Source organism: Nomascus leucogenys, chromosome 1a (genome assembly GCF_006542625.1).
Source record: "Nomascus leucogenys isolate Asia chromosome 1a, Asia_NLE_v1, whole genome shotgun sequence".
NCBI classification, from domain to species: Eukaryota; Metazoa; Chordata; class Mammalia; order Primates; family Hylobatidae; genus Nomascus; species Nomascus leucogenys.
Window position 1 is genome coordinate 86,072,779 of NC_044381.1, and position 126,180 is coordinate 86,198,958.

Here is a 126,180-nt window from a genome sequence, read left to right on the forward strand (position 1 = left end):
ATTGAACAGAGTAACTCCTCTTGCTTATCCAGGCAATGTTAAGTGCAGGGCACAGGGAAGTTTAAGCTTTGCCTCTAAGCCTCCATTCTGAGAAGCATCTTACCACCACTGTTCTAACAATGAAATCCAGTTAGGATTCAGACAGGTTTTCGATCCATGTGCACTATTGCATGTGAGAGGCATCAGTGAGAAATTCAAAATTACTTTTAACTATTTGAATTCATGTAATTTAATTCCAATATGAGTGCTCAAGGACAAATGAGCACTCAGATCGGAATATCCCACCTGAGAACCACACAGTTTGTTCAAAACCACTATCCTGATGCTGCAAGGCTGGGACTCACTGAGCCTTACTTCACCTTGGTGTTTCAATCGTGGCATGCTGTCTTGCTTAGGTCATGGGGGAAGGACAGTTTTCCTTTGGAAGCCTCTGTTTTCCTGACAAGCCTTGGTTGGCAAGAATTTTTCAGTTAACTGTAGCAGGCAGCTTTACAGGCAGGAGATACGAGTTTTGCTTTTTTTTTTTTAGAAAAAAGTTTGCAGTGCACGCCTGAGGCAAGGCAGGAAATGCAATTTGGTATTTGGAAACATCAGAAAATATTTCTTTGGGAGCCATTTGTAATGTCACTTCACTGCATTGTTCCCTTTGTTCCAACTAATAAAATTATCAGTTCCAGGGTCTCGCTATCTTAAGTCCCTTTAAACCTGGTAAAGGAGACCAAATAAATACCTCCTCCTACCCTGCATTTTATTGTCCAGATGTGACCTTTGTCCCAATACCTAAAAGTGACAATGACCATTGTCATGGATGTAGAACACTGCAGTTTTTCTTCTAGTTTTCAGCATAGCTTTCAATCAAGTTTCCAACTAGGCAAGAATTAAAACAGAAAAGAAATAAAGGAGAGGTGTCTAAGCAACCAAGTCTTCCCTGGAAGAGAAGAGGAAGACGTGAGAAGTGAATAATAGGTTTATTTGCATATACACAAGAGAAGAGTTAACCGTTGCTGGGTGAGAAGGAGGTAAGGCTTCAGCAGAGGAAGGCACCTTGACAGACAAACAAGAGACTCAGCTTATTAAATCAAGCATAGTCACAAACTTCACTTGCCCCAAGCCAACAACTTATTTAACTCATTTACCTGCTATCCTAGAGAATCATTAACAAAACCAGCTGGAAAATAGAAATGATTTTACATATCTGGACCTGCCACTTAAAACTTTATGTACAGGATGCAGGAAAAAAAACATAAGAGGCACTTCCAAATAGTTCTTGATCTAATCAGTGCCATCTGTCCTGCTATTAAAAATATCTATTATGGAAGAAATTGGGTATTAAATGCGCCATCAAAGTTGGGGCCTCAATTCTAAAACAGTTTAGGCAAAGGTACTCTAGAAGTGGTTCCTGCCAGGTTTCCAGACCCACAACCGTAGACACAAAATCTCTGGAGAGGGTGGAGCAGCTATAAAGCAAGCGTTTCTCACCCTGCTCATGTGTGTGTCTTATGGGGCCTATCACCTGGTGAGCTGAGCCTAGGATACTGGGAAGCCTCTGCCAAGGATGGAAGGCATACTTGCTAAAAATGATTGTTCTTGGCTTCTCGAGTTAACCAGAATAAACTCTGACTTCTCTTTTGAGTACCCAAATGAGATTAAGGCTTTTAACATGAAAAGACCAAGTTCTGCATTTGGGAATTGTAACTACCAAGTAGCTAGTTCCCAAGGGAACTTTAACTACTTCTCTTCAGGAAGATATGTGGATTGTCCTTTGAGAAGTCAGAAGAGGCTATGTGCTTATTAAAATAAAATAAATAGAATAGAATAAAATAAAGGACTGGGTGTGCTGACTAAGAAGGGGAAGAGAAACACACACTGAGTGATCGTATTTTTCTTTTGTATATAAAGGATTAAAAAATTCCAATTTAATACATTTTGGAAAAGCAAATGTAAAATGACTTGGGCTTATAAAACCAGCATTTACAATTATCTGTGAATAGTCAAAGACAAATCATAGAACCAATCTGATTACAAATCCAAAGTAATTCTAATGTTGGTTACAGAATCACTTTCCCACTCCCCCAGTAAAAGTCCAGGTGTTAAGTTGTACACACCCCCATGCTACACACACTCCTTTATCTCCTTCTCAGTGTTTTCATACCCCAGCCGCATCACACACACCAGGCACATCTTCTCTTTCACAGAGCTTATCACGATGGTATCTCCTTTTGGCTTAAACCAACCACCTTGTGTTTATAAATAACCCCCCCCCCCCACCCCCAGTGCCTGAATTCATCCATGTCTTCTGCCTTCATAGGCAGCCTCCCCTTGGCCCCAGTTCCAGCAGGACAGGCCTTTCTCTGAAAGGAAGGCTGGGGCAGTGAGGCCACACTAGTCAGCGTTCGGCCCTCCCTACACCAATCCCAGCTGGGCTCCTAGTTGTCTAGCACCTTTGCACTCAAGAAAGTTATATTGTTTTTCTCTCTTCCTCATTTCTTGCCAGTATTCTGCCTTTTCATAACATTTATGCCAACAAGATATCTGGTCATTCCTAGACCTTGCTGTTTTGCACAACCCTTCATAGATAACCGAGTGACTGCAACGCTGAGAATCTGTTGCTCTTTTCTCTTCTAAACCTGTATCTGCCTCAATAAAACTGAGTCTTTTATGGGAACCAGAAGACTTAAGACTAATGGGAACCAGGAGTCATAAGCCAGAGACTCCTCCCCCACACCCTCTGACTCCTAATAGACCTATTCAATAAGAATCTGTTACCTTGAGATGCCTACTGCTCTGCAAAGTCTAGTGAGAACACCACAGCCTTTATCAACTGCAAGTCTGAGGGAAGATGCCAGTCCCACCAATTCTGACCAATGGTTCTGGGTTGAGTTAAATGAATATAGTACCACATTCTGCTCCTCACTAAGCTTTTTCATTAACACACCTATAACAACTACTTTAGTAGCCTGAGCACAAAGCTCTGGAAAGCTGTCTTTGCCCTTCTTTCACTATGCCTCGATCCATCATGGGAGCCAAGGAAGCACCTGCTGGCCTTGTGAGTGCCTCTTAGGATCTAGCACCTAACTGGTTAAAGTCTGTTATCCATGACTAGCTCTATTTTATGGCCTTCATACAGTACATGTTGCAGCATTGCTCAATTTGCAAACAGTGAAATTTATCAGGAATCTATATTCTCTTGAATCTGATCTTAAGTGCTAAACCTCTCATTAGCATTAAAAATTCTTTTTTATAGTATGTCCACATTAAATGCTCAATAAAGAACTGTTACTTAGAGAAAACATGGAAGATTTCTTTAAGAAAGGAACCATGCTTTCCTCTCCAGCGCTGCCAATGGACTGAAGGCCTGTTTCCATTCTCTATTCTTCCAGCATAAATCTACAACTCACTGGCAGCACAACCTGATTTAACAGGCACCCATCATCCAGACCAGAACACCTACGGCATGTAAACAGGGTGAGATGGCAAAAAGTACAAATTCATAGGTCCTTTCTGATGGAGAACTAAAAGAAAGGTCTTATGAGACAATGAGCGCACACGTGCCAGTGTGCGTACACAAGAACAAGTCGAACGTCTCAACAAAGATTTACTTCCACAGAGCCTTGCACGGCACACTACGCTCACGTCTCACTAGAAAGGAGTCACTTGGGTTGTTTTTTTTTCCCTTTCTTAACACAGCACAAGCCAACGGCCAGCTAGACATTCAGACCCGTTGTTGAATGTTGGATAGAAGGGAGCAGCATCAGACACAAAATTTCAGGCCCTGGTTTCATGTGCCTTTAATACTTGTTTTTCCTTTCCTCTGTATTCACTAAACAAATTTTTTTTTGTAAGGCTACTTTTGTAGCTTTTTGTTTTCCCTTTGTATTTATCATGTTTTTAATTTCTTCTCTGAGGAGGAATTCTCTGAATCTGTATCTTCCAATTCAATTCGGTGCCTTTTGAGGCCACTGTGGCCATGAACAGCCCTGCTACTATCTGTGGCTGGGGTGTCAGTGGGGTCCTCTCTTGTTCCAGCATTGGGGGTCTCACAGGCCATTTCAGACCCACAACAATCTTTGTGTAGGAGTGTCCCTGTCAGGGACGAGTTATCACGGTCAGTGTCTGAGTGTCCTGGGGCAGAGTAGGCCACCGCCTCCAGCTCCCCCAAGTTCTGCCCGTTATTGTGAGGGTGAGAGGGACGAGGGTGTAAGCGTCCATTGTTGTGGTTGGCACAGATGGTTTCGAGGCTCCTCTCCTCACTGTCATCAGACTGGGTCCTGGGACAGTTGCCAGACCCGCTGTTGAGAGTGGAGCCAGACGCCTTGGGGACAGGAGGAGAAGGCGGCTCCTCAGCCCGACTGCTCAGGGCCTTTCCATTGAGCTTCTTGGTTTCAAAAGGGTGCTCTACAGAGCCGCTATTGCCAGTGTCCTGAGAGGTACCCTCTGGCACCTCTGCCCAAGCATGGCTGCTGTGCTCATGGCCTGGGCCATTGCTGGGAGTTCTAGGAGTCTCTTCTTTAAAAGTGTCCTTGCTGCAGCCTTCAGGTGGCAGGTCCTGGTTCCTCTGGGCCATTGCTATGTTTAGACAGGCTTCCTTACTGGAAGAAGGGGCTGGGTTGTCTTTGTGGCTGGTTCCTGCTCTCCCTTCGTCTGCCTCCCCGGTCACCAACGAGGTCTCTCCATCTTTGTTATTTGAGTAGGAGATATAAGAGTAGCGGAGCCACTTGTAAGCTTTATAAATTTTTCGCTCAACTGATTCTATGTCAGAAATCGGTGATGCCCGGCTTGGTTGAATCTCTAGCGTGGAAGTGCTCCGCTCAGGGGACGAGGTTGGGGAGGAGGAGAGGTCATCCACTTTGATCTGGGGGTAATCATAGTTGTCTTCTCCAATGTAAGTGTTGGTGGGCTTTATCGGGACACTGGGCTTGTCTTCTCGGGTTGTCTTCTGTCGGCGCCGCATGGCATTCCGCTGCCAGGTAGAGGCTCGGCGTTCATTCAGCTCCTCCTCATCCTCGGAGCTGCTAGAGCTGCTGGAACTGCTGGATTCATCTTCGGGGCTGGGTGACCGTGGCCGGGGAAAGAGATCTGTGTCTAGTTCCACCTCACAGACATTCTCCTCAGAATCGGACTCATTGGAAAGGGCCAGGAGGCGTTTGTCTTGGTAGCGCCGCAGAGCAGACAGACGCTGCTGGCGAGAGGCTGCGTCCTCACACGTGGGTGTTGGTGGAGTTGAGGCTACTGCGTTTGTGGTGGTGACCCGCAGGGGCCCCAGGTGGAAGGCGTTGTCGGCAGACTCATCTACTGTGGGAGGCGGGGAGCGAGGCAGTGAGGCCGAAGACTCTGAGTCAGTGTAGCCTGAGCGCTCGCTGACCCCTGCGTGCAGTTGGAGGATAGTACTCTCACTGAGGTCACTGTCTGAGTCAGAACTCCAGCCCTCGATCTCTCGGCGTACCAGGGAGTCAAAGAAGGCCATCATCCGGGGGTCTTCCTGGACTGACTGGTTGGCGTAGTCATGCGACAGGCCACTCCCACTGTTCAGCACAAGGCTGATGTACTCTTCATGGGTATAGAGGCAGCGGGAATCGTCCTCAATCCGACCATCGAGGTCTCCAGTACATCCTGGCTGCTTGTATGGGCTCCAGATCTGAACAGAAAATGAAAAACAAAAGCAACAAGGAGTAACTGGAAAGTATTCTTTCACTGGTGGTGATAAAGAACACCAAGGCAGAACTTCCCCAGACCCTCCCTGTAATTTAACTAGGACTTGCTAACCAACTTAAAAATAAGTTCTTTACCAGACTGGATCATGTGGGCTGTGTATGAAAACTGAGGCTTTTAGAATCAGATGTGGGGAAATGCATGGTCTAGAACACAGTATTAGCCTAGTGTCAAGAGACCTACCTAAGTCCTGTCTCTAGCCCCAGGGTAATCACATACTTTCTCCACCAGAATCTTCCTCCCTTTTAGTTTCATCTATTAGTAGTTGGACATTATAATAATAATCCTGGAGGATAGAGGGTGACTTGAAGATTGCCCAAGGTGTTAAAGACTTTCAGAAGACCGAAGCTGTGCACAGAGAGGTACTACTTTTCCCAAATGAAAACAGACCCAGCACTCAGCCCTCTATGGTAGTTAATATCTGAGCCTATAGCTCCACTTCTGCCCAACTGCAACATTCCTATTTTTAACTAATGGGAATTGCTCACTGGAGCTTGATAAGAATAGCCAACTGCCTACACTGCAGTTCCCTCTTGGACATACAGGCACCAGTTACCCAGGAAACTGGGTTCTCTTAACCAGGGAGCTGCTGGCTTGCTCCCCAACAAGTCTGTTAGCTATAGGAGTAGGTAGGACACATGCCCCAAGGACAGGTAACTGCAGCTCCACTCAAAATACCCCTCTACTCCATGGTCAGGGACATGGAATCACAGCTAAAAGGCAGCAGAGCTAGGACTCAGACTCAGGTCTGCCTGAGTTAAAGGCTTAACTTTACTGTTATGCAAATTAAGTGCAAGGTAATTAAGCTGTCACTGCAAATGAGAACGATTAGCTCCACCTGACTGCCAGACTGGTTCACGGCAGCACAGAGCAACCCAGTTACATCAGCCTGTAGTCATGGCAACTCAGATGAAATCCCAGGCAATCTTCTTGCCTGACAGGCTGGTGTCTATCTTTAGATGGCATCCAACCCAGAAAACAGTGGCCCCTCAATTCCCCATCCTTCATCTAGACCAAGACTTCGTTTCCCCAAAGCTATCTAAGGACAAATGCACCTCCCTGTGGGAATTCTCCTGAGTCCCATTCCTGCCATGCTTTACTTGGCAATTCCTGAGAGGTGGTATCTCTGCAGAGGAACCCCCAGTTCCAAAGAGGCTGAAGAAACCTTCTAGATTAGCATCTCTCCACCAGTTCCCAACTCAGATTCATTCCTCCTTCAACTTTGTTCCCTACCCATAACTCTAGATGTGGCTCAGATGTTCTCTCCTCTCCAGCTTCATAATCTTACCCTAAAGAGTTTCAAGGGATTGGTTTTCACTTTGGAGTGCACAAGAATCACCAGAAGAGCAATTATAATGTTGATTCCTCAGTCCCACTCTTAGAGGTTCTGATTCAGTAAGTCATGAATAGGTATCAGGACCATGCATTTTTAACCACTCAAGGGATGAGTAAGTAGGGAGACCAACTTTTGAGAAACACTAGACTACAGTTACCATAAAATAAGTAGAATAAAACAAAGGGTTTATCTGAAGGTTTACACACGGTCTCCAGCATGTGGCTTAAGCTATAATTACTATCTCTGCAAACAGATGTCTAAGGGAGTAAAAGAGCTTGGTGGCTTAGAAAGGAAGCTGAGGGGTCCAAAAGGGAAAGCCCTTAGGATTTTTTTTTTTTTGCATCTTATTCGTAATTCTGAGCCAAATCTCTCACCTCTCCAGTTTAAAAGTGGTAAAATGTCATTAACCGTGTTCTCTAATATGAAGATAAATCTATTTGTACTTCGCAGAAACAATTTGTTAACAAAAGTACAAAATAACAACAGTGAGATGCTGGCTTAACTCCTTACAAAGCCCATTTTTAAGTTCCAGTGTATTACTACCCAGCTCCTACATTTTCCCTTCAGGAATGAAAGTCATAACACTGAAAGTTAGTTTGCGTTTGAGCTCTGGAATGTATTAAGCTGAGGTAGACTGTTCATTCCTGAAGCCTGGAGTAATGGAGTGAAACGCAGGATTAAGAGGCAGGAGTCTTGAATGTGGGTTCCCACTCACTCCCAGTTAGTGGGTGACGCACAGCTCCTTCCTCTAAACAGTAAATTAGATGGGTCTCATCCAATCCTAAGATTCATAGCAAAACAAAACCTTCACTCCAGACACACAATACAGCGCTTCAGGAGTAAGGGGAGCAGGTAGGAACCCCAGACCTGTCATTTCCTGTGGCCCTGAGCAAATGACCTCACACTTGAAAGCCTGTTTCTTATATGTGTAAATGAGAATGATACCAAAGCCCATACCCAACACCAATAAATGTGATGTTTTCTCTTTCATTTGGCAATTGAATGCCTCAACCAGAATGTTAAAACCCACCCTCAGAGAAACTTCTGAACATTATAAGTACTGACCATCCCTATTATCTTGGTCCTAATCCTTAGTATTAATATATAAATTCCAACCATTTGTGAAATTGGTAATCTCTTTACACTGGAAAGTTAACAACTCAGAAGTTAACCAATGAAAAACCAACTTCCTGTTACATGTTAAATGTGGCAGCCGGGCGTGGTGGCTCAAGCCTGTAATCCTAGCACTTTGGGAGGCCGTGGCAGGTGGATCACTTGAGGTCAGGAGTTCGAGACCAGCCGGGCCAACGTGGTAAAACCTTGTCTCTACCAAAAATACAAAAATTAGCTGGACTACAGGTGCCTGTAATCCCAGCTACTCGGGAGGCTGAGACAGGAGAATTGCTTGAACTCAGGAGGAGAAGGTTTCAGTGAGCCGAGATCACGCCACTGCACTCCAGCTTGGGCAACAAGAGCGAAATACTATCTCAAAAAAAAAAAAAGAAAAAAAAAATCTATATCTATATATCTATATCTATATCTATAAATATATGGCTAGACATGTCTCATCATCGGGCAAAGTTCATGAGAAAGAGCCAGGCATGGTGGCTCACACCTGTAATCCCAGCACTTTGGGACGTCAAGGCAGGAAGATCGCTTGAGCCCAGGAATTTGAGACCAATCTGGACAACATGGCAAAACTCCGTCTCTACAAAATACAAAAATTAGCCAGGAGTGGTGGTGTACACCTGAAGTCCCAGCTACTCAGGAGCCTGAGGTGGGAGGATCACCTAAGCTGGGGGAGGTTGAGGCTGCAGTGAGCCATGATCGTGCCACTGTACTCCAGCCTGCTGGGTGACACAATAAGATCCTGTCTCAAAAAAAAAAAAAGGAAAAGAAAGAAGTGAAGAGACAAGACGAGAGATGACACAAATATTTTCCTCTCCATGCACAGTGAAGTTTAGCTTAAGGGGCTGCTGAGAAAAAGGATGCAGTTCAATTCTTATTCAAACATCATAAAAATGGAAAGCAATTAAGTGACAAGTGTTTGAGTTACACAAGTGATCATGATAAGCTTTTATTTTTGGGAAAGGGTCTCACTCTGTCACCCACACTGGAGTGCAGTGGCATGAACAAGGCTCACTGCAGCTTTCAATCCTGGGCCCAAGTGATCCTCCCACCTCAGCCTCGCGAGTAACTGGGAGCACGGGCGGGCACCACCATGCCTGGCTAGTTTTTAAATTTTTCATAGAGATGGGGTTTCCCTGTGTCGTCCCTGGCAACAGGGACTCTTCTCCTAGCCAGGAAGGTGGCAGTAAAGGACAAGGACAGAGAGAAGGGGGAGTAGAGAGAGAAAAGCAGGTCTCAGGCTGGACCAGAACGTGGTGGCTAATGCTCTTCGAGCCACTGATCTTCTCAGAAATAGCAGGCAGGAAAGTGACATTTATTAAAATAGGAGTTAGGCACAGGTAACTCACAAGGCACTCCTGGGTGGTAAGTCACTGTCAGCACCCTCACTTTCCAGATGGGAGACAGAACCAAGGGTCAAGACTCAGTGGCCTTTCAGGATAATGTAAGTGCAGGGTGAGGCAGTAATTCCAATTGAGATGAGGCCAGCATGGCCATTGGTCTCATCCTTCTCCTTACCACCTCCCTTCCTGCAATGCTTAGTGCCATGCCATTCCCAGCCAGACTTTGAATGGGGATGACACTTGTGAGACAGCAAAGCTGAGGACTCCAGAGCTTTTTGCTTTCCTTCTCACTATGATCATCTGTACATACTTAATGTTTCAAAGGGCTAAATGTGCCTCCTGGTGGAAGAGGGTTCAGATCCCATGCAAACCAGGAAGCAGTGAGCTCCACAGTTCAGTCTGGATAACCTCACAGAGAAAACACTTCTTTCGCTTTTTCCTCTGAGAACTTGGCTAGTTGGCAACATATGACATTTAGGGCAAGGACTTCAGTTGACTAAACAATAAATAGGGAGACTTATCACAGAAGCATCCCAGAGTGCACACTCAAACAGGAATTCCTCTTGTAAAGGAGATGCCCAAGCAGAAAGCTGTCTGAGAAAGAGAATGACGTCAACAGGCCCAGAGAGGACACATTACAGAGTCAACCCATTAGTCATCGGCCAAAGGAGAGGGGAAAGCAATGCAAGGGACTGGGCCATTTCAATGACTGCCCTACTGAAAGGATAGAATCCAGCAGCAGAATCAGGCTGCTTGCTGCCTTCCCACCAGCATGGCAAATGTGGTGGTGACTGGGAAGAACAAAGGGCAGGGCTCTATCCTAGCTTTGCCACCAATTAGCTGTGTGATCTTGGACAGTTAATTTATAATTTAAATCTCATCATCTGTAAAAAGAAAAAGTCAGTAAAAATGATTTCCTCATTCTAGCCCCACGGGGAAATGTGTGCTGCCATGAAAGTCAGCTCTGATCCACAGGACCAGCAAAGCCTAAGTCAAGGAAGTTGGACTAAGGGCAAATAAAAATACTGACCTACATGCCAATATTATATTTCTTTTTTTTTTTTTTTGGAGACAGAGTCTCGCTTTGTCACTCAGGCTGGAGTGCAGTGGAGCAATCTTGGCTCACTACAACCTCCGTGTCCTGGGTTCAAGCGATCCTCCTGCCTCAGCCTCCTGAGTAGCTGAGACTACAGGCACACACCACCACACTCAACTAATTTTTGTATTTTTAGTAGAGACAGGGTTTCACCCTTTGGGCCAGGCTGGTCTCGAACGCCTGACCTCAGCTGATCCACTTGCCTCGGCCTCCCAGGGTGTTGGGATTACAGGCGTGAGCCACCACACCTGGCCTCAATATTTTATTTCTGACAGCTGCCCCCTGCCATCAAGCACAACTTGATTTAGCTCTGGATAGTTTTTTTTTTTTTTAAGAACAGAAGAAAATAAAAATTATTAAATAAAATAATCACAAGTTAATTTTTATTTTTTTCTCTGAAAACTCTCAGGTTTTCAAAGTCATTTTAATAAAAAAATTGAGGATTTTTTTTTTTTTAAACAGAGTCTCACTCTGTTGCCTAGGCTGGAGTGCAGTGGTGGGAACATGGTTCACTGTAGCACGACCTCCTAGGTTCAAGCAATCCCTCAGCCTCAGCCTCCCGAGTAGCTAAGACCATAGGTATACACTAATTTTTAAATTTTTTGTCGAGACTGGGTCCCACTATGGTGCCCAGGCTGGTCTCACACTCCTGGGCTCAAGTGATCCTTTTGCCTCAGCCTCCTAAAGTACTGGGATTACATGTGTGAGCCATCACACCCAGCCAAAATCAAGGTATTTTAGCTTTTGGCAGGAACATCATCTATTCTTACTTAAAAGTCATTATCTCAGGGACCTCAAGAATTAATCATTTACCCTGAATTCTCATTCTCAGATGTGGAAAAAATGGTACTAGCAACTGGAATACAAGTGATGGGCAGTGGGTTATCCTTCTGTGGACACAGGCCAGGCTAGGAACCACTTTTGCAGTTATAAAAACATTTCTTGGTAGAGGTGAGAGTTCATTCAGCCAATGTGCAAATGATGCAAGTATTTAGTATTCGTACCCAAGTAGCCTCAATTACAACCACATGCAGTAGTTTTTGTGATATATCCTGAGACAATTTAACTATGATTCTGGCAATCAGTAGTTTTATCCATGCCATATTAGGAGTGCAATTAATGCAAAGTACATGCAAAGTAACTGAGGGGATAGTGGCTCTCCTAACCTCCAGATGAGGTTTGGAAAACAGAATTCATTATACTCAAGGCCAAAGGCATTTGAAAATGTTGCAGCATACAAGGTAGTGTCTAGAAGACAACCTCTGTTTCAAAGCCTAGTGATTAGTTTAAAAAAATGGTTCCAAGCCAGGTACAGTGGTGCATGCCTGTAGTTCCAGCTACTTTGGGGGGCTCAGGCAGAAGGATCTCTTGAGCCCATAAGTTTGAGTCCAGCTTGGGCAACATAGCAACACCCTGTCTCTAAGAAAAATTTTTAAATGAAAAACTAAATGGTTCTGAAAAGAGCATTTTAAATCACCTTTCTTTTTTTTTTAAATTTATTTATTTTTATTTTTTATTTTATTTTTTAAGATGATGTCTTGCTATGTTCCCCAGGCTGGCCTCAAACTCTTAGGCTGAAGTGATCCTCCTGCCTCAGCCTCCCAAGTAGCTGGGACTACAGGTACTGTCACTATGCCTGGCATCACTTTTTCATATCAGCTTTCTAATATTTTGTAGTATGTTAAAATCTGAGAATTCTGATAGACCTTTAGTATGTTTAAATATGAGGTCCTACATATATTGTTCTAGTTTCTTCTAATTATAAATTGTGAGAATTTCTCTAAAAGGACAGAAGGGGAAGCTGCCTCACCTTGATAATCTTTTCTACACCAGAAGAGCAGATCATGTAGGTGTGGGGATTAAATCGGACTTGGTTAACAATAGATCGATGTCCTTTCAGCACCATGAAGGCTCCGTTGACCACCCTACCAATGCCACCTGGGAAAACAGAAGGAAACAAAAATCAGATGATGAAATGAATGAAAGTAAATAGGTTCCAGTAATGGCAGATAAACAGCTCTGAATGGGAGCAAAGATTTTTGGATTATACCACCAGCAGAATGCTTAATCTTACAGATAAGTTGCTATGGAAAGAAAGAAGATGAAACACCTCTCAGCATATGTGCTCTTATGAAGAGCCTTTATTTAGCCTTTAAGCATTGCCCACACTCACCCACTGCAATTCCATTGTCAATGAAACCAAAGCCACTTAAAACATTTCTCAAATTTTTGATCCCCAAGATAGAATCCAAGTGTTACCTTAGAAAAGGCTAACCATGAGCAAAATGAGACTGAACTGCTTGGGAATAGTTAGGCAGCTGAACCAAGGACATGCAGAACCAGAAGCATATAATGACTTAAATGTACAAAAAACATCCTAATCCGTTTGCCCTCAGTTTCTATGATGAAGACAGCAAACAAAACAAAACACAAAACACCATAAAAACCAAAACCACTGGGGGAAATAATAGAATACTTTTTCCCCCAATAGCAGGGAGAACTAAGGATATAGAAAGAATGAAAAATTTGGATCACTTTCATAATAAGCAGGGTCCAAGTACTGAAAATAAGAATTAGAGAGTGGACCTTAAAGATACCATGTATAGATTAAAGTCAAGAGGATATCGATAGAAAGCTGTATTTTAAGGACCATCCTGTAGGCTTCCTTCTTCAGTGAATGAGAAAGGTGCCAGAGGCCTGGAACTTGTAACATAAACAAACATGTTATCATTTATGAACTTGGGATAAATTCAAAGGTTCCACTGCACTGGTAATGGTATCACAACCATCCAGAACACATGCACATAAATTCTGCTCAAGTTCCTTCTGAGCCATCAGACAACTCAGTACACAGAGAGAAACATGTGCCCTTGGCTAATCGGCAAAATGTGTTGCATCCAGACACAAACAAATGAGTGTTCATTTATCTACTCAAGGGACTCCCTCTTGGTCCCTACCAGGAGCATGGCGCCACTAGGCCACAAAGTATCATTAGACAGTCTCTGCTCCAAGTGCCTCCTTCCACTTCCAACTCCACCTTGTTCACTCATTCCAAATATTTCTCAATGTCTGTGTTTAGAGGGAAAATGACTACAACAATGTCCCTTCCCCAGAAATAATATGGCTGTAGGGGTATCTTCTGCTTTTGGCCCCCTAACACAACTCTTCTTTTGTCTCATGGAAGAGATACCTCCTTATTGCCATGTACATCTTTTTTATGACAGCAAAAGGTTCCAGACTGCACCCATCTGCTCACTCAGCCAGCTTTAGGCACTCAATTTATTTGGTGGGTGACAAAATTGTTCTCCATATTTGACAATAACATTTGAATTGTCCAGAATGGAAAATATATTTATCATATTCATATCTCAGCCCAATAGCAAGTTTGCTAATAAACCATAAAAAAAAGAGAGGGACTAGGACACAGGATTAGTGGATTTTTCATGGAGAAAGAGGATGAGGAAAAGTTAGGCACTGACGTAGACTGCCATGGTGGGAACCCCTAGCACTGGGTTCCTAAGGTGGGATGAAAGGGAAGCTGGGCCTAGTCAAAATGAAAATAAACTAGAGAGAATTAGGGAAGAGGGATAAATAGGAATCTAAAGAACCCAAAAATAGTTGTCTTGACAGAGAGATCCTACCATCCCCCAAAAGTTCCTTTGGGTCTATTTCTTCTAGATAAGGTTAATTATGACAAGTAGCATTTCTGCTCATGGGTCTCCTCTGAATTTTACTTTTTTAACATCCTACTTCTACCTCTATTACCACTGGGGTGGTAAAGCAAAGAAACTTTGATTTAAATCTAGTAACAGTCTCTTGTTTAATCCTACTGCCTCAAAAAAAGGGGAGATGTGGGGGGATTTAAGTGACTTATCCCAAGTCATAAAGCTAGAAAATGGTAGAGTCAAGATTTGAGCCAGAGTCTGGCTACAATGCCTAATGTGCTTTCCACCATATCAGCTGCCTTTGGAAGACGGAAGAGTTTAAATAGGAATGGAGTTAGAAGCTTACATTCAAAAGATTTAGATTTCTAAATCTTTCTGGCAGTTATTAGATAGGTGGTTTTCTTCTGAAGTTCTAAATTAAAAGGAGGGGCACTGTATTCAATGGTATCCTGAGCACAAGCTCTACAGCATTATCATAAGCCATTTCATCACACCACTGACACTGAGTACACAATGAGAATAGAACTGGATCTGTCTTACCTACTCTTGCATACCTAGAACCTGGGGTGCAATGTCCAAAGTCCACCAGGTGCATAAATACTTGCTGAATGCATAGTGTTTGAAAAGAGCAATTTTAGAATAAGTATGTCAAAAGAAGACAGCCGGAAGGTCTCATAATATAAAGAATCAGCTATCATAGAACTAAAGTGCATCAACCAAACCAATCTTTCTGACTTGGAACACAAAGTAACTATCAGATCTAAAGACTAATTGAAGGCTATCAATGCCTGAAAATTCAGACCATGGAAAAACTGTTTCTCTTACACTTTCATGCAATATGACCTCTTTTTTTTTTTTTTTTTTTTTGAGACGGAGTCTTGCTCTGTTGCCCAGGCTGGAGTGCAGTGGCTCGATCTCAGCTCACTGCAACCTCCACCTCCCAGGTTCAAGCGCTTCTCTGCCTCAGCCTCCTGAGTAGCTGAGATTACAGGCATCCACCACCACGCCCAGCTAATTTTTGTATTATCAGTAGAGACAGGGTTTCACCATCTTAGCCAGGCTGGCCTTGAACTCCTGACCTCATGATCCACCCGCCTCGGCCTCCCAAAGTGCTGGGATTACAGGCATGAGCCACCGTGCCCAGCCCTGATTTCTCTTCTTGGTAGCAATTTTAACACAAGGTCTTTTTTGCCCTTCTTTCCACCCATGCTGGTACCTAGGAAATCTGAAAAAGAAGAGGAAATCAATAAACCCAGAGACTGATGGTGAAAATAGGTACAGGCAGAATTATAGTGGCCATTTGTTTAAGGTAACCAAGACTGTGTACAATCATAGCAATAAATGGCTTCAGAGACGTTTTTCATAGTTTCTTTCCTGGTTCCCAGGTTTGAGATTATTGAATATAGCTGCTACTGAACAGTTTACATATAATAACTTTTTGAGATTAGTCCTAGAAAATTGTATAAGCCAGACAGCTTCTCCTTTAATTTGAAATAGCTAAAGTCAAAATGCCAATATCAGAAAGAATCTAGGGTCTCCTTTACTCTGTCATCTAACCAGACCGTGCTGGTCAACAGTAGTATCAAATTGGAAGGAGATAGGAAGGGCATATTTTTATCCAAGAACTATATAACCCACATAATCTCCCTTCAGGGTCATCTCTTAAGACTGTGGGTAAGGATCAACTTCACCCCCTGGTTGTTGAACTAAGTCCTGACCAAATCGCTAATAATGGGTACCAATAAATAAAATACCACATACCCAGGAAAAAAGATCTCATTCCTGAGCTGCCATTTGTTTATAAAATTCTGTATAAACCAACAGTCATTTCTCTGGGCCATCTGCTTTGGCTGGCTTAGCCAAATGTGCTGACACTATTTTTTTGTGAGATGGAGTCTTGCTCTGTTGCCCAGGCTGGAGTACAGTGGCACTATCTCAGCTCCCTGCAACCTCCGCCCCCCAGGTTCAAGCAATTCTCCTGCCTCAGCCTTCTGACTAGCTGGGATTACAGGCACACACCACCACGCCCAGCTAATTTTTTTGTATTTTTAGTAGAGATGGGGTTTCACCATGTGGGTTAGGCTGGTCTCCAACTCCTGACCTCATAATCTGCCCACCTTGGCCTCCCAAAGTGCTGGGATTACAGGCATGAGCCACTGCACCTGGCCAGCTGACACTCCTTTTTAAGTTTAGTTCCTAAGTTGAGGCCAAAGTCCCCATATATTAATCTTTCTTTGATTTAGAAGAGATGGTAGGGCGGTAGGGAAGACTATAACCATATCTATTGCAAGATCTCAGAAAAGAAAATGAGAACAAGGTATCTCACAGAATTTCAGTATCAGTAATCCACTTACTACCTTAGGGGACCCCAGGATCCCAGGGGAAAACACCTTGCTCAAAATTCAGATAAAGATCTTTCTAAATGCCAAGGCCAAATGTCTCCCTAGAGAAGACTAAGGGAAATGTGTATGTCCTAATTTCCCTCCCTTCTCTACTTATGGCCCACTTTCATAACATTCAGTCAGGGGTTTATTGCCTCAGGCCTTTGAAGAGCCAGAATACTATTCCCATTTCTAGCCAATTTCAGTTGCTTTTGTTTAGTGTCAAGTTCATTTGCTTCATGAAGTCCTCCAAGAATGAGTATGTTTTTGACTTAAAAGCTGAAAGCAATGTGGTCAAGATTTCTTGATGTCTTGGTCTAATAGCAATTTATCAATCATGCTGGGACACTGTCCTCAATGGCACTTTGGGCTATAAAAGAGACCACTTAAGTATTCTGTACTGAAATCAATCCCAAATGCAACCTGGACAAAACACCAGGATTAATTTTCTTGCTGGAGTCTTTGGACTTTTTGCCCTTTCCTTGCAACCCATTATGGTCATGCACTGCATAATGATGTTTCAGTCAATGACAGCGGTCCCATAAGATTATAATACTGTATTTTGGCCAGGAGCAGTGGCTCACACCTGTAATCCCAGCACTTTCAGAGACCAAAGTGGGCGGATCACATGAGGCCAGGAGTTTGAGACCAGCCTGGTCAACATGGCAAAACCCTGTCTTTATTAAATATACAAAAATTAGCCGGGTGTGGTGGTGCACGTCTGTAATCCCGGCTACTCGGGAGGCTGAGGCATGAGAATCGCTTGAATCCGTTAGTTGGAGGTTGCAGTGAACTTAGATTACACCACTGTACTCAAGCCTAGGTGACAGAGCGAGACTGTCTCAAACACACACACACACACAAAACCTTGTATCTTCACTGTATCTTTTCTATGTTTAGTTATGTTTAGATACTTCAGTTATGTTTAGATACACAACACTTACCATTGTGTTCCCATTGCCTTCAGTATTCAGTATAGTCACATGCTATACAGGTTTGTAGCCTAGAAGCAATAGGCTATACCATACAGCCTAGGTGTGTACTGTGCTCTACCACCTAGAGTTGTGTAAATACACCCTATGATTTTTGCACAACAAATCACCTAATGACACGTTTCTCAGAATGCATCCTCATTGTTAAGTGGCTCATGACTATAATAGGTGGAACAAACACCTTTGTAAGAATGGGAGGAAATTAAGTGTGAAGGCAATAGTGACGAACTTATAATAGGGGCCAAAAGACTGGACGGGGCTGACAGAAGATAAAAAATTATGACAGCGGAAGATAAACCTTGTATTTGTAAACAATAGAGCAATGACCTTCATGAAGAGGTAAAGAACCTTGGTCTTCCAAAATTTAGATGTTGGCATATACAAGATAGTAAAAATAGAGCAAGGTATGTAAGAAGGAGACGTGATAAATGATTGCTAAATGGAAATTAGTGAAGAGCACTCTTAAGAGTGCTATTTAAAAAACTCTATCATCCAGTGGCTCATGCCTGTAATCCCAACACTTTGGAAGACCGAGGCAGGCGGATCACGAAGTCAAGAGATCAAGACCGTCCTGGCCAACATGGTGAAACCCTGTCTCTATTAACAATACAAAACTTAGCGGGGTGTGGTGGCACACGTCTGTAGTCCCAGCTACTTGGGAGGCTGAGGCAGGAGAATCGCTTGAACCCAGGAGGCGGAGGTTGCAGTAAGCCGAGATTGCACCACTGCACTCCAGCCTGGCAACAGAGGGAGACTCCACCTCAGAAAACAAACAAACAAACAAAACAAAACAAAACAAAAAACCCAACAACTCTATCCTCAGGCTAAAAAGACAGATTATGGTATAGGAAATGCTTTCAGTACTTCATGAAGAACCTTATCTGGCAGCTCTAGGCTGGGGTATCAAACAAAATCCTGAACAACATACTGATAAGGCAAGACTGTGAACAAATACCTAAAAAGGTAGTAGTACTTTGTAGGCGAGAAGTTGAAAATCAGATAACAGTAGTTATTCAAATGATAAAATGGACATCAAATCTCTGTAATTACCTAGTCCTTCCCTAAGCAATATGACTTCGACTTGGGAAAATTCAGTACATGACAGCATATGCTATTCATCAAAAAATCCAATGGTTAATTCAGTCTTCATCTTAACTCTTATTTGATTTATCAGCAAGATTCAACATAGTTGCCTCTTCTTTGACAGAATTTCTTCATTTGATTTCCTAGGATCACCCTCTCTTGGTTTTCCTGCTACCTCAACTGGTTACTCCTTCTTGATCTCCTTTTTGGCTACTCTCCTTGATTCCTTTTTGTTTTCTTGCTATGCTGCCCAGGCTGGAGTGCAGTGGCTATTCACAGTTGGAATCATAGCACATTACAGCCCTGAACTAATAGGTTCAAGTGATCCTCCCACCTCAGTCTCTCAAGTAGCTGGACTATAGGTGTATGCCACCACACCCAGCTTCCTCCCCTTGACTCCTAAAGATTGGAATATCTTAAGGGCTCGATCCTGACTAACTATACACACTCATTTGGTAAGCTCACCTAGTCTTATGGCTTCATACTATCTACATGCTATCCAAACTTAAATTTTTTATTTCTAGTCCAGACCTTTCTCTTGAACTCCAGACCTTCAAACCATTCAACATTTCTACCTGGATGTTTAAGAGGCATCTTGAACTACCTGCACTGCCCTCTTCCTCGGTCTTTTAGGAAATCCTGATGGTTTTACCTTCAAAATATATCTAGAATCCAACCTCTATTACCCTGGTTCAAGCCATCATCACCATTCACCTGTATCAAATGAGACCCCTACTAGTTCTCCTCATTTCTATTCTTGGCAGCCCCATTCCTACCATCTGTCCTCAACTCAGCAGCCAGTGATCCTTTTAAAATAAGTCAGATCATGCCATTCCTTTGCTCAAAATCCTCTAATGGCACCCCATTTCCTCAGTAAGAGCTTACATGACTGCAAACCTGCCTTGCCTCACTCACCACTGACTTCATCTCCCACTATTATCCCCATCCCCCACTCTGCCTTAACACCTTGACTTCCTTGCTGTTTATCAAATACACTAGGTACACTCTTTTTTTTTTTTTTTTTTGAAATGGAGTCTCGTTGCCGCCCAGGCTGGAGTGCAGTGGCACGATCTTGGCTCACTGCAGGCTCCGCCCCCCAGGGTTCACGCCATTCTCCTGGCTCAGCCTCCCGGGTAGCTGGGACTACAGGCGCCCGCCACCTCGCCCGGCTAATTTTTTGTATTTTTAGTAGAGACGGGGTTTCACCGTGTTAACCAGGATGGTCTCGATCTCCTGACCTCGTGATCCGCCCGCCTTGGCCTCCCAAAGTGCTGGGATTACAGGCGTGAGCCACTGCGCCCGGCCACCAGGTACACTCTTATTTCAGGACCTTGACGCTGGCTCTCCTTGAAATGCTCTTCCACCAAATTTCTGCATGGCCAGCTCCTTAAGCACTTTGAGGCTTTTACTCAGATGTGACCTTCTCAGTAAGGCCTACACTAAACATTCTGTATACAACTGCAACACCCTGGCCCCCCCAATACCACTTCCTATCTTCCTGTTCTACCTTTTCTATAGCACTTCTAACCTTTTAAACATACTACATAATTTACTATGTTTATTGTTCATTGTTTCCCCTGCTAGAACATAAGCTCCATGATAGCAGGGCTTTTGTCTCCACTGTATCCCAAGTCTCTAGAACTGTGCCTAGCACATAGTAAGGTTTTTAATAAATATATGATGAAATGAAAAGATGTGAGTGTATTAGATGGTGGAACACAAGCATGCAGGAAAAAAAACATCTTCACATATGGGTTCCATCACCCAATAAGTGTTTCTTTTTTTCCATCTTCCTGCAGCCAATTTCATATCTTTTTTTTTTTTTTTTTTTTTGAGACAGGGTCTCACTCTGTTCCCCAGGCTGGAATGCAGTGGCATGATTTTGGCTTACTGCAACCCCCACCTCCCAGGCTCAAGCAATCCTCCTACCTCAGCCTCCCTAGTAGCTGAGACTATAGGGACATGACGTCACACCTGGCTAATTTTTTGTATTTTTTGTAGAGATGGGGTTTCGCCATGTTGCCTAGGCTGGTCTCAAACTCTTGGGCTCAAACAATCCTCCTGCCTTGGCCCCCCGAAGTGCTGGGATTACAGGTGTGAGCCACCTAATCCAGCCCAGATATTCTTTTTTTTTTTAAGACAAAGTCTCACCAGGCTGAAGTGCAGTGGCGCGATCTCGGCTCACTGCAACCTTCGCCTCCCCGGTTCAGGCAATTCTCCTGCCTCAGCCTCCCGAGTAGCTGGGACTACTGGCATGTGCCACCATGCCCAGCTAATTTTTGTATTTTTAGTAGAGACGGGGTTTCGCCATGTTAGCCAGCATGGTCTCAATCTCTTGACCTCGTGATCTGCCCACCTTGGCCTCCCAAAGTGCTGGGATTACAGTAGTGAGCCACTGTGCCTGGCCCAGATATTCTTTTACAGCATTTTTACTATAATGTAGTTAAGTAGGAGCAGAGAAATAAAGGGGCTGAAATCCTATCTATCATTCAGGGTCCTCTGAAATGCTAACTGCATGAAAACTTTACCAATCTTCCCAAATCTCTTCAAGACCTCCTTCATTATCTTTTTTATGGGCCTCGGAAGCCACTTTTACATCAAGTGCATGTGTCTGTGTGTGTGCCCATGCACATCCTTTTTGTCATCTCTGTTATATTGGAAGCTCTTTGAAGGCAAAAAAATGTTCATTTTTCAGTGACCCATAGAGCTTTACATGATGTCTTATCTAAGGATACTCAATAAATGAACAAATTGAAGTTAAAGCCCTCATCATCCTCTCTGGAATAAAGCTTGAAGTTAAAGTTATCTGCTAAAATGAGGTTTGGTAAGAAGATTTAAGACAATCTATTTCATTCTTGACTCCACTGGTAGAATTAAGAGTTTACTCCAAGGGCCAGATGTGGTGGCTCATGCCTGTAATCCCAGCACTTTTGGAGGCCAAGGCAGGTGGATCACCTGAGGTCGGGAGTTCGAGACCAGCCTGACCAACATGGAGAAACCCCGTCTATACTAAAAATACAAAATTAGCTGGGTGTGGTGGCACATGCCTGTAATCCCAGCTACTCAGGAGGCTGAGGCAGGAAAATAGCTTGAACCCAGGAGGCAGAGGTTGCGGTGAGCCAAGATCGTGCCATTGCACTCTAGCCTGGGCAACGAGAATGAAACTCCATCTCAAAAAAAAAAAAAAAAAAAGTTTACTGCAAGGCATAGACTACTTCTTTTCCTGGTACATCTAAAAAAGGTATCCAAGCCTCTTAGCATTTCAGAAAGGCCCAAGTGAACAGTTGCAGGGTCTTCCAGTCTCAAACCATAAAGAGAAGGACCATCAAGGATACTGACAATGCAGACAGAGCAGTGACTGCCTCCTGGAGACCACATAACTACTTAAGAAAGGAGAAAAGCCAGATGGGGACAGCCAATGCTGTCAGTACAGCTCAAAGAGCTCCACAGGCATCAATGCTTAGTTGCACAAAAAAGTCAGTTACGCTGAGTTCTTCTTTCATCATATGTGCCTCACATGTGTTTATAACCAACTACTTGCAACCAATTAAAAACAGCTGTTTTTTTCCAATTACATGGGAGGAAAAAGCAGATACCTAGGCCTAAGTCACTGAGAGTGAATACATGTCTAGAAAAAGAAGACAGACAGAGCACACAAACATATGCAGGCCCATAAAAATGTATTTACAGCTGTTTCCAGCCTACTTCATCAGCCTACTGCCAGTGGGGGTGGTTACAGTGACTCGGCAGTAAAAATACATGTTTTTCCCTTCCATTCAGGGAAAAATTTGTCATATAAGAGAACCCTCTTGAACTACTGATGAGTCAAGGGCAGCCTTCATGCAAGAACAACTCAATCAGCCATTCCAGGTGGGTAGCGAGGAAGGACAATGTCTTGATCTCTAAGGAGTTATTAAAAGGTGAGTTTAAAAAGGGAGAAGGCCTTCTTTTTCTTCTTTTGTAGACACGGAGTCTCATTCTGTTGCTGAAGTGTGCAGCCTCAAACTCCTGGGCTCAAGCAATACTCCTGCCTCAGCCTCCTGAGCAACTGGGACTACAGGCATATGTCACCATGCCCAGTTTTCTTTCTTTTCTCTTTTTTTCTTTCTTTCTTTCATTCTTTTGTTCTTTTTATTATTATTAGAGACACAGTCTTGCTGTGTTGCTCAGGCTGGTCTCAAACTCATGGGTTCAATGATCTTCCTGCCTCAGCCTCCCAAAGTGTCAGGATTACAGGTACCAGCCATTGTGCCTAGCAACAGTTAGTTTTAAAAAAAATGTTTGTGAAGACAGGGTCCCACTGTGTTGCTCAGGATGGTCTCAAACTCCTGAGGCATCAAGCGATCCTCCCACCTCAGCCTCCCAAAGTGCTGGGATTACAGGCATGTGCCACTGTGCCCAGCCGAGAAGGCTTTCTTAGTGAGGAATAACAGTCATTCAGTAGCTACTAAGTACTCTCACAATAATCCTAAGAAGGTATTATTGTTGGTGGTGGTGGTATTATCCTTATTTCACAGGAGTTTGGTAAGATTAGGAAATTTTTCCAAAGCCCCCAGTTGGAAGATAAATGGATCAGGAATTTAAAGCCATTCCTAACAACTCTATCACATTATGCTTCCTTCCATAAATAAGAAGGTCTTAGAGTAAGAGGTAGCTCAGGAAAAGCAACTCGACCTGTGAAAACCCTAAAGCCCTTTCTAACAAGAATTCAGGGAAAGAGAAGGGAAAGACAACATAAATATTTTCAAGAGATACCTACCAACCTTCCCCACACATTGCCAAATCCATTACTTCCATACGTAACTTACCAGGGAAAAAATGCTTTGGAAATGATGGATCTACACTGATCTTACTATACACAGCAGTAACAATGTCTTATATTTGAATACACATTGTTTTCAGAAAGCTTCCAAGATTATTAAATCATCACACAATATAAGGCAGAGGTGGGAGACATTTTATATAAGAAACTGAGGCTCAGACAAATACTATTACGTAACTTGCTAAGAATCAGACATGTAGTTAGTGGTAGTTAAGTTCAAGTTAGAGGACTTGAATCCAGGTATGATTTTAAGTCTAATGCTCCTTTCAATATGTAACACTGGCTCTATATGTAACTGCTGGTCTATTTATTTTATTTTCAGAATTACCACATAAAAACAGATGCCTTTCCTACCTACTTTAGAGGTCTTAGACATATTCCAGTGGACTTTGTCTTTGCCACAGCAAAATTCCCAGTTCTAGTTCTAGTCCTTCCTCTAATTTTTATTTTTCACTTTTTTTTGTTTTTATTTTTTGAGACAGAGTCTCCTCTATCACCCAGGCTGAAGTGCAGTGGTGTGATCTCGGCTCAATGCAACCTCTCCCTCCCGGGTTCAAGCGATTCTTCTGCCACAGCCTCCTGAGTAGCTGGGATGATGGGTGTGCACCACTACACCCCGCTAATTTTTGAATTTTTAGTAAAGACGGTGTTTCACTATGTTAGCCAGATTGGTCTCAAACTCCTGACCTCAAGTGATCTGCCCCCCTCAGCCTCCCAAAGTGCCGGGATTACAGGCATGAGCCACTGCACCTGGCCCCTTCCTTTAATTTTTAAAGGGATTTTTAGAATGAGTTGTTTGAAATTACTAAAAAATTGGACCTGATCTTCCCTGGTAGCAAGTTTTATAGTGGATACAGGTCTTACATCTTGAAATGATCTCCTCAGCCCACTAGGAAGTCCTATTGGAAAGACTTATATAGTATTGTTTATACAGTAAATAAATTTCATCTCTTTGGAGTTTGTATAGCAAAAAAACAAAGACTGATTAACAGTCTTCCTGAGCAGGAGTGTGCAGAAGAAAAAGATGGCCTTGACTTTGGCTCACACTCAGGACCGCTCTCCATCTCGTTCTCTCAGCACTCAGCACGCACATGAAACACACAGCAGGCATCAAATAAATGCTGACTGCTTGTCATCTAGAGTCTAGTTCTGATTATGCCATTAGGTATACCATGGCAAGCCAGCTTTCCCTTACTAGCCTGCCTTAGAATCATATATCCAATAGGTACACAGAGAATATGAGAGAGAAAGAGAGAGGGAGGGAGGGAGAGAGAGAGAGAGAGTGAATGAATGAATGAATGAATGTGTATGCACTTATCCTTGGCCCATGATTATTTAAGTCCAAAAAACATTAGGTTGGATTAAGAGTTTCCTGACAAGATTTTCCTCATCTAAGCATTCAAAGTTAGAACTCAAGGGATGCATCCAGCCCACAGATATCTTGTTAGGCTTGCTGAAAGTTGCTAAATATTTTTTATAGCTATGCATTAATTGTCAACATTTAAAAATTGAGGTATTACATGTAAAAATGAGGGGTACCAAATAGTCCTGAAGCCATGTTGAAGAGTAGGGCTGACAACAGGAGGAGTTAAAACCATGTATAAAGCATGGATAAAACTCTTCCCTTGAGTCCACATGACCAGGAAACCATCCTCTTCCCATATAAGCAGAAGTCTGGGGGTTGCCAATTGACATTGACCCAAAGAGGTTTTAGACTGGGGATACAAGGCACAGCTGGGGGTGGGATTAAACAAAAGTCTTCATATAGATCTGTAAGACTCACAGCCCCATTTCCCTATTTGGCTCTTAAGAGCCATAGTTTAATTACCAGGCAAATACTCTCTAGGTAGGAAAATGAAGATTCCTCTTTTGGGAAACTGACTGATTTCAATAGTAGAAAGTCAACAGAGAATGTCTAATATTGAAAATCCAAAAATATTATGAGCATGTTATAGGCAAAGGTAGAGAAAGGGACTGTTGTGCTTTTAAAAAATAAGCTTTATAATATTATTTGATTTAAAAATTATATAGCTGTATTACTTTGATAAAAAGAAGTACTTAATTACAAAAATAGTGGAGGTAATAAAAAAGAACAAGAAGGAAGAATAGAAAGAAAAAGAGAAGATTCATGAATAAGAAAAAATAAAAGAGGCCCGGCACAGTGATGCACACCTGTAGTCCCAGATACTTGGGAGGCTTAGGCAGGAGGATCGCTTTAGCCCAGGAGCTCAAGGCTGTATGTAGTATGCTATGATTGTGCCTGTGAATAGCCACTGCACTCTAGCCAGGGCAACATAGCGAGACCCTGACTTTAAAAAAAAAAAAAAGAGAGAAAAGAAAAAAAATGTGGGTGGGATCTGTTAGAATAGCGGCAGAAGGCTTGAATCCCCAAATGAGTCAAGACATGCTAAAAAATAATCTTAAAAGATACTTTAGTTACATATAGAGCAAGATGATGATCAAAGGGACAGATTTGCTGTGATGATGTAATGCTGAAGAGTGATACAGAGAAAACAAACCCTCAATTACAGTCAGTGAATCCAACAACAGGAATAGTTATAAGGTCCTGTCCTTGTGCACAAAGAAGCCCAAGTACCAAGTAAAGGATGGGGATGCAGAACCAACCATAGCCCATGTGGAAAGTATTAAGAGATTATGGGTTCTGTGGCCTCTAAAAAAGCTTATGTGACACTGGGTGTACTTTCTGAAACACTGCATAGTGCATTTTAGAATAAAGCAGCCAAAGATTCTTATCTGGCCTGGTCAGACTAAATCTGCTAGATGTATTCAGTTAATCCATAAACGGGGTAGAACAAATTCAGGAGAGAAAATCAGTACAGCAGAGGAATTGACATAAGAACTACTAAATAAACTTAGGGGTACTATCTCTGGAGAACATCTAGAAGGTGACATGAGAACTTCCTTATAAGAAGGGGAAGGGACACTAGGGATGCATGTGCACAGAGAAAAGTGAGAACACAGTGAGAAGGTGGCCAAGGAAAGAGACATCGAGAGAAACCAAACCTGCCAGCACCTTGATCTTGGACTTCTAGCCTGCCGAACTGTGAGAAAATAAATTTCTGTTGTTTAAGCCACGCAGTCTGTGATACTTTGTTACTGCGGCTCTGGCAGACTAGATGGTCGATATCCTAAATCAGTAAAGAAAGCAGCAGGGGTCCGGGCACAGTGGCTCATGCCTATACGCCCAGCACTTTGGGAGGCCAAGGTGGGACGATCACTTAAGCTCAGAGTTTGAGGCTACAGTGAACCAAGGTCATGCCACTCCACTCCAGCCTGGGCAAGAGAGTGAGACCCTGTCTCTTACAAAATAAAAAAGAGAAAGCAGCAGGGAGAAGAAAAAAACCTACGATACTATTGCTAATTCTTTCCTATTCTCTCTATTCAAACGTGAAAAAGATTCCAGAGAATAGTCCTAGGGAGAAGGATTATCCACATTCTATTTTTAAAGTCATACTAACAAATTAAAAGCTTTTCAAGATCAGGTAAAAGATATAATTAAACCAAAGATTACTTCTCAACGAATCAAGCTAGGATTTTCAGGCGTGGGAGACTTGTATCTGCAACCACTTGAAGTGCTAGAACATCACTCTTTGTTCAGGTAGACTACTGCTGTTCCATTTGCTTGTGCTTCAAAGGTAAGCTGTTTCACTCATGGTTTCTAAATTCTAGAAGGGGAAAAGCCCTTTTGTAACTTGTTTAGTAACTAGACCACAGCAAATGTTGAGTTATGCCAAAAGTAGGCCTCAACAGGTTTTGAAAGGCAGGTGTTTGGTAAGAATATTGTTAATTCAGCAACAGCCAAGAACTTCCCTAAACTCTGAGCACTACGATAGACACATTTTGTGTAATATACTTGGCATAGTCCTCTAATTTTCCTAAAGGCCATTTTCCAGCTTAATGTCATGTATCACCTGGAACAGATGGCTATATTGAGCTGTTTTGAGTATTAAAAACAGACATTTTTCTACCATTAGGTAACACTCATTGAGCACGTGAAGACACTATTATCAAAAATAAAGAAGATTATGAAACAAACCATCCTAAGGAAAAAAAAAGGGAAAAAAAAACTAAGTAAAAAGAATGAAGAGGTATGATCCACATTGTTTGAAAGCTCAGATGGCTTAAATACAAATTTATGGAAAGCTGCAGCCTTTTTTCAGAATACAGTTATAGCAAATGTAAAAATATTTCTTCCTAATTTCTTTGACGTCCTAGGTCAACAAAGCCCCAGGGAACATACCTGTCCATCAACAAAGAAAGTCTCCCTTTAGTTAACATGACCAGGGAAGACAAAGGAAAGAAAGAGCCCCACCAACCGTTTGTAAAGTAATAAGCAAGAATATGAAGATGGATAATAAAAGCAAAGCATGTAAAAGCAAGACAAAAATATTCCAGGTGTGGGCTGGGTGCGGTGGCTCGCACCTGTAATGCCAGCACTTTGGCAGGCTGAGGAGGGGAGATCATCTGAGGTCAGGAGTTCGAGACCAGCCTGGCCAACATGGTGAAACCCCGTTTCTACTAAAAATACAAAAAATTAGCCAGTATGGTGGCATGCGCCTGTAATCCCAGCTACTCGGGAGGCTGAGGCAGGAAAATCGCTTGAACCCGGGAAGCAGAGGTTGCAGTGAGCCAAGATCACACCAGTGCACTCCAGCTTGGGCAACAAGAGTGAAACTTTGTCTTAAAAAAAAAAAAAAAAAAAAAAAAAAAAAAAAAAATCCAGGTGTGAAATAGGAAGAGATTGGAAATAAGGGACATAAAGGAGTTCTATGAAGTCTGAAGAAAGGTTTTTAGGAGAAAAAAAAATCTAAGCATCATTTACGTCAGATAAGGCTATGTCTGAGGGATATAGTTTAATCTGGTTTATAATTTTTATTTTTAAATTTCCTTTGGTCACAGCTTATGTTAGAAGAGAAATGTTGTCCTCTACTGCTAAAGACCTGTCCCCTCAGGGCACAGCATGCCAAAGGTCAACAGAGCCAGCAGTAGCAGTACGTTCATGCAAAGGATATACTCGCCTGCTTCTGGATCTGCAGGAATTCTCCACATGTACAGGTTGAAGTCATCAGAGCCTGAAAGGATATACTGTTGGAACAAAAAATATATAGATAACATTATATATTATAATATAGAATAATATGTTTATTGTTATATTATATATTGCATTTAATTTTTTTTTTTGAGACGGAGTCTTGCTCTGTTGTCCAGGCTGGAATACAGTGGTGCAATCTCGGCTCACTGCAACCTCCGACTCCTGGGCTCAAGTGATTCTCCTGCCTCAACCTCCTGAGTAGCTGGGACTACAGGCACGCGCCACCATGCCCAGCTAATTTTTTGTATTTTTCAGTAAAGATGGGGTTTCACATGTTGGCCAGGCTGGTCTCAGACTCCTGACTTCAGGTGATCCGCTGGCCTTGGCCTCCCAAAGTGCTGGGATTACAGGTGTGAGTCACCACAACCGGCCTAAACATATTGATTTTTAATATATCTATCTGTACAGAGATTTCCTTTAAATAAACAAGATAAATGGGCATATATTTATAAGGCACCACACAGCAAACACCCTCCTAAAAATACCTGCAAATCAAAAGGCATGTTAGCTAAAGCTCAGCAACAACAACAACAACAAAATGACCTAATTCAAAAAGGGGCAAATTAGACAGTTCTCCAAAGAAATATACAAATGGCTACTAAGTACATGAAAAGATGCTCAACATCACTAATAATTAGAAAAATGCAAATCAAAAACCACAATGAAATACTATTTCACACCCATTAGGATGACTATTACCAAAAAAAAAAAAAAATGACAAGTATTGGCAAGGATGTGGAGAAAGTGGGAACCCTTGTGCATTGCTGGTGGGAATGACTAACAAATGGTGCAGCTACTGTGGAAAACAATATGGCAATTCTTCAACAAGTTAAACATAGAACTACCATATGATGCAGCAATTACAATCCTAGGTATATATCCAAGAATTGAAAGCAGGGACTCTAAGAGATATCTGTATACCCATTTTCATAGCAGCATTATTCACAATAGCCAAAAGGTGGAAACAACCCAAGGGTCTACTGACAGATGAACGGATAAACAAAATGTGGTAATATATACAATGGAATATTATTCAGCCTTTAAAAGGAAGGAAATTCTGACACATGCTACAACATGGATAAACCGTGACATTATACTAAATGAAATAAGGCAGAAACAAAAAGACAGATATTGTATGGCTCCATTTATATGAGGCACTTAGAGTAATAAAATTCACAGAAACAGCAAGTGGTTGGCAGGAGCTGAGAGGAGGGAGAATGAAGAGTTAGCATTTATTTGTTGGGGAGTTTCAGTCTGGGATGGTGAAGAAGTTCTGAAGGTAGATAGTGGTGATGGCTGCACAGCAATGTGATTGTACTTAATGCCACTGAACTGTGTATTTTTAAATGGTTAAAACGGTAAATCTCATGTTATGTATATTTTACCACAATAAAAAAAAAATTTTAATGCAGAATGTAAAAACTAGGCGCTTCCCAGAGATCTTTTACATAAGGCCAAGTATCCTGAACTTCCTTACTGCCAGCTGATATCTTTGAGCAGGAAGCCATCACCAACATAGCCATGAATTAGTGCCTGGGCATAATTTTATGTGGCAGCTCCAAACTGCTTGATCTCAAAAAGGACATTGTGCCAGATCTACTCTAATGTGAACTCATAAAAGCATTGTCTAACATTGTCTAATAGCAATCAGAGAGTAATTTTGAGAGTTCATTTATTTCCAACACATAAGTGTTTTACTTTAAGGTGAGGTCAGCATTACTTCTTTCTGTCTTTTGCCCCCATCTGCTCATTTCCCTGAAAAAGAAAGGCCTACTGTTTTCCTTTTGTGTGTGTGTATGTGACAGCGTCTCGCTGTGTTGCCCATGCTAGAGTGCAGTGGCACGATCATGGCTCACTGCCGTCTTGACCTCCTGGGCTCAAGTGATCCTCCTGCCTCACCCTCCCCAGAAGATGGATCACAGGCATGCACCATGACACGTAGCTTATTTATTTATTTATTTATTTATTTATGAGACAGGGTCTTGCTCTGTCACCCAGGCTGGAGTGCGGTGGCACAATCATTGCTCACTGCAGCCTCGACCTCCTGGGCTCAAATGATCGTCCTGCCTTAGCCTCCCAAGTAGGTGGGACTACAGGCAGGCACCACCACACCCAGCTAATTTTTTATAGAGACAGGTGTCTCACTTCCATTGCCCAGGCTGGTCTCAAACTTCTGGGCTCAAGTGATCCTCCTGCCTCAGCCTCCCAATGTGTTGGGATTACAGGAATAGGCTACACGCCTAGCCAGGTCTAGAGTTTTCTAAAGAAAATGTCATACTTGAAAATGACATCGAACATCCCCAAAAAGTGTAAGTCCAACATACACACAACCTCCTAACATAAATTACGAAATACTGTGCAATCACTTAAAATCAATTTCCTAGCCTTCAAAACACTTGTAGGAACATGAGAAAAAAGGTAAAGGCAGGTAGGTTTAAAGATGAAGAAAATGCTATCTATAGGGATTAGGTAACCAGGGCACAGCGGAAAAAGCAGTGGGCTCAGTTTCTTTATCTGCAAAATGAAAGAACTGGACTGGTAGCTCTGTGAGGCTCATTTAATTATAAGATTCTATGATTACACTGTGAAGGAATGTTGGAGGCTGGATTAGACCTGAAAAGTCCCTAAGCTGCCAGCCCAAGTGATTTGACAAGTCACTCCACAGACATGTTCAAGACAAGGAAACTCATGAGGCCAGTCTTGTTAAACTTTAATTTAAAAGTTTCCTAAACTGCAACAACAAAGAAAAAACAACATGATTTCAAAAATGTGCCAAGGACTTGAATAGACATTTCTCCAAAGTAGAACACGGCCATAAACAAATGGCCAATAAGCACATGAAAAGATGTTCAACATCACTGATCATTAGGGAAATGCAAATCAAAACAATGAGATACCACCTCATACCCATTAGAATGGTTACTATGGAAAACAAAGACCCAGAAAATAGTTCCCCCAAAAATTAAAGATAGAATTATCATATGATCCAGCAATTCCAATTCTGGGTATACATCCAAAAGTACTGAAAACAAGATTAGAGATACTTGCAACCTATGTTCATAACAGCACTGTTTATAATGGCCAAGAGGTGGAATCAATCCCCTGTGTGTCCATCAACATCATTCAGCCTTAACAAGGAAGGAAATTCTGACACATGCTACCACATGGATCAACTCTGAGGACATCACATCATGCTAACTGAAATAAGCCAGTCACAAAAAGACAAATACTATATGATCCTATTAGAGTAGTCATGAAAATTCAGACGCAAAGTAGAATGGTGGTTGCCAGGGCCTAGTGGGAGGGGAAATGGGGAGTTGATGTTTAGTGGACACAGGGTTTCAGTTTGAGATGAAGAAGAAGTTCTAGAGATGGATGGTGGTGATGGTTACACAACAATGTAAATGTACATATATATTTAATGTACTTTTTTTTTTTTTTGAGACAGAGTTTCTGCCGCCCAGGCTGGAGTGCAGTGGTGCAATCTGGGCTCACTGCAACCTCCATCTCCGGGATTCAAGCAATTTTCATGCCTCAGCCTCCCCAGCAGCTGGGACTACAGGCGGGCGCCACCATTTCCTGTTACCTGTTACACGTTTAAAAGAGGCTATGAACTTCATGTGGAATTCCTGCTACCCTGCACCCCATACCACTGCAAACTAAACAAACAAAAAATAATATTTAAAAAGAGTGAGCCCAGTGGGCTTATCAGGGGTTTTACTATTTCATCGTGAAGCATCAGCGCTTTCCTATTTGTTCGGCTATTCACCAGGGCAAAGCCATGAGAAGGGAAAACAGGATTCGCAGACAGAATGCTGACTCAGAAGACTGCCTTAGAAGGAAGAAAACTCTCCCAGAGTTAAGGCCTGTTGGGTTTAATATGACAGCTCCTAAAATATGCAGAAAATGCATAGAATGTACAGGCTTCCTCTTACAGATAAAGGCAACTCCTGACCTCTCTTCCTCTTGGACCTGTTCTTCCACCCACCACAAGAGAACAGCTCGGGATGATTTTTAGGGAGGGCATCTTGCCTCGCTGCCATCTAGTGAGGGCATTTAAGTGTTCACACACTCTGGAATCACAAAACTGTCCTGCAGAATTCATTATGGCATTTCACAGTTGTCTGCTGGATGCCTTCTAGCATTAAAATTTGGCTGCCTGGGGTACTGCTGACTATAAGGACAGAAATAAAAGTGAGGTCATTCCTTTATTCATTAAACAAATATTTATTGAATGTCTAGTATGTGTTAGGCATTGTTCCAGGGAAGGGAAGGCAGAGTTGATCAAAAGAGACCCTGTTTGTGTCCCATGAAGCTCACATTCTATTAATGGGAAGGGGAAAATATTATAGACATATATAATGTGGGTAGAGCAAAAAAAAAGTTAAACAAAAAAAAACACATATATAATGTGTCCAGTGGTGACAAATATTACAGAGGAAAATTAAACAGCAGGTTAGCGCATATAGGGAGTGCTGGGGGTTAGGGTGTTAGTTTCCGTTTTACAGAGGGTGGTCACAGAAGGCCTCTTTGATAAAATGGTATTTTGAATAGAGCCCTGAAGGAAATGAGGGAGCAAGTTATGTGGATATCTGGGAGAAGAGTATTCCAGGAGAGCAGACAGAGTTCTGACTATTTTAAAATATAAGGTAGCCATTAAGAGCTCCTTTGTCTTTTTTTTTTAAGCTTTGTGGAAATAAAGATTATTTCAAGTGAGCTGAGTACAGAGATACATTTGCTATCATAAGAGCAACTAGAAAGATTCCTGTCTTCTAAAGCTATGTTGAAAGGGTCATCCCCTCCTTGACTCGGGCTGGTTGGGGCCACTGAGTGGGGCCCTGCTGATGGTTAGTGCTTAAGAGGACCACCAGGACACTGCAGGTCTAGGCGGGCTATCTTACAAATATTTGCTGTCGGATACAAGGAAATATAAGCAAGAAAACAAAGACCAAACAGTGCCAGTGGCACTGTTTCACTACCAAAGGAAACAAACCCAAAGTACTTCATTGTATTAAAACTTAAGAAACACAGTAATTATTTCAATTAACCAGAAAACTGAACTTCACCTCAAGTGGTGAAATTGGAGGCACAGGTTTTTCTGTCTTTTCTTTTTTTATCTTGATGATCTAATTTCAAATAGTACCTGCTCATTCTCACCCAGGAAATCTGGTGTTGGGGGTCTGAAGCTGACCTGGAGTAAAACGCTTCTGGCCTAGATAACAGAAAGGCTCTGCAGCAGATACTCCTATATAAATAGGTAAGCTATAGAAACGTAGTAGAAAAATTGGTTACCCAAAATTCCTATGTTTCATATTTTTTATTCCCTTTTATGATGTATGACTTCACAACCAACGTTCATATTTAATACACTACTGTGAAAAAAAACTAAAAATTACTATTCAACTTTAGAAAGGCAAAAACTAAGTAAGATGATATGAAGTTTGTGGCCAAATGGGGACATGAATACGAAAAATTCATTACCTTCTCTAAGTTATTTATTTTTAACATCATTCTAAACATGATGAGGGGGAAACCACAAATTAAAAACTCACTTCATGTTCTGCTTTTGTACTAAAAAAAGGCAATAACAAGTATAAGAGGAAAAAATAAATAATAAGATTTAAAAGAATATAAGAAAAAATAAAAAACAAAAAAATGAAACTCACTTCACACAGCCTTTTATCTTATACTCTATTGAGAAGAACAGGGCGGGGCTCCAAGAGGAAGAAAGAATGTTTTAGATACTTCATTATCTAGGCAATAAAGTCCCCATTTCCCAAAACACCCTGAGTTGAGGGGGAGGTAGGAGATCCATAGACTACAATTAGATCAGAGTGGAAGATATATTTAATTTTTGTCTGGTTTTGTGGGTAAGGTGGGAAATATCAATGCTAAAATGAACATGAGTTGTGTGGACACACATTATCCATAATCTTTCCCAGCTGGCCACAAAGGTTAAAAGTTGGCCACATTCTGATTCACCTCACTTTTCATTCATTCTGTGGTCCAAGAGGGCAAGCTATTTACTGATTTGAATGTTTACTGATCTAGACATTTTAAGTAGGGTTAGCCTGAGGCCAGTGCATGGTGGGGTTTCATCCAATCCACTGTCAGTGTGGAGATACTAACTTGCTCAAGCATAGGAAGAGATCAACAACTCTCTCTCAATAGATTTCAGGAAGGAACCACCATCATGACCACCACCAAGAACAACATTGAAAAAGATTACTGACTGGTATTTGTCACTGTCTCACTGACCCAAATATCCTCTGTCAATCCATTGACCTTTATAGAAAATGTGTGTGTGTGTATTTGTGTGTATGTGTGTGTTTGTGGTGCATGCTTACACAGGATTTGATCTTCTCCAACATCTGTTGATGAAGAAGGAAACATATTAATCAAAGTTACTATTCATTGAGTACTGATCAACTTACCCAGTTCTCTCCAAAGGCTCCTTCCATAGTAATTGATTAATGACTCTCCAGTAAATGGCATGCCTGTCTAATTAGCTGTACTGACTAGGACAGAAAAACCAGATGGCTCGCTAGCCTGGATCAGTAACAGCAGAGAGACTGCTATTTAAATGTAAATCAAACACAGCTCTTATTTTCCCCTGACCTTCTGTCAGAAGGGGAAAAACAATGTGATTGAAAACTTTGTGATATGCTCTCTAGATGACTATTTCCAGAAAAAGGTTTGCTAATTGGCATATAATACACCTTTGATCATACCATTTATAACCAGTGCTTGCCACAAATACCAACCAAAGCAATCAGAGCAAATTTTCTTTGGAAACGGGCAAAGCCGTAGATTTATTTTATTTGTGGTAAGAGAAATTTCATTGCCTCCCAATAAAAGCATACAAATATGCATACCCATAAGATTAACACTATTTTTGCAAGTGAAGTTACATTATTCTTGCTTCTTTGAGCCATTTGCCATTTCAGCTCCATTAGGCTTCTGGAATCTTTCAGTTTATTAAAATAACCAACCTTTACGGTTTCTGTGTAGAAAAAATTCTATTAATAAAGGAATATTCCATAAAGGCAGCCAATAACAGTCAAATAACCAGCAGAAAAGGAAAAAAGTGCTATAAATTACCAACAGCTGGTTATAACAAACTGGCCAGCGTTACTTAAAGATGAATCTTTATTTGGCAAACCATTTTGGAAACCTGAGCAAGATGAAGGGCCATTAACCATTAGCCCCCCCTTCCATGGGCTTCAGTTTTCGTATGTGAGGACTGGGGAGTGAGGAGATGATAGCACTCACTTCAGTCCATATATGAGTATTTACACTCTTCATTCAAGCAAAGGTGTTCCAGCATTCTGAGGAAGTAACATTATTTTTTCTCCAAAGCTTGAAGATACCTCAAAAAGAGGCAAAGCTCTTCTACTAAAAGTAAAATTTCTAAGGAGGAGGATGAGACAGGTTATACTCTGTTCCCCTTCATTAACATCTACCAGGGATTTCCTAGTGGGGCCCAGACTCTTAGCCAGGAGCCATGCATTAAAGAACTGTCGTGTCCTGTCACCAGATCACATCAATTCCACTTGTTCCTAAGAAGAATCCAGGTCACCTTGTGTTCCTTTACAGCTGAACGATTATAAACCAGACCATACCTAGCAGGCCTCATATACTCCAAAACCTTTTAAGCTTTTAAGTTCTAAAATTGCATCAGTAAACAGACTAAAAGACAACATAATCCAAAGGTAAAATCTTAATCCAGGATTGTTAATACCTGAGCCTCTAGGTTTCAAGAGTTCCATAAACACTTTATTATTATATGGAAAACAATGTAGATGTGTACATTTTTCTGAGATGACTGTTTATAGCTTTTAGAGTTTCAAAAAGGTCCAGGATTCAAAAAGAGTTATAAATGGCTGATTCAATAAAGTTATATTCCAGAACTGAGTAGCTGTACTGTGTGGCACTGTGGTCTAGACACTACTTGGACAGGATGTCTCACCTGCTGATGAAACTCCTACACAAGAAGATCAAGAAGTGGAACCTCAAATTGCGGCAGCGGAACCTAAAGTTGCATGGGGCCTCAAATCTGACCCTGTCCGAAACTCAAAATAGAGATGTGTCTGAAGAAACAATGGGAGGTGGAAAGGTTAGAAAATCAAAACATGCTATGAACGTGGGCTTATCAGATGCTCAAAATGGGGATGTGTCTCAAGAAGCAGTGGAAAATATAAAAGTTAAAAAATCTCCCCAGAAATCCACCATATTAACCAATGGTGAAGCAGCAATGCAGTCTCCTAATTCAGAATCAAAAAAGAAAAAGAGAAAAATGGTGAATGATGCTGAGTCTGATACAAAAAAAGCAAAAACTGAAAACAAAGGGGAATCTGAAGAAGAAAGTGCCAAGACTCCTCAAGAAACAGAAAATAATGTTGAGAAGCCAGATGATGAAGACGACAGTGAGGTGCCCAGCCTGCCCCTGGGACTGACAGTAGCTTTTGAGGATACTTCATTTGCTTCTCTATGTAATCTTGTCAATGAAAACACTCTGAAGGCAATAAAAGAAATGGGTTTTACAAACACGACTGAAATTCAGCAAAAAAGTATCAGACCACCTCTGGAAGGCAGGGATCTTCTTGCAACTACAAAAACTGTCAGTGGTAAAACCCCGGCTTTTCTCATCCCTGCAGTTGAACTCATTGTTAAATTTCATGCCCAGGAATGGAACGGGGGTCCTTATTCTCTCACCTACTAGAGAACTAGTCATGCAAACTTTTGGTGTTCTTAAGGAGCTAATGACTCACCACATGCATACCTATGGGTTGATAATGGGTGGCAGTAATAGATCCACTGAAGCACAGAAACTTGCTAATGGGATCAACATCATTGTGGTCACACCAGGCTGTCTGCTGGACCATATGCAGAATATCCCAGGGTTTATGTATAAAAATCTGCAGTGTCTGGTTATCAATGAAGCTGATCGTATCCTGGATGTTGAGTTCGAAGAGGAATTAAAACAAATTATTAAACTTTTGCCATCACGTAGACAGACGATGCTCTTTTCTGCCACCCAAACTCAAAAAGTTGAAGGCCTGGCAAGGATTTCTCTGAAAAAGGAGCCATTGTATGTTGGTGTTGATGATGATAAAGCTAATGCAACAGTGGATGGTCTTGGGCAGGGATATGTTTTTTGTCCTTCTGAAAAGAGATTCCTTCTACTCTTTACATTCCTTAAGGAGAACCAAAAAAGGAAGCTTATGGCCTTCTTTTCATCTTGTATGTCCGTGAAATACCACTATGAGTTGCTGAACTACATTGATTTGCCCGTCTTGGCCATTCATGGAAAGCAAAAGCAAAATAAGCATACAACCACATTCTTCCAGTTCTGCAATGCAGATTTAGGAACACTATTGTGTACAGATGTGGCAGCAAGAGAACTGGACATTACTGAAGATGACTGGATTGTTCAGTATGACCCTCCAGATGACCCTAAGGAATAATATTCATCGTGTGGGTAGAACAGCCAGAGGCCTAAATGGGAGAGGGCATGCCTTGCTCATTTTGCACCCAGAAGAATTGGGTTTTCTTCACTACTTGAAACGATCCAAGGTTCCATTAAGTGAATTTGACTTTTCCTGGTCTAAAATTTCTGACATTCAGTCTCAGCTTGAGAAATTGATTCAAAAGAACTACTTTTTTCATAAGTCAGCTCAGGAAGCATATAAATCATACATACAAGCCTACAATTCCCATTCTCTGAAACAGATCTTTAATGTTTAATAACTTAAATTTGCCTCAAGTTGCTCTGTCATTGGTTTCAAGGTGCCTCCCTTTGTTGATCTGAACGTCAACAGCAATGAAGGCAAGCAGAAAAAGTGAGTAGGCAGTGGTGGATTTGGCTACCAGAAAACCAAGAAAGTTGAGAAGTCCAAAATCTTTAAACACATTAGCAAGCAAGCATCCAACAGCAGGCAGTTCTGTCACTGAAGACATGCCTTTCTTTCATCTTGAATAACTTTGTCCTAAAATGATTCTTTTCCTCCCTTGATTTAACAGGATTTTTGTAGCCTTTAGAATTTGGACTTATCTAACGAGTATAAATTGACTTCGGTTGCAAGCACTGAACACTGTTACTTCTATCAAGTCTCTCTTTTATTTTTGGGATATAAAACAGGCTTTAATTTTCTTGGTTGCCCAAGGGCAGAGTAAGGAATATCTGATCTTTCTTGTGATGATATAATATTTTAATTTTAAATATCCCTCCCTCATACACACAAATGTATGTTACTGTTTTAATTATTTTTGTACCTTTAAAAAAAAAAGTTATATTCCCTCTACCTTCTCTTTACAAAACAGAAAGTCTGCCCCCTTCCTCAAAAAAAGCTTCCTAAAACATTCACGCTCTAAACAAGACACACAAGGAATTCCTCTGCCACAACATTCTGTGTTCAGTTCTTCCTCAGCAGACCGTATCATTGCTTGATCTCTACAACACAGTGGGCAGCATGCCTATGAGCAAGAGGGTACGGTCATAAACAAGAAACTGAGTCTAGTCCTGGTTTTGCTAACAATTCGATTTGCCATTTCACACTGCTGTCGGCCTCAGTTTCACGTGAGAATAAAACCTGTCCAATTGCACCCAAAGGTTGCTGAGACCATTCAAATATAATAGTGGGCTGGACATTGTGGTTCATGCCTGTAATCCCAGCACTTTGGGAGGCTGAGGCGGGTGGATCACTTGAGGTCAGGAGTTCGAGACCAGCCTGGCCAACATGGCAAAACCCCGTCACTACTAAAAACACAAAAAATTAGCTGGGCGTGGTGGCACATGCCTATAATTCCAGCTACTCCGGAGGCTGAGGCACGAGAATTGCTTGAACCTGGGAGGCAGAGGTTGCAGTGAGCCTAGATGGAGCCACTGTACTCCGGCCTGGATGATAGAGCAAGACTCCATCTAAAAACAAACGACGACAACAAAAAAACATAATAGTGGATATGAAAGTGCTTTATAAGTTAAAGGGCTAAAAATATGTAAGATATAAATGGCAAGGAGATGAAAAAAAAAAATAGCCTAAAATCACAACAAATCAAAGGATGGAAACCAACGGTTGAGTTTCCCCCATTAAAAGTATATCTTTATCTCAGATAAAGGAGAACATATGGCATGCCAGGCCCCAAAGTGGGCTTAATCAGGGGTGCATGGAGTTATTAAAAAAAGAAAAAAAAAAAAAAGAAAAGTTATAACTTTAGAGGGCCTCTCTGGCCTAGAGAGTACTTACTGGTGCATTCCACACCTCGGCTATACCCATATAGTATCAACACAGAGAGGTTGAGTGGTGATGTAATGTCTGAGGGAGGCCATTTATCCAAGGCCGTTTTGTTGGATTCATAGGGTGCAAGTCAGCTCTTTCCTCTAGGACAGGATGATTTTATGATCAAGATTTTTGGGGCCTTGCCATCTATCAAGTTCAAAAGACCAGTATAAGAGATCTCAGTGCTCAGGTACTCCAGTGCTCAGCCTTTTCAAGAAAATCTTATACTTTCTCCTTTTGTGTACATCCTACTTTCAGCAAGATGTCAGGACTATTAGACCAGACTTCGTATGAGACTAAAGCAAGAAATACTTTAAATGATCAGACTATCCATTTCCAGGCAAACATGCTTGCTAGACTGAAAGACTTGCTTACCAGAAGCCTGAGCCATTCTACTGGACTCACAATCTAGGACAAGAGCCATTTAAGGAATTGTGAAAGAGAAGGAACAAGAGCCAAGTGCTGTCTTATATGTGCATGCCAGAAAAGCCAGCAGGTAGAATACTGGCATTCTTTTTTAACCCTATTAAGAGACTGGCTCACTGAGTATGTAGAGAAGTGTGTGAAGCTTAGAAGACAGAATGTACCGTCAGGCTTCAGGGAGAAAACAAAACAAAAATCCAAGTAGGAAGTGAAAGCAAGAAGAACCTTTGGGCTCAGGCAGCCTCCAAGGAAAGGAATGCTGTTTTATTGCCAGAGTCCCCACTATATTGCAAGACTAGAAGGTAGGCTTGCTTTAAAAAAAAAAGTAAAAAAGTATAAGCCTTTAGTTAAGACTAATTGCTTCTGTTGATACCCAGCCAACCTGATGTCACTTTTGTCACCTGAACTGATGCTAGAAGTTATCAAACTTGAATAATTATAATATACTAGAAAGAAATAAACTATGTATTTGTAGCCAAAAGGGGGGAAGACAGATTGTATACAGGGCTTTGAGTGCAAATCTCAAAGAGGGTACCATCTGGCAATGTTATGTGAATGTATCTATCACAGCATCAGGCATACAGTAAATGCTCAGTAAATATATGCTCTCTTATTTTAAAAGATGGAGCGAGGAAAAAGACATGAAGTTAGGAAGCCTTCAGTAGGAAGCAGGAAAAAGGAACTTGTCTCCATAAGTTAGTGACAGACCATGGCACTAAACATGTGAATAAACATCTTGCTGAATGAAGCACAGAGGTTTCAAACTGGTGGATCTAGAGCAGAATAGGTATGGTGCACAGATTTGTTTCATCTATACAATAAAGTATGAATTTGTTGTAATATTTTAAAACCAAGAGATCTTACATAAAAATCTTTATTTCTGTCCTCTCTTGAAAAAAATTGGAGGCCCTGACAACAACGGGCTAAAGCTGTATAGAAGCTGACCCATTCAGATGGGATGTGGGCTCTCCATAATCCCCACCACTCCCTAATGTTTACTCCCAGCCCAATCCACTTATTTTTGCTGCCTGTCTTGCTCCTGTCCGCAACAAGTTGTGATCATTTGTACAGTGAAAAGGGGTCTCTATTGAGAGCCCAAAAATCTGGGTTCTAGCCCTGGTTTGCCTACAAACTTGTATGTGTTATGACTTGTGACCTCTCTGAGACTCAGTTTACTCATCTGTAAAAGAAAAGGTTTGTATAAAATGATCTCTAATAGCTCTATAATTAGAATTCATCTACAGTGGTGGCAATGAGCATGAGGGAGACACAAAGGAGGCTCAGCTATTTCACACTTTATTCCCCAAGTCTAATTTCTTGAAACATTAATTTTATTTTGAGGCTAATGAATTACCTAGTGAACCTAGGATAGTTTAAAAAGAAGTACACGTACCCTGAACAATATCTGGGTCCATATGTATGGACTGAATAATCTCATAATTAAAAGCCAGATGACTGTCTCAGATAAATAGGATCTCTTACTGCTTTTCTTATCCATGTTCATTCCTATTATGGAAATTCTCAGATTCCTGTCTGGGATGGTTACCCGGCCTATGACTAAATGAAGAGTTCCAGAACACAGAGCCTCAGGCTGTGGGTGTTCTCAGAGCATACAGGAATGAGGTCAAATATAAAGCCCAATATAAGGAAAAGGCAGGCTTTGGAAACTGAAAGCAGAAAAAAAGATTCTGTCTAGACTCATCAAAGAATATACATGTCAGTCCTGCACGTCACACTATAACTGTGACAATGCCGCCTTATCCTTGAGTGTGGAAAGTCAGAGCCTATAAATCACCTTTGAGACATGTTCTAGGACTGGGACAGTAAGTCTGACCTCTTGTGCAACACTTAAAAAAAAACTATAAGTTCAGTAGATTAGTTCCACTATAAATCTATTATTTAATTCATCCTCCTAATTGGATGAATTATTTAATTCATCCATCCTTCCAGGCCTCTGGAAGTTGAACAGGAAAAATCATACTTATCAGTCCTGATTTACAGTTAGAGAAGACTTAGGCCCACAAAGCTAAATACCACACATTGACCAAAGTACTCAAGATTTACTTCAACAAATTTTTATTGTGTTCTCACTGTGTGCCAGGATTTGGAGACAAGACAATGATGAATTAGCTACATTTCTTAGTCCTTAAGGAGTCAACAAAAAAGCCAAACATAAATCTCTGTATTTTATATACCTCTAACTATTTCGGGAATATGAACAGACTTTTAAGACTTTTAACTCTGTTAACTGATCCAAAGTTAGATTCAATGACTTTGCATCTTCTTTCAAGGAAATCCACTTACCCCAGCCAAAAAGAAGTCTTGTCTGTCAGAGAGAATAAAATACCCATAAAACTGTTCCCATAGGACAAGTCACAAATAATAAATTAGTCAAATCTAAATAGGGAAAAATCAAAAGCCATTCAATACTTTTATAATTATATATAAACTGAAAGACAGAAACAATGATATCTTTGATGTATATACCTACGACTATCACAAAATACCTTCTGTGGCTCTGCCTATGACAATACCTGCCCCAATGCATCTGAGCAAAATGGGTAATCATAATCCAGATCACAGGTTCTCAACCAGGGGCAATTCTCCCCCCAGGGGACAATGTCTGGAGACATATTTGGTTGCTTGGAGGATAACTTAGGATGATATTACCGGCATCTAGTAGGGAGAGGCTAGGGATACTGCTAACCATCTTATAATGCATAGGACAGCCCCACACAACAAAGAACTATCTAGCCAAAATGTTAACAATGATAAGGATGGGAAACCATGGTCTAGGTGCTTACACGTTGGCTAGAGGTCTTTGTTCTGGGTGTTCTAAGGTCCATGAAGACAGGCCTTGGTTGCTAAATACAACCTGAAGAAAATCACCTTTCCCTCAGCCTCTGGTTTCTGGAAATAAAGCCTAATAAACTATTAATATCACCTTCACTGCATGCTCTATTATTCAACAAAACAAGAATTACATGCATAAGAAGTTGATAAAAGATGGAAAATCAACAAAAGCAAAGAAAGAAGGAAAAAAGGAAGAGAGGGAGAGACTTGATTGTCATTTCCACAGCCAGACAAAGCTAAATCAACCATTCTGCATATCTGTTCTATTGAGAGTCTGATCGCCTCTAGAAACTGTTTCTTCTCACCCAAGAAACAAATTCCCTGCAGTGCCATATAGGCATATACAAATCAAGTTATTCAGGTACTGTGGCCTCCCCAAGGAGACATCACTGAGGCCACCTAGTGGTCTCCAGTATGGATCTCAGCTAAGTAGGCCCTAAGACTCCAACATGAGTATAAATTCTGAATTTGGATATATAGTCTTTATTTATAAGAGGGGAAATCTCTAGTTCAGAAAACTTAAAAGAACATTCTCATCTATCTACACGCAAGACAATTCAACAGGCATTTATTCGGCTCCTATTACATCTACTAATCCTTAAACTATGATATTAGGAAGCCTCAGCAACCCCCATCTAGGGAGAAAAATCCTAGCTTTTACTTCAAAAAGCAAGGTCTTGCCAGTTTCTCAAAGAAATTTTTCTTTTATGCCTCTTTTATATTTCTTTTATGCCAAAAATAACTCTAAAGAGGTGAGGTACAGCATATAAGAATTGTAAGTCAAAATTTGACACAGTTGACCCAGAGATAAGAACACTAAACATTAGCAAGAGACTAAGGTTTTTCTTTTTCCCAATCTATATGTGAAGTAGCAATAAGATTTGTCGTGCTTGAGAATAAAAAATTCTATTTGTTTATTTGATCAATCTTTCCTTAGATTTATCTTTCTTCCCATTTGTCTTTCCTCGGCTTGGTTACCCAGACCAGCCCAACTGGTCACTGACACTTCAGAACTTCTATGGCCAAGACAGAAAGGTGTAAGAAGGCCAAGTATATTCTTAAACTGCCAGCTTTAAGTCAACATCAGCATCTCCATTCCTAGTGAGATGAGAAAAGGCTGGAAACTCACAGCTTGGGCTCTTCATTTCCAGTTGTGATGCTGGCAGTAAAAAGAAAGAGTCAGCATCTGGCTCCCTCTCAAACAAAGCTGCTTACCCCATTTCATCCAAGAAAAAGATGCCATCCCAACAGGCCATTCAAGATACATGTCTCTTGGATGGTACTTAGGGTGTTTCATTCATTATTGTGTTTTATTGGTTTCTTTTTTGTTAATGTCTCTCTCACCAGCAGGCTAATTTTCCATGGATTCCCTCTCCTTTCTTCTGAAATGGCACATTCTTAGAATCTTAAAATCTGTTCACAAACTTGGCAGAGCTAGGTGGCTCAGAACCATATCGTGGCCAGCCTTGGTTTATGGTGTGTGCCTTGTATATACCCATTGGCAGCCTTGATGAAGAAACTCACTATTATTAAGTCAGAACATCTCCAGGCACTTACTGTTTCCCCTTAATTGTTTCTACCTGACATAATGTTAATGAGAAATAAAGACCAGTATAGAAAGAACAATCAGAAAGGAAAGCATGAGTGTGAGATGCAGGAGGCAGACAGCACTTACCTGGTCACGATCTCCTGCAAAACAGCAGCTTTTCATGGTGCATGAGTTGAAGTAACCCTGATTGTCAAACTGAAACACAGGCAGGCGGGAATGGATGTCATAGAGCACAGGGGGCAGGCGTCGCCTCAGGGCCAGGAGCTGGGTCCCGTTGCTGTTGAATCGTACACTCATGGCACTTTGGAGGGACAGATTTCCACCATAGCGCAGGAGAGAACTGGAAGGCACAAGGCACAGGAATCAGGCATGAGATAGGCTAGACAAGAGTCTGAAAAACACGTTTGCCTAGGACCTCCTGTCAAGCTTGTATAGCTGAATTTCAGCAAAAGGATATTTCTATGCAGTGGCTAGAATAATGAGGGTAGCAACGCTTCCTTGGTTACTTTAAAACAAGTTACTTCAATTGTCAGTTCTCTTTCTCAGTCTCCAAAAGATGAATTACCAGTAAAGTTACAAGAAAAGGATAACAAAAACATCTTGAAAGAAGACACATTAAAATAATGATTTTGTTTACCCAAGCTAACTGCACAACCAAAAACATACTCGTCAAGACCCTGAGAAGTGGGTTGTATCCACTCTAACTGGGTAGTCATGGACAGTGTTTAAGCAATATATTCATCCTTCATATTAGAGATACAAGAATCATCGGTAAAAACAATAGGCTGGGTGCAGTGGTTCATGCCTTTAATCCCAGCACTTTGGGAGTCTGAGGCAGGAGGATCACTTGAGCCCAAGAGTTTGAGACCAGCCCTGGCAACATAATGAGACTTTGTCTCTACAAAAAAAAAAAAAAAATTAGCCAGGCATGGTGGCATGTGCCTGTAGTCCCAGCTGCTCAGGAGACTGAGGAGGGAGCGCCACTTGAGCCTAGGGGGTTGAAGCTGCAGTGAGCCATGGTCACGCCACTGCACTCCAGCCTGGGTGACAGAACAAGACTGTCTAAAAAAAATGAACAATAGAAACTTGTTTATAATGGATAATTTGTCAATCATAATCATTTTATTACTTTTGAATTTTTAATCTGTTCACAAAGAATTTTTATATTCTATATAGCATGATTAGATAATAAGTATTAAAGACAATTCTTCAATTTAAATGCAGAGCAAGTAGTGCAACAATTAGAAAAGGAAAATGACTTGCTTTCCTTTACAATTCCCCAACAAGTTTATATGTAGCTTTAAAATATACTTTGGTTAATACATAGAACTTCATTTATCTAGTTTCACTAAAGAGTACTATGTTCTGGTTCACCTAATATTCTTCTGCAGTTTCATAAGATTCACATTTTTAAAAAAGTTTCACACAGTATGGTTCTAAATAATTCCTTTTGATGACTCAGAAGGTACTTTCAATATTATAGTGAACCAGGATGGCCATGAACATTAATAAGTATATACAGTACTAATTTTTAAAGGTTGTTGGGGGTGGTAAGTGTGATCTTTCAGGCAGTAAGGATCACTATTTTATTAAAGAGGGATGACTGCTCATAGTCCATGTCAAAACCAAGTTTTATTTTGTATGTTGGGTTAATTTTTGGAGCACTGAATTATTGGCAGGAAAGTGAAGTATATATGTTGGGGACACTGTAGAAACAAGTGCCACATCAGAACTCACTGTCTCATGCAGACATTATTGTCATGGAAAGGTATTGACCCCAGTAGTTTTAGAGAAAAAAGTTTATAAATTCTGGAGAATTACAGACCTGAAAAGGGCCTCAAGACGCCTAAATTACAGCCTAACAGACTTATTTGAAACATTTTAAAGAAGTTTTAATCGCATTGTACCAAGTGAAAAAAGAGCTATATATTACCAGAAAAGAGTTAGTATTGAATGAAGATAACACATTTTCTTTTTTTTGCCAAGAGAATGGTGGGGAAAATTAAGTGGACAAGAAAAGAGCTATCCTATCCTATGGGAAGGGAAGCCCTGAAACCACAGTACAAAGGCAGCTGCCAACCTAGCTTGGTCACAAAAACAGCCTGTACCAACACCAGCCCCAGTCAGTCCTGTGTCCCCCAAAGCAGTCTTCTCACCAAAGGAAGGAATATTCTGGTAGTGCAGCTATGTGTGGAAACAAGCCTTGGGCAAAACAACCTGTAATCCTTTTAGGATTGCAATGAAAGGAAAGAGGGAAGACTTAGAAAACCATCCCTAGAATTCCAGACATCAAGGAGGGGCCTGGTATCCCTGCAGGCCCCAAGTAGTAATCCCTGCAGAGAAATGCCGTTGTAATGGTCCTAAACACAGGCCACACTCTCTCGCATACAGAAAATGAATGACAGGACTGTTAGAGACCAGGCATTTCCTTTACAGGGTGCCCTGGCTGCGACAGGCATGTGGTGTTATCTAAACACTGAACTCAAAAACAATGAGAGGCTTTCAATCCAAGATCAGTATGGAGTGTGCAAATAAACCAGCATTTGTAGGACTGACTAGGAGTTGGGGGTTGGAAACAAGAGTCAACAGAAAGAGACTTGGCCAACCTCACCAGCCATAGCAGCAGGGGTTTGCAGCAGCTCAGGCATCCTTGAGAGGAAAGCTAGAGCCTCTGGCAAACACCCTTTCTATCTGTTAACAGGAACTTCCTCTGCCCATTCTAGTCAGGCCTGTAGAGGAGTCTGCCCAGGACAGGCATGTGGGCCATCCCAACCCCACCCAAGCTCCCTGACCCACCATCTGCAGTCTGATTACACTATAGGAATTTGGTTGTGGGCTCCAGGATAGTAACTAACTTTTCTCTTGCCGATGCTTCTGGGCAGGGAACTCTGACCTCTCACACAAATAAAGTACAAAGGAATCTCGCTCCTAGAATGCTTAGGGGTGCTATTTAAAGAGCAGCAGCCACCAACACTGAAAACTTCACGTTTTGTCACAAAATTCCATTCCTTCCAGAGGGATGGAATGACACCTGAAATCCAGAAAGTAAGTTACATTAACTGTAATTTATCAGCAGGGGTCTACAGCTGGCCACTCCTGGTGAGAATGATAAGGATGATCTGGTTTGCCAGGAAGGCAAAGCTTGGAAGCAGTTTGCCCTCATAGTCAAGATACAAAGATGATGTCAAAGATTCTGGCTTCAAGTGTAAGATGCATGAAAAATCATCTAGGACTTTAAAAAATGTAGATTCTCAGGATTCCCACCCCCTGCCCCCCACAATATTCTAATTCAATCTGGGAAGTGGGCCCAGGTATCTGAATTTAACCAGCAACACCAGTTAATTGTGATATAGGTGACTTTCAAACCACACTGTGAGAAATATGATTCCATTTTGGAATTTGTGGGGTTGGGGGTGGAGAGAAAACAAGGCAGAGAAAAGAGAAATTATCAAAGTCAATGAAAAGCTAACCATACAATATGGCACTTTTTATGGTCTCATGTCTGTTCCCAGAAGGATCTCTAATTCCTCTTCAGATCAGAGTTATATTCCTGTCCTCAACGCATTCCCTGAAGAAGAAATTTCTCATTTCCTCTTGAAGAAATAGGGGTGCCTCTATACAAACAAGAATGCCTCAATCCTGACTTGCTTTCTGGACACTTATCTTGATAATGAAAATGCCACTGTCTCTACTCCTTCAGAGAAGTGGCTACCAATACACTCAAATGAGATGAGCAATACATTGAAAGAACTAGCAAAACATGTTAACAATGAGTTCAAATAAAAATATCTTTATAAGAAAAATTAATGAAATACATCTACCCTAACCTATCTTCATCCAAGGATTTGCTATAAAACACAACAAGAACAGGGTAGGAGGTGATCCAAGGTGATCCAAAAGACCTAGGGTGAAAAGCAAGAACACCTCAGAACATCAGGAAAACATTCCTCACAAGTGTGGTCTCCTGTGGGGTTTATTTTGTTTTTTGTTTTTTTTAAGTACAAAAAAAAAAACAAAAAAAAAACCCACTCAATTGGACTTCTTTATTGCTCTGGTGGGGCAAAAAGAACATTTTAAAAAGTACTTAGCCAAGGCTAAAGCCTGGGAACACAAGAGAAACAGGCTAAGGCTGTTTCCAGGGAAAGTGATTGAGAGTATCACTTCCAGCACAACATAGGGAATTGAAAAAGCTTCCAAGATCAAGTTCTGTGGACCTAGATTACTATAAATCCATGATTAACTAATCCATCTGATACATCTGGTGGTGCCAACAAGATTTTCCAAAGACCACTGGCATGAATTTCCTCATTGTTTCCACGTGAAAGTTCTACAAGACCGGTGTAGAATGCTTGGAGTGGAGGCACTACTATCCTAACTCACAGACATCAGAGCTGGTGTCGTACCCCAAGCAGAGAGGGAAAAGCAAGGTCCTTTCTATGGGAGAAAGTCTCTCCCTATCACAGTTCCTGATTTAAGGCAGGATGATCTATAAGGAATATGGGATGTTTTGTATTTCCTATAATACAACCCATAGAATATGACAAATCCTAGAAGATACTAGAACTAGGTAAAAAGTGAGCAAGTTCAGGCGGTCACAGACCACACTGGTCGCATTCAAGTATGTTTACAGTCCCAATAATCCATTAACCATTTATTTTATGTGAGTTGGAAGGTGGATGAAGAACCTGGGCTTTCTCTTTTGTTTTCCTAATACACTCCTCAGTCCCAAGACTGAAACCTCCAGAGGGAACCAGAACTGTCGGACAACCAGCCCAAGAAAGACACATTGCGATCTGTGAATGAACACATTTATTTTCCCCAGAACATGATTCACTGCCACATTTCTCTGGCTTGATATATGGATGAATTCAGTATACTTTTTGAATCTCCATAAATTTAAGTTTGACTGAAGTTGGCAGAAAGGCTTGACTAAATTTCTGTAAAGAAATCTTTATATAATCAAATGGCATATCCAGCCCTTTCATGAAGCACATATGGATGGCGGGCATTACAGTGTTTCTAATCATTATCTTCCAGAACAGGAACATGCCCAGAGTGGAAGTGTTCTAGAGCCCAGAAGGCTTCAACTTTTTTGGCCCACAGGTTCCAAAAGCCCCACAGATTCCAAAAGCCCCCAGAACCAACCAAGATCTCAAAGCGAATTAAGAGGCAGTATAATAACAGATTTATTATCATGACTTTCCACAAAATAAGGGACTCAACATTTAGTCACTTGAGTTTATCAGATGGCCTGGTTTATTCAAAAACCCCCTCTACCCAAAAGCTGGTGAAATAACAATTTTCATAAACAGCCATTTAATCTTCACCTTACATAGTATCAGCCCTGACCTCACAGTGCATAAAACTGGGAAGAGTTCAATGAATAGTGGTTGGCAAGAAGGAAAAAAGCAAGGGGAAGGAGGGAGACTGAGATGACAGTTGCTACAGCAACAGTAACAGTGCAAAAGGAGGGGGTGGGAGGATATGCAGGTAAACAGGCAGTCTCTGATGGCAAGACAAGAAGTTGGGGTGGATGCACTGAGTATTAGGTGACAAGGCCACAAAGCTAGAGGAATGCTGAAGAGGAAAGAAGAAAAGTCTGGAAAAAAATCCTCAGTAGAGGAGGGTCTGAAAACAAAAATCGTGATTTGGTACTTTCTAAAAAGAACTCTTACGCAAACAATTGAAAACAAGAGAAGAGAGAAAGGTCAAGGAAAGAATCCTTTCCTCCAACTGCTGACTGATGAGACACGATTACAGGAAAACAGCTTGTTTCATACAGGAGCCACTCATTGAGAACATGTCCAGAAACCAAAATCACCTCTAGTTGGCAATAATATGAATGCCTCAGAACAATAGCTTTCAAATTTTTTTATAGTAACCCTTCATAATAACTACATTTTATACTGCATCCTCGTACACCCACATTAATTTAGCATAAATTCATTAAACAATAAGCACCCACTATATGCAATGCACTTTCTATATTTTTTATTTAAGAAATACTTGTGACCATCTAAATTGACTTCATCACCCACTGGATGATTATTATTAGTAGTATTTTTTTTTTTTTGAGACAGGGTCTCACTTTGTCACCCAGGCTGGAGTGCAGTGGTGCAATCTTGGCTCACTGCAAGTTCCGCCTCCCAGGTTCAAGCAACTCTCCTGCCTCAGCCTTCCGAGTAGCTGGGATTACAGGTGGGCACCACTATGCCTGGCTAATTTTTGTATTTTTAGTAAAGACAGGGTTTTGCCATGTTGACCAGGCTGGTCTTGAACTCTACTGACCTCAAGTGATCTGCCCGCCTCAGCTTCTCAAAATGTTGGGATTTCAGGCATGAGCCACCGTGCCTGGCCACCCACTGGATTATTGAAAGAGCTTCCTAGCTTGTCTCTGCTTTCATTTTTGGCCCATGCTTCAGTTTATCCTGAACAAAGCAGCCAGAGGAGATGCTGAACCATGAATCTAATCCTATCATTCCTTTGCTGAAAACCCTCCAGTGGCTCTCCATTTCAACTAGAGTAAAAACCAAATTCCTTACAATGCCAGCAAGGAATACCCCCTACCCTCATCCTTTATGTCTGTGACCCCACCTCCTAGGACTCTCTTCTTACTTTATTCAACTTCAACCACATGGTGCCTCTTCACTGCTCCTAGAACGTGCCAGGCATGCTTCTGCTGCAGAGCTGTAGTACTTACAGATCCTGCAGCCTAGAATGTTCCTCCCTAGGTCTGAGCATGGTTTATTCATTTAGCTCTTTATTCAAATATCCTCCTCAATTAGGCCTTTCCTGACACCTTATGCAGAAATACAACTTCTCCAATGCTTCCTCCCTGGCCCACTTCATTTTTCTCTACTGCATCAATCACCATCTTACATACCATATATTTTTATTTACTTTGTTTCCTATTTGTCTTTTCCCACTAGACGATTAGCTTTTATATCTTTTCTTTGTGTATCCCACGCTTAAACGGTGCCAGACAATAATAGGCATTTGATAATCAGCTGTTGAATGAACAATCTAATAGATCATAAGCAGCAGTTTGAAAAACACTGACTTGGCAGGGCGCAGTGGCTCACGCCTGTAATCCCAGCACTTTGGGAGGCCGAGACGAGCGGATCACAAGGTCAGGAGATCAAGACCATCCTTGCTAACACGGTGAAACCCCATCTCTACTAAAAATACTAAAAAAAAAAAAATTAGCCGGGCGTAGTGACAGGCGCCTGTAGTCCCAGCTACTCGCGAGGCTGAGGCAGGAGAATGGCGTGAACCCAGGAGGCAGAGCTTGTAGTGAGCCCAGATCACACCACTGCACTCCAGCCTGGCCGACTGAGCGAGACTCCGTCTCAAAAAAATAAATAAATAAAATAAAAAGTAAAAAATAAAAAAAGAAAAACACTGACTTAAAACATTTTTAAAACAAAACTAACAGGCCTGGCACAGTGGCTCACGCCTGTAATCCCAGTACTTTGGGAGGCCAAGGTGGGCAGATCATGAGGTCAAGAGATTGACACCATCCTGGCCAACATGGTGAAACCCAGTCTCTACTAAAAATTTAAAAAATTAGCTGGGCGTGGTGGTGCGCATCTGTAGTATCAGCTACTTGGGAGGCTGAGGCAGAAGAATCGCTTGAACCCGGGAGGCGGAGGTTGCAGTGAGCCGAGATTGCACCACTGCACTCCAGCCTGGCAACAGAGTGGGACTCTGTCTCAAAACACACACACACACACACACACACACACACACACACACACACACACACACAACTAACAAAGCAAAAACAGGCTCCATCGAGATTCACATGGCTCTTAACATTTGTCTACCCATGAAACCTGATATCGAGGGGCAAGCAGCGAAACAGCATAAAATCAGATAAACAACAGGAAGCTTGGAGAGCATCTGAGTCAAAGTCCTCCTCCATAGGTGCATAGGTGGAGATCTGTGGTCCACAGTGATTTGTCAATGACCATCTAGGTCTCTACATCTCACATGAAGCCATGACGCCACCATACATCCTTTAAGTGAGTTAAATTCATCCATGTGCTAATCATGTAAGGATCCAAAAAGATAATTTTACAGGTAAAAAAGTATCTTAATTATATCTTAGACTTTAAAGCAAGTTCCTGGCTGGGCATGGTGGCTCATGCCTGTAATCCCAACACTTTGGGAGGCCCAAGCAAAAGAATTGCTTGAGCTTAGGGGTTCGAGGCCAGCCTGGGCAACAAAGTGAAACCCTGTCTCTACAAAAAAGCAATACAAAAATTAGCCGAGCATAGTGGCACATGCCTGTAGTCCCAGCTACTCAGGAGGCTGAGGTGGGAGGATCAACTGAGCCACTGCACTGCAGCCTGGGTGACAGAATAAGACACTGTCTCAAAGAATAAAATAACATTAAAAAAAAGTTTCTGATATTTGCAGAAAAGAAGTTCAAAAGGAAAATTAATTAAGCTTTAAAAGGAAGCCAATTATAAGTTAAAAGAAAGTAGATTCATCTATCATGTTTCAGAAAGTGACCAGTGAATTCAGCAGGTATTAAATATATGTCCTACCCAATTATGATCAAAAATAGATAGTGATATACTATACATATTGATGGATATACAGATATCAATAAGAAGATATACTAACTAGACCATAGAACTTGGGTCATTTTTATTTTCCTTATAGCTTTCATTTTATTTTCCAAGTTTTTCAACAATGAATATAAACTTCTTCTATAATCAGAAGGAAATGTCTTCTCACATATGCTCCTTCTTTTAAAAAGGGTCCATGGAAGAAAGCTTTGAGAAAAGTATGAGAATAGGGAATTTAGAGAGCCTCTTAATGGAAACTTCACATAGTAAACTGACCCATAGGATTCTGGTACAAATGCTAAATTTGAAATTCAGTCATTATTTTAAATCCAAATAATAACAGTCAAACAAAAATTTTCAAAGGACTTTGCAAATCTTAGTGTCCCTTACCATCCTTCTCAATGAGGGCAAATAATATCCCTCCTTTGGTAGATTTCTAGATACTAAACAAGCTTCCCTTGGTTATCATTGGACATAGTCACCAAGTTAGGTCTGAAACTACACTCAGTTTTATTTCCTTCTACAGATCCACCATCCCACTTCCAAAGTATCCATAAACAAATGGGAAAATTAAGTGCTCAGAATAGAAAACAGATTCAAAACACACAGGTATTTTATGCATAATCCAGAAACATTAGCAGTATTCTTGGAAAGTCTTCTATATATGGGCAAATTCATGGGTAAAACAAGCCAAGACTATTATTGAGAGTATACTAAGAAGTCCCTATCTAAAATATGTAACTCCCAACACATAAAACATAAGGTCACACCTGGAATTACAAGATAGAAAGTTCTAACTACAAAGAATTCACTGAAGGGATTATATCAAGATAGATACCCCTGAAGAAGCAACAAGTTCTTCAGTAAATTTAATTTCCAAAATGTTTTCATGTATATCATATCATCTAATCCTTACAATAATCCTATAAAATAGACAGTGTGGGTAACATCAACCTATGTTACACTGGAGGCAACCAAGGTCCCGAGTAATTATATGACTTGGCCCTGACCATACAATCAAGCAGCTGAAATAGGAGAAGCAAGTTTTTTCTGCTTCTTGGTTCAACAAGATTTCACAGAATATGCTGTGGAGATGGATTATTCCACCTATTAAAAAGAACAGCATCAGACTGCAATGCATCAGGGCCAGAAGGATTCATCTAAGTTATTCACTTCACACCCTTCCCTACAATTCAGTAATTCATTTATTCATGCATACATTCATTTAAATATTTATTGAATACCTGCTGACTATCTTAGGCACTGTGCCAGGCACATGGATTCAAAGATGTTACCGTTTCCATGAACAGTGCTGTAAATAAGGGGAAGATGTGCCATGAGAGGACAGAGGAAGAATAACTGCCCTCTGCTGGGGAGACAGGAGTGGGAGTAGTCACAAAAGACTTCCTGGAAGAAAAACCTAAGCTGACGCAAGAGAGAGTCAAAGGGTTGACTCAAATTCTTAACTGGCAAAAGAAGATAAATCTGGATATGTTAATACAATCATGCATCGCTTAATGACAGGAATATGTTCTACAAAATGTGTTGTTAGGCAATTTTGTTGTGTAAACATTATAGAGAGTATTTACACAAACCTAGAAGGTATAGCCTACTACACACCCCAGCTATGTGGTATAACCTAGGCTACAAACCTGTACAGCATGTTACTATATGTTATTATATGGAACACCGAACGCCATAGGCAACTGTAACACAATGGGTAAGTATTTGTGTATCTAAACATATCTAAACATTTAAAAGCCACAGTAAAAATACAGTATAAAAGATTTTTAAAAATGGTACACCTGTATAGGGTATCCACCATGAATAGAGCTTGCAGGACTGGAAGTTGCTCTGGGTGAGTCTGTGAGTGAGTGATGAATGAATGTGAAGGCCTAGGACATTACTGTACACTACCACCATAGACTATATAAATATTATACACTTAGGCTATGCTACATTTATTTAAAAATATTTTTCTTTCTGCAATAATTAACCTTAGTTTACTATAACTTTTTTTTTTTTTTTTTTTTTGAGACAAAGTCTCACTCTGTCACCCAGGCTGGAGTGCAGTGGTGTGATCTCGGTTCACTGCAACCTCCGCCTCCCGAGTTCAAGTGATTCTCTCCTGCTTCAGCCTCCTGAGCAGCTGGGATTACAGGCACACGTCACCATGCCCGGCTAATTTTTGTATTTTTAGTAGAGACAGGGTTTCACCATGTTGGCCAGGCTGGTCTCGAACTCCCAACCTCAAGTGATTCCTGCCTCAGCCTCCCAAAGTGCTGGAATTACGGGCATGAACCACCGCACCCAGCCATTAGTTTACTATAACTTTTTTACTTTATAAACTTTTTTACTGTTTTAACTTTTTGACTTCTGTTATAATACTTAGCTTAAAACAGGCACATTGTACAGCTGCACAAAAGCATTTTCCTTCTTTATATCCTTATTCTTTTTTTTACTTTTTAAACTTTTTGTTGTTGTTGTTAAAAACAAAGACACACACACACACACACACACACACACACACGTTAGCCTAGACTTACACAGGGTCAGGATCATCAATATCGCTATCTTCTACCTTCACATCTGTTCTACTAATATCTTCAGGGTCGATAATACACGTGGAGCTGTCATCTCTTATGATAATGCCTTCTTCTGGAATACCTCCTGAAGGACCTGCCTGAAGCTGCTTTACAGTAAACTTTTTTTAATAAGTAGGAATATACACTAAAAAACTATAAGAAATACAATATAGTAAATAGGTAAACCAGTAACATAGCTGTTTATTATCAAGTGTTATGTACTGTACATCATTGTATGTACTACACTTTTATATGACTGGCAGCACAGCATGTTTGTTTACACCAGCATCACCCCAAACACATGAAGAATGTGTTGTGCTACAACGTTATGACAGCTACATTACCAGGTGACAGAATCCTTCAGCTCCATTATAATCTTATGGGAGTTCTGTCATATATGTGGGCCCATTACTGACTGAAACATCATTATACAAAACACACGTGTATATGGATAAATTCTCAACACATACCAATGAGCGAAAAAGTCCAGTTGTAGAATGATTATATAGTAGCATGTTATTTGTGTGAAAAACATACAAGCATATGGAAATAATGCCATATGTTTTTCTACAGGTACATGTATAAGCATAGAAAAACCAAGAAAAAGTTCTGGAAGCATATATTATAAACTCATAATACTCACTACCCCCAGGAGAAAACATGAAGGACCAGGACTAGAAGAGGTAGTCAGAGGGGGCTTTAGCCTGTGGACAGTTTTAAAAGGAGAACATTATTACCTGTTACTTGTATTTTTTTCTTTTTCTTTTGAAATAATTATAGATTCAGAGCAAGACACAAGTATTGTACAAGAACGTCCTGTGCATCCTTTACCCAGCCTCTTCCAACGTTACCACCATCTTGCATAGCCATAGTACAATATCACAACCAGGAAAATTACATTGGTACAATCCACAGAATTTATTCAGATTTTATCAGCTATACATGCATTCATTTGTGTTAGGTGGATGTGATAACCACCATGCTATGGAAACTTGCTTGTATAGCTTGTATATGTATATCATGCATAGCTTCATGTAACAATCACTGCAATTAAGATATTTATCTGTACCATCACAGGACTCCCTCATGCAACTTGTCCTCTACTCTCATCCCGAACTCCTGGCAATCAATAATCTGTACTTATCTTGAGAATTATATCATTAATGGGGATTACATAAGTGGAATTATACAGCATGTATTTTTTTGAGATTGGCTTTTTTTCAGTCAACAAAATTTCCTTAAAGTTCATCCAAGTTGTATCAACACAGTTCCTTTTCATCACTGAGTAGTAGTCTGTGGTATGAACGTAACACATTCACCTAATGAAGGACATGTGAGTAGTTTCCAGCTTTTGGTTATAAGGAATAAAGCTGCTATGAACATTCATGTACAAGTTTCTGTATAGAAATAAATTTCATCTCTCCTAGATATAGATCCAAGAATGAAACTGCTGGGTCATATGGTAAGCTCATCTTTAATTTATAAAGGAACTACAAACTGTTTTCCAGAGTGGCTGTACCATTATATATTCCCACCAGCAATATATGAGTGACTGAGTTTCTCCACATCTTCACCAGCATGGCTTGTATTTTAAAAAGCTAAACTAAGAAGTCTGTCAAAGTATTTCAAAACAGAGAGATAACTAGGCAGTTTTAATTTCTTTATGGATACACACATCATCAATGAAATATTTTTGTACCCATTTAAAAAAATCAAACCTGAATTTATTCAAGCTTCTAGATATAGTATCAATTTATGGGAAAAACCTGAGTCAGAGGAACACGCTAAATTGCAGTATAAGAATGCAATCAGCATAAGCTAGAATATAAGAAATTCGTAAGACAAATAATCCAGTTTCTTCAACACATAAGTTGCAAGCAAAAGAAGTGAGAGATGGCCGGGTGGGGTGGCTCATGTCTGTAATCCCAGCACTTTGGGAGGCCAAGGTGGGCGGATCACTTGAGGCCAGGAATTCAAGACCAGCCTGGCCAACATAGTGAAACCCCATCTCTACTAAAAATACCAAAAATCAGCTGAGTGTAGTGGCGGGCGCCTGTAATCCCAGCTACTCAGGAGGCTGAGATAGGAGAATCGCTTGAACCCAGGAGGTGGAGTGAGCCAAGATTGTGCCACTGCACTCCAGCCTGGGCAACAAGAGCAAAACTCTTCTTTAAAAAAAAAAAAAGTGAGAGATAGGGGTACCTACAAACTAAAAAAGACTTAGAAGTCAAATCATCCAATTGCTTTGTAAGGATTTTGAGTCTTGTTTCACAAAAACCACTGTAACAACTAGATATGAGATGGTATTAAGGAATTATTGTTACTTTTTAGGTGGCATAATATTGTGGTTATGTTTTTTTTATTATCTTTTTATGGAAAGCAGTTTGGTCGTTCCTCAAAAAGTTTAATATAGGATCACCATATGATCCAGTAATTCCACTCCTAGGTATAATATACCCCAAATAATTGAAAACAGGTTCTCAAAAAAAATTTGTTCATGAATGTTAATGATAGTAGCCAGAAGATGGGACAATCCAAACGGCTATCATTAGATGAATGGATACATAAAATGTGTATATCCATATCTGTATAATGTTTATATAACAGAATATTATTTAGCCATAAAAAGGAATGAGACACTAATACATGTGGATGAATCTCAAAAACATGATGCTAAGTGAAAGAAGCCAGACAGAAGGTCACTTATTGTGATGGCCAATATTAGGTGTCAACTTGACTGGACTCAGGCATGCCTACATGGCTGCTGAAGCATTGTTGCTGTGTGTGTCTGTGAGGCTGTTTCCAGAGAAGACTGAGATGTGAGTCAGTGGGCAGGGAGAAGATGACCCGCCTTTAATGTGGGCAGGCATTGTTCCAGTGTAACTAGAACAAAGCTAGCAGAAAAAGGCGGATATTCAGCTTGTTGATGTTCCTTGTTCTCTTTCCAAGCCTGATGCTTTGCTTCCTCTCCTCGTGCCCTTGGACATCAGACTGAAAGTTCTTCTGCCTTTGGACTCTGGGACTTGCACCAGTGGCGTCCTGGGGGCTCTTGGACCTTTGGCATCAGACTGAAGACTGTACTGTCGGCTTCCCTGGTTTTGAGGTTTTCAGACTTGAACTGACCACTCTATTGGCTTTTCCCATTCTTTAGCTTGCACATAGCCTGTCATTCACCTTTGTAGCAGTATGAGCCAATTCTCCCTAATAAACTCTCTTTTATATATACGTATATCCTATTGGTTCTGTTCCTCTGGAAAACTCTGAATAATTATACATAGTGTGAAATACCCAGAATAGGTAAATCTTATTTTTACTATTCTACTTTTATCTGTTTTTTGTTTTGTTTTGCTTTTTTTGAGACAGCGTTTCGCTCTTTTTGCCCAGGATGGAGTGCAATGGTGCGATCTCAGCTCACTGCAACCTCTGCTTCCCAGGTTCAAGCCTGCCTTAGCCTCCCGAGTAGCTGGATTTACAGGTGCTCACCACCACGCCCGGCTAATTTTGTATTTTTAGTAGAGACAGGGTTTCACTATGTTGGCCAGGCTGGTCTCAAACTCCTGACCTCAAGTGATCCACCCGCCTTGGCCTCCCAAAGTGCTGGGATTACAGGCGTGAGCCACCATGCCCAGCCTTAACTGTTTTTTTAAATTTTTTTTTATTTTTAGTGATAGGGTCTCATTCTGTCACATAGGATGGAGTGCAGTTGCACAATCATGGCTCACTGCAGCCTCAACCTCCTGGGCTCAAGTGATCCTCCTGCCTCAGCCTCTCCAATATCTAGGACTGCAGGCTCTGCCACTACGCCACCTGGCTAATTTTTAAAAGAATACTTTTGTAGAGATAGGGTGTATGTTGCCTAGGCGTGTCTTGAACTCCTAGCCTCAAGCAATCCTCTTGCCTGGGGCTCCCAAAGTGCTGGGATTACAGGTGTGAGCCACCACACCCGGCCTACTTTTACATATATTTGAAAAAAAGTCTTACCATAAAAATTTTTAAGAAGAAAAAGTCAACATTTGATTTTAAAATAAGAAAGTTGGCCGGGCGCGGTGGCTCATGCCTGTAATCCCAGCACATTGGGAGGTTGAGATGGGTGGATCACTTGAAGTCAAGAGTTCAAGACCAACCTGGCCAACATGGTGAAACCCCATCTCTACTAAAAATACAAAAAAATTAGGCGGGCATGGTGGCACATGCCTGCAGTCCCAGCTACTGGGGAGGCTGAGGCAGGAGAATCGCCTGAACCCAAGAGGTGGAAGCTGCAGTGAGCCGAGATTGCGCCACTGCATTCCAGCCTGGGTAACAGAGCAAGACTTTGTCTCAAAAAATAAATAAATAATTAAAAAATAAAATAACAAAGTCCATTTGATTTAGGTTTTGATATTATCTACTTCTGAATAACTGGATTTAGGGAATACGAAAGGAAGAATATGAAATGATACGTGTTTGCAGAGCTCCCCTCCATTTACCAGGCATTCCCCAGATGCTCTGGTCTGAAGTGAAGTCTCTTGTCATAAAAGACATTTGTGTCTGGTGAGAAGGAATGGAGGCAAGTAATCTCTGGCCTAAACCCCAAAGACCCTGGGTCTGAGTGAACTTGAGCAAAGTCAACATGGACCTCTCTGATTAACCACAGCTTCCATCTTGTAAGACCAACAAAATTGCTAAATCACCTTGGGTATTTGCCAAATAATGGCAGAATCAAAGGTCCCACCCCGAACCAACAATTCAATCTCTAGGTATGGGGTCCAGGAAGGAGTGCTTCGACAAGCTCCTCAGGTGATTCTGATGCCCCTTAAAGTTTGAGAATCACTGGGTTAGGAAACCAGTGACCTGGTGTCCTCCAGTGGGCAAAACTGATTCTACACCTCCACCTTGTGGCTTAAAAGCTACAAAGCAACTTCACCAGAATACCTGGCTCTCTGCCGCATAACTAACTGACAGTGGCATTCAAAGCCCAGCAAGAAACCTTACACCTCCTCTAAGGATTTATTCCTGAGATACAACATTTGGATTCATGTCATTATACTCAGGGATTAACGGGTCCATAAACATTATAGAAAATTAGCTTTGAAAGTATTTTCTAAAAGTTAGCTTTGACTATTTTGGGATGAGTATAACACTATATATTCATTTGATATTTACTAAGTTTCCATAATATTCCAAGCACTGTGCTAGGCACTAGAGATTAAAGATGAATAAAACATGCACCCGCCCTTAAAAATTCATAGAAAAACACAAGTAATAATATAGATTAGGACAAATGCCTCCTTTCTGTGAAGCAGCTCCTGGGCACTGGGAAGGAAATCAAAGACAAATACTGGCCTACCTGGAGACAAGACATAGCATATGAATAATTAATGATGGCAAAAGCAGCAACTGAAATGTGCAACATGAATGCCACAGATCATAAGTACTTTACAGAGATTCTGAATGGAGAGATCCTTTCCTCTAGAAGTTAGGGACAGCTGCATTCATTCAACATACACTCTGTGCCAAAATAGTTCCAGGTGCTGGGGGACATGGTGAGTAAAAGCATCTTTAAGAGTATGTAACAGGGAGATCTAGCAAGGAAGTTTTCCCTGATGGATTACCATTTGATCTTGGTAACTATGACGTGAATACATAAAGAAAAATCAAGAAAACAGGAGACAGTATCCTCTATGTGTATGCGTTTTGGGGGGTGGTGCAAAGGGAGAAGAGATGCAAGCTAAGGAGCCAGTGCAGTCAGAACCTTATGGAGAGAGGGAAATGGGTCTGAAATGGGGTAGAGGTTTAAGGAATGAAAAGAGTGGCCAAGCACTAACACAGAGCAAAGATGTTTATGGCAGAGGGAGGGAGAGACAGAAGAGGCAAATGGACTTTGAGATTTCAGCCAGGATGATTATAAGACAGACGATGACATTAATAAAAAACAAAGAAGTTTAAGAAAGGAATACAGTGCTCGGGAGAAAGCAAGCTTTTTATTAAGGAGTTCAGAGGACAGAACACTTGCATGAGTATTGTAAACCTACGTATGGTAAAGATGGGTGAGTAGAAGACAGAAAGAAGGGAGTAGCTTAATAACCAGAAGGCATGCCCCCGACTAAAGCTAATCATTGTGACAAGCAAATCCCAGTTATCTTCAGCTTTTCTGTTGCAGTTTTCTATAATACCAACAAAATTTCTAGGTCCACCTGACTCTTCTCTCTCTCTCTCTTTTATTCCTTTAAGGCAGCTCTGTAAAGAGCCAGTGTTATTGCCACAGCCACTGGAATCGCAGGGAAGAAGATAAATACTCACTTGAAGACAACAGTGGCCTTGGATTCTTTTTTTAAATTTTAAGATACAACATAATACAGGCCAGGCACGGTGGCTCACGCCTGTAATCCCAGCACTTTGGGAGGCCGAGGCAGGTGGATCATGAGGTCAGGAGATCGAGACCATCCTGGCTAACACGGTGAAACTCCATATCTACTAAAAATACAAAAAGAAATTAGCCGGGTGTGGTGGTGGGCGCCTGTAGTCCCAGCTACTCAGAAGGCTGAGGCAGGAGAATGGCGTGAACCTAGGATGCGGAGATTGCAGTGAGTTGAGATTGCGCCACTCCAGCGTGGGAGACAGAGCAAAACTCCGTCTCAAAAAAAAAAAAAAAAAAAAAGATACAACATAATATAGTAACGTGCACTAATTCTAAGGGCATTGCTCAATAAAAATTTATATAGGTATACAACCATGAAATTGCCACCCAGACCAAGATATAGAACCCCAGAAGTTTCCCTCATGCCTTCCTTAGTCAATACCTTACCCAGAGGTAACCACTATTCTGACTTCCATAACTTGCCTGTTCTTGAGCATCATGCAAATGGAATCACACAGTAGATTCTTTTGTATTTGAATTCTTTTATTCAATATTATGACTGTGAGGTTCATCCATGTCAATGTGTATATTTATAGTTTGTTTATTTATGTTTGTGTAATATTCTATTGTATGGCTATTCCACAGTTTATCCATTTTCCATTTTCTTTTGATGGATATTTAGGTTGTTCCTAACTTTGGGCTATTACAAATATAGCAGCTATAAACATTCTTGTACATGTCTTTGGTGGAAATAGGTACTCATTTCTCTTAGATATACTTAAGAGTGAGATTGCTGGGTCATGGAGTTATGGTGTTTAGCTTTAGTAGATACTGACAAATAGGTTTCCCTAATGGTTGTAACAATTTATACTCACCTAAAATGTATGAGCGTTTCAGTTGGTCCATACCCTTGTTAACACCTGATACTATAAGTCTTTTTAATTTTAAACACTCTAGGTGTATACTGACACTCATTGTGGTTTTAATTTGCACTGCTCTCATAAGTGATAAAGTTCAGTACTTTTCAAATGCTTATTGGGTATTTGGATATTTTCTTTGGTAAAGTACCTGTTCAACATTTCTGCTCATTTTTTAAATTGATTTTTTGTTTTTTACTTACTGATTTTTACTTCTTTATAAATTCTGGATATTCTTACTCAATAGACTCAATATATGTATTACGCTTTTTTTTTTCAGATCTGTTCTTGGCTCATCTTTTCACTTCTTTTTTTTTTTTTTTTTTTTTTTTGAGACAGAGTCTCACCCTGACACCAGGCTGGAGTGCAGTGGCGCAATCTCGGCTCACTGCAACCTCCGCCTCCTGGGTTCAAGCTATTCTCCTGCCTCAGCTTCCCGGGTAGCTGGGATTACAGGCACACAACACCATGCCCCACTAATTTTCATATTTTTGTTTTAGTAGAGACAGGGTTTCACCATGTTGGCCAGGCTGGTCTCAAACTCCTGACCTTGTGATCCACCTGCCTCGGCCTCCCAAAGTGCTGGGATTACAGGCGTGAGCCACTGCGCCCAGTCCTTTTCACTTACTTAATGGTGTCTTTGGCCAGGTGTGGTGGCTCACATCTGTAATCCTAGCACTTTGGTAGGATGAGACAGGAGGATTGCTTGCACCCAGGAGATCGAGGCCAGCCTGGGTAACACAAAGAGATGCTGTCTCTATCAAAAACATTTTAAAATTAGCCAGGCATGATAGCATGAGCCTGTGGTCTCAGCTACTTGGGAGGCTGAAGTGGGAGGACTGCTTGAGCCTTGGAGGTCAAGGCTGCAGTAGCCATGATCATGCCACTGCACTCCAGCCTGGGCAACAGACCAAGACCCTGTCTCAAAAAAAAATAAAATAAAATAAAATAAAATGGTGTCTGCTGAGCAAAAGTTGTTAATTTTAATGAAATCCAATGTGTCAATTTTTTCTTTGATGTATAGTGCTTCTGAGGTTTTAAGAAATTTAAGAAATCTTTGTCTACCCTGATGGCCTTGCATTCTGAAAGGAAGGAGGCTAATTCAGGGCAGCCTCATTCATTAAAGTTTCAACAAACATCAGAGCATGAGTGCCTTTTCCAGCCTTTGACATTAAGCCCTTGGGCTTTATTTTCCTATAATAGTATGAGCAACCCTCAAATATAATGTGGCAGAGATTGTCTGGCTTGTTCAGAAGGCAGAGTTTCATTTAATCTGGTCTCTATAGAAGTAGGATTGGCACAGGCCCCTAAAAACAGACATGTAACTGAGAGGTCCCCAAACCCAGAGAGGACCTAAGAGCAATTTCCCCTGATAGTAGGAACTTGTGCTCATTGCCCATTTTCAGAGGCGTCATTTACACAACAAGTGAAAGCACCATCTTATAAGGTAAGTCTTTATAGGGATTCTTGGCTTGCCCCAGTTTTATTATTGAGTGGGAAAAAAACCACTCTCTTTATTATCCTTGTCAAAGCAAGACACTGTTATCTGTCATAGAACTAACTTTTCTTGACAGAAAATAAAGAGATTAGAAGGGAGAGAGGTGGTGAGTAAGCAGACAGCTAAAACCGGCAATGAAAAGGATGAGACAAGTAGAGTGAGAGCAGGGGAAACTTTTGCTTTTCCTGAATTCTCTAGACACTAGAGGATCTCAGTTCTGAAAACTGTTCAGAGGGCACTGCAACAGCCCAAGATAGATATAACTGGGACATTGGCAGTGAGAAAGGAGGTTGCTTGTGAAAACAGCAGAAATCATCTAAATGAAATAAATGAAACCTTGTCAGAACATGAAATGTACGCTTGTAAATGTACATTGTGAAATGTACTCTTATCCAGTCACTTACACTCAAGCCTCTCCTCCCCAGTGCCCACTCATCACCACTAAAATCCCTAAAGCAGAACTTTCCAACTCCAATGTCTACAGGGCCAGGCAAGTAATGTAAATGAGGGATACAGCTGTATTAAGACATCAAGAAGTGGTGGGACCCTTAACTAGCATCATAAAGGTTTTGGCTGACTATCGCCATATGATAATAAAGGTCCAACAATATCAGATCTTTTGTCTTTTTCAAGAGATGTAAGAAACTGCAATTTTACTTTGTAATTTTTCAAACTCTAGTATATCAGGTAGACCAAAATATCTCTGTGGGTTGAATTTGGTCTATAGGCAGCTAGTTTACAACCTCTGTTCTAAAGTGCTGCAGCAAAATAAATAGTATATGCAGATTTCCAGGGTTATAAAAGGTAAGAAGTTGGAACAGGTTCTAGGCCATGAGACAGTGAAAAAGGGTTTAACTTTCAGGGACAGAAAGTCTAAAGGATTCAGACTTCAGAATATGACAGGTCCATATTGGAAAAATTTGAGAGGAATTCTGAAAAAGTTCTATTGTAGGGAGGCATAGATGAAAGAAAACTAGAATGTACAGGGACCCTATTTGATTTAGTAAGAGAGGGAACTGGGTGTGGTGGCTCATGCCTATAATTCCAGCTACTCGGGAGGCTGAGGTCTGGGCAACATAGTGAGATCCTGTCTCTAAAAATAAAAACTAAAAAAAAGAAAAAGAAAAACAGGGGAAAGGGGAAGGATGAAATATATGGACACACACACACACACACACAAATAACACACAAGTTATTTCACCTCTCTGTGCCTTGATTTTCTTATAAGAATAATAGAAGCTACCTCATAGGGTTATCATAAGGATTAAATGAGGTAATTATTCATATGATGGTCAATACTCAGACGGCAAGTAATGCTTAATAAATGTTAGTTATTATTTATTATTATGAGACACTGAGAGGTGAAGTAACTTATTCAAGATCACATGCCTATTAAGGTGTACTATCTGGATTTGTAACCAGGAAGTATGGCTTCAGAGCCTATACTTCCTATACCAAACCATCAAGCTCTTCTTCCTCCCCTTACCTCACTGGGCTAGTTTCTTATTCTTAATCTGTACAATAAGGAAGTCCAATTATATTATAATTGAAGTCTTCTTTAGAGCTGACATTTTTTTTTTTCTGCCAGCCAGCCCTCTAATCAGCTTATTTCAGGGCAGCAGTGGGACAAAAGTGACTCTCCTCCTATACCTTCAGGCTACCAAGTGAAGAGGTATAGTGTAGGGTTGGGGTAAGACAGGGAAATCGTTCAAGCATTGACTAATACATAGGTTAAGCCAGGAAGGAGAACGTGGTTCAGGGTGAGACCCTCATCACTGCTCCAAGGAGATTATCTGTTTCTAGGACAGCAGGCCCTGAATTCACCCACATGCCTGTGCAATTACAAGCTAGAAGTCATTTAAAAACCTGATAAGGAACAACAGGTTTAAAACCTAGGGTATTCAGAACACCAAGCAACTCTTATCCTTTTGGAGTCAAGGGTCTCTATGAGAACCTGGTAAAAACTTTCTACTATCCCTAGAAAAAATATGACATGTATTCACTCAGATACACAAGCCACACAATTTTACCTGCAGTTATAAGGGATTCACAAATTCCTTAAAATCTCTCCCTACACTTGAAGTATCCCTGAAAAAGTTCTATCGTGTTCTAGGCTTGTCCTCCCAACAGATTTAGAGTTGCCCCAAAATCTAGGTTGGGGTTTCTAGGCAGCTGTGCTCAAGAGACAAATTATCTATTGCAACTCAGCACAACTAATCCTACATGGAAAAGAAAAAGGGCACTCTCTTCCCCCAAACCAACTTGTACTGAGGGAATTCTAACAGAAAAGATCTGTAATTTCATCCCCAAACTCCAGTGAATGCTAAGTTAAGAAGAGTTCCAAGGATATTTCATCCCCCTTTTCTGCCTGACACCCGTAAAACCTTGTAGAACCTTAGAAGAGTTGAAATAAATGCAAAAACATCCTAGTCCCCATGGCACTATGCTCCTTCTTTTATTCCAAAAAGAAATTAGTCATGATTGCCAATTAGCCTTACTAGGCAACTTTTATCCCATATGGGCTCTGAAAACCATAGGTTATCAAAGAAACTATAAAACCTTACCCATAACTGAAGAAGAACTCAAAACAAGATATCATTTTTCCCCCATAATACTAGCAATAGTTCAAGTGTTGGTGAAGGTCTGGAGACACATGCAATCTATACAGTTGGTAAATTTGTAAGTCAGTGCAGCCTTTGGTGGTGGGGCTACAATTTGACAGTTTTTATAAAAAATTTAAAAACATGCATTCTTTGATGCATCAAGTCCGTACAGATATTTTTGCAAAAGTAGGCCAAGATAGATGTATAATCAGGTTAAATGTAACATTGTTTATAATGACCAAAAACTGGAAACAAGAAGCCCTGGTTGTTGGGTACATCATATAAATTGAACGCCACATGGTCATTAAAAGAAGGGGTTAGATCTGTTAGTGTTGGTATGAAAAAGGGCTCTAAAACATATTGTTAATTTAAAAAAGAAATCGAGAACAGTGAGTATTACTACATGCTTCCTTCTGTCTCAATTTTTTTAAAGGATGCATATGCATTGTAGTATACACATTACATTAAGTTCTGGAAAGATAAGAAACTATTCACTGTAGTTACCTCTGGAGTGACTACAGACACTAGAAAGGAGTAGAACTGTACTGATAGACAAACATTTTAAAAACATACAAGTAACAGAGATAATATGGAGATGGAACTTTTTACTTTTTTATTTTTTTCTGCATAAAACCCCCAAAACCAATAAATGTCACTGTAAAAATAAAATAATCATCATCACTTACAATTCTTTTAACAAGAAAGAAACCATATTTATTAGTGAGGAGACAAGTGGAAAGTGGGGGAGGGCCCACATAATGCATGGTAAGAAACTGGTGGAAGAGAATGGGAGAGAATTGGGAGAATTAAAATACCCACACTCCCCTCCTCTCTCAAGACACTGCAGACACCATGAATTACTCAAGCTTTCCACTGGAGATGAATAGCTCAGTGCCCCACTCCAGTTGCCAGCTATTCATTGCAATTATAAGTAGGGGAGATAGTAGGTTGAGAGAAGGCTGGTGCAGTTCATCCAAATCCTGCCTTTTGTAATATGGATGAGGCAGAACAGTTGTTCCTAAAGAGCCTGAAGTAGCAGAGAACACTGCAGATGAACACAATTGTCTTCTTGGCAGACAGCAAGCCCCCTAAAGTTCATAGTGCACAGGCACATCAGGGGTCCTGCCACTACCCACATTTCAACAGACTGTAAAAGCAAGAGCCAGGTGCCTATGCAACGGAGGGGGCAGGAGAAATCTCTGCTGCCCTGCTCAATGACAGGGACACCCCTCTTGGCTACATGGATCTGCTACAATAGTTCCAACCATCTCTTACTGCCCCATGGAAATCACCTAGGAGTAAAAATCATCAAGGAAGATAATCTTCTGTACTTAACTACTCCTTTCATCTGAGGCCCGTGAAATAAATTATAACGTCACTTAGTTTCCATGATATTCTTCTGCAACATTGTTTTACGAAGTGGGAAATTACATCTATGCAGAATTTCCAGAGAAGCTAGCTAGCAATACACGGAAGTTTTTTAATATAGCATGGCCAACTTTATGTACAGGTGCCATAAAAAGTAGTCCCTCCCCCATGGGACTTAAGGAACATAAAAGAGCCTGCTACTCACCCCCATTCCCACATCCTTTAATGATGCCTGAGATTCCCCCATTAGTGATTCATGCCATCATTCAGGATTGTCTTAAGTATGCTCTTTTCATAGTGCCATGTGGAGAAATACATGAGGTCCTGAACACCACAGTGCAATGGCTCTTAACCTTTTGTTGTTGTCACTATAAAGGTCATTAGTCCTTTTGATAAACAGAAAATGCACTTATTTGAATAACAATGTATAATTTTCATATAATTTTGGCAGTTCAGTATTTTTTTAAGCTCTCTTAGGGATCCCCTCCAACCTAGGCTTAAGAACCCCTGGCTCAGCAGCAACAAGTTTGGCAAATCTCCTCCTCCCCTCCACCCACCCCACACCAAAAGCTCCCATGCATCTGGGAAACCCTGGGTCTGAAGAGAGAAGGCAATACTAAAGGGATGCTCTGACTACTTCAGATAATTGCCTAAAACTGACCCTGTCTACAGTCCAGATTACTGTTTATGATTCCTCCTCAGCAAGGAGTATGGATTTGTCACTGTCTATTCCTTGGAAACAAGCTTTCCTGGCTTGAGAGACACTATATATCTTAAGAAATGCCCAGCAGAGATAACTGCCAAAGAGGTCCTTACAACACATACTGGCTGGTCACATTACCTGAGAAATGAGGCAGGGGAAAGTTTTAACACCTTATGAATAAAGGGGGCTCACCTCTGAGGTTTTCGAATGTCCCAGAGTCCCACTCCTTCCTTTGAATTGGCTGTGGCCAACAACCTGGGCTCCACAGGGTTAAACATCACACTATGAAAGGCTGATGGATAGTTTGCCAGGCAGAAAGGCTCTGTGGAAATAAAAATTATAATCAGTTCATTCCAGGTACCTTTGGGCCACTGGCAGGCAGATAAGCAGGAATGTGAATACAGATTGGAGCACTCTTTAATAACCACTCCAACGGCCTGGAGCCCCAAAACAGCACATAATCCCACCAGTCACCCCTACTCACAAGGTCCCCATGAGTCCTATACATAGCAAGGTAAACACATTTAACCACATTTTAAGCTATAACACCCAGAAATATATATAGCAGCTATCAGATCTTGAGACAAAACAGAAATGGCCACTAAAAATGGGAAAATAAGCCATTTTACAGTAAGTAAAACTGAATTCCACATCAGCTGAAAAAATTCACAACCAATTACTGGTAGGATTATTATGCTTTTAATCCAACTGTATTAGTTTTAGAAAAGTTTTTAAACTGCACACAGATTTGATGAAGTTAAAAAAAGAAACAATGACAAAATTAAGATGTGGTGAAACAATGGTGTGGTTTTTCTCTTCTGGTTCACAATGCTCCCTAACACCTAGCCAGTCTGTAATCAACTTCACCTAGAAACCCTGCATCATTTTACAAAAATTAGCAGGTTCCAAGTGAGGAAGAAACCACTCAGTTACCTAGCAGGATATACTCCTATGGGACCTGTTAGAGTAATACAAAGAAAGCACTTCTCAGTCTATGACCTCCGTATGCAGTACTTCACAGGTCTCTGAGCAGGTAAAGCACTCAGTCATCTCTGCCATCAGGCAGTTCAGACAAAGGAGAATTTCACCTACCAAGCCCACAGTGACTCGACCACAGCTGCTATTTCCTGCTACCTTATCTGCCTAACCCTAAAAACAAGCTTCTCTTATAGCCTGAACCTAAATAATGAGCACAGCCCAGAATGTAAAATGTTTAGAATATAAAAAAGTTAAAAGACCCAGATCCTGCCAGACAAAGCAGGCAGGATAGTAAATTTAGGTACACAGCTGTGATCATTACAATCTGCACTGAAGGCCAGGGTGGGTATGGCAGTGGCACTAAGGCTGGTACTAGAGGAAGGGGCCTTTTGAAGACAGGTAGAATTACAGAAATCTCTCTGTAGGAAATGAGCTGAGAAGATGCATTTCCTGAAGAACTTCAGGGAAAGTCAACAAAGCAACTTCTTCATTTTACACATCAGAGAGTCAAAGGGCACATTCAGAGGAGGCACTCACACAGATAATCCCCTTTAAACAGAGTTTATTTGCCATCATTTTAAGATCCTATAGACAGTTAATTTGAGATTCTGTGGTTCTTTCAACAAAATAACAAGCCTGAAACTAGGATGCAGGAAAGTGCATAACACCCCCATTCTCTGTAAATAATCAAGAATAGTTACATGTCAGCACCACAACTTCTGCTCCTTGGGGCACTAAATACCAAGGTACAAGGGTCTGTGGAGAGTCACAGGAGGGTGGAGAAGGACTGGCAAAGGTGCCTCACTTCTGAGTACTTAGGTGGAGGATAAGGCCTCCGAAGACCTCTTATGCCCCCATGTGAGTGTTTCACATTTCCTTTCCCTTGACATCACTTGCACATAGATACTGAGGTCATAAATTGCATCTTCAATGAATCTGACATCAAACTGTTCAACATAGTCCAACAGTCTTTTGCACAGTGACCTTACCTCCATGGGGAGATTCCCGGATGTCCCAAATGAGAACCCGGCCATCATCTGAGGAACTGGCAAAAATGTTGTCATTCACTGGGCTCACAGACAAGCCATATACTGCATCTTCATGAGCAAACACATCCAATGTCTCACTGCTGGGAGATAAGAGAGCAAGACAGAGGCACACACATACACACAAGCATAGTGCAGAGTCCCAGCACTTTGGTACCGAGGGTGCCATCTTTTCCATTTCTAGAAGAAAGTCAACCTAGCTAAACCCAAAAAATATTATATTTCCTGAAAGGTAGGTAGTCAACTTCCAGGTTAAAAAAAGGTACTATTAAGGAGTCTTTTTAGAGATTTTATAATGTTTGTGCTAAATAAGCATATTTAAAAGTGACTCAATAGCTGAGTTTTGTATTTTCATTTATTACAGAATGCATCTGCTTGTGTACAGATTTGGGGGTCGTACTTGATTTTCAAAAAGCAAGGGAAAGCTTTAAAGCAGCCAAGTCTGATGCCAACAGGGTGGAAGAGGGGTCTCCTAGCAATCTGGCATGGTGATGAAAAGCATGGCTCTGAGGTCAGATACCTAAGTTCAGGTTTTAGTACCACCTGACCTTCTGTTATCTAACATGTCTGTGCCTCTGTTTCCTGATCTAGAACGGAGATCACAATAGTATCTCCTTAGAAAACGAGTGTGAGGATTAAATGAATGAATATGTACAAAGCACTTACAATGGTGTCTGGCACATAGTAAGAACTCAATCAATATTAGCTATTACTGTTCTTAAATATTATGGTTCCTTCTCTTCTAAACTCTTATTTTAAATTTTCACCTAAAAAGTATACTTTCATACTGACTTTCAAAACTTTCAAATCCCTTTTTCCTTTTTAAATCAAAACTTTATTTCAAACTACTGTAGGAATATTTTTTAGAAAAGAACAGCTGGTTTCATGTTTTTCAAAAAACAAAAACTATTTTAGTCTAAAGAGATATTTGCCTCTTCATATATGAAAAACAAAGTCAATCACCTTCACACACCACCAATCTATTTACCTTTCAACATCATGGAGGATAACTTGCTCATCATTTCCTGCAAAAGAAAAAAGCAGACATTTGATCATTCCTGCAAGGTGGTCCTTGTCCACATTACAATTTAGTATTATTAAGTTTTCAGGGAAAAAATATGAACAAAGCCAATGCTAATACAAACTAGAAGTGTTAACTAGAAAAAAGATTTATAGAAATAATTTAAGAAGGATAGGACATTCTTACAGAGAATTTTTTAAAAATAATAGCAGCCAAGTATAACATAGTAACAGTTCCCAACATGTATTAACATGTATTATCCAGTGGATGATGTAAAAAAAAAAAAAAAACCAACACTGTGGCTACAACCTGGGCAACATAGTTAGACTCCATCTCTATGAAAATAAAAATAAAAAAATTAGCCAGGTGGTGGCACACCCTTGAAGTCCCAGCTACTAAGGAGGCTGAGGTGGGAGAATTGCTTGAGGCCAGGAGTTCAAGGCTGCAGTGAGCTATGATCACACTCCAGCCTGGGCAACAGAGACAGACTGTCTCAAAAAAAAAAAAAGTGGGGGGAAACAACACAAAACAAAACTGTGGCCATCAAGGAAAACACTAAATGATCATTGGCAAATCAATTCACTAGCTTTATTTTTTTTCTTTTTCAGCAGAACACTCACTAATCATGAGACCTGCAATAAAATCTTTAACATTTCTATGACCTAACTTTTTAACCTATAGAATAGGGATAATAACATCATAGAGCAATTGTAAGCATAAGAGTACATCTGTAAAAGCATTCAGAATAGGGCTGATCACTTAATAAGCCCCCAATAAATGTTTGCTAATATTTCTATCCTTGTGGTCTTTTAAAAAATTTTATTTCTTTCTTTGAGACAGGATCTTGCTCTGTTTGTCTTTTAAAAATTTTTCTTTCTTTCTTTCTTTTGAGACAGGATCTTGCTCTGTTGCCCAGGCTGGGAATGCAGTGGTGCAATCATGGTTCACTACAGTCTCGACCTCCTGTGCTCAAGCAATCTTCCCACCTCTGCCTCCCTAGTAGCTGGAACTACAGGCACATGTCACTATGCCTGGCTAATTAAAAAAAATTTTTTTTTTGTAGACATCTAACATGTTGGGGTCTAATTATGTTGCCCAGGCTGGTCTCAAACTCCTGGGCTCAAGCAATCCTCCTGCCTTGGCCTCTCAAAATGCTGAGATTATTACAAGTGTGAGCCACCATGCCCAGCCTCATTAGCATGAAAATTTGATGACTGTGATTCCAAATGATGTGAAAGTTTTAATCGTGTATTTCTCCTTATTCTATCAAAGGAGATATATTATATTCATGATATGTGTAGTCCTGCCTTCAAATGGTTTGTATAGCAAAAAAATTAAAACCCGAATATAAGAAGACAAAACACAAAAAAAAGTCCCACTCTACGCTAAAATGCACAACCAACAGTCACTTAAATAGAAAGCAAAAGTAGCAGTAAAGACATGGCCCAGGGCATCTTAAACAAAGGCCTGGCTGTAAATTCTATTGTGAGTACAAACCAATGAAATCAGTAAACTCATACTAATGCCTTTTAGGTATCAGACACAGTGCTAGGTCTTGGGTATACAAAAAGAGTAAGATTCTACTCTGTCCTTGAGAACTCCAATTGGACTTGAGAACAGTCCAACTGGACAAACAACTAATAGCAACAAGAGGGTTTGCCTTGTAGCAATATGATCTAGCTATGGGGTCAATTATTTCCTTCATAAGCAGGGTGAAAGTACATGGAGAAGGAGACCTTTGAAGAGAAACTCAAAACTCTTACCAATGAAAGGCTTAGGGGAATTGGTGGGGACTGCACAATTAAGGTGGAAGAACACCATGAACAAAAGGCACAAGGGCGAAATAGTACCGTGTAGTGCATTCTTAAAATGACAAATAGTTTGGTGGGCTAGAAAGAATAACTCAGGGAAGGGAGGTCAGGCCAGACAGATAGATCGGGGTTTAGACTTTATTCTTCAGGCACTGTAGGCTCAATGGTTCATATGGTCCAGTCTTTATTTTTAAAAGTAAACTTGTGTATGCAATGAATTCAAAGGAGGATTAGAGAGTGGTAACAGAAATCACAGAAGGCCATTGCAAAAATCCAGGCCAAACTAAAGGATGAATATGAGAGGCTTTCAAGATAGACCTGACAGGACTTGGTGACAGACTAGATGTGTAAATATAAGAAAGGCAGGTTTGAGGATGACTCCAAGATCATAGGTAGAATGAACCATCTGAAACTGCTACTTTTTAAAGTTGAAAATGGTTAATTGTCAGCAATTTCTTAAAGTTAAACCTAACAGCTTATATAATTGGGTGAATGGTCGTAACTGAGAAAGAAAATCCAGCAGACAAGAAGAAATTTTCACTCAGGGGAGGACTAATGATCTTGGTTTCAGATCTATTGTATTTAAGTTGCTTTCGGAACACAGGTAGATATCCAGTGGGAAAATCTGCAGCTCAGAAAAGAGGTCAGAACTAGAAATGTGGGGTCAGAAGGAGTATGGTTGATGGAAGCCATCACCAAGACGGTGGTGAGAGCACCAGCCATTCCAATTGTACCCTGACACAACACTTTTCAAACAGGAGCTATCTGTGGGTCATGACATTCATCTGAGTTATGGCCAGCATAATCTTTAAAAATGAAATCGATTAGAACAAAAAACAAAATCAGAGTGTGCCATATATAGGAAGGTTAAGTATTGTTTCAAATATGTGTGTGTGTGTGTGTCTGTGTGTGTCTGTGTGTGTTTCTGTGTACCAGACTGCAACGTGAAAAGTTTTCTGCCAAAGAGAAATAAAGAAAAAGACAGGTGAAGAAAAGAAAAAAAAAAGAGAAAAGAAGAGAGAAAAGACACACACTATCCTAATATATAATACTGCTGTAATGCAGAAAAGACAAGCTATGAGAAACCAGTAATTCCACAGCTCAATGAAATACAGGAAGAAAAATAAGCAGTTATTTTTGCACTCTCTTCTCTAAAATCCCAACCACAATGATGTTCCCAAGGTAGAATTTCCCATTTTACCTCCAGAGAACACTTTAGTGTTCCCACTGTTGAAAGCCAGGCAAAAAATGTTGGAATGGTGCTCTCCTTTCAGCTGTATAGGCTTGACCCTGGAGTGGATGGCTTGTTCCATGTGCCATAGCAGAACCCGGCGGTCATCTCCTCCTTAAGAAGGAAGTAAGAATCTGTGGTTAAAACAGCTGACATCGCAAGGCTGACAGATGGTTTTGCCAGCCTCGAATCCCATCCTTTCCAAAACGGCACCTCCCTAACTCCGTAAGATTCGCATGGAGCACAAAAACCCAGGACTCTCCCTGCTTTACCATCAATAGGCACATGTTCTCTAGGCCATTCATCTCTCCCAGGAATTGAATCTTAAGCAGACATAGAAAATGAAAGGGATAAGCACTGATATTGAGACTCCTAAAGCCACCCTATTCCTGTCTTTCCAGAGTTCTTTAAATATTTCTTCATTTGCTACCTAGAACCCCTTCATGGAAGTCCTTTTCGTTTGTTTGTTTAATAGAACCTGAGATGACTTCCATTGCTTGCAATCAAAGAACTTTAAAGTAATATTTCTAGCATAATGGTTTTCAAAGCAATCTTGATATGATCTCACTGACTGTGGGACACCATACAAATGATAACTAAGAAATCACCTGACTCTTACAGTAATAGGACCTAGACAGAATACGGCTCAGCCCAGCTCTTAACTCTGCGTAACTTTGGGTCTGAGTTGGTTGTTGTTGTTTTTTTTTCCCATTTTTACTTTTTACTTTTACTTTTTTTGCATTGACTTTTTATAAGAAGGCTATACTATTTTCCTAATAAAAATTTAATTTACAACAGCAGCACACCATAGCAAGCTCTATACCTCCGCCTCCCTTCCTCCATTCAATGAAAAATGCAGCCACAAATGATAGCACATCCATACAATGGCATACTATGAAGCCATTAAGTTGTTAGATCTATACAAGAGCTAATGCAGAAAGATGTCCAAAGATACTTGTTAAGGGGGAAAATGAGGTATAAAACAGTATGTACATCAATATCCATTTGCATAAAACAAAATTTTTAAAAGCTCCATGACAGCAGAAACCTTGTCAGTTTTGTTCACTGGGAAATACCTGGCACCTACATGAGTGCTCCAAAGAATGAGCATTGAGAGTATGCTTATACTCTCATATCTATGCTTGTATTTGCATAGCCCTATCTAGATGGCTATAAATGAAGCTGTTTATAGTGCCAGCTATAACTGGTAGGCTGATGTTGGGAGACTTTTTATGGTGGTAAAATATATATACATGTAACTTACCATTTTACCCATTTTCAAGTGTACAATTCAGTGGCATTAAGTACATTTGTGCTGTTGTACAGCCATTGCCATTATTCACCTTCAGAACTTTTTCATCATCCCAAACTGAAACGCTGTACCCAATAAACAATAACTCCTCCCAGCGCCTAGTCACTGTTCTTTTTTTGGGGGGACAGAGTCTTGCACTGTTGCCCAGGCTGGAGTATGGAGTGCAGTGGCGCGATCTCAGCTCATTGCAACCTCCACCTCCCAGGTTCAAGCGATTCTCCTGCCTCAGTCTCCCGAGTAGCTGGGATTACAGGCGCCCACCACCACACCCAGCTAATTTTTTGTATTTTTAGTAGAGAAGGGGTTTCACTATGTTGGCCAGGCTGGTCTCAAACTCCTGACCTCGTGATCCACCCACCTCGGCCTCCCAAAGTGCTGGGATTCCAGGCTTGAATCACTGTGCCCGGCCAAGTAGTCACTATTCTACTTTCTGCCTCTATGGATTTGTCTACTCTAGGAACCTCATATAAGTCAAATCACACAATATTTCTCCTCCTAGGTCTGGCTCACTCCCTTAGCATAATGTCTTCAAGGTGCATCCAGGTCATGGCATGTATCAGAATTTCCTTGCTTTCTAAGGCTGAATAGTATTCCATCATATATATATTTGCACACATATTTTGTTTATCCAGTAATCCATCGATGAACATTTGGGTTATTTCCATCTTTTGGCTATTGTGAATAATGTTGCTACGAACACAAGTGTACAAATAACTTTTTAAGTCCCTCCTTTCAATTTGGGTATATACTGTTGGAAAACTTTTACGTTTTAATTTTTACTTTATACCTTCCTATACTGCTTGACTTTTTGCCACAGCAGATTTCTTTTTATAATAAAAAACAGAAGATATAGAAACCAAATCATACTTATTCTCCTGCTCCTAGAAAGAAATTGCCTTTGCTACTTGAATTCCTTTGTTTCTTGAGTTTCTTCTTCCTTCCACTGTCAGTCCAAATCAAATCGTCCACCAAACTGATGCCCACAGTGTTCTCTTTATGATTGGCCTATTTCAACTATGAGTTCTCTGGCCTAGGATAGTATCTAAATTATGTATTTCTTACAAATTTACCACTCTGTAAAACATCAAGCTAAGGTCATGAAAATCATGGTTTGGGTTTTTGTCACTTTATTTTAATGAAAAATGCACAAATGGTTTTCCACACTACAAACAGACTTAGGTATGGGCACTTTAGTTCTCTATGGTCTCCACTCCTACGGTTTTCTCCCAACACTGAGGCTGTGAGTCAGTGACTTATCACTGCTTCTGCTACTATATTTTTTTTAATTAGATAAGTATTTCTCTATACTCATGTCTCTAGCAAACGCAAAATGTTAAAAGAGAGGCGCACATGTTTCTTCTACTTGCTCATGTTTCTGACCTAATCTCCCTTTGCCTCAGTTTCATCAAACATAAAATGGTCATCACAATAGTTCTTCTACCCTCATTGGTTTTATAGATGATAAAGCCAAGTACAAAAGAGTAAAGTAATTTGCCAACATCACACAATAAAGTCATTGAGCTAAGATTCAAAAGCAAGCAGTAAAGACTCTATAGCCCCGACTCTTAACCACTATTCTATACTGCCTTATTGAACAAACAATGAACCATAACTGACAAAGCAAATTCATTCTGATGGACAGTTGAAGGGATTGTCCACCTTAGTAGCATAACTCAAAAATGTTAAGTAAGAATAAAGGGAGCCCAGGAGTAAAAACAGAAGCTGACTTAATTCCAGCAAACTGGCCCCTAGCGTAAACTGAACAGGACTGCCTGAATTTATAAGAATTCTTGCAGTGCACAAAACTGGTAATGGCTTAATTATCTAGAAGATGCAAAGAACTTCTACAAATAATTCTTAAAACTCCAATAGGAAAAGAGGCAAAGAATATACCATTCAGAAAAGGAAACCCAAATACCAAACATATTATAGAAGATCTCAAATTCTATATGGTATCAGGGAAATGTACATTATAATTTAGACAGATTCTCACAAAGTGGCACAAGGGAATGTACAAGAAAGTTCACTGAAGCATTGGTCATAATATCAAGAAAACCTATATACAACATAAATATCTAACAATTCAGGAATGGATAAATTCCACTGGAATATAAAATAGGTGGAGTCTAAACACAATGGAACATCATACAGCAGTTAAAGTGAACAAGAAACATGTAAACAAACATGAATAAATATTGAAAACTTAATGGTAATAAAAGCAAGTTTCAAAAGGATATGAAAGGTATAATAGCTAAGCATGTATTTTTAAATATACAATACTTTATATTGTTTATGGATAAACACACATAGTAAAAGAGGCTTTTAAGTGTATCTGTAGTGTTTCTTTAAAAAAATACACTCACGCTTGTAATCCCACCACTTTGGGAGGCCGAGGCGGGCAGATTATGAGGTCAGGAGATCGAGACCACGGTGAAACCCCGTCTCTACTAAAAATACAAAAAAAAATTAGCCGGGCGTGGTGGCGGGCACCTGTAGTCCCAGCTACTCGGAGAGGCTAAGGCAGGAGAATGGCGTGAACCCGGGAGGCGGAGCTTGCAGTGAGCCAAGATTGCGCCACTGCACTCCAGCCTGGGTGACAGAGCGAGACTCTGTCTCAAAAAAAATAAAAAAATAAAAAAAAATAAAAAAATACAGAAGTGATTTTAGCAAGATTGCAAGAAATAAGGTTAATACACAAAAGTCCATCACTTTCCTATATACCAGCAATGAATAAGTGGAATTTGAAATATAAAATATTTAGGTATAAATTTAACAAAATTTTACAAGATCTATATAAGAAAAATTATAAAACTCTAATGAACAAAATCAAAGAACTAAATAAATGGACAGATATTCCTTTTTTTGTTTGTTTAAGACAGAGTTTCACTTTTTTTTTTTTTTTCCCAGGCTGGAATGCAATGGTGCAATCTCAGCTCACTGCAACCTGTGCCTCCTGGGTTCAAGCAATTCTCCTGCCTCAGCCTCCCAAGTAGCTGGGATTATAGGCACCCACCACCATGCCCGGCTCATTTTGTATTTTTAGTAGGGATGGGGTTTCACCATGTTGGCCAGGCTGGTCTTGAACTCCTGACCTCAGGTAATCTGCCCACCTAGGCCTCCCAAAGCGCTGGGATTACAAGCTTGAGCCACCGTGCCCGGACAAGACTCAGTATTTTTAAGATATCAGTTCTTCCCAACTTCATCTATGGATTCAATGCAATCCCATTCAAATTCTCAGCAAATCATGTTATGCAAATCAACAAAATGATTCTAACATTTATAGGAGAGGCAAAAGGCCCATAATAGTCCACACAATTTTGAAGAACAAAGTTGGAGGACTGACATTACCTGACTTCAGGTTACTGCAAAGATACAGTAATCAAGACACTATAATACTGGCAAACAAATACACAAATAGATCAATGGAGCAAAATAGAGAAGCCAAAAATAGACCCACATAAGTATAATCAACTGATCTTTGACCACGGAGCAAAGACAAAACAATGGAGCAAAAATGGTCTTTTCAACGAATGGTGCTGAAACATCTCAATATCCATATGCATAAAAATAAATTTAGATACAGACTTTACACCCTTCATAAAAATTAACTCAGGATTGATCATAAATCTAAACGTAAAATACAAAACTATAAAACTCCTAGAAGATAGTAGGAGAAAACCTAGATGACACCAAATGCTGGTCATGATGTGGAACAACAGGCAATCTCATTTACTGCTGGTGGGATTGCAAAATGGTACAGCCACCTTTGAAGATAGTTTGGCAGTTTCATACAAAACTAAATGTACTCTTATCATGCAATCCAGCAATCATGCTCCTTGGTATTTAACCAAAGGAGATGAAACTTATATCTACACAAAGACCTGTACATGGATTTATTTTACAACAGCTTTATTTATAATTGCCAAAACTTGGAAGCAACCAAGATGTCCTTCAGTAGGTAAATGGATAAATCAACTGTAGTACAACCAGACGACAGAAACTTATTCAGTGATAAAAAGAAATGAAATATCAAGCAGTGAAGACATGGAGAAACCTTAAGTACACATTACCAAATGAAAAAAGCCAATCTGAAAAGGCTACATACTGTATGACTTCAACTCTATGATACTCTGGAAAAGACAAAATCATGGAGACAACAAAAAGATCAGTAATTGCCAGGGCTTGGAGGCGGGGGTTGAATATATGGAGCAGAGAAGATTTTTAGGGCAGTAAAAATCCTCTGTATGATATTGTAATGATGGATACATGTCATTACATTTGTCCAAACCCATAGAATATACAATACTAAAAGTGAACCCTAAGGTTCATTTTTTGAACATTGAGACTCTGAGTGTTTATGATGTGTCAGTATATGTTTATCAGTTTTAACAAATTTACCACTCTGGTGGAAGATATTGACAACGGGGGACACTATGCAGGTGTGGGAATAAGGGGTATGTGGAAAACCTCCGTACCTTTCTTAATTTTGCTGTGAATCTGAAACCTCTCTAAAACAAATAAAGTCTTAAAAACAAAACATCCTAAGTAAATCCTTCTACCAGTAATAATAATAATAATAATAATAATAATAGATTGGAAGTAAATTTAACAAGTCATCATTTTGTCAAATCCAATTGGTATCTCTCTATTTTGTTTAAATACTTCATATTAAGGAAGTATTGTTACATCTCTTAGGTATTATAATGGCATTATAGTTATGTTAAAAAAGAAAAAAATCCTTATCAATTAGAGATGCATACTGAGGTGGGTGAACTGGAGTATGTCTGGAATTTCCTTTAAAACGTTCCAGAAAAAAAAGCAGAGGGATAGATGATTAACATGGACAATTGCTATAGATGCATACACTATATTATTCTACTTTTGTGTATGCTTGAACAATTTTTTCTTTTTTTTTTTTTTTTTTGAGAGTCTCACTCTGTCACCCAGGCTGGAGTGCAGTGGCATGATCTCAGCTCACTGCAGTCTCCACCTCCCAGGTTCAACTGATTATCCTGCCTCGGCTCCCTGAGTAGCTGGGACTACAGGCGAGCACCACCAAACCCAGCTAATTTTTGTATTTTTTTTAGAGACAGGGTTTCACCATGTTGCCCAGGCTGGTCTCCAACTCCTGACTTCAAGTGATCTGCCTGCCTTGGCCTCCCAAAATGCTGGGATTACAGGCGTGAGCCTGGCTGAACATTTCCATAATAAAGAGTTTTGGATTATGTTTAATGTTCATGATAGAAAAAGAAAAAAGAAAACAAGACTCTGCAGGATGGGCTGGGATACCCATGGCTCACTAAGACCTACAGCACAGTCTCTCCTGAATTGAAGCAGCTTAAGTAAAAACAGAATATTGTGCGCCTGTAGTCCCAGCTACTGGGGAGGCTGAGGCAGGAGAATCGCCTGAACCCTGGAGACAGAGGTTGCAGTGGAGCAGAGATCGTGCCACAGCACTCCAGCCTGGGTGACAGAGCAAGACTCCATCTCAAAACAAACAACAACAAAAAAACCAAAAACAGAATATCTGCCAGGCCCAGTGGCTCATGCCAGCACTTTGGGAGGTCGAGGTGGGAGGATCCGTAATCCCAGCACTTTGAAAAGTCGAGGTGGGAGGATCACTTGAGCTCAGGAGTTGGAGACCAGCCTGGGCAACATAGTGAGACCTCGTCTCTACTAAAAGAAAAAAAAAAGAAACCGGAATATCCATACGTTTGTGCCCAACTCATAACCATTCTCAGCCTAAGGTCTTCCCCCATCACCCAGACAGCAATAATCTTTAACGTTCATTCTAGGCATTTATAGGATGATTTCATTTTGCCTAGTACTCAGTAATTCAAAATTCATGGCTATTTGTTAAATGCCTTGGGATCATTTTAAATGATGTGTCCTTAGTAACTTAACATGATGATGACAGCCCAAGTCCATGGGAGATTGGAATCACTGAGGCAAAAATTATCGCTGTGATGAGGCCTACTTCTTGACTTTGCCCTCAAGGTTAGCATCAGAAGATGTAAGCTAAACACACCCCCTTACTCCACTCAACCCCTCATTCCTTTAGGCAAGGTATTAAGAGCCCTATGCAAAGACGGCACTTTTCAAGTATGCGTTGGCAGAAAAACAACCAGTACAAATTGAGGCATAATGTAAAACCGTTAGGCTGCTTTTCACCCAGCAGAGGGCGCTAAACAGCTGTGCCCAAAACTGATTCAACAAAGCAAAGAAGGGCTGGTTGAAGCAAGGGGAAGTCAGTTCAGATGCAAAAGCAGCTCTACAGTTGTCTCCCTTAATGACCTAGTCAGTTCAGAAACGTAGAGATTTACTGTTTAGTTCCACAGAGACTGACCTGCAAATAATCCAAGTGAAGAATATTTAGGATCATTTCAGACCATTTAAGCCAGCCCCATGGGCCTGGCAGTTGGATGAGAATGGGGTCAGCCTCAGGAGAGGGAACACAGCCCCAACCTCTCCGGGGCACCGGAGGTGGAGCACAGGGACTTCTCGGGAAGGCTAGGCCTTTCTTCTCAGTGCCAGTGCCAGGCAAAGACAAGCAGAGGCCAGGCCTTCTAAGCCTGGTTTCCTCCCAAACAATTGCTTACCTTCAACTCATCTGAGAACCCCAAGAAAATACAACTACATACTCTGATTTTGGTTTTTTGGGTTGGTTTCATTCTGCACTAAAATCACTAATTCATCAAAAAAATGTACTATAATCACATTGTGGCAGCAGCTTTGTAGTTACAGAAAACCTTTATACTTAAAGAGTACCCTTTCCCAAAGGGTCCCAAGCTATAAGCAGAAACTAAGCAAGCCCTTACAACACACTATAACAAAAGTAATTATTTAACATTCTTCTTATTTTATTGCTCAGAAAAGCTGAGGTAAGGATTTGCTTTGGGTTTCCTCAAAAGCCAGCCATGCACAGGACTGAGAAAGCAGTCTGAAATTCTGGATCGAATGCTCCTGGAACTTATCATTGTTTGAAGAGCAAAAGCATAATAATTTAAATGTCCATCAATAGAAGTCTGGTTAAAATTATTGTTTAATAAAATAAGCCAGACACAAAACGACAAATATCATATGATTCCACTTATGGAGGAATAGTCAAATCAGAGAGAAAGTAGAATGGCAGTGGCCAGGGCCTGGGGGAAAAGAGGAATAGGGAGTTATAGTTTAATGGGTAGTTGCTGTTTTGCAAGATGAAAAATTCTAAAGATGGATGTGGTGATGTATTAATTACATTAATGTAATTAATACCACTGAACAGTAAGTACACTTAAAAATGGTTAAAATGGTAAATTTTATGTTGTATATATTTCACAATAAAAAATGTAAAAAAGTTTACTATTTATATATGTACAACGCAGCCTAAATAAATAAATAAAAGCATGAGGCAGCTCTGTCTATACTCACATGGAACAATTTCTAAAATATAATGTATTAGTGACTGTATTAATTGTTCAAAACATTCTTTTAACAAGTAACTCAATGGGATTAGATATAGAGCTTGGGGTTTCATCTTTGAGAGGCAGCAAAGATGGTGCTATGGAAGGGTACAGGAAGTACAAGCTCTGGAATAAAAGAACTTGATTCAAATCTTGGTTTCATCATTCATGTGTCCTGGTTATTCTACTCCTCTACCCTAATTTTTTTATTGTAAAATGGAGAAAATACAAACTATTTCCCAGGTTTGTTGTGTGTGGTGAGATAATGTTTGTAAAAGTACTTAGCCCAGTGTGATATATATTAGGTGCACACAGCTCTCAAAATGTCCTTGTGTCCCTAAAGTATCATCCATCAACTTGTCCTAATTTTTCAAACCTTGTTTTAGGTAGCATTAAGAATATGAATAGTATGATGCAATTACACAAAAACATACACAAATTTATACATACAAAGACAGATGCAAAATGGTTAGCAGAGGTCATCTCTTGCAGATAGCAATTTTACTTAATACCCTTTCATATTGCTAAAGTGTTTTCTTTTCTTTTTTTTTTAACTGTGAAGACTAAAGGAAAATCATTCAGCCTGGCTTTCTTCTCAGCCCATTTATTCCTCTTCAGTGAGTGTACTGTGTAAGACCAAACCTCCTTTTGTGTTAACCTACCTCTCCTAAGCTCCAAGAAGCTGCAGCGCATTACAGAGGCACAGTCTGTGTGAGACACAGCCCAGCTACATCAATGGATGGAAAATAAGTCTGTTTTGTTATTTTTCCAAAGCTGAAAATAATTGATATTTGTATAGAAATTCAATCACATACATATGTCATTTTATCCTCACTTGGGAGGTAAGGATTATGTAGGCCCTTTTTCTAGACACGTATCGGAGAGATAAAATGACTTGCTAATAATCCAAAGAGCTTGGCCTAGAGCCTAAAACTAAGTTGTATCCACTCTACCAACATGCAGAGGACAGAACAGCACCTAGCATTCCAAATGAGGAATGTTCTGGAGCTTTACACAAGGAATAAAAGCACTTTCCAGGCTTTTTTTTTTTTTTTTTCATTTTAATGATTTTATCTATTTTTAAGTATAGAGTTTTGTGGCGTTAACTACATTCACATTTTCACATTGTTGTGCAACCATCACCACACTTTATCTCCAGAACTACCCCTTCCCACTGACAACTGCCATTCTCCCTCTAAACACCATTCACTTAGCACAATGTCTTCAAGATTCATCCATGTTTGGTGTGTGTCAATTTCATTCCTTTTTAAGGCTGAATAATAATATTTCATTGTATGTATAGACTACATTTTGTTTATCTATTCATCCACTGATGGACCCTTGGGTTGCTTCTACCTTTCAGCTATTGTGAATAATGCCACTATGAACATTAGTGTACAAATATCTGTTCGAGCCTCTACTTTCAATTCTTTTGGGTATATAACCAGAAGTGAAATTGCTGGATCCATATGGTAATTCTATTTTTAACTTTTTGAGGAATTGCCATACTGTTTTCTACAGTGGCTGCCCTATTTTATATTCTCACCAACAATGTACAAGAGTTCCAATTTCTCCATATCCTTGCCAACTCTTTTTATTCTTTGCTTGTTTGGATAACAGTCATCCTAATGGGTGTGAAATGTTTGCTGGCCTTTTTAACCTTCAAATAATAGCCTAAAATAACTCTCAAGTCCTTATTAAATATCTCAGGGCGCATCATTCTACAAACAGTTTGAGTTATCTTTCTTCATGAGTACCTACCCTTAAATTCAGTTACCATTTTTCTATTCATTCACCCCGTCCAGCCCAAAAGAGTTTTCTGTAGTTTATTTATCCCCTATTGTTTTGCATTTCACTGCCTCAAGGAACTAACATCACATATAAATTTGGGAAATTTCATATTAATTCTCTCCTCAAATCACTTACAAAAACATTAAGAGCGCTAAGCTCTATTTACTCAAGCCAGCCACTTCTGTGATTAAACCTATTTTAGAGGTGGATATAATGGGGGGCAGCATAGCACAACACAGCATTCAAAACCATAGGCTTAGTCTCCATGTAGTAAAACATAGGAAAAAATAATAAGAAAAAACCCACAGGATTAGGATATACAAACACAGGTTCAACTCTCAATGTCGCAGGCACTTTTTAGCTGTGTGCCTTTAGACAGGTTACTTAACTTCTCTAAATTACAGTCCTTCCATCTGTAAAACTGAGAAAACAACACTACCTATTTCACAGTGTTACCGTCAGGATTAATGAGATAGATCTGTGTAAAAGACTTGGCCCAGTGCCTGATACATATTAAGAGCTAGATAAATGTCAGCTAATTATTATGCTATTTGAACTCAAACAACAGCCAACATCAGTTAAGTTTACTCTGGGTCAGGGACTACCCTAAGGGTCTTACATGTAGTGGCTCTTCCAATCCTTTTAACAACCCCACGAAGTAGGAATTCACATGAAACTACAGAAAAGCTACATAATATGAAGGGGTACACAGTTACCAAGAGTCATTGTTGGGATATGAATCTAGGTAATGTGGCTCCAGAAACCATGCTCCGTACCATGATGCAATCCAGCCTCGCAAATATAAGAGGCCAGGCAGCAAAGTAAATGAGTCAGACTTGCCAGATTAAGTGACAGACTGAAGAATATATCTGTATTTTTAAAAGATAAGCCACCATTCAGCTCTAGCCAGTTGTTGCCATAGAGAAATACAGACTCAAGGTTGCCAGATCTCCCAATTTTTGGCCCATGGATAAGTTAAGGTTGAATGATTTGCCCAAGGTCACAAAACTGCTGTTCAATGGCACTTCCCAAATCGAAACCAGTAGGCAGGGAAGAGGGAGGGGTACAGGCAGGTCTGGAGAGATAGGAGAGGTGGTGTCACACAAATTTTGCTCTTCATTACAGAAGTAGCTATAGGGATAACATCTACAGGCATTACTTCTGCTGACACCCTATTTTTACCTAGTACCCTTCTGCTAAAAGCTGAGTCCACTTATCTACCTATTGTCTCGTTTTTCCATGTCTCTAATGAGGTAAGTAGAACAGAAACATTATCCCCATTTTAAACATGTTAAAAGTGAGGTCCTGGCTTGCCTTAGCTCCTAGCTAGAAGCACTTTACATTAAATAGGAAGTATTAAGCAGCAGCAACACCCTAACTAGACAGCTAGAGCCCCATAAAATGAAATGATTTCTCCAAAATCAGATGACTAATAGCAGTGGAGTTTAATAAAAATAGGGTTTTGAAATACTAACCCTAGACAATGTCTCTAATTCCTGATCAGAAACAGAGAAAGAAATCCACAAATATTCAAATATCTCCTTACACCAGAGTCAGAGTAGAGATGTAAGGCACCTAAGAGTTCATCTTCTAACATCCCCATTTTGCCAGTGAGGAAACTGAGGCACAAAGAAGTTAGACTCACCTGTCCAAGAGCACACCGCCAGTTACAGGCAGAGTGGGATTCGAATCCAAGATGTCTGAGTCCAAAGCCCCTGCTCTTCCTAAAGTGTGGTAAACATAGGCCACTGGATGATTTTAGACAGTAGAGAAATGATTTTAATAATTATGTATTTTAAGGTGTACTAGAAAAAAAACAACTAGCACATAAAACCCGTGACTTAGACATTATAGTAATGTCAAAAACGTGGGGCTCAAACTTCTGAAATTTGGAGAACAGGCACATTTATGACCTCCTTAAGAGAGGGACTCTAAATCAGAGGCTGCAATTTGATATACACCCAGATGCAAACACGGTTAACTAGGGAATAGTCTCAAGAGGAATTAGGAGAATGTGACTGTTTTAACAAAGAAAGTTACAACCTCATCAGTTGCACTGTAATCAATCTAAAGGAGACTACAAAATGGCCAAAACGTTAAAATATTCAGACTCACTAGTAATCAAGGCCAGTTGTATGAGAAGTCGTAATACACTTTTTAGATGATGCCAATATTCTGACTGAATTGGTTAAGATAAAATAATGCCCAGCAGTAGCCACGATGCAGTCTCATAATACATTGGTCCAAGTGTAAATAAGTTGGTTTAACCATCTTGGAGGACAACTGGGTGATATATATAGAATGTATCTTAAAAATATAAAAAATATTCACACCCATTGACTCAGAATTCCACTTCTAAAGATTTTATTCTAAGGGAAAATATTTTTTCCCTTGGATTTAGCTACAAGGATTGTGATAAAAGCAAAAAATAAACAGAAGAAACAAGACAGAATTGGTTAAATTCTGATGTAGACACTTGAAAGGATACGACGTCATAATATCATGCTTCAGAACAGTTGTTCTCAAAGTGTGTCCCATGGACCCCAGCAGGTCTGCAAAGTCAAAACTCTTTTTGCAATAACACTACAATGTTATTTGCGTTTTTCACTGTTTGAAACTGTACTGACAATGCAAAAGCAATGGTGGGTAAAACCACTGGTGCCTTGGCACTAGGGCAGTGAGGGCAAATTGTACTATTCATCAGTGTATTCTTTAACTGCCACTCATTCACAATAAGACACAAATGCCACATTCACTCAGGAGTGCCTTGATGAAGCAGTAAAAATAATTGTATCAAATTTCAACCAGAGTACACATCTAAATACTCTGTATGATAAAATAGAAAGTACACATAAAACACTTCTACTGCACACTGAAAAACAATACCTATTTTGTGAAAAAGTACCTATGAGATAGTTTGCATTGTGAGCTGAACTGGCTGCTTTTTTCACGAATAACATTTTTACTTGAAATTACTGAAAAAGTATGGTTATTCAGACTTGGGTATTTGGTAATATTTTCTCAAAAATGAATAAGATGAGCCTGTCACCTCAAGGAAAGTAATTGGCAGTATTTGTAGACAAAGATAAAATTCAAGCTTTCAAGTAAAAATAAAAATTTTGGAAAAATTGTAATCACCATGGTGGACATAATCACTTCCCAATACATAGAGGCTTTTCTGATGAGACTGGTGGCCATGTCAACAAATGTTGACTTTTTAAAATATACAATGAAATGTGTCAAGATTTGGAAAACCTGAAAAACTCAGTGAACCAGTATTTTCCAAACGATCAATGTATAGTGCATGGGAAGAAAGACCCAAAGTTTAAGACAGATTAATGGATTTTAATGTAACAATGTAACAGGCTATGACAAATTATTCGATATGGTTTTATACTCTTGTTGCAACTAATCTTTAAGAAACTACTACTTGTTGAGTTTTGATACAGTATTAAGGAAGAATATACAGTTATCTAAGACATTAACATGCTCTTCCCTTTTATAAATACTGATGTGTAAAGCTTTTTTTTTTTTTTTTGGATACAGGGTCCTACTCTGTCACCCAGGCTGGAGTGCAGTGGGGCAATCATAGCTCACTGCAGCCTCAACCTCCCATGCTTAAGTGATCCTCCTACCTCAGCCTCCAGAGTAGTTGAGACTACAGGTGCACATCACCATGCCTGGCTAATTGTTTTCTTTTTTGTAGAGACAGGGTCTTGCTATGTTGCCCAAGCTGGTCTCAAACTCCTGGACTAGAGCAATCCTCCCGCCTCAGCCTCCCAAAGTGCTAGGATTACAGGCATGAGCCACAGCGCCCAGCCTATAATTTTCTTTATATACTTCAGCTAAACCAATATTTTGCAAGATTAAATGTGAATGCCTTTTATTATGACAGATACACACAGATTTGGGAAAACGTAACAATGACACTCTTCTCGCTATTGTTTTTAATTTTGGAAAATATACTATTTTTACTATTTAATGTTTTTTCACTTATGAAAACTACTATTTTTTCCGTTTGAGAACTGTTACTTTAGGACAGTGGTTTTCAACCCAGATGATTTTTCCCCCCAAGGAAAATCACCCTTGACAATATGTGACATTTTTGGTTGTCACAACTGGAAAGATGCTAACGGCATATACTGGGTAGAGGCCAGGGATGTTCCTAAATATCTTATAGTGCACAGGACAGCTCCTCATAACAAAGACTTATCCAGCCCAAAATGTCAGTAATGTTCAGGTTGAGAAACCCTGCTTTAAAAGAATATGCAATGATATATGAAAAAATAGTTTTAAAATATTAATCTTAATATTACAAAATAACAGAGGTGGCCTACTTTCAATTATATGTTTAATATATGTATACTAAATGTGTATCAAAAAGGCTACATGTTCCAAATATTAACAATGGTCATCCTGAATAAGTGGAATTACTTTTTTCCTTTAAATATCTATTTTCCAAATTTCCTATAATTAATACATAATAGTTGTTTAAATTATGAATGGGTGGGAGGCCTATCTTGTAAGTACCATATGCTGATGACTTGTATGATTTCAACAGGCAATTCTCCATAGTAAAGTATGGAATTAGTGACGTGTCAAAGAATAAAAGTTCCTCAAATACAGCTGGGGGATACTAAAAACGGGTTCTTAGGCCCTCCGTATCAGTAAGGAAAGTTATTAAGTTAGTACTTCCAGATCACAGATTGTCTTCATCTCCAGCCTTACCTCTTCTGCCACAGAAAACTAACCTGGACAATAGGCTCTCCTGATAATATCACAAATACTCTTCATCCATTCTATGAGCAATTTCTGATTATTCTTTTTTAGTTTTGTACATAAGATCACTGCCTGTCTGGACTTTTGCAAAATTCCTTGTATAAACAAAATTAACAACATAATAAAGCTTTCTTGTCTCTTCTTTGGCAATTCTAAAAAGACTGAATCAGTGAAGGCCCTAACACCTCTAGGAATGCACACTACACCCAGCCACCCACCAGCAGATGTAAACAGAGATGTCAACTCTGAGACTAAATCAGGGGCTAGCCGCCAAACACTCAAATTTCACTTGTTTCTCCCCAGTACAGTAAGCCCCTTTTGCCCATGATTTCACTTTCTAGTTTCAGTTACCGTTAGTCAACCAGGGTCCAAAAATACTACAGTCAAGACATTTTGAGAGAGACAGACCACATTCACATAACTTTTATTACAGTATAATAATTGTTCTACTTTACTATTGTTGTTAATGTATTACTGTGCCTAATTTATAAATTAAATTTTATCATAGGTATGTATACATAAGAAAAAACACAGTATACATAGGGTTCAGTACCACCTGCAGTTGTAGGCATCCACTGCGGGGCTTGAAACTCATCCCCCACAGATGAGGGGGGACTACTGTATGTCTAAGGCAAAGCACACACTTGAGTCATCTGTGGCAGCAAGTGATATAAATGAGGTATCTGTGCTAAGCCATCAGCATAGTCAAGACACCTATTTAAAAAAAAAAAAGAAACATAGCAATCCTCAAAGGTTCCAATTAGTCACTTAGCTTTAACTTGTAACACCAAGATACAACTGGAATTTAGATACAAGACTTGAATGGAAATTCAGAATGGGGGAAGCTGTGTAACAAGATTTTGACAGGCATCTGGATTTGCAAAGAATTCCTCCTCCTGAGTAATGTTCTTGGAAGGAAACAAAGACTTTCCAAAGTAAGGAAGTATAGCTCAGCAGGCTAAGAATTAAAACTGGAGAATCAACCAGAGTGACAGTTGGCCTCCACCCTGGAAAATCTCTACCTACTCATCTGTAAAATAATAGGGCATCACCAATTTAATCAAAACCATGTTCAGGGGCAATGAAACTGCAGATAGAATGTACTGGCAGAATAAGCCACTTAGGAGTTTAACACTGTACTTGAGTGAGTCCTTTATAAATGCAGAGCCTCATGACTTTCCCTATTGAGGGAAAAGGTCAGAAGACCCAGAGTTTAATCCTGATTGTACTACTCACTAGTTGTAACCTACTGAGCAAATCATTTTACCTCTTTGCTCCTTTATTTAGATGTAAAATTAAAGACTTCTATTAGACGATCATTAGTCCTTTCCAGCAACAAAATTCTGTGATTCTACAGAGACATCAGAAGCCTAAGATCACAAATGAGAGTGGTGAAAACAGGACTCCAACCAGATCACTTAAACATTTCACAACATGAAAGACATTCTAGGGCCAGGCACAGTGGCTCATACCTGTAATCGCAGCACTCTGGGAAGCTAAGGTGGGTGGATTGTTTGAGCCCAAGAGTTCAAAATCAGCCTGGGCAACATGGTGAGACCCCGTCTTTAGAAAAAATAAATTTAAAAAATTAGTCAGGTGTGATGGCACGTGCTTGTAGTTTCAACTACTCCAGAGGTTGAGGTGGGAGGATCACTTGAGCCAAGGAGGCGGAGGCTGCAGTGAGCTGTGATCACACCACTGCACCCCAGCCTGGGCAACAGAGTATAACCCTGTCTCAAAAAAGGAAAGAAACAGAAAGAGAGAGAGAAAGAAGAAAAAAAGAAAGACAGTCTGGCCAGGTGCAGGGTTCACACTTGTAATCCCAACACTTTGGGAGGCAGGGTGGGAAGATCGCTTGAGACCAGGAGTTCAAGACCAGCCTGGGCAACATAGAGACCTTGTCTCTAAAAAAAATTAAAAATTAGCTGGACGTGGTGATGCACACCTATAGTCCTAGCTACTTGGGAGGCTGAGACAGGAGAATCAATTAAGCTTAAGAGGTTGAAGCTTCAGTTAGCTATGATCATGCCACTGCACTTTAGCCTGAGCAACAGAGCAAAATTCTGTCTCACAAGAAAGAAAAGAAAAAAAAGAGAAAAGGAGGCTTGGGCATGGTGCCTCATGTCTGCAATCCCAGTACTTTGGGAGGCTGAGGCAGGTGAATCACTTGAGGCCAGGAGTTCGAGACCAGCTTGACCAACATGGTGAGACCCTGTCTCTACTAAAAACACAAAAAAATTAGCCGGGTGTAGTGGCACAAGCCTATAATCCCAGCTACTCAGGAGGCTGAGGCAGGAGAATGGCTTGAACCCAGGAGGTGGTGGTTGCAGTGAGTGAGATCACGCCACTGCACTCCAACCTGTCAGCACCACTGACAGAGTGAATAAGACCCTGTCTCAAAAAAAAAAAAAAAAAAAGAAAAGAAAAGGAGAAGGAAGGACGGGAAGGAGGGAGGGAGGGAGGGAGGGAAAGGGAAAGAAAGGAGAAAGAAAGAGAAGGAAGGAAAGAAGGGAGGGAGGGAGACAGGGAAGGAAAGGAGAAAGAAAGAAGAAAAGAGAAGACAGAGAGGCCGGGCGCAGTGGCTCACACTTGTAATCCTAACATATTGGGAGGACGAGGGGGATTGCCTGAGCTCAGGAGATCTAGACTAGCCTGGGCAACGTAGAGAAACCCCATCTCTACTGAAACTACAAAAAATAAGCTGGGCATGGTGGTGCACACCTATAATCTCAGCTACTTGGGAAGCTGAGGCACGAGAATCACTTGAACCCAGGAGGCGGAGGTTGCAGTGAGTCAAGATAGTGCCATTGCACTCCAGCCTGGGTGACAGAATGAGACTCTGTCTAAAAAAAAAAAAGAGAGAGAGAGAGAAGACAGAGAAAGACATTCTACAGCCATATACCTGAAAAACTACAATTCCTGAAAATTCTTCTCCGGGCCACTTGAGGGGGCCAAGTTTTACTCCAAATATACTCTGGTGCTGGATAGCTATCCCAAAAAATTAAGCCTATAACATTCTTTTCTTGCTTATTTAATTCTTATTTTTTATCATTCATATTTTACAGATGACTGTAACATGGTTTTAATATCAATATCACATCCACTTTTAGTTAAACACTCCTCAGAAAAAATTTCAACTCAGTGGAGAATCATTCTTCAAAATACCTTTTCTCAAAATCAACTCTACAAAGAACAACCCATAGAAAGACTGTAAAAACAAAAAAAAAGTACAAGTAAACAGTATAATAAGAACTATAAGATGATGTATATAGAAAGGATGGAATAACATTAGCCTCTGGACCTGGCATGTTCATAACGGTTTCAGCCTTTTTTTTTCCTTTCTAATAAAAGGCAAGTGACTAACCACTCTGCTTCTCAGCCTCTATCTGGTACCTTAAAAGTGGCAGCGGAGGCCAGGAGCGGTGGCTCACACCTGTAATCCCAGAACTTTGGGAGGCCGAGGCGGGCAGATCACCCCCGTCTAGGGACTGAACTCTGTCAGGAGTTCAAGCCCAGCCTGGCCAACATGGTGAAACCTCGTCTTTACTAAAAGTACAAAAATTAGCCAGGCGTGGTGGCGGGCACCTGTAATCCCAACAGGATTACAGGCTGAGGCAGGAGAATTGCTTGAACCCAGGAGGTGAATGTTGCAGTGAGCTGAGATCACGCCACTGCACTCCAGCCTGGGCCACAGAGCAAGACTCCATCTCAAATTTAAAAAAAAAAAAAAAGTGGCAGCTGAAAGACCTGAAGTAGGGAGAATGGATGCTTAAAGGTTTTTCTACTAGAGGCATCCCATGGTGAATGTGAGGAGCTAAGAGACTGGGGCTTTGGTTTTACTTGCATACCAGACAGTTTAATGATTATTAAGTAGGTGACCATATAACTTATCCTTTAAACTGGGACCTTTTTTTTCTTTTTCTTTTATTATTATACTTTAAGTTCTAGGGTACATGTGCACAACGTGCAGGTTTGTTACATATGTATACATGTGCCATGTTGGTGTGCTGCACCCATTAACTCGTCATTTACATTAGGTATATCTCCTAATGCTATCCCTCCCCCGTCCCACCACCCCACAATAGGCCCAGTGTCTGATGTTCCCCTTCCCTAAACTACGACCTTTTTAAGAATGAAAGGAACACTAATAATTACACTGGGACAATGGGGGAGCTTCAGATGGTCTCAAGTAAATCAGGATATATGATCAGCTTGGTTACAAAGGATCCCAACAATCAACAAGGCAGGCAGGGGACACAGAGTTACCTAATGAACCTTATTAGGTAATCTTGCCTCATCTTATCAACTAGCAGAAGCCCCAGCAGAGGCAGAAGGGAATACGGGAATCAGTCCTCCTGCCAACATTATCTCTGCTATGTGGATCCATTATAAACCTGTCCATTTCCTCAGATGCCATTTCCTCAATGACTCCTACATAATCTCAGCCTTCTGGAATATAACTTTCATTTTTTAAATTGGCCCTAATAGAAAAACAGTACTAGAGCACATGGACTTGATCTATGAATTATCAACTCTGTATCCCGAGAGGTATATGATAGAATTTCTGGTATTCTGGCCAGGCATGGTGGCTCACATCTATAATCCCAGCACCTTGGAAGGCCAAGGTGAGAGGATCACTTGGGCCCAGTAGTTCAAGACCAGCCTGGGCAACATAGTGAGACCCTGTCTCTACAAAAAAAAAAAGATTAAAAAATTAGTTGGGCACGATGGTGCATGCCAGCAGTCCCAGCTACTCGGGAGGCTGAGGTGGGAAGATCACTTGAGCATGGAAGGTCGCAGCTACAGTGAGCCGTAACTGCCCCTGCACTCTGGTCTGAGCAACAGAGCATGATTCTGTCTCATAAAAAAAAAAAAAAAAAAGAAAAGAAAAAATCTCTGGTATTCAACACTGCAAGGAATGAATAAAGTGGCAGGGAAAGTGAACATGAAGGCATGGGAAGATGAGGTAACTAAAGTGACAAACTACTATTGTCAAGTCTTTCCCTAAATCTCTGATTTAAGAAAACTGATAGGAAGAGCAAACTGAGTCCAAGAGCGGAACCAATGGAGCAACCTTCCTTTTTACCCATTCAGTGAATGACCATGAAAGTGAAATGCCTTCTTTTCCACAGAAGCAGAGTGAGGTTGTGGTGACAGAAGTAAATTTTACTTACAAGAACACTATGCTTCAAGCTCATTAAGGATTAAACAGGCTTATCATCTGGTCTAGCAGTTACATCTCCCTTTATGATACTTTGTGTGTGAAAAAGTGCTTCCAAATTACTTACTAGCGCTCTCTGGGCAAATCAGCCCATACTAGGTTTACGCTTTCTTCCAAAAAGCACTTTATTCTGAAGCACAGTATTCATCTGTGGCCCAGACAGGTATTTTCTCCCCATGTATAACTGTATAAGGAAAGACACCTATTTGTTGACTGAAATTCAGCCAAAGGTAATCGTTCAGCATGACTTGGGCAGATATTAAACTCAAATTACAGGTTCAGTAAATACACATATATTGTTTTTACTTTTAATTGGGCTAATGGACAAGAGAAACCAACTTGATAACTAGAGTATACCTACTCCTAATTAGACTAAAGTAGGGAGTTAAACCCAGTGGGAGTTAGTCACATGGTTTATATATGGAATACACAGAGTGTGAGGAAGAAGACTTTAGATAACTGTAAACATCAGAATCTAGGTGAGGTGAGTGCTAGCACCAAGAGGCATCTGCTTGAGAAGTAAGTACTGTGGCTGTGATGAGAACCCTGCTTACTGGCTCCAAGCCCACTCCCATCTTCGCAATCCCACCCATCTTCCTCCACTTACATATAAAAGTGAAAAACTGCAGATAGCAAAATATGAGTGATAGCATCAAGAGAGGAGAATGAAGGAGAAAAAATCAGATCCTTTAAAAATGCATATAACATGGTAAAAATTTCAAAGCAGTTAGCATGTCTCAGAAAACATCCAGACCCAGCCTGGAAATCTAGCTCCACCATAAACCATGGGAGCTTTCGTAAGTTACCTAACTTCTGTAAGCCTCAGTTCCCTCATATGTAATATAAGGAAAATAATACTACCCTAACTTACAAAAGATTCTTTTAAGTGTTACATATGCCTGGCACATGAAATGCCCCCAAATAACATTTGATAAATAAATGACATCAAATATTACCTATTTAAAAAATCTGTTAAACTTTTTTTTTTTTTTTTTTTTTTCAAACAGCAATGTCTCAGGTGAGCATTGGGCGAGGCATTCCTTCTTAATTTGGTAGGCACTGGGGAGTGCTGCAGATCAGTAGGGGATGTGAAACAATGAGAGTTACATTTTGGGAAGCTTATATTATAATGGCAGTGGCGACTAGTAAGTACTAAAACTGAAAAGAACAAAAACTTGAAAAGCAGTTATTGGAACCAAATTTTCTATAAAGTAATGGATCATGGTAATAAAAAAATCTTTTTTCACCCCTAGAATTACTTTTCACTTTTTTTTTTATGACTAGTCAAGTGAAGCAATAGGAGTGGAGAAGGAACAAAGAAATCTGTAACTGGTTGTGATCAATTAGTTGTAAACACCACTGCATTCGGACCGGCCATATTTCACTTCATTTTAACCACAAATAATGAATTCTAGTATCTATTTTTCCACCAATGCATTGCCTGTTCTCTGGATTATAGAACTCTCAGTAGTAATTTATTAATGTCCTTCCTTGATTCTTTAGCACTCACTTATGACAATTAATACAAAACCTTCAAATCTCCTTGCCTCTCTACACTACAAACCTCCTTGCCTTTCTACACTATAGGTAACACTGGCTATCTTCCAAGTGGCAAATAAGACACGTAAAGTGCTTAGCAAAAAGGCCTGGCATATGTTACAAGATTAAAAAAAAGTTAAATGATAATTTTCATTGTTATTAAGATTAAAGGGGCACAAGGCCAGGCGCGGTGGCTCACGCCTGTAATCCCAGCACTTTGGGAGGCCTAGGCGGGTGGATCACAAGGTCAGGACATGGAGACCATCCTGGCTAACATGGTGAAACCCCGTCTCTACTAAAAATACAAAAAACTAGCTGGGCGTGGTGGTGGGGGCCTGTAGTCCCAGCTACTCGGGAGGCTGAGGCAGCAGAATGGCATGAACCTGGGAGGTGGAGCTTGCAGTGAGCCGAGATCGCACCACGCCACTGCACTCCAGCCTGGGCGACAGAGCAACACTCCGTTTAAAAAAAAAAAAAAAAGATTAAAGAGGCACAAAATGGGTACTCAATAAATATTTTAATGAATAAATAAACATACTTAAGTAAAACAAGTTAACCTTATTTACAGCAAAACAGAGATATAATTTATCATTTAAGAGAAGCAACCAGAGTTGTACATGTGCTCCAGAAACTGCTAACATTCAGCTTTCAATTCTTTAGGACAGATCCAGAAAATGTCATCTGTCTACAAAGGGAAAAGAGAGAAACAGCACCTGCCTGGGAGCAATGAGTCCTACTTAGAGTCCTGACAGCCAGAGACAATGCAGACAGCTCAGGGCAAGTCACCTGTCTAGATCTCAGCTCCCTTTCCCATAAAATGAAAATCCTTCCATTTCTCCCATCCCATGCAGAAAAGAGAAGATATAAAAGGGTTACCTAATGCAGTATTTCACAAGCTTCAATCTTGATCATCTTTTCATTTTTGCCATATCCACGTAACACCTTTATTGTTTTTCTTTAAATTGATTTGCATGATGATGGCTCACTGCAGCCTTGACCTTCCAGGCTCAAGCAATCCTCCCACCTCGGCCTCCTGCGTAGCTGGGACTAAAGGTGCACGCCACCATACCCAGCTAGTTTTTAAATTTTTGGTAGAGATAGGGTCACGCTATGTTGACCAGGCTGATCTCAAACTCCTGGGCTCAAGTGATCCTCCTGCCTCTGCCTCCCAAAGTGCTGGGATTATAGGTGTGAGCTACTGCACCTGGCCTTAATTTACTTAAAAATTTAACCTCACCTTAAGTAATAAAATCATTAAAAATATTTTATTCATGTTAATTTTTCTAATGTGTCTAAAGATAAATTAACTACTCAACTTTAAATATTCACTCAAAGATTATCTAAATTCATCTAACATACCCAAACTTTGGCAAATGGTAACCTAATTTTTATAACTGAAAATAAAAAAAATTTTTTTAATTTCCCATACTATAGCAACATAAGAAAATCAAAAAATTTAAAGGACAGGGAATTGAGTAGAAAAGAAATAGAATTTCATATTCCCACAATAATGTAAGGGTTAATTCAAATTAATATTCAGTTATTTTATAAGAATATTTTTTAAATATATGAGGCAACAAAAATTGAAAACAGAACTGATTCCTTCTTAGGTAATCTTCATCTGAATTAGGATTTTATTTCCTTTAACTTTAAAAGACTTTCATTCCACCCTTGAGTATCTAAATTCAGACTAAAATTAAGAAAAGCAATTAGTTTCTTCTTTCTTAAGACCATAAAAAGAAAACAGAGATTAAAATTAAGTGCCATGTTTATTAGCAATGGAAGTGCTCTTATAAACTTATGCTCTCTTTGCCTTGATCAATGCATGAGAAAATAAATGCACCTACTTCTTAACTTGGAATTCAGAGAGCAGTATGCATTTGTGTGACAAGTTTTACTAGTCAATAAAGTTTCCCTGATCTAAATGACTCCAACTGTACTTTACAACCAAATCCATCAACAATCAGTGAATAAGCACAGGCTTGTACCTGGGCTGACACTTCCTTTCAATGTGGTGGCCAGAATACATAACTGAGGACTATTGCTCTCTTTAGGAAATCTTAGCAATCAAAAACACATTGGCATAAATCAAATTAAAAATGATCCTTTGAACAATACTGAGCACAAGGACAACTTTTTGATCTGTTAGTAACAATGTCTAATGTGACTAATGATCATCAGCTAAACCTCGCTAGGTTATTTTAAAGTAGAAGTGACACACCCAAGCATAAATCTAAATTTGCCAACCTTTGATAGGTATCAATTAGCTGACTAAAGAACAAGTAGGACAAATAATGTGTATCTATAAATATTCATATTACTTTGTCCTTATGATCTTTATAATTTATCATAGCAAAGTTCCTCACGGTCATCTCTACAGGCCTTCTTTCTTTCCCACCAAATCTCACAGGCAAGAACATTTTTGCTGTATTAAGTACAGCAAACCAGAGGAAAAAAAAATCTATTAAAGTATCATAAGGTAGGCCGGGCGCGGTGGCTCACGCTTGTAATCCCAGCACTTTGGGAGGCCGAGGCGGGCGAATCACGAGGTCAGGAGATCGAGACCACGGTGAAACCCCGTCTCTACTAAAAATACAAAAAATTAGCCGGGCGTGGTGGCGGGCGCCTGTAGCCCCAGCTACTCGGAGAGGCTGAGGCAGGAGAATGGCGTGAACCCGGGAGGCGGAGCTTGCAGTGAGCCGAGATTGCGCCACTGCACTCCAGCATGGGGGACAGAGCGAGACTCCGTTTCAAAAAAAAAAAAAAAAAAAAAAGTATCATAAGGTAGAGGGGATATATTTTAAAAGGTCATGAAATGTTACAAATGAGAACTGAACACTCCTAAAACACCAGCTTTTTGAAAACATAATTTATATCTGATTCAACCTCCCTGTTCTCATAGCTCCTGTTTTACAAATAGTATGCACTCAAAAACTATTTGTTGAACTAATAAATAGACCAAATAATAAAATACCTTCACAGCAATGAATTATCAGTAAACAGAAAAGGCCAGAAGAAAATTTGAAAATTGATTCCTCAATTACCTTGTTAAAATGTCTATACTATGAAAGCTTTTCAAAGTCAGAAACCTGCTCTACCACTGGCCATATTTCTCCTGATAAGTAACTACCGAACCAAGAAATTCATTCTAATTAAATGAACAGCTTTAATAAAGTCAGGCTTTATTTAACTGGCTAAAGCCAAACGCCTTACCTGCAGATAACGTGCTTTTAGACTAATTTATCTACAAAAAACTGATTTCATAAAACGTGATATAAACTAGTGACTGGGAAACAGGAAATGACCATTAATCAATAGGTTCAAATTAAGCATATAGGTGTAATCACAGCTATTATTCAATGCTTAAAAATACTCTTTGATGATAGTACTGGTTAAGCTTATTCACAAAGTATTTTGAACAGTTCACCTCATGGAGATCTTTCTCAGTTGTTCATGGTGTACTGTGCCATGTGCAGTATATGTTAGATGTTGAAGGTATCAATCTCCTAAAAGCCTTTTGTGACATTCAAGGGAAACAACAACAGTTGCAGCAGCAGTAGCAACAGCATGGGTTAGGCCCTTGTGCTAAGAACTTTACAAATGTTATTTCATTCAATCCTTACCGCAACCCTGTAGGGTATTATTATCCTTATTACATGGGTGAGGAAACAGACAAGAAAGGATAAGTGACCTGTCAAAGGCAACCCAGGTACCAAGCAGCTGGGTTGGTGTTCACCCCAGGCAATCTGACTTCAGAGTTCATACTCTACAATCTCTCTCTATATATTATGGATCCTTATAATGATCAATATGGTCAGAGACCCATTTGAACTAGAAACAGGCTAAATAGTTATCCCCATTTATAAGTATTATGACCAAGCAACTAAATGACTCTCCCCATTCACAACTCCTGCATAATTAATACTTTGAAACATCATAGTTGCTCATGCTATTTGAAAAACTTCTGAAGGTACTTTTCCTATATTTAGTCAAAAGCACACACAAAAGATAATAATCTCTCACTGTAACTCAAAACTTCATACTTACGGGTTATTCTGCTAGCTCTATAAGTTCCAATGCCTTAAACCTCGATTCAGGGGAAATAATATTATAGCCACTCTCATTCCGAAGAGCCAAATCTTTGTTTTTGTTTACTGCTAAGATGACTTGCACAAACCCTTTACAACATATAAAAAGGCAGAGTAACAATCCAAGTCAAATGCACATAGAGATACATTCTGATTGGTCATCCAATCAGAGCCCTAAAAGATGTTCATTTTCTTCGCAAAAAAAAAAAAAAAAAAAAAAAAAAAAAAAACCTTTAAACAAACATATAAAGGACCCCATTCTAAGAAAAAGGAAAAGCATAAGAGGAGGCAAGGAGAGCAATTTAGAGTACTAGATGCAACCAAAGACCTAAAAGGTAAACCCAAGATATCCCCTAAATATGCATACTGCTGTAATCTCATTGATGTTAGGATCTCTTGTAAGTGGCACTTCAACATACAATGTTGTTCCCCATCCCTCAAAGGACTAACACACATAAATATTTTAAGAAGAGACTACAATCATCAAATATAAGCTAGTCTTTATAAAAAGTAATGTTCACAGGCTGGGTGGGGTGGCTCAGACCTGTAATCCCAGGACTTTGGGAGGCTGAGGTGGGCAAATCACGAGGTCAGGAGATCGAGAGCAGCCTGGCCAACATAGTGAAACCCCGTTTCTACTAAAAATACAAAAATTAGCCGGGTGTGGAGGCACGCACATGTAATCCCAGCTACTCAGGAGGCTGAGGCAGGAGACTTGCTTGAACCCAGGAGGCAGAGGTTGCAGTGAGCCAAGATCGTGCCACTGTACTCCAGCCTGGGCGACAGAGCAAGACTCCATCCCCCCCCCACTGCCCCCCAAAAAAGTAATGTTCACTCAAAACCAAGTTCATAAAGCACCTTCACATATAACATTTCGTTGACCATTCACTACCCCCATTCATCCACCAGTGAGTGCAATCTGTTATCCTCATTTTACAGATGAGTAGTGAAGGGACTTACCTAAAATCAAACACTTTGTGATTTTAAGTAAGCCTCCAATTCAAATCACATGACATCAAATCCCAAGCACTTTCCACACCACATTGTGCCTCCACATTCCACATCAAAAAGTCACAAAACTATCATGTCTGCCTAATCTGCACTGGTCTATTACCAATACTGTAAGAACAAATGTCTGTTATTAATGACATCATGTGTTATGAATACAAAAGAGAAAGAAAACAAACTCAGTATTTTCTCTGAAAGGCCTGGCGCTCTGTTCAGCACCCAACCTATACTTCGACTAACATAGTTCTCACAACAAGCCCCTCAGGTAGGTGCCGATATTCCAACTGTATACCTCAGAAAACACGTTCAGAGAGGCTTCGTAACTTGACTAAGGTCACAGATTAAACAAATGACACAACAATGATGTTAACCACATATCTGCTATACCACACTGCCTAACATAATATCACAGCGATGCCCTTTTCTGGTCATAAACAAGAAAAATCAAGTACTTTTTAGGTTAAAGTATCTTAACGTGTCAAATAACCATTTCTCCACTTGTTCCTGTCATAATTTCACTTCCAAGCACAGCACCTTTTCTCCTTCCTGATTTTCTCTGGTTTACTCAATATCTGCTGGCCTCACTGCGCCCTGGAAAAGGGGATAGCTGTTGGAACACAAACGTGATGTATTAGTAACTAATAGTAGTTTACCCAGCCACAGGAATCACGCAAATATTATTTCTGCCCTGGGTCTAAGTTAATTCTATCAAGTACTATGTGTCAGTTACCAGAAATGTGAGCCTGCCCAAACAATTATGAAATGAAAACAATGAACAAACTATGAACAATCTATCATTTTAATCACAGTTCTCTAAGGGCTTTCCAATCCAGACAAGACACAAGAACAACAAAACGCATAAAAGTAATCTCATTACCACCCCAGCGTCTGGCATCCCACCACATTACAACATTGGGGATACATAGCATTAGCCTCAGAATACTGTGCTCCCCACCTCAGGTGTTGACTGCTAATGAGAGACAAAGATAGATAAGAAAAAAATATAAACATGACACTAGTTTTAAACTTGGGAAAATTATTGAAGGACTTCCCAGAACAAAATTTAATTAGCTTTAACAAGTTAAGGTATATTAGGACTCCCAAAGGGGGCTTCCCTATCTGAAGCAAACAGGAGGAACTTTCTGTTAACACAGCTGTATACTCATAATGGAAGGTAAATAGCTAAAAAGGCTTTAAACCAAAATTCTATGTTCAAGGAACAAATAGGAAAAGCTAGGTGTATCTTAGCCAAACTGGAGGAGCGGTGGAATAGCCTGCTGATAGGACTAAGAACAGGAACAGGAGTAGATAAAAAGGAAACAGGAAGAACTGAGCTAGAGGGAGTACGGGGGGAAGGAGGAGGAGCAAGGGGCAAAGAAGGCTGGAACCCAGGAAGTACTGATGGAGATGGGCAACACAAGCCTAGAAAAGTAAGGAAATAAATACCTAGAATCAAAAGGTCTGCCAGAGCCTCCTCTGTGGAAATGACCCTCCTTTTTCACAGGCTAAAATTAAGATAAAGGAAATGACCTGGCCAAGACTAGGGAAAATAGAGTTCATTTAAGATACAGGGGAGCGTCCTGCCCAAGGATAAAAGTAGTAATAACTGGTAGAGAACGGAGGGAACTTTTTGGTGCTTTTTAAAATGTAACTTCAAATAGATAAATTATGTGGCATGGAAAATATCTCAATAAATTTGTTATTTTTTTAAAAGTGTGAGCTAGGCATGGTGGCTTATGCTTGTAATCTCAGCACTTTATGGAATGAGGCAGGAGGATTACTTGAGGCCAAGAGTTCAAGACTAGCCTGGGCAACATAGGGAGACTCCACCTCTACAAAAAAAAAAAAAAAAAAGTTTAAATTAGCCGGGCATGATGGCACCTGCTGTATTTCCAGCTACTTGGGAGGCTGAGGTGGGAGGTTAGCTTAAGCCTTGGAGATCAAGGCTGCAGTGAGCAGTGATAGCCCACTGCACTCCAGCCTGGGCAACAGAGTGATACCCTGTCTCAAATAAATATATAAATAAAGGTGTGTCAAGCTGGGCAATGTGTGACTACTTACAATTCCGTTAACATGATTAGTTCAGTTATCTCTAAAAGAGTACCCCCAAATTCTCTCACTCGGTAGGTAAAGTTTACTTGTGTCTGGGAACTTCTCTGTTGGAATACATCGGGAGTTTTATGAATACATAAAAAACAACAGCAGGGAAACTGGGAGCTAGGTCTATAAAGAAGAGGTCTTCCCCCATTTTTGCTCTTCAAATTTATTTGATAAAATTTTATATGGTGGTGTGGGGGAAGGAGGCTTTTGTCTGAAAGATCAAGTTTCTTCAGAGGATGATCTAGGGCCAAAATCTACCTAGTCAAAGAGAAAACGATCTGGGGTACAAAAGTCAAGTCAGTTCTGGACAGACCCCAGGTTTATCATAAAATGATCACAGAAGAGCTTTCTCTTTGCTACCCCCAAATTGGACTGTACGCCCCATGTCACTTCCGACGGTTACTCGCGAAGACGGATGCTTTGCCAAGATCCCAGAAGTTTCTGGCGAGCTGCTCACTGACACAAATTAGAAAGCCATTCGGGGACGGACCTGGGTGAAGCTAAGCGCCACGTCCAGCGCTGGGTTCCCCCTACATCCCTCCCAATATAGGAAAAGGGACAGAAGAGGGCAGCAGCCAAGCAGAAACGCCCAATCAGCCGTCTTCACCCCCCTCCCCTGAGCCAGGTTTCGGGGAGCCGCCCCCTAGCCCTCACGTAGGCCCATTCCCACCCGCCCCTGCCCTGGGCCCGCGACCTCAGGGAGGAGGGGACGACGGCGGCGAGCGCCCCCACCGGCAGCAGGCGCACCTCCCCGGGGGCAGCTGTAGCCGCGGCCCGCGGGGCCCGGGCCTCCCCGGGAGCAATAGGCTATCGATTCAGCTGCCTGTCGCTAGGAGCCCCGGGAGAGCGAGGCCTACACCGCCCGGCCGGAGCCCCGGCCTCGATTTCGCCACTTTCCCCAAACCAGAGGGAGAGCCCGGGGGCAACCAGGCCCGTCTGGGCGAGAGGGAGGAGAAGCAGAGACCACTTGCAACAGCGGCCGCGGGAAACGGGGTGCGGGGCGCCGGGCTCCCGCCAAGAAGTCTCCCGGGGGTCCCCCACCCTACCCCCTGCCTCGCAAGTTGCGCATTCAAGTTCAGGCTGGTGCCCTTTAGCCTCCACAGCCCTCGCCACTCTCGAAACCGTATTAAAAACAAGACGCAGAAGAGGCCACAACCGAACGAAAGGCGATGGTGCTGGGCCTCTAAGAGCGCCGAGGGGGGCGGCCCACAGCGACCCTACCGCCCCAGTCACTTCCCCTCTGCAGACCCCGCCAGCCGCCGGGTCGCAGCCCCCGGTCCCTCGGCGTCCGGGTCTGTCACCGCCCGCTTCCCAGCCCCAAGACCCCTTTTCCTTAACGCCGGCGACGGGGGCTCCAGCTCCCCCTTGCCTCCGGCGCTCCTCGGCCTCCTCCCCCTCCACATCCCCAAAATGCCCCCAGCACCTTTTAAAGTACGCGGAGGAACAGTTTGCCGTCAAACTTTGTCGAGCGGTAACCTCGCCCCCCCTCCCCGACCTACACTTTCAGGGCAGGCATCAGGAGAGATCACTTTGCACTTGGGATAAAGCGAATTAAGGAGCTGTCAACCATTTTAGGTCTTTTTTATAGAAGACATCCTCTCCTTCCCCTCCCCCTGCAATGGTTTTAATTTGACACCAAACCTTCCCACCGCAGAAGGGGGTAGAGAAAGGGAGGGGGTGGGGACAGAGGGCAGGAGGAGGGTGACGGGGGAGAGCGAGAGGGGGAGGCTGGGAGGGTGCGGGTAGGCGCGGGGAGGGGAAGGGGGTTGATTTACCTGAGACCAGCCACTGGCCTCCATTGTTGGAGAATTCAATGGCATTGACACAGCCGAAGTGGCCGAGGAGGTCCTTCTTGTAGAGGTTTCTGCAGCCCCGCAGGCGTCTCCTCTGAAAGTCCTGAGTGAGCAGGGGGTCCCCATGCAAGCCCCGCTGGGACAAGAAGCCCACCACTGACCTCATGCTGCCCCCCAGGCCAGCTCTCCTCTTCATGCTGGAACCGCCGCCGCCGCCGCTCGCGCCGCCGCCCCTCCCTCGGCCTCACGCGCGGCCGCTGCTCCCCCCACCCGGCCCTCCCCCCGCGCTGCGATCCGGATGGTTCTTTAACCAGCCATGGCAGGCAGAGCGAGGTGTGCAGACACTCGGCGGCGTTCGCGGCTTCCTGACGGTCCCCTCCCTCTCGTTCCCCCCGAGGCTCCTCCCTCTGCCTCTCCGCCTCCTCCAGCAGCTGATCCTCAGCTGCCGCCGCGCTTCCGCGATGCGCGGCCCTTCCGCCGGCTGCGGGGCCCCGAGAACGCGGCGTCGGCGCCCCTCCCCCCCGCGGGGGGCTGGCCGGAAGAACGCGGGCGGCCGGCCCGGAGACCACGGGCGCCGGCTGCTTTCCCAGTTGAGCCGCTTCCCGCCTGGGGACCTGGGTGGCGTCGGGCGGAGACCCCGCTGCACCCCAGCGCCCTGCACTCCGCGGAGTTGAAGGCGCCTAACAATCCGAGTGGCTGCCGGGCTTCGGCTCGCCTTCCTCCCGCGGGGACCCGCGGGCCGGCTGCTGCTGGGAGCCCAGCGCCCGTACGAGTTCGGGGAAAATGCGGCTGGAGTGGGGGAAGGTGCGGGCGGGGGCTCCGGTCCTCCTCCCTCTGCTGGCCTCTGCCTTGGGCAGTCCGGCCCTGCCCGAAGCGGGGGAACCGGGAGGTAGGGCCGCACACTTGGAGGAAGGTTGCCTGGGGGTTTTGTTCGCGCACCCGCCCCTTCCCCTCTCCCGGTAAATGTTTAACACCACCGCTCCTCCCCAAGTCCAGTTCTCTAACTCTCCCTTCCTCCGGTCCTTTAGTTGAAAAAGGCTAAATTGTTCCGTCTGGCAGATTAAATAGAGTGGTACATGGGGGAGAAAGAGAAAGGGATAAAGAAGTAGGAAGAAAATTGCCAAAACCGAGTTGATGAAGTCCCGAGAAGCACGAGGTACTTCTCTCCGTTCCAGATAAATTTGCACGACACAAGAAGCGTGATTTGAAACTAACGATATATGTTATTTAATTGGGTGCGGTGAGCTCCTCTTAAAGGTCTCGAGGGGGGAGCGCTAAGGTTGGACAGCTGTTAACCAGCAGCTGCGCTCCAGGCCAGAAGTGGCTGCACTTCAGTAGGATGGGAGTCACTGCGTTGACCCTAGTGGGTGTTAAGTGCTTTGGAATTCTACCAGATACAGTTAAAAGTCCCCTTTTCGATGTATTATAGTACTTTTCCTGGAAGCTATCCTCTGTCATTAAGTGGTAATAAGCTACTGAAATAGGCACTTGTCGGTTTTGCCCTTTCAAGTTAGCAGGACCAGAGATGGTACAGAAGCAGTTGAGCAGAATCATTGAAAGATGGGCTGTACATCTCTGATCTGGGGAAGATAATAATAATTAAAAAAAAAAATAGGCTGAATATGGAAGAGGTTTACCCGTCAAACAAAATTATTTACTTCTACTTTTTGTTCAGTGACAATAAGATTAATCGTACTAATAACAAATATACAAGTGTTTCATATAAAAGTACATATTCTAGCAAACATTACTAAACAAACCAAATTCCATCCGAACTTGTGGGAAAGGGCAAAAAGTAAATTTTTAAAAGAAAGAAATCAAATTCCAAAAATGTGAATTTTAATGGAATATTGTTCCCCTAAATGGGAAACTATGTGGTACTTAAAAGGTTTTATCCTCAGGATGCCTTCTAATAATCCTTTGTGTTTATTCATTATAATCACCACCTGAAAATTAGTAGCAGTATACTAGCTTTGTTAGAGATGTATAGCACCAAATATCCTTCTGTCATAGCAATGTCAAAATGTGTAATTAATCATTTATTTTTGTGATGATATGAGTCTCCCCACTCTGCTGTAAGTTCTCTGAGAGCAGGGACTACGTCGGTTCCGCTCAAGGGTGTATGCCTGGAGCCAGCACTTGCAGGCACTAGTGGCCACTTTAATACTTGCCGAATTCATGAATGAACTTAGGGAATGGGGAGGAGTTTGAAGGGAAAGGTCGTGCTTTCGGGTTTGGATATGTTGAGTTTGACCTGTTTCATTCCAGTGGAATCCACTCGTTCCAAGGCCAGTTTCCCTGCTCACTGTTCCTTTGCTTGGCATACTCAGTCCAGACATTCAAAACCCCCTCTGACTTCTTCCAGTTAATAGGCCATCATTTATACCTATTTGCCTGGGGTGGGGGAGATTTGTTCGAAGTGGCCTTTACTGTGGCAGTGTATAATACGCACCCTCCTCTGCCCTCTTAAGCACATACCCCCTTCTTTACAGTTTTTACTGAATTCCTGGAAAAATTGTCCCATTTACCTCAGCATAAAAATAGACCAGCATCTGGTCACATGCCAGCCCAAATCTAGGACTTTGCTGGAAACTTCCTTAACTGTTGGGTGACCAACAGTGACAGAAAGGTAGGACCACCTAGTCTGTTTATATCCTGCTGCTAGTCTGGCCAGATTTTTATAAGCCTGAATGAAATATCTTCCTATTCCTATAATTAGGAGTTGTCGGATAAAATGGAGGATACCCAATTTGGTATGAATTTCAGATAAATAATGAATGTTTAAGTATACCCCATGAAATATTTGAGATATACTTATTATTGTTTATTTGAAACTCGAATTGGGCATCCTGAATTTTTTATTTGCTCAATCTGGCCACCTACTTATAACCAACTTCAAAAGATCAAACTCCATGATATCAATTTGCTTTTATTAGGAATTTAACATAGTCCCTTGTGTCATTTATTGCAAACTAATAATATGGTACATAACTACATACCACAAACTTTTTTTTTTCACCACACCTGTAACAAAACTGCAATACCACAAACATTTAATCAGCTTTGATGACCACATGCGCTTTGTCTTTTTCATATAGGCATTTATAGTGAAAAGGCCAGTGTACTTAGCTTTAAAATAGCAAATGAAATTACTTCTGAGTAAATTGAACCACTGCAGAGAATGTGTGGAGGAAGAGGGAGAAGAGTGAAAAACTCGTATTTTTCCTTCCTAAACCCAGAAACTTATGTATATTAACATTCATACTTAGGAATCCTTGAAACACTGATTTGGAAATTCATTCTGGAAAAACAAAGGTATGGAAATTGCTTAACCCAAGAACTCTTAATTGCTTCACCATGGGTTGAATACTGGTCAAATGTAGAATTCCCAGAAATGTATTTACTCTTTGACTTCTATTTTGTTTGACTCCAATATTGCTGAAGAAAGAGTAAGGAATCTTTAAAAACTGATTGAATGCTAAGGAAATGCTCAAACATTAGAAACTGTGTTTTTAAAATTTATTTATTTATTTTGAGACAGGGTCTGGCTCCGTCACCCAGGCTGGAGTGCAATGCTGTGATCTTTGCTCAGTGCAGCCTTGACCTCCCGGTCTCCAGTGCTTCTCCTACCTCAGCCTCCTGGGTAGCTGGAACTACAGGTTCACACTGCCACACTCAGCTAATTTTTGTATGTTTTGTAGATGGGGTTTCTCTATGTTGCCCAGGCTGCTCTCAAACTCTTGGCTCAAATGATCCTCCAACCTTCACCTCCCAAAGTACGGGGATTACAGGCGTGAGCCACCTAGCCTGGCTGTTTTTTTTGTTTGTTTGTTTGTTTTTTTAACTGAGAAAATACTAAGCCCTTCTGAAACTTTTATTAAATCTTAGCATATTGAGTACTACATATGGATACTAATATGCTCAGAAATTTTTTATTCAAAATATTTTCAACTTTAAAATAACCACTATTCACAAAAAGAGATGTTAATTCATGCAGAGATCGATGCCTCAAATATACATATGATTTAACTGTAACATTTATTTTTAACTTTTTAAAGACAGGGTCTCTCTGTTGCCCAGGCTGGTGTGCAGTGGTAAAATCATAGCTCACAGCAGCCTGGAACTCCCGGACTCAAGTGATCCTCCCACCTCAGGCTCCTGAGTAGTTGGGACTACAGGTGTATGCCACCATGCCTGGCTAATTTTTTAAAAAATGTTTTACCATTTTGTCGCTCAGGCTGATCTTGAACTCCTGGCTTCAAGCTATCCTCCTTGTCCTCCCAAAGTGCTGTGACTACAGGCATGAGCCACCTTGGCCTGTCAACATTTAAATTTTAAAAGGTAAATTATTTATTGGTCATCTCAAATAGACAACAGTCACTTTTAATGTTGAGGAGAAACAAAATTTACTTAAATTCGTATTCTTCCAACAAGATCCATAGGACATATAGCTTTTCATTTTGTATAACTTTATTGAGATACAATTGACATAAAATTCACCCTTTTATAATGTACAATTCAATGGTTGTTAATATATGCACAAAGTGGTATAACCATCACCATCTAATTCCAGAACATTTCACCACTCCAAAAAAGAAACCCCATATACGTTAGCAGTTGCTCACCATTCCTCCCTCCCCTCAGCTGCTGACAGCCACTTATCTAATTGCTATCTCGATGGGTTTGCCTATTCTGCATTTTTTTTTTTTTTTTTTTTTTGAGGCAGAGTCTGGCACTGTCGTCAGGCTGGAGTGCAGTGGCATGATCTCAGCTCACTGCAACCTCCACCTCCCAGGTTCAAGCGATTCTCCTGCCTCAGCCTCCCCAGTAGCTGGGATTACAGGCGTGCACCATGACACCCAACTAATTTTTTATATTTTTGGCAGAGACAGGGTTTCCCCACATTGGCCAGGGTGCTTTCAAACTCCTGACCTCAAGTGATCCACCTGCCTCAGCCTCCCAAAGTGCTGAGATTACAGGCATGAGCCACCATGCCTGGCATATTCTGCATATTTCATAGGAGTGAAATCATACAATATGTATGGTCTTTGTATCCGGCTTCTTTCATTTAGCATAATATTTTCAAGGTTCATCCATGTTGTAGCATGTATCAGTACTCCATTATTTTTTTAGACCAAATGATATTCCACTATATAGATATACCATATTTTGTTTATCTGTTCATTAGTTGATGGGCATTTGGGCTGCTTCCACTTTTTGGCTATTATGAATAATAATACCGCTATTAACAAGTGTGTACAACTTTTCTGTGGGCATATGTTTTTATTTCTCTTGGGTATTTTATGTAGTAGACAATTTTGGGGTTATATGGTAACTTTATGTTTAACTTTGTGAGGAAGTGCCAAACTTTTGCATATCAGCTGACCATTTTACATTCCACAGGTTGTATGAGGGTTCCAATTTATTTATTTATTTATTTTTATTTTTATTTATTTATTTTTTTGAGACAGAGTCTCACCCTGTTGCCCAGGCTGGAGTGCAGTGGTGCAGTCTCTCAGCTCACTGCAATCTCCGCCTCCCGAGTTCAAGCAATTCTCCTGCCTCAGCCTGCTGACTGGCTGGAATTACAGGCACGTGCCACCACACCTGGCTAATTTTTGTATTTTTAGTAGAGACAGGGTTTTGCCATGTTGGTCAGGCTGGTCTTGAACTCCTGACCTTGTTATCCCCGTGCTTCAGCCTCTCAAAGTGCTGGGAGTATAGGCGTGAGCCACCACGCCTGGCCGAGGGTTCCAATTTTTTTACATCCTTGCCAATTATTGTTATTGTCCAACTTTTTAAATTATGACCATACTAGTAGGTGAAGTAGTCTCTCATTATTGTTTTGATTTGCAATTCCCTGATGTCTATTGATGTTGAGCATCTTTTCTTATGCTTATTGGCCATTTGTTTTAGTTTGTTTGTTTGAGTTGGAGTCTCGCTGTGTCACCCAGGCTGGAGTGCAGTGGTATGATCTCGGCTCACTGCAACCTCCATCTCCTGGGCTCAAGCGATTCTTGTGCCTCAGCCTCCGAAGTAGTTGGAATTATAGGTGTGCTCCGCCGCACCCAGCTATTTTGTATGTTTTTAGTAGAGATGGGGTTTCACCATGTTGCCCAGGCTGGTTTGGAACTCTTAGGCTCAAGCGATCCACTTGCCTTGGCTTCCCAGAGTGCTGGATTACAGGCATGAGCCACCAAGCCCAGCCTTATTGCCATTTGTGTATCTTCTTTGGAGAAATGTCTCTTTAGACCTTTTGGCCACGTTAAAAATTGAATTGTCTTTTTATTGCTGAGTTGTAAGAGGTTTTTTTACGTATTCTAGATGTAAAGTCCTTTATCAGATATTTGATTTGCAAATACTTTTTCCCATTCTTTGGGTTGTCTTTTCACTTTCTTGATTGTATTCATTGAAGCACAAAAGTTTTTAATTTTGATAAGCTCCAGTTATCTGTTGTTTTCTTATGTCACTTGTGCTTTTGGTATTGTATGCCTAATCCATGGTCAATTTTTTTAAGAAGAAACCACTGCCTAATCTAAGGTTACAAATATTTACTTCTATATTTATTCTAAGAGTTTTATACTTTTTAGCTCTCACGGTTATGTCTATGATCCAGTTAATTTTGTGTACGGTGTGAGGTAGAGGTTCAACTTCATTATTTTGCATGTGGACATCCAGCCATCCCAGCACCACTTGTTTAGGAGATGATTCTTTCCTCCATTGAATTGCTAAATGTATAGAAATACAACAAATTTTTTTATATTGATCTTGTACCCTGCAAACTTGCCTAACTCATTTATTAATCTTAATTGTTTTTTATGACTTCCTTAAATGTCCTATATACCAGATCATGTCATCTGTTAATAGAAATAGTTTCACTTCTTCATTTTCAATCTGGATGTCTTCTACTTCTTTTTCTTACTTAATTGGCTTGGCTAAAAACTCTAGCACAATGTTGAACAGAAGTATCAAGAGCAGACATCTTGCCTTGTTTCTGATATTGAGGAAAGTTTTAGTCTTCTAGTTACCATTAAATATTATATTAGCTTTTGATTTTACATAGATACCATTTATTAGGTTGCAGAAGTTTTCTTCAATTCCTATAGAATTTTTTTTATCATGCAAAGGTGTTGGATTTTGTCAAGTGTTTTTCGTGTGTTGAAGTGAGATGATCATATGGTTTTTATCCTTTATTCTATTAATATAGTATATTATGTGGATTGATTTTCATATATTAAGCCAATTTTTCATTCCTGAAATAACCCTATTTGATCATGGTGTATAATCCTTTTTGTATGTTGCTGGATTCACTTTGCTAGTATTTTGTTGAGGACTTTTTGTGACTATATTCATAAGGAATTTTGGTCTATAGTGTTTGTTTCTTGTGATGTCTTTGTGTGGTTTTGGTATTAGGGTAATACAGCTTCATAGAATGAGTTGGGAAGTCCGTCCTTTGTTTTTTGCATGAGTTTGTGAAGGATTAATGTTAATTCTTTTATAAACATTTGGTAAAATTCACAAAGGAAGCCATCTGCCCTGGGCTTTTGTTTGTGGGAAATTTTTTGATTATTGATTCAATCTCTTGTTATACTTCTGTTCAGATTTTTTATTTCTTTTTATTCTGTTTTGGTAGTTTGTGTGTTTCTAGGAATTTGTCCGTTTTATCTAGGTTATCTAATTTGTTTTCATGTTCACAGTGTTCCCTTATAATCCCTTTTATTTCTGTAAGGTTAGTGGTGGTGTCACCTCTTTTATTCCTAGTTTTAGTAATTTGAGTCTTCTCTCTTTTCTTGGTCAGTCTAGCTAAAGGTTTGTCAATTTTGTAGATATTTTGAAAGAACCTACTTTTGGTTTTATTGATTCTATTGTTTTTCTCTTCTCTATTTCATTTGTTTCTGCTCTGGCCTTTACTGTTTCCTTCCTCCTGCTTGCTTTGGTCTTAGTCTTCTTTGTCTAATTACTTAAAGTGGAATATTATGTTTACCCTAGAGTAGTATAACCATGGAAAATATCCTTCAAACATGAAGGAGAAATTCTTTCCCAGACAAACAAAAGCTGAGGGATTTCATCAACACCAGACCTGTCCTACAAGAAATGCTAAAGGGGGCTGGGCACAGTGGCTCATGCCTGTAATCCCAGAACTTTGGGAAGCTGAGGTGGGCAGATTGCCTGAGGTCAGGAGTTGGAGACCAGCCTGGCCAACGTGGTGAAACCCCATCTCTACTAAAAATGCAAAACTTAGCTGGGCATGGTGGCAGGCGCCTGAAATCTCAGGTACTCAGGAGGCTGAGGTAGAATTGCTTGAACCCGGGAGACGGAGGTTGCAGTGAGCCAAGATCATGCCACTGCACTCCAGCCTGGGCAACAGAGCAAGACTCCGTCTCAAAAAAATAAACAAACAAAAAAACCAAGGAAATGCTAAAGAAGTTACTTCGAACAGAGAGAAAAGGATGATAATTAGCAACAAGTAATCACCTGAAGGTAGAAAACTCACTGGTAATGGTAAGTACACAGAAAAACACAGAGTATTATAACACTGTAACTGTGTTGTGTAAACTACCCTTATCCTAAGTACAAAGATTAAACAATGAACCAATAAAAGTAATAACTACAACAACTTTTTGAGACATTCATAATATAATAAGATGTAAATAGAAACAATAAAAAGTTAAAAAACGGGGGGATGAAGTTAAGGCATAGAGTTTTTAGTAGTTTTCTTTTTGCTTGTTTCCTTATGCAAACAGTGTTAAGTTGTTATCATGTTAAAATAATGGGTTATAAGATAGTATTTGCAAGTCTCATGGTAACCTCAAACCAAAAAACATGCAGTGCATACACACAAAAAATAAAAACAACCAGAAAACAAATACCAAAATGGCAGGAGTATGCCCTTACTTATCAATGACAACTTTGAATGTAAATGGAGTAAACTTTCCAATCAAAAGACACAGAGTGACTGAATGGATGAAAAAACAAGACCCATTGATCTGTTGCCTACAAGAAACACACTTCACCTATAAAGATATACTAAGGGGTTGGAAAAAGATATTCCATGCCAATAGAAACCAAAAAAGAGCAGGAGGAGCCAAACTTATATCAGGCAAAATAGATTTCAAGACAAAAACTATAAGAAGAGACAAAGAAGGTCACTATGTAATGACAAAGGGATTGATTCAGCTTGAGGATATAACAAATTTAAATATAGATGAACCCAACACTGGAGCACCTAGATATATACGTAAATATTGTTAGTGCTAAAGAGAGAGAAATAAGCCCCAATACAATAATAGTTGGAGACTTCAACACCCCACTTTTGGCACTGGACACATCTTCCAGACAGAACATCAGCAGAGAAATATTGGACTTAATCTGCACTATAAACCAAATCTAATAGCTATTTACAGAACATTTCATCCAATATCTTCAGCATACACATTCTTTTCCTTAGCACATGTATTATTCTTAAGGATAGACCATATGTTAGATCACAAAACGTCTTAAAACATTCAGAAAAACTGAAATAAGATCAAACATCTTCCCTGACCACATTGCACTAGAAATTAGTAATGAGGAATTCTGGAAACTACACAAATACATAGAAATTAAACAACATGCTCCCAAATTACTGTGGGTCAATGAAGAAATTAAGAAGGAAATTTAAAAAGTTCTTGAAACTGTGTCAGGCACAGTGGTTCACACCTGTAATCCCAGCACTTTGAGAGGCCAAGGCAAGCAGATCACTTGAGGTCAGAAGTTCAAGATCAGCCTGGCCAACATAGTGAAAACCAATCTCTACTAAAAATACAAAAATTAGTTGGGCATGGTGGCAGGCACCTGTAATCCCAGCTACTCGGGAGGCTGGAGGCAGGAGAATTGCTTGAACCTGGGAGGCAGAGGGTGCAGTGAGCCAAGATGAAGCCACTGCACTCCAGCCTGGGTAATGGAGTCAAAAAAATAAATAAATAAAAATAAAAAAATTCTTGAAACAAATGATAAGGAAACAACATCCCAAAACCTATGGGATACAGTAAAAACAGTACTAAGAGGGAAGTTAATAGTTATAAGTTCCTACGTCAAAGAAGATAATAAGCTTAATCTAATGATGCATCTTAAAGAACTGGAAAGGCAAGAGCAAATCAAACCCAAAATTAGTAGAAGAAAAATAATAATAAAAATCAGAGCAGAAATAAATGAAATTGAATGGAAGAAAACAATTCAAAAGATAACGAAACAAAAAATTGTTTTTTGAAAAGTTGAACAAAATTGACAAACCTTTACCCACACTAAGAAAAAAAGAGACAAGATAGAAGTAAATTCAGAAATGAAAAAGGAGACATTACAAATGATATTGCAGAAATTCAAAGGATCATTAATGGCTACTATAACAACTATATGCCAATAAATTGGAAAATCTAGAAGAAATGGACAGATTCCCAAACACACACAACCTACCAAGTCTGAACCATGAAGAAATCCAAAACCTGAACAGACCAATAACAAGTAATTAGATTAAAGTCATAATAAAAAGTCTCCTAATAAAGAAAAGCCCAGGACCCAATGGCTTCACTGCTGAATTCTACCAAACATTTCAAGAAGAACTAATACCAATCCTACTTAAACTATTCCAAAAAATAGAGGAGGGGGGAATACTTCCAAATTCATTCTGCAGGGCCAGTATTGCCCTGATACCAACACCAGACAAAGACACATTAAAAAAGGAAAACTACAGGGCGATATCACTGATGAATATTGATGTAAAAATTCTCAACAAAATACTAGCAAACTGAATTCAACAATACATTAGAAAGATCATTCATCATGACCAAGTGGGATTTATCCCTGGGATGCAAGGATGGTTCAACATATGCAAATCAATCAGTGTGATACATCATATCAAGAGAATGAAAGATAAAAGCCGTATGATCACTTCAATTGATGCTAAAAAGCATTTGATAAAATTCAACATCTTTTCATGCTAAAAACCCTCAAAAAACTGGGTATAGACGGCACATACCTCAACATAATAAAGACCATGTATGACAGACCCACAGCTAGTATCATACTGAATGGGGAAAAACTGAAAGGCTTTCCTCTAAGATCTGTAACACAATAAAGATGCCTACTTTCACCACTGTTGTTCAACGTAGCACTGGAAGCCCTAGCTAGAATAATCAGACAAGAGAAATAAAGGGCATCTAAATTGGAATGGAAGAAGTCAAATTATCCTTGTTTGCAGACGATATGATCTTATATTTGGAAAAACCTGCAGATGCCATGAAAAAAAACTGTTAGAACTGATACATTCAGTAAAGTTGCAGGATACAAAATCAACATACAAAAATCTGTAGCATTTCTATATGCCAACAGTGAACAATCTGAAAAAGAAATTTAAAAAGTAATTCAATTTACAATAGCCACTAATAAAATTAATTACCTAGGTATTAACCAGAGAAGTGAAAGATCTCTACAATGAAAACTATAAAACACTGAAGAAAGAAATTTCGGAGGACACCAAAAAATGCAAAAATATTCCATGTTCATGGATTGGAGGAGTCAATAATGTTACTACCCAAAGCAATCTACAGATTCAATGCAATCCCTATCAAAATAAAATACCAATGACATTTTTCACAGAAATAAAAAAAATTCTAAAATTTGTATGGGACCACAGAAGACCCAGAATAGCCAAGGCTATCCTAAGCAAAAAGAATAAAACCGGAAGAAGCACATTACCTGACTTCAAATTATACTACAGAGTGATAGTAACCAAAACAGCATGGTACTGGGATAAAAACACATAGACCAGTGGAACAGAATAGAGCACCCAGAAACAAATCCACACACCTACAGTGAACTCATTTTTGACAAAGGTGCCAAGAACATATACTGGGGAAAAGACAGCCTCTTCAATAAACAGTGCTGGGAAAACTGGATGTCTACATGCAGAAGAATGAAACTTGACCCTTGTGTCTCACTGTATATAAAAATCAAATCAAAATGGATGAAAGACTTAGATCTAAGACCTCAAATTATAAAACTACTATAAGAGAACATTAAGAAATCTCCAGGCCATTGGTCTGGGCGAAAATTTCTTGAGTAATATCCCACAAGCACAGGCAACCAAAGCAAAAATGGACAAATGGGAACACAGCAAGTTAAAAAGCTTCTGCACAGCAAAGGGAACAATCAATAAAGTGAAGAGATAACCTACAGAATGGGAGAAATAATTGCAAACTACCCATCTGACAAGCAATTAATAGCCAGAATATATAGGAAGCTCAAACAACTCTGTAGGAAAAATTCTAATAATTTGATCAAAAAATAGGCAGAATATTTGAATAGACATTTCTCAAAAGACATACAGATGGCAGACAGGCATATGAAGAGGTGCTCAACACCATTGAGCATCAGAGAAACACAAATTAAAACTACAATGAGATATTATCTTACCCTAGTTAAAATGTCTTATATTCAAATGACAGGTGATAACAAATCCTGGCGAGGATGTGGAGAAAAGGAAACCCTAGTACACTGTTGGTGAGAATGCAAATTAGTACAACTACTATGGAAAACAGTTTGGAGGGCCAGGTGTGGTGGCTCGCGCCTGTAATCTCAATACTTTGGGAGGCCAAGGCAGGTGGATTTCTTGAGTCCAGAAGTTTGAGACCAGCCTGGCCAACATAGCAAAACTCCATCTCCACTAAAAATACAAAAATTAGCTGGATGTGGTGGTGCACATCTGTAAACTCAGCTACTCAGGAGGCTGAGGCACAAGAATCGCTTGAATGCAGGAGGCAGAGGTTGCAGTGAGCCAAGATTGTGCTACTGCACTCCAGTCTGAACCACAGAGTGAGACTCTGTCTCAAAAAAAAAAAAAAAAAAAAAAAACAGTTTGGAGGTTCCTCAAAATACTAAAGGTAGAGCTACCATGTGATCCAGCAATCCCACTGCTGGATCTTTCATATACTGATTTCCTTTCTTTCTGACAAGAAAGGAAATCAGTATATGAAAGAGGTATCTGTACTCCCATGTTTGCAGCAGCACTGTTCACAATAGCTAAGATTTGGAAGCAATCTAAGTGCCCATCAACAGATGAATGGGTAAATAAAATGTGGTACATATATACAATGGAGTACTATTCAGCCATAAAAAATGAGATCCTGTCATTTGCAATAACGTGGATGGAACTGGAATCATTATGTTAAGTGAAATAAGCCAGGCACAGAACGACAAACATTGCATGTTCTCCCTTATTTGTGGGATCTAAAAATCAAAACAATTGAACTCCTGGACATAGAAAGTAGAAGGATGGTTACCAGAGGCTGGGAAGGGTAGTAGGTGGCTGGGAGCAGGGGAGGTGGAGGTGGTTATTAGTGAGTGCAAAAAAAAAAAATCATTAGAAAGAATGGATAAAAACTACTATTTAATAGCACAACAAGGTGACTATAGTCAATAATAATGTAATTGTATATTTTAAAATAACCAGGCCGGGCACGGTGGCTCACACCTATAATCCCAGCACTTTGGGAGGCCGAGCCAGGTGGATCACCTGAGGTCAGGAGTTCAAGAACAGCCTGGCCAACATGGTGAAACCCCTTCTCTACTAAAAATACAAAAATTAGCCAGGCATGGTGGCTCACCATGCCTATAGTCCCAGCTACTCAGGAGGCTGAGGCACGAGAATCACTTTAACCCAAGAGGCAGAGGTTGCAGTGAGGCAAGATCATGCATGCCACTGCACTCCAGCCTGGACAACAGAGTGAGACTCAGTCTCAAAAACAAACAAAAAACAAAAATTAGCCGGATGTGGTGGTGTGTGCCTGTAATCCCAGCTACTTGGGAGGGTGAGGCAGGAGAACTGCTTGAACCCAGGAGGTATAAGTTGCAGTGAGCCAAGATAAGTTGCAGTGAGCCAAGATCATGCCACTGCACTCCAGCCTGGGTTATAGAGTGAGACTCTATCTCAAAAAAATAAATAAAATAAAATAAAATAAAAACTAAAAGAGTTTAATTGCATTGTTTGTAACATAAAGGATAAATGGTTAAGGGGATGGATACCCCATTCTCCATTATGTGATTATTTCACATTGCATGCCTGTATCAAAAACATCTCATGTACCTGTAAATATATATATACCTACTATGTATCCACAAAAATTAAAAATGTAAAAAATAGGTGTTCATGGCCATTAATTTCTTCATAAGCACTGTTTTAACTGCATCCAAATGGTTTTTATATATTATGTGTTTGTTTTCACTCATCTCAAAGTATTTGCTAATCTTCCTTGTGATTTTTTTCCTTTACCCTTTGGTTACTTAAGAGTGTATTAATTTTCATGTTTGTGAATTTCTCACATTTCCTCTGTTGGTGATTTCTAATTCATTTTTAAAGCAGGCATTTTTCACAAGTCTTAAAGCACATTTCCAGGCTGCGAAGTAGTTGGATTCAGTTACTAAGGTCAGAAAGTTATTAATTACTAGAATTTTCTAATCACATTCCAACTTACTTTGCAAACATTTGGTTTCAGTTTGTCATGCATGTTTCTTCATGATGAATGAAGAAATCTACTTACCTTTATGGAGTGAAAGTGGACAGAAATTCTTAATGATCAGGATTACACATTTGATACTTATTCAATATTTACCTATACTATTCTATACCAACCATCTGGGTTTGGTATATTTGGAGTTTTCTTGTCAAAATCATGAGCCAGCTTTAAAAACTTATTTGTTTTATTTTAGAGATGGGATCTCACTATGTTGCCCAGGTTAGAGTAGAGTAGCTATTCACAGGCGTGATGGTCATGCACTACAACCTTGAACTCCTGGGCTCAAGCAGTCCTCCTACCTCAGCCTCCCAAGAAGCTGGGACTGCAGGAGCATACACTGTGCCCAGCTATTTTTATTTATTTTTAATTTTAGGACTCCACATACAACCCCTGGTGAAGGGACGCAAGGAACTGTTTAAAAAAGGTATTGGTTATTGCACCAGGTATGTAGTCATTTACCAAATATTTTTTTTTCCAGATATGGTCCCATAGATATATAATATTTATTGAGCATCTTCCATGTGTTAAACACTACTAAAATAATAAAATTGGGCAATGCCCCTCCCTAAAGTAAAATATGACCAAGGAGAAGTAGAAAGACTATGGTACTGAGATAAATTTGTACATAGGTAAATTTATATTGCCTTTATGGGTACAGTAATAATCAAGATTAAGACTTGCATTTCAGTTGTTGATAGGTGGTTGGTGAGGCCTCAGGCATGGATGAGAATATTCAGGGAAAATCTCAAGTGGAAAAAAAAAGAGGGCCTAGGACTGAGTTTTCAGGGATGCTTAGGGTTGATGCTTGGGTACAGGAAGATAACTTACCAAGGAGTCAGAAGGAGTGACCAGAAGTATAAGAAAAAAGCTGAGAGAGCCTTGTGTCCCAGAAGCTGGGACAAATGAGCATTCCAAGAAAGAGGGAATGGTCAATTGTGTCAATTGTTGCTGACAAGTTAATAAGATGACTGAAAAATATTGGATTTGTTATACCAAAATCTCACCAGTGAGATACCAGTGATATCAACCAAAGCTCCTTCAGGAGTGTGATAGGGCAGGACCCCCAGGGGGAGTTGGCTGAACAGTGAGTGGAAGGATAGGAAATTGAAGGGGGTGTAAGATCCAAGAAGGATTTTGTTTTGTTTAATAGAAGAAAATGAGACTATTTTAAAACCATTGAGAAGGACCTCATTCAGAGGGAAAAGTTGAAAATACATAGATGAAACCAAATCATATACACTTGGCCCTCCATATCCATGGGTTCCACATTTGTGTATTTGATCAACCGTGGATCAAAAATACTTGAAAGAAAAAAAAAGGATGCTTTTATCTGTACTGAACATGTATGTTTTTCTTGTCATTATTCCCTAAACAACACAGTATTACAACTATTTACATAGCATTTGTATTATATTAGGTATTATAAGTAACCTAAAAATGATTTAAAGTATATAGGACGATGTGTGTACATAATATACAAATACCATGCCATGCTATATAAGGGACTTATTTGAGGTTCATTAGGGTTTGGGAGTTTCCAGGTGGATTAAATGGAAAAAAAATTGAGGAACAATAGAGTTTAGGGTTTTGGCAAAATAGTGAAAATTATAGACCACAGAATCTAAGCTAGATCAGGAGGGAAAATTAAGAAAGGAATGGAAAGAGCTGATGAAGGTCAATGAATGAGGGTCCCAATGAGGTCAAAGGAAGTTTTAGGAGTAGTTAACAAATGTAGGGAAGGAAAAAATATATTTCCCTCACCCATCCTAGATTCATGGCTGAGGCTCCTGTAACAAAAAACAGATTAACAAGAGAAAAACACATAAGGAAATGAAGACAGTTAAACTTGTGTATTTTTACGCTAAATTGGATGAACAGTAGGTAGTCACGGAGAAATATAATTGGAAAAAGGAAGTATAATTTAATGGTAATAAACTAGGACGGGACTTAGAAAAGCCTGTTTGTTCAGATTCTTCTCTGTGACCCTCTATCTTTGGAGATAAAAATGCTCCTTTCCTCCAGGTTAGGGTACTTCTCCAATGAAGGTCTTTTGTGTGTGTGTGTGTTAATTAATTAATTTTTATTTTTTGCTTTCATTATTATTAACTGACACACAATAATTGTACATATTTATGGGGTACTGCATGATATTTGGATACATGGATACAATGTATAATGATCAAATCAGGATAATTAGCATAACCATTACCTCAAACATTTATCATTTATTTGTGTTGGGAACATTAAAAATCTGACCTAGCTATTTGAAAATATGCCATAATTTTTTTATTATGCAATTATTTTATTAACTATGAGAGAAGGAAAGGAATTGAGTATTTAAAAAAAATTGTTTAGTTAGTTTTTTGAGATGAGGTCTCTCTGTCGCCCAGGCTGGAGTGCAGTGGCACCATCATTATAAGCAATGTCTTGTTTATAAGTTTGGGCAAATTATTTCTCTATTAGCCAGGACACACTTGAGAAGTATTTTTTTCTGGTAGTAATTTGAAGTGCTCCGTTATCCCATTCTTGTCTCTTTTGCATATGTAAACTGCTGCTGATGTCCATGGATACAGCTTGTTGCCCTCCCAGACGGGGCGGCCGGGCAGAGGCGCTCCTCACATCCCAGGCGATGGGCGGCCGGGCAGAGGCGCTCCTCACATCCCAGACGGGGCGGCCGGGCAGAGGCGCTCCTCACATCCCAGAAGGGGCGGCCGGGCAGAGGCGCTCCTCACATCCCAGACGGGGCGGCCGGGCAGAGGCGCTCCTCACATCCCAGACGGGGCGGCCGGGCAGAGGCGCTCCTCACTTCCCAGACGGGGCGGCCGGGCAGAGGCGCTCCTCACATCCCAGACGATGGGCGGCCGGGCAGAGGCGCACCTCACTTCCCAGATGGGGCAGCGGGGCAGAGGCGCTCCTCACATCCCAGACGATGGGCGGCCGGGCAGAGGCGCACCTCACTTCCCAGATGGGGCGGCCGGGCAGAGGCGCTCATCACTTCCCAGACGATGGGCGGCCATACAGAGACGCTCCCCAGCTCCCAGACGAGGCGGCGGCCCTGGCAGAGGCTGCAGTCCTAGCACCCTGGGAGGCCAAGGCAGGCGGCTGGGAGGCGGAGGCTGCAGCGAGCCGAGACCACGCCACCGCACTCCAGCCCGGGCAACACCGAGCACCGAGTGAGCGAGACTCCGTCTGCAATCCCAGCACCTCGGGAGGCCGAGGCGGGCAGATCACTCGAGGTCAGGAGTTGGAGACCAGCCTGGCCAACATGGCGAAACCCCGCCTCCACCAAAAATACAAAAACCAGCCAGGCTTGGTGGCGCGCGCCCGCAATCCCAGCCACCCGGCAGGCCGAGGCAGGAGAATCACGGGAGCCCGAGGCAGGGAGGCTGCAGCGAGCCGAGACTATGCCACTACACTCCAGCCTGGGCAACAGAGGGAGAGCGTCCCAAAAGAAAAAAGAAAAGAAAGGAAAGGAAAGGGGAGGGGAGGGGAGGGGAGGGGAGGGGGAAGGAAGCTCCAATGAAGGTCTTATGACCTGCCTTGAAGAATGGCCAGAAAATCCTTTCTAGGTTTTAGGGCCTACCTGCCTCATGGGGAGAAGGGGTAGTAGGGGAGTGAGAGTAACTTTCCTGCTTCTGCCATTTTCTCAAACTCCTTCAGCTTAAAATATTCAATATGCCATGGTGCCATATTTTGGGGTAGTGTGTCCTGAACCCCATCACAGACAAGTTGAAGAGAGGGGAGTTTGTGGTGAAAGAAGATACTTAGAGATTCTGGAAGTGGCATGGTTACAGATGATGACAAGGTCCAAGGATGATGAAAGGAGTGGGCTGCTCAGGTGGAGTTAATAAGAAGGATATTGACAAGATCAAGGGAATGAGCCTCAAGGGCCTTGGTGGATGGATCATCCTTTTGATTGTTGAAGTCAACAATCAAACCCAGGATAATGGCAGGGCTTGTGGTGGAGTGGAATTGTAGGCCACCGTCTTTGCCTGACTGAGCAGGGAGTTACAGGGAGGGCAGTAGATAAAAGCAATGAGATGAGGAATAGAGAGGGGTAGGTGAGTGGCACAGACCTCAGAGAAGTTGGATTTTCCTTTTAGAGTACAGAGATAATAGTAGTCTGGAAATAGGAATGGGAAGCAAATGAATAACAACCCCACCACTGTTAAAGGAAAAAAGTTTTTTAAGGTAAAATTATGACTCCATTAAGATAGACAATGAAATGTGTTAAAAGTTTTAGTTAACTCATTATTAATGAGAGAACCAGTTAGATGTCCAAGGGTGAATCGACATTTATAGATCAGGCATATGGAAATGAACTTGAAAATGTGGGTACAACTGGCTTCATCCCACTGTAGGAGAGGCAAGTCAATTCAACTGCCACTGGACAGAATTTACTTGCATGTCTATAGATAAGAATTATTTTGCACTCTGCTGTCAGTTATTTACAATTTACAGAGTTGTAAAATACCTCACAAGCAATAAAAGGGTAGAATCAGATACCTTGGAAAGGTGTGCTCTAAAGAATGTATAGTTTTCCACTGGAAATACCAGTTACATTTTTGCTTATTCCAAATTTCCTTACACTTCTCATCCTTAAGGTATGTGAAAGTTGAGAGCATAAAAAGCTACCATTTAGGTGAGCAAAAGGGAAAATGTCTTTAAGAGAGTGCCAGATTTTAATAAAGATAAGAAATTGGGGGAAATACTTGAGAATGGCCGGGGCTTTTGCAGGTTATGGATCATTAGTTCCAGAGAACACAGTGGGAGAATTTGGAAGGGGAGGGAAGGGAAGGTAGGATGAGGCTGGGAGAGAAGTAATGTTGTAGGGAATATTATAGGCATAATAATTCATTCAGATGGCAATTCTTGAGCCAGATGTGGTACATGCCTGTAACTCCAGTTACTAGGGAGGCTGAGGCAGGAGGACTGCATGAGCCCAGGAGTTCAAGACTGCAATGCATTCACACCTGTGAATAGTCATTGCATTTCAACCTGGGCAATGTAGTGAGACTTCATCGCTTTAAAAAAAGAAAAAAGAGGCTGAGTGCAGTGGCTCACATCCATAATCCCAGCACTTTGGGAGGCTGAGGCGGGTGGATCACT

General features: G+C 40.7%; 1 protein-coding gene and 1 pseudogene across 2 annotated transcripts; one reads left to right on the forward strand and one right to left on the reverse strand.

Annotated features, from left to right (window-relative positions):
- Positions 1 to 952: 952 nt before the first annotated feature.
- On the reverse strand, positions 953 to 106,937 carry DCAF5 (DDB1 and CUL4 associated factor 5). Of its 2 annotated transcripts, none has more exons than XM_003263615.3 (9): positions 106,505 to 106,937; positions 75,417 to 75,560; positions 72,372 to 72,408; positions 71,327 to 71,466; positions 69,552 to 69,681; positions 44,899 to 45,112; positions 28,595 to 28,661; positions 12,423 to 12,550; positions 953 to 5,635 (listed from the first exon to the last, which is right to left on the reverse strand). In XM_003263615.3, the coding sequence occupies exons 1-9, from the start codon at positions 106,716 to 106,718 to the stop codon at positions 3,881 to 3,883; spliced, it is 2,829 nt and encodes a 942-aa protein (XP_003263663.1). In that variant the 5' UTR covers positions 106,719 to 106,937; the 3' UTR covers positions 953 to 3,880. The 2 variants fall into 2 exon arrangements, with proteins under 2 accessions (XP_003263663.1, XP_030668381.1); XM_030812521.1 differs by having other exon boundaries at positions 106,684 to 106,897.
- Positions 36,550 to 38,637, forward strand: LOC105739234 (annotated as a pseudogene).
- Positions 106,938 to 126,180: the final 19,243 nt, after the last annotated feature.

What these genes read in the sequence shown, in the direction of transcription:
- DCAF5 (XM_003263615.3), bottom strand. Translation starts at nt 106,718, where the DNA reads ATGAAGAGGAGAGCTGGCCTGGGGGGCAGCATGAGGTCAGTGGTGGGC. An exon ending in GACATTCGAAAACCTCAGAG is followed by an intron (nt 45,113 to 69,551) that starts GTGAGCCCCCTT and finishes TGTGCCTTCCAG; the next exon opens with TTCTCTCCTGCGCTATGGTG. An exon ending in TTGCAGGAGATCGTGACCAG is followed by an intron (nt 28,662 to 44,898) that starts GTAAGTGCTGTC and finishes TTGTTCCAACAG; the next exon opens with TATATCCTTTCAGGCTCTGA.